At 37.7% G+C, this 138,795-nt stretch overlaps 18 protein-coding genes and 2 long non-coding RNA genes across 28 annotated transcripts; 13 read left to right on the forward strand and 7 right to left on the reverse strand.

Moving 5' to 3' along the window:
- Positions 1–36: 36 nt before the first annotated feature.
- LOC126587440 (uncharacterized) lies at positions 37–856 on the forward strand. The gene is made up of 2 exons (XR_007611070.1): positions 37–299; positions 475–856. It is a non-coding gene; the product is annotated as an uncharacterized LOC126587440 (long non-coding RNA).
- Positions 857–2,388: 1,532 nt separating this feature from the next.
- LOC126585265 (uncharacterized) lies at positions 2,389–4,115 on the forward strand. The gene is made up of 3 exons (XM_050249669.1): positions 2,389–2,488; positions 2,575–3,050; positions 3,131–4,115. Coding segments are annotated over exons 1-3 (1,131 nt in total). The 5' UTR covers positions 2,389–2,487; the 3' UTR covers positions 3,785–4,115.
- A 10,500-nt stretch (positions 4,116–14,615) lies between these two features.
- Positions 14,616–17,531, reverse strand: LOC126588070 (O-fucosyltransferase 23-like). Of its 4 annotated transcripts, none has more exons than XM_050253209.1 (3): positions 17,461–17,531; positions 16,481–16,600; positions 14,616–16,392 (listed from the first exon to the last, which is right to left on the reverse strand). In XM_050253209.1, exon 3 carries the CDS (start codon positions 16,164–16,166, stop codon positions 14,814–14,816), a length of 1,353 nt encoding a protein of 450 aa, XP_050109166.1. In that variant the 5' UTR covers positions 16,167–16,392; positions 16,481–16,600; positions 17,461–17,531; the 3' UTR covers positions 14,616–14,813. The 4 variants fall into 4 exon arrangements, with proteins under 4 accessions (XP_050109166.1, XP_050109167.1, XP_050109164.1 ...); XM_050253210.1 differs by lacking the exon at positions 17,461–17,531 and adding an exon at positions 16,784–17,199 and having other exon boundaries at positions 14,616–16,350; XM_050253207.1 differs by lacking the exon at positions 17,461–17,531 and adding an exon at positions 16,784–17,199.
- A 4,662-nt stretch (positions 17,532–22,193) lies between these two features.
- LOC126585378 (antimicrobial peptide D1-like) lies at positions 22,194–22,957 on the forward strand. The gene is made up of 2 exons (XM_050249787.1): positions 22,194–22,306; positions 22,585–22,957. The coding sequence occupies exons 1-2, from the start codon at positions 22,237–22,239 to the stop codon at positions 22,770–22,772; spliced, it is 258 nt and encodes an 85-aa protein (XP_050105744.1). The 5' UTR covers positions 22,194–22,236; the 3' UTR covers positions 22,773–22,957.
- A 6,477-nt stretch (positions 22,958–29,434) lies between these two features.
- LOC126588047 (antimicrobial peptide D1-like) lies at positions 29,435–30,074 on the forward strand. The gene is made up of 2 exons (XM_050253179.1): positions 29,435–29,549; positions 29,740–30,074. Exons 1-2 carry the CDS (start codon positions 29,480–29,482, stop codon positions 29,922–29,924), a joined length of 255 nt encoding a protein of 84 aa, XP_050109136.1. The 5' UTR covers positions 29,435–29,479; the 3' UTR covers positions 29,925–30,074.
- A 2,837-nt stretch (positions 30,075–32,911) lies between these two features.
- LOC126587989 (protein argonaute 2-like) lies at positions 32,912–37,288 on the forward strand. Its single transcript, XM_050253103.1, has 3 exons — positions 32,912–33,510; positions 34,041–35,241; positions 35,559–37,288. Exons 1-3 carry the CDS (start codon positions 33,153–33,155, stop codon positions 37,012–37,014), a joined length of 3,015 nt encoding a protein of 1,004 aa, XP_050109060.1. The 5' UTR covers positions 32,912–33,152; the 3' UTR covers positions 37,015–37,288.
- A 482-nt stretch (positions 37,289–37,770) lies between these two features.
- LOC126584617 (protein argonaute 2-like) lies at positions 37,771–41,919 on the forward strand. Its single transcript, XM_050248947.1, has 3 exons — positions 37,771–38,260; positions 38,887–40,081; positions 40,288–41,919. Exons 1-3 carry the CDS (start codon positions 37,948–37,950, stop codon positions 41,762–41,764), a joined length of 2,985 nt encoding a protein of 994 aa, XP_050104904.1. The 5' UTR covers positions 37,771–37,947; the 3' UTR covers positions 41,765–41,919.
- Positions 41,920–43,240: 1,321 nt separating this feature from the next.
- LOC126588015 (putative E3 ubiquitin-protein ligase LIN-1) lies at positions 43,241–47,398 on the reverse strand. Its single transcript, XM_050253140.1, has 7 exons — positions 46,243–47,398; positions 45,972–46,119; positions 44,892–45,865; positions 44,656–44,803; positions 44,234–44,485; positions 43,837–44,146; positions 43,241–43,599 (listed from the first exon to the last, which is right to left on the reverse strand). The coding sequence occupies exons 1-7, from the start codon at positions 47,256–47,258 to the stop codon at positions 43,481–43,483; spliced, it is 2,967 nt and encodes a 988-aa protein (XP_050109097.1). The 5' UTR covers positions 47,259–47,398; the 3' UTR covers positions 43,241–43,480.
- Positions 47,399–55,312: 7,914 nt separating this feature from the next.
- Positions 55,313–58,942, forward strand: LOC126586685 (BTB/POZ domain and ankyrin repeat-containing protein NPR1). The gene is made up of 4 exons (XM_050251613.1): positions 55,313–57,028; positions 57,234–57,987; positions 58,191–58,385; positions 58,476–58,942. The coding sequence occupies exons 1-4, from the start codon at positions 56,483–56,485 to the stop codon at positions 58,739–58,741; spliced, it is 1,761 nt and encodes a 586-aa protein (XP_050107570.1). The 5' UTR covers positions 55,313–56,482; the 3' UTR covers positions 58,742–58,942.
- A 971-nt stretch (positions 58,943–59,913) lies between these two features.
- Positions 59,914–63,093, forward strand: LOC126586983 (BTB/POZ domain and ankyrin repeat-containing protein NPR1-like). The gene is made up of 4 exons (XM_050251949.1): positions 59,914–60,631; positions 60,855–61,608; positions 61,819–62,016; positions 62,504–63,093. Exons 1-4 carry the CDS (start codon positions 60,092–60,094, stop codon positions 62,764–62,766), a joined length of 1,755 nt encoding a protein of 584 aa, XP_050107906.1. The 5' UTR covers positions 59,914–60,091; the 3' UTR covers positions 62,767–63,093.
- Positions 63,094–63,301: 208 nt separating this feature from the next.
- LOC126586982 (transcription termination factor MTEF18, mitochondrial) lies at positions 63,302–65,588 on the reverse strand. The gene has a single exon (XM_050251948.1). It carries the CDS (start codon positions 65,300–65,302, stop codon positions 63,518–63,520), a length of 1,785 nt encoding a protein of 594 aa, XP_050107905.1. The 5' UTR covers positions 65,303–65,588; the 3' UTR covers positions 63,302–63,517.
- A 2,498-nt stretch (positions 65,589–68,086) lies between these two features.
- LOC126587376 (uncharacterized) lies at positions 68,087–72,631 on the forward strand. 4 transcript variants are annotated; one of them, XM_050252414.1, is made up of 9 exons: positions 68,087–68,484; positions 69,401–69,610; positions 69,702–69,790; positions 69,879–70,017; positions 70,363–70,437; positions 71,032–71,153; positions 71,228–71,303; positions 71,661–71,752; positions 71,864–72,171. In XM_050252414.1, the coding sequence occupies exons 2-9, from the start codon at positions 69,473–69,475 to the stop codon at positions 71,946–71,948; spliced, it is 816 nt and encodes a 271-aa protein (XP_050108371.1). In that variant the 5' UTR covers positions 68,087–68,484; positions 69,401–69,472; the 3' UTR covers positions 71,949–72,171. The 4 variants fall into 4 exon arrangements, with proteins under 4 accessions (XP_050108371.1, XP_050108372.1, XP_050108373.1 ...); XM_050252415.1 differs by lacking the exon at positions 71,864–72,171 and adding an exon at positions 72,182–72,631 and having other exon boundaries at positions 68,093–68,484; XM_050252416.1 differs by having other exon boundaries at positions 68,096–68,484; positions 71,693–71,752; positions 71,864–72,170.
- A 4,203-nt stretch (positions 72,632–76,834) lies between these two features.
- On the forward strand, positions 76,835–78,208 carry LOC126584510 (probable aspartyl protease At4g16563). Its single transcript, XM_050248867.1, has one exon. The coding sequence runs from the start codon at positions 76,916–76,918 to the stop codon at positions 78,206–78,208; it is 1,293 nt and encodes a 430-aa protein (XP_050104824.1). The 5' UTR covers positions 76,835–76,915.
- Positions 78,209–80,189: 1,981 nt separating this feature from the next.
- Positions 80,190–84,268, reverse strand: LOC126586590 (ras-related protein RABF2b). The gene is made up of 7 exons (XM_050251497.1): positions 83,992–84,268; positions 82,852–82,929; positions 82,612–82,779; positions 81,682–81,730; positions 81,453–81,526; positions 80,692–80,785; positions 80,190–80,529 (listed from the first exon to the last, which is right to left on the reverse strand). The coding sequence occupies exons 1-7, from the start codon at positions 84,028–84,030 to the stop codon at positions 80,429–80,431; spliced, it is 603 nt and encodes a 200-aa protein (XP_050107454.1). The 5' UTR covers positions 84,031–84,268; the 3' UTR covers positions 80,190–80,428.
- Positions 84,269–89,727: 5,459 nt separating this feature from the next.
- Positions 89,728–92,091, reverse strand: LOC126586589 (uncharacterized). 2 transcript variants are annotated; one of them, XM_050251496.1, is made up of 2 exons: positions 90,804–92,091; positions 89,728–90,307 (listed from the first exon to the last, which is right to left on the reverse strand). In XM_050251496.1, the coding sequence occupies exons 1-2, from the start codon at positions 91,588–91,590 to the stop codon at positions 89,958–89,960; spliced, it is 1,137 nt and encodes a 378-aa protein (XP_050107453.1). In that variant the 5' UTR covers positions 91,591–92,091; the 3' UTR covers positions 89,728–89,957. The 2 variants fall into 2 exon arrangements, with proteins under 2 accessions (XP_050107453.1, XP_050107452.1); XM_050251495.1 differs by having other exon boundaries at positions 89,728–90,331; positions 90,804–92,089.
- On the forward strand, positions 91,864–95,006 carry LOC126586592 (uncharacterized). Its single transcript, XR_007610862.1, has 2 exons — positions 91,864–91,932; positions 94,470–95,006. It is a non-coding gene; the product is annotated as an uncharacterized LOC126586592 (long non-coding RNA).
- Positions 95,007–102,853: 7,847 nt separating this feature from the next.
- LOC126588058 (protein ROOT HAIR DEFECTIVE 3 homolog 2-like) lies at positions 102,854–109,175 on the forward strand. Its single transcript, XM_050253190.1, has 22 exons — positions 102,854–103,264; positions 103,353–103,419; positions 103,542–103,644; positions 103,775–103,845; positions 104,327–104,390; positions 104,476–104,541; positions 104,654–104,701; positions 104,782–104,844; positions 104,951–105,007; positions 105,252–105,410; positions 105,496–105,564; positions 105,659–105,750; positions 105,949–106,027; positions 106,322–106,487; positions 106,568–106,692; positions 106,808–107,070; positions 107,152–107,248; positions 107,340–107,510; positions 107,598–107,702; positions 108,181–108,275; positions 108,407–108,503; positions 108,649–109,175. Exons 1-22 carry the CDS (start codon positions 103,117–103,119, stop codon positions 108,937–108,939), a joined length of 2,496 nt encoding a protein of 831 aa, XP_050109147.1. The 5' UTR covers positions 102,854–103,116; the 3' UTR covers positions 108,940–109,175.
- Positions 109,176–109,287: 112 nt separating this feature from the next.
- On the reverse strand, positions 109,288–113,522 carry LOC126588062 (CBBY-like protein). The gene is made up of 11 exons (XM_050253196.1): positions 113,213–113,522; positions 112,965–113,014; positions 112,800–112,863; positions 112,443–112,491; positions 112,265–112,330; positions 111,562–111,623; positions 110,827–110,907; positions 110,420–110,574; positions 110,227–110,311; positions 109,790–109,933; positions 109,288–109,691 (listed from the first exon to the last, which is right to left on the reverse strand). Exons 1-11 carry the CDS (start codon positions 113,482–113,484, stop codon positions 109,589–109,591), a joined length of 1,131 nt encoding a protein of 376 aa, XP_050109153.1. The 5' UTR covers positions 113,485–113,522; the 3' UTR covers positions 109,288–109,588.
- A 5,479-nt stretch (positions 113,523–119,001) lies between these two features.
- On the forward strand, positions 119,002–120,330 carry LOC126584511 (uncharacterized). The gene is made up of 6 exons (XM_050248870.1): positions 119,002–119,255; positions 119,327–119,413; positions 119,865–119,904; positions 119,996–120,049; positions 120,129–120,185; positions 120,271–120,330. Exons 1-6 carry the CDS (start codon positions 119,113–119,115, stop codon positions 120,328–120,330), a joined length of 441 nt encoding a protein of 146 aa, XP_050104827.1. The 5' UTR covers positions 119,002–119,112.
- A 2,775-nt stretch (positions 120,331–123,105) lies between these two features.
- On the reverse strand, positions 123,106–127,219 carry LOC126588059 (CBBY-like protein). Of its 2 annotated transcripts, none has more exons than XM_050253192.1 (11): positions 126,904–127,219; positions 126,689–126,738; positions 126,524–126,587; positions 126,224–126,272; positions 126,042–126,110; positions 125,402–125,463; positions 125,116–125,196; positions 124,699–124,853; positions 124,506–124,590; positions 123,640–123,783; positions 123,106–123,541 (listed from the first exon to the last, which is right to left on the reverse strand). In XM_050253192.1, exons 1-11 carry the CDS (start codon positions 127,179–127,181, stop codon positions 123,439–123,441), a joined length of 1,140 nt encoding a protein of 379 aa, XP_050109149.1. In that variant the 5' UTR covers positions 127,182–127,219; the 3' UTR covers positions 123,106–123,438. The 2 variants fall into 2 exon arrangements, with proteins under 2 accessions (XP_050109149.1, XP_050109148.1); XM_050253191.1 differs by having other exon boundaries at positions 126,689–126,798.
- Between the last annotated feature and the right edge of the window lie 11,576 nt (positions 127,220–138,795).

Raw genomic sequence — 138,795 nt, forward strand, 5'->3', positions numbered from 1 at the left:
CACCTTTCTCTATAGCTCAGATTGCAAAGTCGTCTTCATGAAAGTTTTTCCTTATCTTGTGAAGTACAACATATCCAAATTTGAGATCCATCGGAGTAGTACAACTTCAGAAATCCAGGTATGATGAGTGACTGTTTATCATTTGTCTGTCAACCCGTCAGATTTGTTGTGAGCTTTGAAACTCCATTTTCTCTTGTTCAGATCAACATACTTTCTTCATCGAAGTTGTTCCTTAACTTGTGAACTACAACATATCCAAATTTGAGATCCCTCGGAGCAGTATAACTCCAGAAATCCAGGTATGATGAATGACTGGTTATTATTTTTCTGTCAACCCGTCAGATTTGTTGTGAGCTTCGAAACTCCATTTTCTATTGTTCAGATCGGCATGCTTTCTTCATTGAAGTTGTTCCTCATCAACTCTTTCATAACATATCAAAAATTCAGGATGAACTAACGGTTAAATATTTCCAGATCTTCGAAACATCACAACAGCTTCGAAATCTGCAAGAAGCCGACTATCATGTTTGGAGCTTCAACACTTTAATTTCCGTCGCTCAAACAGAAACGATTCCTTCTTGAAAGTTGTTCATCTGCTCAAGAACTAGAGGGTGTCCAAAATTCAGCTCCATTGGAGAAAAGCAGCAGCTGCAAAAATTTGATAGAGGAAAGGAGGCGAAGCTTTGTTGGATTTCTAGGCTGGGGAAGATTCCAGTTTTTGTAGCAACTTCAGTACTGGTGAATTGCTTGTATTTTTGTCCATAACTAAATTTTGGACTTTGAATTATTATTTGATCTATTATAATATGTTTGGGAACATATATAAGTGAATAAATAAGAGGGAAGATTTTGGGCCCTTGTGGGTGTAAAACAAAAAATGTTTATGTTTACCCAAGTGTTTTTGTACAAGTTCAAGGGCATCTTGGGTTTTGTGAACAAAATTTGTTTATTTGGAGCAAGGTTTTGTGTTGAAGCTTTGTAGGTGAAGCTTTGGTGTTGAAGCTTTCTAGGTGAAGCTTTGGTGTTGAAGCTTTCTAGGTGAAGCGTTGTAGATGAAGCTTTCTAGGTGAAGCTTTGATGGTGAAAGTATGTAGAGGGAGCTTTCTAGGTGAAGCTTTTTTAGGTGAAGCTTTTCGGGTGAAGTTTTTTTTTTTTTTTTGGGTGAAGCTTTGTGGGTGAAGCTTTTTAGGTGAAGCTTTGTGGGTGAAGCTTTGGAGGTGAAGCTTTTCGGGTGAAGCTTTTTGGGTGAAGCTTTGGAGGTGAAGCTTTTCGGGTGAAGCTTTTTGGATGAAGCTGTTTTTTTTTTTTTTTTTTTTTTTTTTTGGCGCTTGACACGGTCTTCATTTGCTTGTTTTGTAGTGACTGTGGAAGACGGATTGCTTTCTGATTGAGAAGGGTTCCGGCATCGCTTTGCACCATCTTCATGTGGGTAATATAGGAACTTCCTTATGTTTTGATCATGCATGTAGTGATAGAATTTGTTTCTTCTTATTGTAGATGTCAGAGCCTGGAAGTTCTAGTGATGAGGGCTCTTCTAGCTTTAGCTCTAATTCTGAGTCTGCAATGTCGGAGTCTTCAGGGTCTTTGTTAGAGTCCGGTACTAGAGAAACATTGGATGATCTTCCCAACCGTCAAACTTTAGCTATTGCTAGTTCTTCCTCCATGGCGTTGGGTGAGGGGGTTGTTTTTTATGCCATACCCATAGTTCGCTCTGAGTTCACAGCAGACCATCTAAAGAATAACTTGTTAGATAATGAGAAGCAGGTTGAGGCGCTAAGGCAGTCATGTAATATCCCTCGTAGTGTAGGGATACGTTTGGTACATGATGAAGAATGGCCTTCTGAGCCTCCCCAGGGTCATGTTATGTTCTACACCCAGATATTACTGACTTTAGGGGTGAGACTACCTTTACATCCGTGGTTGCAAAAGATGTTATCTTTGATCGGATATGCACCTGGGCAACTCAATCCTGGTTTCTGGGATACTTTGATTGGATTTTATATCATTTGGATGGAGTGTGGGTTGTGTGAGCCTTCCTTCCATCAATGGCGTTACTGTTACAAGATGCGCCCAGCAAAATCATGCACTGGTTATGCCGAGTGTGCATGTCGGAGTGAGAGAGAGCGTATTGTGTATGGTAAGAAAAAGGCATACTACACATGGAAAAACCGTTGGTGCTTTCTGTATAATGATTGGGAGTATGATAAGGGTGTCACGCCTGAGCGACGTGTGCTTACTCACTTCCAGACTGTAGGTTGTAACGTATCAACCGTTCGTACTATTTGCTATTTGTTGTGGTCTTTTCTTGCTTCTAACACTTTGCTTCATGTAGTGACGCGGGGCACTATCCAACTGTTTGGGCAGGAGCTATCTGACATAGAGAAGGTGTTGAGGGTGCCCAAAGAGGATAGACACTTAAGCAAGCTACGACCCTTATTTCGTCGGTACGGTTTCCAACCCTTAGTTTCCGAGAGCCAGGGACGATCGAGTAAGTTGCATCCTTCATGTAAACTTAGCTCAATTCCTTACTTTATTTGGAAAGTTGTATTTCTTATTTTGATTTTCCTTATGCAGTGGAGAAGGTAAGCAAGAAAACAGGGACTAGCACCAATAAAAGGAAAGCACCAGTGTTAGTTCCTTCGGAAGACATCCTACCGCATAAGAAAATTCATAAGTTCCGAGGGGAACCATCCGTTAGACCTAAGTCCCAAGATGGGGTCCTTAAGGGGCCTGCCTTTAGGAAGACTGGAGTCGAGGCCGTTGAAAATACTGCTGCCGTAGTTGTAGGAGAAGGGAGCCGACTGTTGCCTCCTCCTCTTACTATGGAGCACACTGTCCAGGAAAGTGATCCTGGTTCCCGCCATGAGGGGAAAGGCAAGGAAAGAGCTGGCAGTGTCCCGTGGAAGGACTTGAGGGTTGCCACGCGGCCAAAGGATTTTGGGGATATCAACAATTGCTTGGCAGGGCGTCGATTCGCCTTCGATGAGCTCGGAGAGCCCTTAGCTAAGGATGAATCGGATTGCGACCGGATGTTGAAGCTGTCTTCATATGTGAGTGTTACTTTGTCATTTCCTTACTTTTTCCTCTTTATTATCATTATTTAGGTAGTGATGATCGTCTTGCCATGCAGGTCATGGCCGAGTATCACGACAGACTGCAAGAGGTTGAGCGGTACAAGGCAAAACTGAAGGAGAATAAGCAGCTTGTGGACGAGGCCCGAAGGAATAAGGGACTTTTGACTCAGGCTCTCCAACTGAAGGACGAAACCATGGAGAGCTTGAAAAGGCGAAATGGTGAGAACCTAAGGCTTAAGAAATTGTTTGAGGCAACTAAAAAACAGTTGGAGGTGGCTACCTTGGAGGTATCCAAGGTTAGGGGAGAATTGGATGGTGCCTTAGTTGAGATTTCTGAACTGGAGAAGAGCATTCCAACTGAAAGGGAGGCTGCTGTGCAAGAATACTTAAGTTCTTCGACCTTTCATCTTGCTATTAAACCCCACTGTGCTCAAGAAGCTCGCTTTGAAAAAAGGAAATGGATGGCCGTCCTTGATCGTTATGATGATGGGAGCATTCTTCGAAAATACCACGAAGATATAGATGAGCATCATCGAAAGGGCGAGACATTTGTCCTTGCTGTTGATCCTAGCAGCGAAGATGAGTCTGATAATGAAGGTAGTGCTGATGCACAGACTCAGCATGGTGAAGAGGATCTTGGGGATGCAGAGGATGATGGTAGGACGCGGAATGATACTGCCAGGGGTTCGGCTTCAGATGAGAATGAATAGCAGTGTCTTTACTATCTGCATGTATTCTGGATGTAGTAGTCTGATGTGTGTATAACATGTGCCCATGTTATAAGCTTGAGAGTTTTGGATTTTAGGTGTTTATGAGTGTTTGCACTATTATTAATGCATGTTTGGCTATGTATGAATAGATCTATTGTTTGGATATAAGCCCTTGTTTGGTTGTTCCTTTCTTTGTATAGTCTTGTCGACACATACTTAGATTTTGTTTCGTGTTGGATATATCTGCTTTGAGGTTTCAACACTTGAGTGTTCCATTGCTAGGAATGTAAAAGAGTGAGGGCTGAGTTGGCTAAATTACCTCTTTATTGAATTCATTGCCAAATGGCCTTCATTACATAGGATGCCGAACGGCTATAGCTCAACACTTGTACATCGTGAGTCTATTTGTAGTAGTACTTCAAGTGATCAGCGTTCCATGGATGGCCAAGGGTCTTGCCATCGGAGCTTCTAAGTGTGTAAGAGCCAGGGCGACTGATGCCAATGACTTCATACGGTCCATCCCAGTTTGGACTAAGTGTGCCTTCACTCGGGACTCTGTCGCAGAGTAATCTTTTCTTTAAGACCCAGTCTCCTATTTTGAAAGAACGAGGCTTGACCCTAGAGTCATAATAGTTGGAGATGCGCTGCTTGTAGGCGACATTCCTCAAGTGAGCTTGGTTTCTGTGTTCCTCGACTAAATCCAAGTTGAGGGTGAGTTGTTTGTCATTTTCACTTTGAATGTAGTTCTGGACTCGGAATGTTGCTTGCTCGAGCTCAACAAGGACAACCGCCTCTGTGCCAAAGGCAAGTGAGAATGGAGTTTCTCCTGTTGAAGTCCGATATGAAGTGCGATATGACCAAAGAACTTGGGGTACAAATTCTGGCCAACAGCCTTTAGCTTTGTCCAAGCTGGTTTTCAAAGTGCGCTTGATTATTTTGTTGATGGCCTCAACTTGTCCATTAGACTGGGGATGAGCTGGAGAGGCAAAGCATAAGTTGATGTTGAACTTAGAGCAGAACAACCTGAACTTCTTGTTGTCAAACTGTCGCCCATTGTCAGTGACTATCGCATTGGGAATGCCGAATCTACAAAGGATGTTCTTCCACACGAAGTCTTCTATCTTTGCCTCAGTAATGGTTGCCAAGGGTTCTACTTCGGCCCACTTTGTGAAGTAGTCCACTGCAACGACCGCGTAACAGACTTTTCCCTTCCCTGCCGGCATTGGGCCGATCAAATCAAGTCCCCACTGGGCGAAGGGCCAAGGGCTGATCATAGGAGTAAGAGGCTCTGGAGGGGAATGAGGAATAGTCGCATATCGTTGACATTTGTCACATGAGCGGGATACTTTGATGGCATCCTGGTGGAGTGTTGGCCAGTAATATCCTTGGCGAAAAGTCTTGTGTGCTAGGGACCGAGATCCAGCATGATCTCCACAGACTCCCTCATGTATTTCCCGAAGGACGATTTCCGCCTCGGCAGGCGTAAGACACCTTAAGTATGGCAGGCTAAAACCTCGCTTATAGAGTTGATCATTGATGATCAGGTAGCGGGTAGACTTGTATCGAATTTGCTTAGCCTGGACTTTAGCATTTGGGAGGGTGCCATGAGCAAGGAAATTATAGATCGGGGTGATCCAACTATCCCCCTGTTGTAAGTTGCATACTTCTGCGGCCATGGTGCTTGGTGTTGCCAACAGTTCGACATGAATTTTTCTTCCAATCTTGTCTTCCACAGCTGAGGCAAGGCGAGCCAGGGCGTCTGCATGACTGTTTGCCGCTCGAGGAACTTGGGTGATCTGGTAGTGGAAGTGCTTGAGCAAAAGTTGTGTTTGCGCAAGATATGCTGCCATGGAGCTGTCCTTAGCATCAAAGTTGTTGGTAACCTGGTTGACCACTAATTGGGAGTCACTGAAAATATCAATTTGTTTAACCCCGAGGTGTTTGGCCAAACGTAATCCTGCTAGAAGGGCTTCATACTCGGCCTCATTGTTTGATGCCTTGAATTTGAAATGAAGAGCATACTCCATTGCTACTTTGTCGGGCGTAGTCAAGACTAGTCCCGCTCCACAGCCCTGTTGGTTGGATGAGCCATCAACATACAGACTCCATGCTAGGGTTGTTGGTTTTATCTTCTGAGCTTCCGATGGTAATGAAGCTACTGCTTCAGGTGTAGAAGCAATGTCAACAGGATATGTGAAGTCGGCGATGAAATCTGCTACTGCTTGACCTTTTTCGGCTGGTTTTGGTTGGTAGGAGATGTCAAACTCACCCAATGCTATCGCCCATTTGATCATTCGTCCAGACGTGTCAGGACTCTGGAGTATCTGTCGAAGAGGGTGATTGGTAAGCACGATGATGGCGTGTGCTTGGAAATAAGGGCGAAGTTTCCGAGCAGACATGACCAATGCTAGAGCTAATTTCTCAATGTTGGAGTATCGTGTCTCCGCATCTTGTAGGGCCTTGCTAGCGTAGTAGACGGGCCGTTCGACACCACTGTCCATTCGAATAAGAACAGAACTGACTGCTGAAGCCGAAACCGATAGATAGATGATGAGAGTGTCACCAACTTCTGGTTTGGAGAGCAGAGGGGCTTTACTCATGTACTCTTTGAGGTTCCTGAATGCCTTGGCACATTCCTCCGTCCATGTAATGTACTTCTTATTTCCCTTGAGTGCTTTGAAGAAAGGAGCACATCTGTCTGTGGCCTTAGAGATGAATCTGGTTAAGGCTGCCACCTTGCCAGTAAGGCTTTGGATGTCTTTTGAAGTTATTGGCTCTTTCATGTCGAGGATTGCTTTGATCTTTTCAGGGTTAGCTTCAATGCCTCGTTGGCTAATCATGAAGCCTAAGAATTTTCCAGAGCCCACGCCGAAGGCACATTTGTTGGGGTTCAACCTCATTCGATACCTCTTTAGAATGGTGAAAGTTTCAGATAGGTTGGTAATGTGTTGGTCAGCATGTTTGCTTTTGACTAGCATATCATCAACGTAAACTTCCATGTTCTTCCCAATTTGTTCGGCGAACATTGAATTGACCAGTCTCTAATAAGTTGCTCCTGCATTCTTTAGGCCGAAAGGCATGACTTTATAGCAATATAGTCCCCTGTCAGTAGTGAAGGCCGTGTGTTCTTGGTCTGAGGGGTTCATGAGGATTTGGTTGTATCCTGAATAAGCGTCCATAAAGCTCAAGAGCTCACACCCTGCCGTAGAGTCTATAAGCCTGTCAATAAGAGGAAGAGGGAAACTATCTTTCGGACACCCTTTGTTTAGGTCGGTGTAGTCAACACACATCCTCCACAAGACCTTTTGAAGCGAAAGACTTTCTTTGGTCGGATTTTTCCTAACAAGGACCACATTTGCTACCCATGTCGGGTAATTGACTTCGCGGACAAAGCCTATGCCTTTGAGTTTTTCAACTTCTGCTTTCATTGCCTCATATCGTTCAGCGTCATAAGATCTTCGCTTCTGTCTCACCGGCTTGATCTTGGGGTCAATACTCAAACGATGACATATGACATCGGGAGAGATGCCTGGCATGTCCTCGTATGACCAGGCGAAGACTTCAGTGTTCTCTTTCAAAAAAGATATCAATGCTAACCGAAGGGATGGTGACAATGTGGTGCCAATCTTCACCATGCGATCTGGATAATCTCTTGAGATAGGTACCTTCTCCAACTCTTCAGCAGGTTGGGCTTGCTGGGTGAAAGAGTCATCTCGAGGATCATCGGGTTGATTGTTGCTATCAGGAAGATCCAAGTTCGCTTCATCTAGGCTGGTCTTTGTGACTTGGTCATGTACAGACAGGGTTTCCTTGGGTCCGGGCAAGTGTTGTTGCTTAACTGAAGTGTTGTAACATGATCGTGCAGTAAGCTGATCTCCTCTGATGTAACCGTTGCCATGGGGGGTTGGAAATTTCATCAACAGCATATGCGTGGATACCATAGCCTTGAGATCATTGATGCCTGTGCGCCCAAAGATGACATTGTATGCCGTTGGGCAGTCAACCACTAGGAAGTTAGTGGTAATGGTAGCCGTGTAAGGGCCTGTACCAATAGTAAAGGGTAAATGTATGCTCCCTAAGGGTTGCACGATATCACCGGAGAAGCTTATCAGAGGAGAAATCGAGCGATCAAGCAAGTGTTCAGCGACACTGAGTGCCCTGAAAGCTTCGGCAAACATGATATTGACCGAAGCCCCTGTGTCTACGAGGATTCGTCGAACATCAAAGTTGGCTATGTGAGCCTCCACGATCAATGGGTCGTTATGAGGGTAGATGATGCCTCTTTCTTCCTCAGGGTAGAAACATATCGGATCCCAGTTAGGCTTTTGATACTTCCCTCCCCTGATGTCTTCCACGTGAAACACTTGGTGACCAGGCCTCAGAATTCGTTCACTGTTTTTCATGGCCCTATTGGAAGATTCAGATATGGGTGTGCCGCCGCTTATGGAATATATGACATTCACCTGGCGTTGGTTACGGTTATCCCTTTGAGGGTGAAGAAGGAATTGATCAATTTTTCCTTCTCGTGCCAAAGCTTCAATACGATCACGGAGGATGATACATTTCTCGCTATCATGGCCGTTATGCTCATGGTAGCAACAAAACATGCCCGCGTTATTCGGGGGCGTGTAATCTGGGTGCCTCGGCTTTGGCTTTGGTATCAGGTGAGCTATGCTGGGGTAAATGGCCGCGCATGTGGCATTCAAGGGCGTGTATGTCTCATACCTTGGGGTAGGGGGTATCTTGACGCGGGTTTGACCCACTGCATTGACTGCCTGGGGGCGAGCGTTATTGTGGCGATACCCTTGGTTATCGGGATAGTGTCCCTTATTCTTTTTACTGGAAGGAGAGTGGTGAGGATGGAAATCCTTCCTCTTGCCTTGAAATTGATATGTCTGTTGATTCGGTGAAGCATTATGCAAGGCATGGGGAGGTGCCACTGCTGTTTGGAAAGTCGAGGTCTTCTCATTTAGGTGAGTCTGGCTTTCACCTCCCACTTGTTGATAAAGGATGGTTGTAGGGGGTTTCTCCTGATATGTCTTTGCCTCGGCGGAGGCATGGTTATAAGCCTGCGCCATCACCTCAGAGTAAGTCTTCCAAGTATTGGCATTGATCATGTATTTAAAGAAACAATCACGTAGGCCTGCCGTGAAGGCTTTGAGGGCAGTCTTGTCGTCTGCCTCGGCACACCGGGAGTATTCATGGCTGAAGCGGCCAGCATACATACGTAATGACTCGTCTGGCTTCTGGCGGATAGTGTACAGGTCATCTGCAGAGTGCAAGCGATCGGTTTGGAAAATGTGTTGGGAAACAAATAGTTTCCTTAATTCCTCAAATGAGTCTACCGTCTCAGGTGTAAGACGACAATACCAATTTAGAGCTCCGCCAGAGAGGGTGGAGGGGAAGAGAAGACATCGCTCTTTGTCGGTGTGCATCCGGTATGCCATGGTGGACTCAAAGAGGTTAAGGTGCTCAATCGGGTCCTCTTTTCCAGTATAAAGTTGCAAGCCAAGCTTCTGCTTTGTCTTTGCTTGAAGGGGGGTGTTGAGGATCCTCCTTGTAAGAGGGCCAGGCTTGGGTTGGTTCCAGTCAGGTATTTCAGCCTGACGTTCAGCCTTCAACTTGTTTACTTCCTCAAGAAGTTGTAGGACAAGGGGGTCCTGAGCGGAGTTATGTGCCACTGGAGCTTTCTTTCGTAAATCTCCATCTCCTCTTGGAATTAGAAAGGTTTGATCAAGGGCATGTGATTTTTCCCTGGACTCGCTGTACTGGCTTCCAGGGTATGTCTGTCGGAACACCTCTGAGTCCCCTGTACCCTCATGTCTCTCTAGGACTTGTTGCCCCTTCCCCAAATTGGTGGCCGGCTCGGGCCGTGGCAGGGGACCGAGTCTCTCAGAAATCCTTGGGTCATTGATCTTTGAGCTTATATGGATGGAATTCTCTCGACGTTGCTTCAGGAAATCCCGACAATCGCGAAAGACGGCTTTCGATCCTTCTGCCCCTTCAGCAAAGAGGTGTCTCCCTCCGCTTCTCATGGTTCGGGTCGAAGCAACTGGGTTAAGAGAAGCCTCATGTTGATTATCAAATCGAGGGGTAATTTGTTCCCTATCAGGGATATCTATGTCGAATGCATGTGACCCTCCATGTTGGAGGGCACCCAGTTGATGGTTGACTTCCACGGGGGCAACAAGCTCGCGTGTCTGAGCTTGCCTAGCTTCGTGAAGTGTCTCGAAGAGCTTCTCATATTGCTCCTGGAGGACCTCATTCCTCATTGCTATCTTGTTGTTCTGAGCTTCCAACTCATCGACTTTAGCTTGAAGAAGAACTCGTTTTCCTTCCTTCTTTCGTTGTTTCGCACTATGTGCAAGGGGGGTGTCATTCTGTGTGTTGTGGCTTCCTTCGCTTCCCATGCTGGAGAGGGATGCCTGATCAAAAGAAAGTGTACGAATGATAGAAATCAGCTTGACACAGCTGAAGAGAGTAGGAATAAGTGTCGTTTCCCACAGACGGCGCCAAATGTTGATGCACAAAATCAGCGAAGACTTTGGTACAACAGAAAGTGTCGGGTTTTGTGACCTTCGCTTGGTTGCTTCGGTCACTAGTGAGGATAAGTACGTAAATGAATAGAGACAGAGAAGCAAACACAGGATGTACGTGGTTCACCCAGATTGGCTACGTCCACGGAGTAGAGGAGTTCTTATTAGTAGTGAAGGGCTTACACAAGTACAAAGGATCAAGCTCTCAATTTAGTGAGTTCTTGTGAATGATTTAACACAAATGGCATTACGCAATATTGTGGGGGAATGACCCCTATTTATAGAAAAACTTGTAGCTTTGTCACATTGACATGTGTCATGTTATGATTGGTTCTTGATGTCGACACGTGCTGCGCTCTGATTGGCTTCTAATCTTGACACGTGTCGAGTAGTGATTGGCCTCCTGGTCGGAGGGGAACTCTTCTGGGTCCTTGACAGTATAGCGTTGGCCGGTGCTCGGTAGTTTCGGGATTGGTCAAGTATGGTACAAACAAAGTTAAAACTATAGTTAATCTTCATCTTTCATTTTGATTAGACCTTCCTATGTAGTACATTTCAATTGCACCAATCTCCAAATATATGATAGACTGAAAACTGAATTCACATAATAGAAAAAGAAACGAAGAAAGATACTTGAAAAGAGACAAAGAAGAAAACTCGACCACTAGTTGGTAACTTTTTGTCTAAGTTTCTACAAGGATAATAAAATATCGAAGAAATTGACTGATTTTCGGAAATATAGAGAATATGGGGTGAAATGTACACTTCATCCCCCTCTCCTTGCATATCGTTCCATGATTTTTTGGATCTTTTTGTGGAAATATCGAGCATATTCAAGTTATTTTAAACATTTCCTATAAACGAAATTATTAACCATTAACTAATCAATTTTTATTGAATGTCGTGCTTTTAATATCAGATTACCGTTTGGGTACAAACAAAAGGAACTTTAACGAAAAGCTCTCAGTACTGTTTATTTTAACGAAAAACCACATTTTTACACTAAAAGGTCAATCATGGTACTATTCACTTTACCCTTTATTTTGTACTTTTCGTTAAAACTCAAAACTTTTAAGTCTTTTTCATTAGTTTTTCTCAACAAAAAAAAAAAAAAAAAAAGGATGTCCCTAGGTTACTGTCCGCCAGAGAAAAATTTAGAGTAAGGGTTAGTTAGGAATTGTTGTGTTTTTTTCCAAAACTGTTTTTACTGTGTAGTGAGAATAAACAGTTGTGAAAAAAAAATCAAGTAAGTGTTTGGTAAACTATAGTGGTGAAAGTGCTTTCAGTACAAAAAAAAAAAAGAAAAAAAAACAATGTCAAAGTGTTTTGTAAACTTTTATATAAAACTATTGTGACTGTGTAAAATGACAAAAAAAAAAGACATGTTGCTAGATATATTATTAAGTTAATTAGGTTAATTGTTGATCAATTTGTTACAAATACTAGTTTTCTCTTATAACCTCTGTCTTCTTTACCTAGCTCTAGAAAAACCCATAGCAATCCCATGGTCTCATAGCAATTAACAAACCTCTGGGTTAAAATTAAAAGAAAACTAATGAAAATGACTTTAAAACTTTGAGTTTTAACAAAAAAGACAAAACAAAGGGTAAAGTGAATAGTACTAGGATTGACTTTTTAGTATAAAACTGTGATTTTTCGTTAAAATGAATAGTACCGAGAGCTTTTCGTTAAAGTTCCCTAAAATTAAACCCCTAAACCCAAATAATAATAATAAGAATAATCTCTCTCGAAATTACTTTTTCTCTCCGTGGTGAGAGCCTTTCTCTCAAGCTAAGAGTTTCTTCTCACTTCTTGTGTGAGGTGTTCAAACCACATAAATTTTGGTGGCATCGGCCCTAGCTTCAGCTGGGGTCAATTGCCGTTTCCTTTTTGCGCTCTTTCTGTTTTGTTTTCCTTGATTCCATTGTTTTTTCTCCCAAATTTCTACTCCGATCTATTATATTTCTCTATTATATTTCTCTATCCCCGTGCGCATTAATCTTCCAGGCTCTTCCATGCTCCAATCTTTAGCCATGCATCATACTGCGATCGTGCGTAAAGTTCCAGTGTATCCACTGGCTCGAGTGTTGCCAACACCACCACCTTCTCGTTGTTGTCTGCCAAGTCCGGCATTGATAGTTGGCTTCTTTCGTTTGTTGAGGCAGTGATTGACGATGATGAAGGAATCGAATGGACTGAATAGTTCTGGAATGGGGGAGAAGGCTGTGGAAATCTGGGGAAGCTTCTGGCTTCGGAGGCTTGCTGTAAAGTTTAGGCCTAAATGTTTTTTTGGGCTCAGTTTGTGTTCTCTAGTGTGTTTGGGCCTAATTTTGCTTGTTGATATGTTGTCTTTGGACCTTCATTGTATTATTTGTTAGCTGTTGGTGGTTTAATAAATTATCCTTTTACCAAAATAAAAAATAAAAAATAAAAAACCTCACAAGTTTACATAGTGTTAAAGAAGAAAAAAAAATTATGATTACATTCCTAATTACAATTAAACCCTAAAGCATTGGGGGTCCCAGTAGTGTGATTTTTCACCCAATTTCCCAAGTCCAAGCAAACAAAAGGAGAAAGTATGCTCGTCGGATTTTCTTTGTGAAGATCCCAAGAATTCTTCAATCACATCCATTTATCATACATTATACGATCAATTTTTATCAGGTACTGTTTATATTCAATTTTAAATAAAAAAAATTATTATAATTTTTTACTGCACGATGTACGATGACTGAATATGATTAGAGGATCCTCCTAGAACAAAAAGAAATAGAGTGAGCAAAATTTTCAAGAGAAATGCTAATGAGACTCTCTTAACAGTGGAACTGTTTATGAACTATATGTCTCTTCATGTTTTTTGTATTATGTTTTATAATATTTGTAAAAAAATTAGCATTAAACTGGAAAGTAAATAATCCATAAAAACATGAGCATTTCTCAATTTTTCAATAAATACAAAGAAGATGATGTGCCAAAAGCTCAAAGTGTGCCAAAGGACATGACCCTATCACTGCCACTAAAAACTTTATTCCTTGGATTGTGTTAGACGTGACAAAGTGAGGACTGACTGACTGAACTCCTTTCTGTACAATTTTGGTATTTTCTGTTTTGGTCATATATACCTTCTTAGAATTTCACCTTTTCTGCTTCCCTGCAATATGAATAATATTCTCTTACATAAATCCTAAAGTTAGATTAACTAATATTCATTGGATCCATATTTTCTTACATAAATCCTAAAAGAATGACTTAGAAAATACGATTCTAAAATGAAAAGAATAACCAAGAAGGTAAAACAAGAAGATTCTAAGTAAAAATTACTTACATTCCATCAAGATTCAAGGAAAAAAAAATCAATCGCCTGAAAACTATACATAAAACTAAATTTTGAAATTTACATCAATAATATAATTTGGTGCTACTTCAACATTCTCTGCTACTAATTTTCTCTACAAAAGGAAAAAGAAAATCTGACAAACTATACCAACAAATTGGCGCCGGAGGGAAGAAATAATTTCGATTACGCGGCGGAGCATCGAGTATATCCATTGGCCGAAAAACTGATCGTCAGACTCGACAGGAGATGTCATTGGAGCCATAGCAAAATTTTCAAGAAAAATGTTAATAAAACTCTTTTAAAAGTGAAACTGTTTATAGAATATGCGTCTCTTCATCTTTTTGCATTATATTTTATATTATTTGTACGAAAATTAATATTAAACTGAAAAAGTAAAAAGTCTAAGAAAACTTAGCATTTCTCAATCTTCCAATAAATACAAAGAAGATGATGTGCCAAAAGCTCAAACTGTACCAAATGACATGACCCTACCACTGCCACTAAATAACTTTGTGTTAGACTAACAAAGTGAGGACAGACTGACTGACTTCCTTTTTCTGTACAATTTTGGTATTTCATTTAGGGGAATTTCACCTTTTCTGCTTCATGCAATATTGCAAGATGATTCAAATCATCTATTTTTTAAATTATTTTTTAAAAATCATATCTGCAAAATTAACTAGATTATAAAATCATTTAGTCATCTAACAATTAACTAATATTCACTGGAACCATATTACATAAATCGTAAAAGTTCGACAACTTTATCAAACGGTTTAACAATTTCCAATTTAGTTGATTTTTTATTGTAGAGTTCATCTCTAAATAATGATCTAAAAATTAGACGATTCTAAAATGAAAAGAATAACCAAGAAGGTAAAACAAGAAGATTCTAAGTAAAAATTACTTACATTCCATCAAGATTCAAGGAAAAAAAAAAAATCAATCGCCTGAAAACTACACAAAAAACTAAATTTTGAAATTTACATCAATAATATAATTTGGTGCTACTTCAACATTCTCTGCTACTGATTTTCTCTACAAAAGGAAAAAGAAAATCCGAGAAACTATACCAACAAATTTGCGCCGGAGGGAAGAAATAATTTCGATTACGCGGCGGAGCATCGAGTATATCCATTGGCCGAAAAACTGATCGTCAGACTCGACAGGAGATGTCGTTGGAGCCATAGCTAATCGCTTGAAGACTTGAGCCAGACATATTTGTCATCCATCTTTGAGGGCCCTTGGATTCCCCTAATATGTTGTATGCATAAGAAGGCCACCTTACATCCACACCACACGAGCTTGTCACGCCCGTCCTAATGAGCTTCTGCGTTCGATCCAGAACTATAAGATTCGAAAATGTCGAGAAACTGTTTCCCACAAACACATCAGCCCTTAAACACACTTCGTAGTCGATTGCAGACTGAATGAGATAAGAGAACTTCTTGTAATTTCCTTCGACGCCCAATTTCTTCTTCTCGAAAGGAATCAGGCCTTCTTTCCAGCCGTTTAGAATAGACGGATCATGAAGAAGGCTATCAGCTATAGCTAAATAAACAACGACAGGCGCTTTGAGGCCAACAATGTTGCCTACTCTTTCCATGATCTCCTCCTTGCTACTACAAATTTGGGTTATGTTTGATCTTTGCTCTAGCTTCTTACAATGAATCATCCAATCTATCTCTATCCTCATATGTACAGCCACATAAGGCACCGGCTGCACGAGAGAATTCTCTGCCGGGCTAATGCCAATTTGCGCAGACTCTTTCCGACTACTTACTTGTGCTGCTCCTATCTCTCTAATCCGTGACACGACTTTATCCGCTTCATTCATTATCTCATCAACCAAAACCATGCACTCAAAGATTTTCGCATAGTCCTTCACAGGCCAATGATCGTGCCACAGAAACGGATTCTTTCCTACGATTCGAATCACCTCGTACTCATTGTATGGATCCTCATTATGCTGTTTCAACTGATCCATGTCCCTCTCGGGAGTCCACCTCCTTCCGCTTCCTTTCTGAAGCTCAAATGCTCCTGTTCGGTTTCTAACATCTGAAAGTTCACCCAATTGAACGAATCCATTACAGAGAGAATTAAACTTCTTGAACTCGAACACCTTATCGAAGGAAATCGGCTCCAAGAGCTCTACTTCCTTGTAAAACAGGGAAGCACTCAAGCTAGGCATCAAAAGCGTCCGGTTCAAAAGCCTTGCGGTCAGACAAGCTCTTGCAAACGCTATTTTCTGATTGTTTAGTCCCCAAACGATTTGAGGAACCTCCAGAAACTTATCTTTTCGGACTCCAGATTTCTGACCGAATGACAACGAGAGATTACCGATGAATACCAAGTTGTCCTGTTCAGTTCCATCAAAGATGGAGAATGTAGGAAGCAGAACAGCTCTGATTACCAGAGCAGTCACAGCTAAAACAACACATTTGCATCCGAACGAATTCAAATGGCAACCGAGAATTTTGAAATTCTTACAGTAAGAAGGCACGTCCATTTAAGATCAGCATAAACCCTATTCAATCCAGAAATCCCAGAATTTCAAATCATCCCAAGAACATAAAAATTCATCTGGCACCAAAAAATCAGCATGAACCCTTTTCAATTCAGAGACAATTTGCACAAAACCAGAAGAACAATCATTCCAGCGTATGAAATTCGAGACTTTTTATGCAGAGTTGCTGCAACAGTTGAATTCAAATACGTGCAGGACACATGAAAATCTACATAAACCAAACAAATATATACAAATTATATGACCAGAATCAAATTCTATAAGGATTGTATGTGAATTGTGAGAAGAAAACTTACCAATTATTGACAAAATTAATCCGGAATTTGTTGAAAGAAGCAATCCTCCAATCGAACCCAAATTCCAAATTCAAAAGTAGAAGGCTCCGAGAAAGGCAAGGATGTGATATGGTTGTCCCACTGCAATAAAAATTCAATCACAAAACTGTTAAAGGTGTGTCCTTTATACCCCATAATTCACAGAATAAAACAACATATAATCCAAAATTCCAAAGCCTGCAGATGTTGCTATAATAAAACAAACAAAAAAGACGGACACGGACATACAGAGAGAGAGAGAGAAAAAAACTGCATAAAACTCACATATTTGGAGTTTGAAAGCCTAAAACTCAAAACCCAACAACAAAGAATTCCAAAAACACAATTGGGTTATGATTTCATATGAATCCAATCTCAATTTTCTGATGACAACCCAGAAAGCAGAAGACACCACATAAGAAGAAGATGAACATGTGTCAAGGAAATACAGAAAAAAAAAAAAAAAAAAAAAAAAAGCCTGAATTCCTGCAATCCGAAAAATGCATGCCAGCCCATCACTCTCATGACAACATCATATTTTTAATTAAATAAAACAATGAGTTAGTAAAGGTGGAAAAACAACAACAACAAAAATAAAAAATAAAAAGTAAAATTGAAAGAGGAGAGATGCTTCAAGAAGGGAAATAAAATAATGGAGATGAAAGTAGGGCAAGAATCTAGTGTGTGACAGAACGATGTTGTTGGGAAATGGCAAAGAAAAAGGGACAGGATTGTCTGCCCTTTTAGTTGTGGTGCCCTTCCATACTCTCCTACTTTGTGCGGTCACGGTTAAGTCACGTCAATATTTTATATTTTTATTGTTTTGTATTTTATTATCTCATTAAAAAATTAATATAAAATATTAACATGGCTTAACTGTGACCACACAAAATAAAAAAGCATGGAATGGCGGGCAAACAATCCTTGTCCAAGAAAAAGACCGAATGGGAAGGGACAAGGACCTCTCAGAGATGAGCAATGTAGACAAACTGTCTAATCAGGCAAGACCAAAAAGGACGGACATATGAAAATCTTATTCCTCTGAGCCTCTGCAACATATCTTGGTAAATAGAAAACGAGTAATGCATAGATTATATTTTTAAGAGAGTTAGATTGTATACCCTCCTGTTATGATGTTTTTTTTTTTTTTTTTTAATTTATGTTATGACACATCAATATTTTATATTTTTATTATTTTTTATTTTATTATTTCTATAAAAAAATTAATATAAAATGTTGACATGACTTAACCGTAACCGCACAAATAGAAGGGGATGGAAAGGGCATCATAGCATGAGGGCACACAATCTGCCTCCATTTTTAAGATTACATTTTGTATGTCAAATGATAAGCTAGAAATAAAAAATAAGGAAAACTAATGAAAAAAAATTTGAAAACTTTGAGTTTTAATGATAAAGACAAAATAAAAGATAAAGTGAGTAGTAACAGGATTAACTTTTTAGTGTAAAAATGTGATTTTTCGTTAAAATGAACAGTACTAGAAGTTTTCGTTAAAATTTCTTAAAAAATAATCACGTTAATTAATAATTCTATTATTTAGTTTACAAAATTTAGTTTTTTAACATATTATCCACAAGAAAATTCTCATAAATGGTGTAGTGGTTAAAAACATTGTTTTTTTTCCCATACATTGTTTTGTTTTGTGACATATATTGCACATCCAAACCGCGATTATAGTTCTATATACTAAGAAGAAAAGTGATTATGTAACATTCAGCAATTACGAATAATTATATTTCAAGTTTGAGTTTTTTAACGTACATAGTATAAAGATTATTTGATGTCCATATGATTTGTATGTAATTACACGTATTGAAAACTTATTTTACGATTTTTCTTCTACAAATATGAATGGTGAGATTGTCCTCCAATCTAATAAAATTTGGGAGAACTAACAAAAAGTCCCTCACCAAATGTTTTTTTCTATTGAAAAACACTTACACAGCTTTTCTTGTTATTAAGGATACTTTATGTATTGTAAGGAAAAAAAAAACTAAACGAAAGTCACACTTCACGAGGATTTTAAATTAACAAAAAAATGTCCTTTATAATTAAAAAAGTGCCCTTAACAATAAAAAAAGAGGTCCTTAATGATAAAGAAAGTTGTTTAAGTGTACTTTGTATTAATTTTCTAAGAAAATTCGGGAAGTATAAAACAAATTAGAAAAACCATTGGGGAAAACAAGAAAAGAATTATAAACTCCACCATTTTATACATGTAATTAGTGTTTACTAAGGTAAGAAGCCAAGGAAAGCATGGGCAGCCAGGGGAGGGAGACCTTTTGTGAGTTGGGACCTGGGAAAGGTATGTCTGTTGTAATGTTTACGATGGGACTTTTGAGTTATACCATGTGGATGCATTTGTCTTTCAACGTTTTCGTATTGTTGAATGTTGACCCACACAATTAAACAAGTTCAAAGAAATTGGTGGAGGGTTTTTCAAGGGATAAGGATTGTCTGTCCTTTCATTTCTGGTGTCCTCCTGTGTCATTCTGATGGTATGATCACGGTTAAGTCACATCAACATTTTATATTACTATTTATTTTTGTTTTATTATCTTTATAAAAAAATAATATAAAATGTTGACGTAACTTAACCGTGACCACACAAAACAGGAAAGCATGGAGATCACCATAAGTGGGAGGGCAAGACAATCCTTGTTCTTTTCCAAATCTCTAGCAAAGGTCGTTGGTGATCAGTCATCTTGAAACATGTGACATCGATTGTATCTCTAACAAAAATGAATTTAGATATCAGAACTCTACTCAAACTAATATTGTGGTCTTTTCATGAGAAAATCTTACACTTGACAGATTGTGCAGATGGTAGAACAAGTTAGGAACAATATTGATGTTATTAGAAATGAGTATTTGGCCAATTTCTTTGATAATTTGACATGGTATCAGAGTCAGAGAGCATACATGTACTGCCACGTAATTGATGAATCTCCATGGCCCTGCGCAATGATGGTGGGTCCTTTGGCCCATGTGTAAGGTGAGTCTCCTTGGCTCCACCAATACTAAGGCATTTTGTGATAAAACCTCAAACCTGATGGATTGTGCATGTAGTGATTAATAAATTTAGAACAATATTGATGTTGTTGGAAGTAGACTTTTAACCGTCTCTAATAATTTGACAAATCATACCCCTTATTTATTTTGTTTAGCTGTCATCTATTTGTGAAATTGCTAGTGGGGCTCAGGAGTAACATGGATGGAGATTGTGATTAACTAAAATAAACACAACCAATTAGCAAAGGTTAATCATGAGACTAAAAAAAGCCTAACCTGTCGGGAAAAGAATTGCGGCAAGAGCTTACAACTTAGCTGGTTAAAATTATGGGAAAAAACGTATATATTGACTTCTCTCATTAGAGATTTCAAGTTCGAATCTCCCTCTCTTAATATCGTTTGTATGTAAGGACGGATGCAACTAAGGCGAGGACAACTACCACCACTGAAGTTTAATTTGTATAGAGGAAACAAACCACAATGAACCGAACTTGTACTTATGGCATTCAAGTACTTTAATTGATTAGTTAAATTTTTTAAATAATATGTATAATAAGTTATCATTGTGAAAAGATATCTACAAGTTGGCTCAATAAAATTTGAGAAGAAACAGAAAAACAATAAAAAATAGAAAAAATTGTACTATAATGAATTTCTTTACATCAAATGCAATTAGCCACCAACTAAAAAAAAACTAGCTCCGTCCCTGTTTGTATGAACAAACGTGCTAAGTAATTTTATTAATAAAGTTCATTTGAATCAACTCTGCCATATTATCCTTTCTAATCGATATATATGTTAGGAATGAAAATGAAAGTCAATATATATATTATGTGCATGAAAATTCACGTTTGTATAAACACCATTAAATAATTTTCACGAGGCATATTAAAAAATAATAAAATAAAAATATTCTAGCAAGGCATATGGGATGGTCGATCAAGTCATATTTCAAAATTATAGAAAACATAAGCGATTAGTTCAAGTGACTACCTATACTACTATGGCCATTCATTTTTAACCTAATGGACATGTTTCGGGTTCAAATTATCTCTTTCTTTTTAATATAAAATCATCTCTCATCCTTTATATTTAATTTAGAGTTGTAACATCGACACTAATAGAAAACTAAAATACTATAACACATCACAAGACTAACATGTATTTAATTTATGCTTTATGTTTTAGGTAGCTAACTTAACTACTGCTGCCTTCAAAACCTCCTATTCTATTAACCAATAATAAATGACCAACAACATGTATTTAATTTATGCTTTATGTTTTCCCTTCATGCATTCACCTGTCGCCCACCCCACGCCCTTTCTATAATTTGGCTCACATGCATGCATACAAATGCAACCTGATGCATGCTGATGCAGTAGTGCTTATTATTCCACTACTAAAATACGTGGATAATATTTTTGTATTTTTTAAACAAACAAAATTATTTATGTTAAGGAGGTGGGGGGAGGAGACCGAACCATAAGCTCTAAGGGGAAGAAGGGTGAGATTAATAAATGTTCCATCTAGGAATATGTGTTGTGAAGATGTTTTCAAACTAGTGGCAAAATGTTTTATCATGGGCACATTCCTGATGGTCTTGGCAGCACATTGATTACCTTGGTGCCTAAAGTGTAGAACCCCTTCTCTATGGCCCAATTCAAACCAATTTCTCTGGGTAACTAACACCATCTACAAATGTATCACAAAAACATTAAAGGGTAGGAGAGTAGGCTAAGACTTACAGTCTCAAGTCTTATAATGGTTTTGCCATAACAATGTGGTTCAACTTCACTTTTGGCGAAAATCGAACCTAAGACCTCTCACTTACAAGTGAAGAAAAATACCACCAAACCATAATACTAAGTGACAATAGGTCAATGTATTTTACATGAGTTTTCAACTTTTCATGATTGAACTTTTTGTAATCCTGTGTCAGCAAGAGACACGAAGCAATAAAAGTTTCAACTGTAATGAAACAAGTGCCAAAAATATTTGCTTGGAGAAGTCTCACAAGAAGAGGTTCCTCTCTTTCAACTACAAGCAGCCTAGCCCAAGTTCCAGGCAACGGATTAACCCTAGCCCATTCACAAAAGGGTGTTAGAAGATGATCTAGGTCATCAAGCCCATACTGCCCAAATATTGATATAGATGATCTGTTCCAAATTTGGATTATGACCTTGGAATCCAACACGACGAAAGACATGACCAGAGCTCTTGAAATTGAACCGATCCTCTCCGGATCTTTGTCTGAAACCCAAGGACTTAGAGATTCACACCGTTGAAAAAACAGAGAGATCCAGACTCTTGATTTGTGTGAGGTGGCTTAGTAGGATGGACTAATAAAGACCGCATGATTTAAAATGAGTAGTCCGGATCTAAAAGTCCATCGGCTTTGGACGCATAGATCCAACGAACTTACCTGCGTAAGCATGATGAGCTGAGAAGATGTGTGTTTTAGCAATGTTTTTGTTGTAGTTATTGTTTCTATCCAATTGTACATGTTGTTATTTGTACCTAAATATATGGTGCACATAAGGTTTGCTTACCTGCCCACTCGGTGGAACGACTGGACCTTAATATTTGTACAGATGCCCTAACTGATCCCCACTTTGCAAGTCAAGCATATATATAGCACCTTAAACTCGAACAAGTTGTGCCATGCAATTGTAATTTTAATTACTAATTGAAAACTGAGGAAGAAGATGGCTAAAACCTCAATGTCAATCTGCCTTTCTGTGCTCTTGGTTTTGTTCATTGTCTTTGCAGTTGCAGGTAAGAAAGGACAAGTTTTTAAATGTATTGGAAACACTAATTGCCATGGGGTGTGTAATTCTACCTGTTATAACACAGGTGGAAGATATATTTGATATGTCTCACTTTTAAAGTGTATTAATAAATAGCAAATACACGTGTTATAATATGAGTGAAACAGTAATATTGTGTGGACACCGAAAAATCTCTAGTAATTATAAAAAGGTCATCGATTGACTTCTTTTCTTTTTTATTTTGATCTTTTACTTATGACTGTATATGTTTCTTGCACAATGCAGATAGCGAGCTTATAGGATGCCGTGATTGGTCGTATAGTAGCACATGGCAGGGTTCATGCTTGTGGAGTCCAAATTGCAACAAGGCATGCACAGAACGGGAAGGTGCGACTGCTGGAGCCTGCTTACTTTTCAAATGCGTTTGCTATGATGGTAAAGGTTGTCCGCAAGGCCGCCTCCCTGAACACTAACTACATGCACTAGGAATACTCCAAAACTGCATTCATTTTCAATGTATATGTACGTAAACATGGATCCATATGTGTTTGTGAATGATTCAGTCTCTGTACTATGTATATTATTCGCCAAAGTTTCTTACAAATAACACATACTCATATGATAAATTAAATGATGCAAAAGTTCCAGAGTTTTTACATACCATGTTGTTTATTTGTAGATGTTGTGTAAGTAGCGGGGTGGGGCATGGAACCATGGAGCATTAGCTAATTATAACTTAATTCAAAAACTATGAATCCGACAATTAAAATTAATTAGAAAAAAAAAGTACAAACTTTAATGTGCTTTTTGTTGGGATTATCTCACATTTGTGTTGTGCTGAACACGCATAGACTTAATGGTTTTTTCTTCTCTATGTGGTGCAAAATATGAGAGATTTTTTAGTGTGCTAGGATCACGGCTCGATACGACAAGTATAATACAATTGGTTGAAAACTTAAGAAGAAAAAATTTTCAACCAATTATATTATAACATTTGGTGCACTATACTATTTTCCCAGCACACTGAAAAATTTCTCCAAAAATTGAGTGTCGAGCGACGGGGAGGGAAACAGATATAATTGGAAGGTTAATTGACATTATAACTGCACTCTAAGCTAAAAAGAGCAAACTAATTAATCTCACTTTACCCACCCACTTTAACCCACAACACACTAAACCCTAGAACATCTTCTCTCCTTATCTCACACATATTTAGATACCTACACCAGTTTTGGCTTACATGTTTTTTGCAAAGAAGAGACAAAACATCGATCCTTCAAACAAATATATCTCAATCGGTACATCCGTACTATAAACAGATATTGATTATTAGGGGTGATCTATTATGGGCCCGGGCATCAAGGAAACCTAGACGAGGGATGACAATTTCAGGACTTCCACAAAACGAGGACGTTAAAAAAGCAATGTAAAACATTATGTGAAGGAGTCAAAATATCATATATTACAATATATATATATATACACACACACACACATTGTTGTAAGACCTATTAATTGACGAATTATAGAGAGATTGAGAGAGGTGTGGCAAGTATAGAAAGAATTGGGAGAATTTAGAGGTATGATTTCTTACTCATTGTGTCTTTATTTATATCAGTAGGAAGGTAACTTCCTTACCTAGTAGGTTTTACAACTTAAATAGGGTGTTGTCTAAAACATATGGTAGAATCGAATAAGGACTTACTAGGATTTACATAATCATATTTCTAGCTAAATTAGGATTGCAACACTCCCCCTTAAGTGTATAAATATTACTAATTAACTAGTGCATCAGGTCTTCAACGACGAAGTAAGTTCAAATGATGAAGTTGTCGACACAAATAGCGAATGCACGTCTCAAACCAATGGAAGAATGAATAAAAGTGTAAAACTCACAAAACCTCGCTATGGTAAAACCCATAATGTGAGAAAAACCCATAGATTAAGGAGAAACGTGAGAAGTTTGTATTAATTCAAAACTATACGTCTTTAAGATGAAAGCAAAATGCTCAGAAGGGTATGACCATCCCAGGGTAGGTGCCTCATTAAAATATAGTTAGGAAAAATAGTGCATTAAGATCAAGTGAGTATACTTCTGGATATTCCCCTGAGTTTGATAAAACTTCCAAATGAGAGCTACAAGCATCGCAAACTAATAGTTACGCGTACCAATTCCTTGGACAAGCTTCTGGGGAAAGTAGACTTCGGCAATGATGTCGTGAAGAAGTCAGCAAGATTGTCTGGAATTAGATTGCTTGACTTCAATCTCATGTCGCTTTACTGATGTGATGTGGACGCAATATGTCTTGGCGTTGACTTCGTTATGTATCATGTTTTGGTCTAGTCGATATTATCTACACTAAGAAGGAGGGGGTGGGCTAAGCCCCACAATGGGCTAGCAATAATGTGATTTAATTCGCCTTTGACAAAAATCAAACCTAAAACTTCTCACTTACAAGGAAAGAGGACTATCACTGGACCGTGGTACTAAATGACTTGTCCTTTAATATATTTAACTTAGGGTAATAACATCGACTGCAATAAAAAAACTAAAATCCTGTAACACCTCACAAGATTAACATGTATTTGATTTATGCTTTATGTTTTAGGTAGCTATCTCAACTGCTGCCTTCAAAACCTCCCATTCTATTAACCTATAATAAATGACCAACAAGATCCTGGTTCTTCCCTCCCTTCTACTTTTTCGCCATTTATTTGTTTTTCCCTTTATGCATTCACCTATCGTCCACCCCACCCCCTTTATATAATTTGGCTCACATGCATGCATGCAAATTCAATCTAATGCAAGCGGGATATATATCATATATGGGGAGGGAGGGAGGGAGAGAGAGAGAGAGAGAGGTCCAGCTGGGCATGGGCATCATCTCCACCCCCGCGGCTTTGAAGTTGCAATTATCTGCCGGCCTGATGCATGCTGATGCAGTAGTGCTTATTATTCCACTACTAAAATACGTCGATAATTTAACACCAATGAAACCACCTATCCCAACCATCACGCCTTAACCCACGTTACTTGTAAAAGTCTAAACAAATATATTAAGAGATAAGAGAGATCTAAAAATTCCAAATATGTGGCCCCGAGTCTTGAAACTAAAAAACAAAAAGGAGCAGCGGAGTAAATGATAAACTTCTAGAAAAAATACATTGGCTATAGCACGTCAACGTATTTTATACGAGTTTTCAACTTTTCATGATTCAACTTCTTGTAATCTTGTGAAAATGAGGCACAAAGCCGAATAAGTTTCAACTGTAATGAAACAAGTGCCAAATTTTTTTGCATGCAAAAGTCTCGCAAGAAGAGTTTCCTCTCTCACAACCACAAGCAGCCCAGCCCAAGTTCCCGGCAACGGTTTAACCCTAGCCCATTCAAGCCTACACTGCCCAAAAATTGATATACATGATCTGTTACAAAGTGCCATGGAAATCATGAGCTTGAACTATGTCCTTAGAACCCAACACGACCAAAGACATGGCCAGAGCTCTTGAAATTGAACCGATTCTCTCCTAATCTTTGTGTCCTGAGATCCGAGTCGTTAAAAAAAAAGAGATTCAGACCCTTGATATGTGTTAGTTGGGCCAATGTAATGGACTAATGAAGAAAGCAGGATTTAAAATGAATAGTTCGGATCTAAATGTCCTTCGGCTCTGGACACATAGACTCAACGAACTTACCTGCATAAGCATGATGAGAGGAGAAGATTTGTGTTTTAGCAATGTTTCTGTTGTAGTTGTTGTTTCTATCCAATTGTACATGTTGTTATTTGTACCTAAATATGGTGCACATAAGGTTTGCTTGCCTGCCGCACTGTGGAACGAGTGGACCTCAATATTTCTACAGATGCCCTAACTGATCCCCACTTTGCAAGTCAAGCATATATATTCGCATCTAAAACTCGAACAAGTAGTGCCATGCAATTACTAATTGAAAAGCTGAGGAAGAAGATGGCTAAAACCTCAAAAAAATTCTGTTTTTCTGTGCTCTTTGTTTTGTTCATCGTCTTTGCAGTTGCAGGTAAGAATAGACAAGTTTTTACGTGTATCGGAAACATCACTTGCCATATGGTGTGTAATTCCTACTATTATAGTACGCATGGAAGACATAGTTGATATGTCTCACTTTCAAAGTGTATTGATAAATAGCAAATACACGTGTTATAATTTAAGTGGAACAATAACATTGTGTGGACACCGAAAAATCTCTTGTAATGAAAAATGTCATCGATTGACTTCTTTTCTTTTTTTACTTCGATCTTTTACTTATGACTGTATATGTTTCTTGCACAATGCAGATAGCGAGCTTATAGGATGCCGTGATTGGTCTTATAGTAGCACATGGCAGGGTTCATGCTTGTGGAGTCCAAACTGCAACAAAGCATGCACAGAACGGGAAGGTGCGACTGCTGGAGCCTGCTTACTTTTCAAATGCGTTTGCTATGATGGTAAAGGTTGTCCGCAAGGCCGCCTCCCTCAACACTAGCTACATGCAGTAGGAATACTCCAAAACTGCATTCATTTTCAACGTATATGTACATACATTGTACGTATACATGGATCCATATGTGTTTGTGAATGATTTAGTATCTGTACTATGTATATTATTCGTCAATGTTTCAAACAAATAACGCTTACTCGTATATTTATAGATTTTGTGCAAGTACATTATATTATATTATAAAGCCTCTGTGGGTTTGGGGAGGGAGGGGGGAACCATGGTGCATTAGCTAATTATAACTTACTAAACAATGAATCCGACGATTAAAATTCATTAGAAGAAAAAAAAGTACAATGTGCATTTTGTTGGGATTATCTCACTTTCATGTTGTACTGAACACGAGTAGACATAATGATTTTTTCTTCCCCATGTGGTGCAAAATAAGAGAGATTTTTCGTGTGTTGGGAATACGGCTCAATACGCCAAATATAATAATATAATTGGTTGGAAACTTGAAAATAAAGTTTTTTCAACTAATTATACTATAACACTTTGTACACGAGTCGTGTTCCCAACCCATTGAAAAATTTCGCCAAAAATAGAGTGTCAAGAGCCGGGGGGAGGGAAACAGAGATATAATTGGAAGGCTAATTGACATTATAATTGCACTCTAACCTATTTTTGCACTTAGGTTGTTAATGGAAAATGACCTAATTAACCTAAGCTAAAGAACAAACTAATTATTCTCACTTTACCCACCTACTTAAACCCACAACACACTAAATCCTAGAACATCTACTCTCCTTATCTCACACATATTTAGATACCTACACCAGTTTTGGCTTACATGTTTTTTGCAAAGAAGAAACAAAACATCGATCCTTCAAACAAATATATTCTCAGTAGGTACATCCTTACTATAAAAAGATATTGATTATTAGGGGCGATCTATTATGGGCACGGGCATCAAGGGAACCAAGACTAGGGATAACAATACAAGGACTTATAGAAAACAAGAACGTTAAAATTGCGATATAAAAATAGAATTTTAACGAAAAATTTTCAGTACCGTTTATTTTAACGAAAAATCATATTTTTATACTAAAAAGTCAATCATAGTACTATTCATTTTACCCTTTATTTTGTCCTTATTGTTAAAACTCAAAGTTTTCGAGTCATTTTCATTAGTTTTCTTATATTAAAAACCAATCATGCAACGTTATATGAATGAGTCAAAATATCATATATTACAATATATATATATATATATATGTATATATAATCTATTGTTGTAGGCCCTAATTATCTGACGAGTTATAGAGAGATTGAGAGAGGTGTGGCAAGCATAGAGAGAATTGGGAAAATTCAGAGGTATGATTTCTCATTCCCACTGAGCATTTATTATAGTAGTAAGAAGGTAAATTCCTTATCCAGTAGATATTATAACTTAAACATGATACTATCCAAAACATATGGTAGAATCCCATAAGGATCGACTAGGATTTACATAATCACATTCCTAACTAAATTAAGACTGCAACACTCTCCCTTGAGCGTGTATATATTACTAAGTAAATGGTGCATCACGTTTTCAACGATGAACTAAGTTCAGTTGATGAAGTTGTCGACTCAATTAGCGAATGTAAGTCTCAAATTAACGAGAGAATGCATAAAAATGTAAAACTCTCAAAACCTCACTATGGTAAAACTCAGTATAGGAGAAAAACCCATGGACTAAGGAAAAACGTGAGAAGTTTGTATTAAGTTAAAACTATTGTACTAAGTCAAAACTATACGCCATCTAGATGAAAGCACAATGCTCACAAAGGTATGACCATCCCAGGATGGGTGTCTCGTTAAAATCTAGTTAGGTAACAAAAACCCAGTGGGAAAAATGCTTATAATCGTAGGAAAAGAGTACATTAAGATCAAATGAGTATACTTCTGAATACTCCATTGAGTTTGACAAAACTTCCAAATGAGAATCGCAAGCATCGCAAATAAATAGTTATGCGTACCAATTCCTCGGACAAGCTTCTGGAAGGTAGCCTTCGGCAATGACATCGTGAAGAGGTCGGCAAGATTGTTTGGAATCAGATTGCTTTAATTTCCTGATGGGTTGCTGATGTGATGTAGACGCAATATGTCTTGGCGTTGACTTCATTGATGTATCATATCTTGGTCTGATCGATACATGAGATGTTGTCTTCCCAAATCATCATTGGGACTCAACGATGGATGAAAACATCATGTACTTCGAATATGCTTAACAATTGCTCTGAACCCTGTTTCGTGTGGTGAGTCTTGAAATGATTTGAATATTTCGCAACCAAGACTATATCGTAGACCTCCAAGATATCGCGATATCCAAAATGGTAAAGACTTAACCATTTGAGAACGTACCTTGTGCAAATTGGATACCTGCATCTGCATAACAAACAACTCAAACATCAAACTGTAACCTACAAAAGAAATGTTGTTTGGCAATATTTCTGTGGTAGTTGTTGTTTCTATCGAATTGTACATGTTTGTTTGTACCTAAATAAGGTGCACAATAGGTTTGCTTACCTGCCCACACGGTGGAACGAGTGGACCTCAATATTTCTACGGATGCTCTAACTGATCCCCCAATTCCAAGTGAAGCATATATATACAGCACCTAAAACTCAAACAAGTTGTGCCGTGCAACTGTAATTTTAATGACTAATTGAAAAGTTGAGGAAGAAGATGGCTAAAACCTCAAAATCAATCTCCCTTTCTGTGCTTTTTGTTTTGTTCATCGTCTTTGCAGTTGCAGGTAAAAATAGACAAGTTTTTACGTGTATTAGAAACACCACTTTCCATATGGTGTGTAATTCCCCTTGTTATAGTACGGGTGGAAGACATAATTGATATGTCTCACTTTCAAAGTGTACTGATAAATAGCAAATATATGTCTCATTTTCGATCTTTTACTTATGATTGTATATGTTTCTTGCACAATGCAGATAGCGAGCTTATAGGATGCCGTGATTGGTCTTATAGTAGCACATGGCAGGGTTCATGCTTGTGGAGTCCAAATTGCAACAAGGCTTGCACAGAACGGGAAGGTGCGACCGCCGGAGCCTGCTTACTTTTCAAATGCGTTTGCTATGATGGTAAAGGTTGTCCGCAAGGCCGGCTAGCTCCCTGAACACTAGCTACATGCACTAGAAATACTCCAAACCGCATTCATTTTCAACGTATATACATGGATCCATATGTGTTTGTGAATGATTTAGTCTCTATACTACGTATATTATTCGCCAAAGTTTTATACAAATAATGCTTACTCGTACAATAAATTAAAAGGAAAACTAATGAAAAGGGCTTGAAAACTTTGAGTTTTAATGATAAGGACAAAATAAAAGGAAAGTGAATAGTAACAGGATTGATTTTTTAGTGTAGAAATGTGGTTTTTCGTTAAAGTGAACAGTACCGCGTACTTTTCATTAAAGTTCCCTAAATTAAATGATGGAAAAATTCGAGAGTTTTTAAATACGATATTGTTTATTTATAGATGTTGTGTAAGTACATTATATTATAAAGCCTCTGTGTGTGGGTGGGTGGGGGAAACCATGGAGCATTAGCTAATTATAACTTTACTTACAAAACAATGAAACCGACAATTAAAATTCATTAGAAAAAATTATAAAGCGTGGAATGAAACCGACAATTAAAATTCATCAAAAAAAAAAAAAAGTACAAAACTTTAATGTGCGTTTTAATGTGCGTTTTGTTGGGATTATCTCATATTCATGTTGTGCTGAACACGTGTAGGTACAATGATTTTTTCTTTTCTGTGTGGTGCAAAATAGGAGAGATCTTTTAGTGTGCAGAAATACAGCTCGTTACACTAAGGGGGCGTTTGTTTGCCCTCACTAAATGGGACTGGACTGGACTGGACTAGCTGTTAGTCCAATACTGTGTTTGTTTCATGCTGGGACTAACATTAATGAGACTAAAGGGGACTAGCATGGACAAAACCCTTCACTAAGAGGTCTTAGCGAGACCCCCCAATAACCATGGGACTAGCTAAGACTATCCTCTCTCGTCCTCGTCATGCTCAACAACCACTCCCGATAGACTCCTCGTCATCTCCGGTCACCGAGATTATAATAAAATATTAATAATTTATATATTAAATAATATAATATTAGAATTTGTTATTATCCGCTTCTTAGTCCAACACTGCACCAAACGCTTCACTAAGTTAGTCCAGCTTAGTCTAGTCTAAGCCAGTCCAGCTTAGTCCTTGAAGCTAGTCCAGTCCGAGATAGTCCAGCGCAACAAACACCCCCTAAATGTAATAATACAATTAGTTGAAAACTTGAAAAGAAAGTTTTTTCAACTAATTGTCTAACACTTTGTGCACCGTGTCATATTCCCGACACACTGAAAAATTTCTTCAAAAAGAAAGTGTCAAGAGCGAGGGGGGAGGGAAACAGAGATATAATTGGAAGGCTAATTGACATTATAATTGCATTCTAACCTATTTTTGCTTAGTTTTTTTAATGAAAAATCCATCTGTTGACGAACAAACCAAAGGGACCTAATTAACCTAAGCTAAAGAACAAACTAATTAATCCAACTTTATCCACTCACTTAAACCCACAACACACTAAACCCTAGAACATCTTCTCTCCTTATCTCACACGTATTTGGATAGCTACACCAGTTTTGGCTTACATGTTTTTTTGCAATGAAAAAACAAAACACCGATCCTTCAAAGAAATATATATTCATTGGGGGTTTTACGCCTGCACGTAAGATTCCTTGATTATTTTTCTCAAATAGCTACATCCTTACGATAGAAAAATATGGATTATTAGGGGCGATCTATTGAGGGCCCGGGCATCAGGTAACCTAGACTAGGGATGACAATTTAAGGACTTATTTAACACCAGGACGTTAAAATAGCGGTATAAAGAATCAATCATGTAAAATTATGTGAAGGAGTCAAGTAAAACACTTATAGTATTTATAAGTACTTTTATTCTACAAATAAGAACCAACCATGGTGTTTTATATTTTGTAGTTGTATTTGCGACAAAATTAGCTTTACGATAGATATGTTTCCATGAATGTGGTAGAAAGGATTGTCATGTAACATATGTTATCCAATAAAGCCTTCAAGGGCTAAGGTGTAGCACCTTTAAAAAAAATGCAATGAATAGTTAATTTGAAGTCTCCTTTGACACGGACATCCTTGTAGGTTTGCTAGACAGCAAGCACGAGAGCATTTACAATCACCTTTTCAAGCTTTCTAGTGCCGGTAGTTAAAGGTGTTTCCAAAGAAGAACTACTACTGATATCTTAAAATAGTCAAATTGGTTTCAACAGTATAAACCTCGACACTCATATTTAAATTTCTTAACTTATAACTCCGATAAGATTATAATATAGATAGATTATAGAGTATGATCAAATTTATAGCGAATTAAAGGAGGGTATTAATTTGTCAAATATTTTTTTTCTTGTCACGCATGATATGTCAATTGTTTGATTTGAAAAATTCATTAAATAATAATGATTGATTAATGCCATAATTACATCTATGTCTCCTAAAATTCAATTCATTTTCATTTTCACACATGGCTCACATCTTAGCAATATTATATTTTATTCGTGTCAGGTAAATAATTTAATATATTTATTAACGAATTTTGACACTAAAAGAAAGCGAAACGCAAGTTGAATATCAAGAATTAAAAAAATGTGAATTTTAAGCACATGTTTCGTTAAAAACAAGAAATTTAAAAATAAAAAGAGAGAGAGAGAGAGAGAGAGAGATGACGATTGGCGAGAAGGAACGAAACAGAACATGTCATCAAATAGTCCGTCCGTTAGATTCCTCACGCTTGTCCTCAACCCTTTCGGATTTGGATCCTGAGCCAATAGAGAGGATGTTCCTGACCAAGCATTATTAATCGTTGGATTTTTATCCAAATGTTACAAATAAAGGATTTTCGTTAGATGAAAATTCAACGATCTACAATACTTGGTAAGGAAGATTCTCTCCATTGACTCAGGAGATGATCCAAATCCATTCCTTTCTCTTTTGCAAAACGCGGGACCCACCGTCGTTCCATCGAAGCTTCTGGATTTTTTGCCCCCAAAACACAAAAGCGCCCGGACATTTCGTCTTTCCAACCCTCTCCCGGCTACACTACACGTCTTCCTCGTGGTTGACTTGCGTGACAATCCCCGCGAGGATAATAACGTCATTTCAGTCACTCCCCGCGCATATGAGATGGACCAACTTCTCATCCGTTGGTTTTTGTGGATTTTGAGAGGGAGAGAGAGAGAGAGTAGAAGAAAGCGAGGAGGAATTTGAGTCGAGTTTTCTCGTTGATTTGTGCCTTTGCTCCCGATTCCTCCAATGGAAAGAGGCGGCGGTAGCGGTGGATACAGAGGAAGGGGAATGGGAAGAGGGAGAGGCAGTGATGGTGGTGGTGGTGGAAGGGGTGATCAAGGCGGGTATGGCAGAGGAAATGGAGGGAGAGGTGGAGGAGGTGGAGGAGAGAGAGGAAGAGGCGGTCATGGTGGCGGGCCACAGTTCCACCACCATCAGCCACAACAGCAGCAACAGCAGCAACGACAGCCGAATCAGAATCGGAGTCAGCAAGCGAGGCCTAATCCATGGAATAGTCCCGCTCCTGCCAGAGTATGGGGCCCCAGAGCGCCTGCTCCGCCTCCATCTCCGGCCGGACCGGCCCCGAACATCTCTCCTGCTCCTGGTATGAGTTTTTCTTCTTTCTTTTCGTTCGAGGTCCTTTTTCAGATACAATTGCAAGTAATTGGTAACTGTGATGGTAGACTGCGAAGCATAGTTAATTTGGAGAGTAAGCCACTGCAATTTTGATCTGATTTAGTTTCTATTTGGGTTTTTCACTGGTATGTGTAGTGTATGTTATGACATATAATGCTGTGGTGATAAATTGTATGCTTGTTGCTTATCTACTTCGATTCAACTGACCCAGTAGGGAGCCGTTTTGCCGCACGTTTGGTTCGAGCATTTGATTGATTTTTACTAGAAATGTTCCATCTTTGCTATATACATTGGATAGACAATTTGATTTGGAGTCCGGTTTTCGGAAGCAAATTGTTTTGTATGAGTGGAAAAATTGTTTGTCAGAGTTGGGCAGTTTTGGCTTACTGACTCTGCATTTTGTTCTGCGGGTCTTTTGCTGCGGTTAGTCCAGTTATTTGAATTTGCATGAATAATTTGTTGGTGATATACCTTTTGTTTGTTATGTTTTCTGCACAGATAATCTTGTTCCGGCAATGCAATCAATGGCAATTTCAAGACAGGCACCTGCTTCATCTTCTTTAGACAAGGCGGCCAATCTTGTCCAAGTAAAACGGCCTGATAATGGGGGCACAAAAGCTATCCGAACTGCTAGGCTTCGCGCTAATCATTTTAATCTCTCGTTCAATCCTGAAAGTATTATAATGCACTATGATGTTGATGTTAAACCGGAACACCCTGCTAAGAATGGCCTTCCTGTGAAGATATCAAAGTCTGAACTTTCTGCAATCAGGAACAAGTTATTCTCTGATGATCCTTCGAAATTTCCCTTGTTAAGTACCGCATATGATGGTGGAAAGAACATTTTCAGTGCAGTGCCGTTGCCCACTGGATCATTTAAGGTGGAGATTCCTGAGGAAGAAGGCACACGGTTCAGTTCGTACATTTTTACTATAAAGCTTGCGAAGGAGCTCCAGCTTCGCAAGTTGAAGGAGTACCTAAGCGGTCAGCTGTTGGATATCCCTCGTAATATATTGCAGAGTATGGATTTGGTTATGAAAGAGAATCCAGCTAGACGCATGATAGCTGTTGGGCGAAACTTTTACCCTACTGAATTTGATCCAAACGATGACCTTGGATATGGTGTTGCTGCCTTCAGAGGTTTTCAGCATAGCTTGAAGCTCACATCCCAGGGTCCTACCTTGTGTCTCGATTACTCAGTCTTGGCATTTCATAAGCGCATGTCAGTTACAGAATTTCTCCAAGAGCAGATAAGGGGTTTTACATTAAATGATTTCAAGAGGTTTAGGAGAGAGGTTGAGGATGCATTGAAGGGATTGAAAGTTACTGTGACTCACCGGAAAACCAAGCAAACGTACGTCATCATGGGGCTGACTGATAAGAATGCAGGAGAAATTACATTTGATGCTGTAGACATAGATGGCCAGAGTCCACCAAGGAAAGTTAGACTTCCTGATTATTTCAGGGACAAATACAGAGAGATACAGTACAAAAACATTCCCTGCTTGGATTTAGGGAAAAATGGTAAAAGGAATGATACACCAATGGAGTTCTGTGTCTTAGTTGAGGGGCAAAGGTATCCAAAGGAGTATTTGGGGAAAGAAGCAGCCGTCATGCTGAAGAACATCTCATTGCCTTCACCAAGAGACAGACAGAACATGATATCCAACATGGTACGATCAAATGATGGACCTTCCGGGTAAGTGAATTTCTGTCCCTCGTTTTTCTAGTAAATTAGACTTTAATCCCCTTCTACTGTTCATTTGAATTTTCGTGAATTCAGTATTCCTCGTGCATGGAAGATTTTGTACTAGTGTAGATGATTTTAGTTAGTACGTAGTTGCTTCTCTGAAAGTGAGAAGTGCGAACTCTTATTCTGTTTTAGGGAAATCTAAGCATATAGAATCATAAACATCTTTTTACATGAGCAATGCTTATAATATGGCAATAGTCATTACCTTTTTGAGTAACTTAATTCGGCAGTGATTAAGATCCTGATTATTTTGTTGTTGGCAGTGGTGGCATCATTCAAAATTTTGGATTTGAGGTCAACCAGAATCTGACACCAGTGACAGGGCGTGTGATTGTCCCACCTGAGTTGAAGTTGGGTGCTTCTGATGGCAAGGTGATTAAGGTGACTGTTGACAGAGAGAAATGTCAATGGAATCTGGTTGGGAAGACTCTTGTGGAAGGAAAACCAATCAAGTGCTGGGCCGTGCTTGACTTCAGCAGTTCTGATCGTTTCAAACTGGACCCTAACCAGTTCATCTCAAAGCTCATCGCTCGGTGCAACAGACTGGGAATCAGAATGGGAGAACCTGTTTTGTATGAAACCACTTCAATGAGGCCATTCTCTAGTGTTCAGATGCTTCGTCCACTGCTTGAAAGCGTCTATGAAAAGGCAAAAAAAGAAGGCAATGGCTACTTGCAGTTACTTGTTTGTGTAATGTCTAAAAGAGACCCTGGTTACAAGCATCTGAAGTGGATTGCTGAGACTCAAATTGGTATAGTGACGCAGTGCTGCTTGTCAAATATGGCCAACAAAGCAAATGACCAGTACCTTGCAAATCTTGCACTCAAGATCAATGCCAAGCTTGGAGGCAGTAATGTAGAGCTAAATGATCGGCTCCCCCTTGTAGGGGGTGCAGGCCATGTTATGTTTGTGGGGGCTGATGTCAATCATCCTGCCGCGCGAAACACAACAAGTCCATCAATTGCAGCAGTTGTTGCCACTGTAAACTGGCCTGCTGCGAATCGTTATGCTGCACGAGTTCGATCCCAGTACCATCGTGTGGAGAAGATAATGAAATTTGGAGACATGTGTCTGGAGCTTGTTGAATCTTATGAGCGATTGAATAAAGTCAAGCCAGAGAAAATTATTATCTTCCGTGATGGAGTCAGTGAGGGCCAGTTTGATATGGTTCTCAACGAAGAGTTGCTAGATCTGAAGATGGCTTTTGAAAGTATAAAATACCATCCAACCATCACACTTATTGTTGCCCAGAAGCGGCACCATACTCGTCTGTTTCTGGAGAATCCAAGGGATGGGGGTTCCGCAGGCAATATATCACCGGGAACTGTTGTGGACACAACAATCGTGCACCCGTTTGAGTTTGACTTCTATCTTTGCAGTCATTACGGAGCCCTTGGAACAAGCAAACCCACACACTACCATGTTCTTTGGGACGAGCATCGGTTTACCTCAGATCAATTACAGAAGCTTATATATGACTTGTGCTTCACCTTTGCAAGATGTACAAAACCTGTATCATTGATCCCACCGGTGTACTATGCCGACCTCGTGGCATATAGGGGGCGATTATACTACGAGAGTACGGAGGGACAGTCTCCAGCTTCAGTATCCTCCTCCTCGTCCTCCTCCTCGACACATTCACCGCTGTCAGCGGCTTCTCTTGATGAAAGGTTCTGCAAACTGCACGCTGACTTGGAAAACATAATGTTTTTCGTGTGAAGGCCAAAGCATGATCCCGCAGTCTCTTTTTTGTACCTGCTGAAAAGGAGTTTGTGCGTGAATCTAATGGGTTTCTGTGTCGTAATGTTATGTTTAGCGTTTTCTCTACTTCATACGTTCTGTGCTCACATGTCGTTTCGAATCATTTTGTGAATCTAAAACAGTGGTAAGTCCTTGTTATGAATGTGGGTCTCATATATCATTTTAAAGTTGTGAATGTAAGTGTTGGATGACATGTATATTTGTGGGAATGGAAAGTTAATCTATTTGTTAACGTCGTGCTTTGGTTACATGAATTTCCTTTTAATCTATGTTATTTTTTTACCTGTATTATTTACGTATAATATTAGAATCGCGAAAGAAAAATGTTCTTTTTTTAATTCTCACTTGTTTCTAGCTACAATCGATCGATATCAATAATGTTTTGAAGTGTATACACAAGTACGAGTAATTGAATTGAGAAAGAGTTTTTTTTTTTTTTTTTTTTTTTTTTTTGTTGGAGACAATATTATTCTCATTTATTTAAGGAAATTTTAACGAAAAATTCTCAGTGCTGTTCATTTTAATGAAAAATCACATTTTTACACTAAAAATGTCAATCCTAGTACTATGTACTTTATCTTTTATTTTATCCTTATAATTAAAACTCAAAATTTTCAAACATTTTTAATTAGTTTTTTTTTTTTTTAATGAAGTTTGGGGTAAAATGGGGATTAACACCAAACCTACTGGGTTTCCCACCAAAAGCCCGAACTTTTCGGCTTCCACTACCAACGGTCTTCTCGGCGGTTGACCCTTCGCGACCAAGGCAATCGAGCAAGGGCAAGATGGTCATTCAATCTGCACCCTCGCATATAAGAAGAAAAAGATGAAAGGAGTGAAATTTGAGGCCACTTTTCTCTCGATTTTTTGAGTTCACTCCCGATTTTTCCAATGGAAAGCACCGGCGCCGGCGAATGGCGAAAAGGAATATGGAGAGACAGTGACGGCGATGAAAGAGGGAGTGGAGGAGACAAAGAGATTGGAAGAGGCGGTTGGGGAAGTTATGGCGGTTCCAGGGGTGGTGGTGGTAGAGGGTCCCAGTACCACCGTCAACAACCACCGCAGGAGCAGCATGATAACAAGTGGGGCCGTCCGGGGAGACCTTCTCCATGGAGCGGTAGGCCCAACAGAGCGTGGGTGTCCACAGCGCCCTCCCCTGCATCTCCAGCCCTAGCGAACTCTCCTACTTCCCCTCCTCCCCCTGGTATGGATCCTCGATAACTAATTGCATTTTTTTTAATCCCTAATTTTATCTGATTAGGTTTTCCTGATTGAGTTTGTATGTGTTACACTTGTATGTATATAATGAGAATGTGGTGATATAATGTTTATATAGTGATTACAATAAGCCTGTTTGCAATCGCTTCTCAAGAAAGCACTTTATCTCATAAGAGCTTTTACTAGAATCGTTTTTATTAGAAGTACGTTAAATTTTTTGATATAAATCCAATTTCTTTTGGCCACTTAGTACTAGTGAGTGAGAGGTTTTAAGTTTGATTTTCTCCAAAGATGAATTCAAACTAAATTACTGTGGCTTGCCCATTGTGAGGTTTAGCCCACTAAAAAAAATCCAATTGCTTTTGAAGCGTTTCCAAGTGCTTTTGCAACTCAAAAGCGTTTTTATAACAAGTTTTTTCTTCCAAATTTTGTCAAAAAAAATTTAAAGGCACTTCCGAACATTGAACTGGTCATTTGGTTGATTTTACTGAGTTTTTGCATAAATATGTTCACAGAGGAAAAAATGCGTTTCAGTAGTCTAGCATTTTTTAGTTTGCATAAACAGTCACCACTGAGGATAACACCTAATGTTTTGTTTATTTTTCTAAATAGATACTTTTGTTCCTCGATTGCGATCTCTGGAAATTTCGAAACAGACGCCTGCTTCATCTTCTTCGGACAATGCAGACAAGAATCTCTCAGCAAAACGGCCAGACAACGGAGGCACAAAAGCTATCCAAACTGTTATGCTTCGTTCTAATCATTTTAATATCTCGTTCAATCCTGAGAGTATCATAATGCACTACGGTGTTGATGTCAAATCAGAGACCCCTGCTCCTAATCATATGAAAATTTCCAAGTCTGAGCTCTCTGCAATCAGGAAGAAGCTATCCTCTGATAAACCTACGGACTTTCCATTGTCAAGTACTGCATACGATGGTGAAAAGAACATCTTCAGTGCAGTGCGGTTGCCCACTGGATCATTTAAGGTAGAGGTTCCTGATGAAGAAGACATGCGGTTTACTACATACATATTTACTATAAAGTTAGTAAACGAGCTCAAGCTTTGCAAGTTGAAGGAGTACATGAGTGGCCACCTATTGTCTATCCCTCGTGATATATTACACGGTATGGATTTGGTGATGAAAGAGAATCCAAGTAGGCGCTTGATTGCTGTTGGGCGAAACTATTACCCTGTGGATACTAGTCTAAACGATGACCTTGGACATGGTATTTCTGCATCTAGAGGGTTTCAAGATTCTGTAAGGCTCACTTCCCAAGGTCCTTCCCTGTGTCTTGACTACTCAGTCCTGGCATTTTATAAGCGCTTGCCAGTTATAGATTTTCTCCAAGAGCAGATTACGGGTTTTACTTTAAATAATTTCGAGAGGTTTAGGAGAGAGGTTGAGCGTGTGTTGAGAGGACTGAAAGTAACTGTGATGCACCGTAAAACCAAGCAAAAGTACATCATCAAGGGGCTGACTGATAAGAATGCAGGAGATATTACATTTTATGATGTAGACATAGACGGCCAGTTTCCGCCAAGGAAAGTTAGACTTGTCGATTATTTCAGGGAAAGATACAAGGGAATCCAGTATAAAGACATTCCTTGCTTGGATTTGGGGAAAAATGGTAGAAGGAATGATACACCTATGGAGTTCTGTGTGTTAGCTGAGGGGCAAAAGTATTCAAAGGAGCGCTTGGACAGAGAAGCAGCCATGATGCTGAGGAGTAGGTCATTGGCTCAACCGCGTGATAGGCAGAGGAAGATATGCGACATTATACGATCTGATGATGGACCCTGTGGGTAAGTAAATTTATGTTCTCTCTTGTGGTTTGTGAGTCCAATTTTGCTAAACTTGCACAGTTAGCAGGCAGTTGGTTTCTCTGAAGGTTGAAACCAGTATTCTGTTTGATTCTTATATATATGGCGATAGTTATAACCATTTTCAGTAAAGTAATCCTGTATAAAAACTGCTGTCATTATTAAGTATGATCCTGTGTTATTGGCAGTGGTGGCATAATTGAAAATTTTGGAATTGAAATTAACAAGAATATGACACCAGTAACAGGGCGTGTCATTGGCCCACCAGAATTGAAGTTCGGTGCTTCTGATGGCAAGGTGAATAAGGTAACAGTTGACAGAGAGAAATGCAACTGGAATCTGATTGGAAAGTCTGTAATGGAAGGAAAACCAATCAATCGCTGGGCTTTACTTGACTTCACCTGTCATGATCGATTTGTACTGAACCACGGCTTCATCCCAAAGCTCATCAATCGGTGCAATGAGCTGGGAATCAGAATGGAAGAGCCTCTTTCATACCAAGGCACTACAATGAGACCATTCTCTAGTGTTCAGATGCTTCGCCAGGTACTTGAAAGTGTTAATGAAGAGGTACACAAGAAAGGAAAAGGCTACTTGCAATTAATTATTTGTGTAATGCCTAGAAGAGATCCTGGTTACAAGTATCTGAAGTGGATCTCCGAGACTCAAATTGGTATAGTGACACAGTGCTGCTTGTCAAATATGGCCAACAAAGCAAATGAAAAGTATCTTGGAAACCTTGCACTTAAGATTAATGCAAAGCTTGGAGGTAGTAATGTAGAGCTAATTGATCGGCTCCCCCTCTTTGGGGGTGCAGGCCATGTTATGTTTGTGGGGGCCGATGTCAATCATCCTGCTGCGCAAAACAAAAAAAGTCCATCAATTGCGGCTGTTGTTGCCACTGTAAACTGGCCTGCTTTGAATCGTTATGCTGCACGAGTTCGACCCCAGCAACACCGTAGCGAAAGGATATTGAGTTTTGGAGACATGTGCCTGGAGCTTGTTGAAACTTATGAGCGATTGAATAAAGTCAAGCCAGACAGAATTGTTGTCTTCCGTGATGGAGTCAGTGAGGGCCAGTTTGATATGGTTCTAAATGAAGAGTTACTAGATATGAAGAGGGCTTTCGGATGTAAAAAATACTATCCTACCATAACACTTGTTGTTGCCCAAAAGCGGCACCATACTCGTTTGTTTCTAGAGAATGTGAAGGATGGGAGTCCAACATGCAATGTGTTACCGGGAACTGTTGTGGATACAACAATCGTGCACCCGTTTGAGTTTGACTTTTATCTTTGCAGTCATTATGGATCCCTCGGAACAAGCAAACCCACACACTACTATGTTCTTTGGGATGAGCATAGGTTTACCTCTGACCAATTGCAGAAGCTCATTTATGACTTATGCTTCACCTTAGCAAGGTGTACTAAACCTGTAGCTTTGGTACCACCGGTATACTATGCTGACCTTGTTGCATATAGAGGGCGGTTATACCATGAGAGTATTGAGCGACAGTCTCGAGATTCAGTATCTTCCTCCTCCTACTATTCTTCATCATCATCAGCAGCAGCAGCATTGGCATCGTCACCACACTCAGTGGCTTCTCTAGATGATAAGTTTTATAAATTGCATGCTGACCTGGAAAACATAATGTTTTTCATATGAAGGTCGAAGCTCGTTCCAATGATCTTTTTTTTTTTTTGTGGAACAGGACGGATATGGTTCTGTAAGTTGGCAAACCAGGATGCAATTCCAACTTCCTGAAAAAGAGTTTGTGTGTGAATCTAATGGTTTTTTTAATCGAAATGGTATGTTAAGCATTTTCGTTGTAGTTAGTATGTTAGATCTTGTGTGTTCTTTAGTGGTTCCAAATCGTTTTGAGCACTTGTGTTTCTTTCTTGTGTGTGATATGTATGAATCGAGTCGAAATGGTACAAAACACAGAAGGTTTAAATTAGAAGTAGGCTCCAGACACCATTGTCTTTACTGTCGTTCTTTCTGCTCATAAAATGAATGCTGCAAGTTTTAGGTCTGTGTAGAGTTTATAAATAGGAAGGAAATACACTGTTGGGGGCGATTTTTGGATTATTTACAAATACAATATATGTTGGGAAATGATTTCCGCACTCCTGTCTACTTGTTTTCCTTGATTCTTCTTTGATTATTTCTATCCGAATGCTAAAAATCTACAAGGGTGTGTAGGTGGTGAAAAAAGTTGTGTAGAAATCACTTCCCTATATGTCTTCGAAATTTGTAATTACCTTTGCATCGAAAGACAATATATCTAAAAGTTTATGGCTCTCCCTCTAGACTTGTGGTCCTTTCCCTAGTTTCCTTAGATTCCTGGCATGTGATGGTTGGCCAATTCTTGGGGCTCTGTTAGGACCACAAAAATGTGCAGGTCATCTGCAGACATATAAACTTGGAATGGATTTCTTGTTTCTACTGGAGAGATTCCCCTTTTATTATGTATAAGGACAATGGTAGAGAAACATGTCATGATCAGGGACTAAATTTGGATATATTTGTTGATTAGGGGGTAGATTCTAGTTCTGTTTCTATTTGTGCAAACTTATCAACAAGTGCACGATTGTGGAAGTTACTTCTGTCATTGGTTGCACTTGTTTGTGATAGATTTCTTTGTGTGGATTGGCATGACAGGTCATTCTGGGTGGTGGCCCAAATTCTTAAATCATTGTGGGACTTGAGGTGTTTGGGTGGTGAGTGAAAAGGTTTTGGGTATATGTGGACATGGCAGGTTCAAACTTTGAGATTGGGATGTTGGTCGTTTTTGCTACTTGTTTGGGAGATATTTTTGTGGGAGTTTTAATTAAACACTTCCGGTACTGTTCACTTTTAACGAAAAACTACATTTATACATTTTCTTAGTACTATTCACTATACCTTTAAAAATGGCTTTTCATTAAAAGGGAAGTTTTTTTGAACTTTTCGTTAGTTTTCCTTATTTTTGCACCCGGACATCTGTATATAAGTGGATTGATGGTACTTGCCTTTGGTGACGGTTTGGGTTAAATTCTTGCGTTTGTAACATTGTCTGTATATAAGTGGATTGAACAGGCTCTGTGCTCATAATTTTTTGGTTGGATAAATATTCTTTTTCCCCTCAAATATGCTGCACTATACAAAAATAGCCATTTTTGGAAGAAAGAGAACCATTACAAACAAACATGTGAACGCACATACACACGCCAACAAAGAGAAAATGAAACTGCCTCCAAGGAAGTTTCACTAATTTGGAACAAATTTAGGTCTCGCGGTGGAGAAAGACTTGGGCGTCACCGAGAGCATATCCTTGCGTGATTACAACACTCATCGTGTGACCTCCGCTAACGTGTAAGAATCCCCCTCACAGTGATGCCTTTAGTTGCTTGTGATGATTGAAATAAGCTCATTAGCCGTCCATGTCACTAAGGACAGGTTCTGAAGTTTCCTAAGCAACTCTTTGCCCACTGATGATAGCATAGGGACGTTTTGATGAACTGAAATTTTTCACAACACAAATAAATTAATTAATTAATCAAATTATTTAAAGGAAAACTAATGAAAATGGCTTGAAAACTTAGATGTTTAACGATAAGGACAAAATAGAGGGTAAAGTGAATAGTACCAGAATTGACTTTTTAGTGTAAAAATGTGGTTTTTGGTTAAAATGAACAGTACCAGAAGTTTTTCGTTGAAGTTTCCATTATTTAACTTTGAATTTTGGAAAGACATACCTGAACTTTTTGCTAGATTCAGCAATGTATATGAAGTAAGCACTCTTTCCTCCACATCTCTGTCATAATTCAGTGATTCTAGCAGCTGAGGCACAAGAACCGAGCATGCCATGGACCCTAAATCTTCATCTCCGACTGCATCGACAAACCTACTCATCCACGACACCGTCACAAGGCTCGATCGCGCCAAACTCGGGATGCCATTCGCCATGGAATCCGAAAGGGCCACGAGTAGTTTCCTGTTGCCGTTTTTGAACAAAACAATGGCTGTTTTCCTTTGCCAATTTTCCGTTGCTGCTTCGTCTTCGTTCTGATTTTTCGGATCACATAAAAATGGTGCCATTATTTGTTTGTTTTTCTAAAAATTTCAGCTGGTTTGGGGTAGTAGAAAGCTTACCGAGTGCGCCAAACCATCCACAACATTTTCTTTGAAGTGAAATGAATTTCTTGGCCAATGACTGTAACCGGCTTGTTGTAAAAGCCCCTGTTCTGTTGATGCCTCGCCGGTGTAAGAAAACCGGCCTCCCAACATTAAGAGAGCTCTTGACGATCGTTGCTGGACTTTTTTGCTGCATGTTCGACTGCTTAAAGCTTCTATGATTGCTTCAATGGCTTCTTCTCTATATACACTGCTCCTGAAAGGGTCTCCCTGCAACAAAACTGCTACTCCATATGGGAACTATTCAAGATATATATAAAACCCTAGGGCAAAGATTTAAGTACTTATCTGAACAGTTTGGTTGCCAGAAGTTGAGATGAGTTTAGAAAGATTTTACAATTTCTACGAGAAAGTTGCGTAATCACGAAGGACGGATTTACCATAAGATCAAGCTGAAGTAAAACGACTGCAATCAACGGGCGTTCTTCAAGTGGAGCTCTCTGCAGATAGACCAACAAAATCTGCATTGTGTTAACGCCGCCGGATCCTTCTTTCAGTCCATTTAGGATTTCAGTGATTTTTGTTCGTCTGCGAAGAATCATTCAGTTGATCAAAATGTGAAAAGATCATATAAAACGTACAAGAAAAATGAAAAGAGTTCAAAACAAATCCATACCTACTAAGGCATAGTATTTCGATCAACAAAGCGAATGCAGAGCCAGTACCATTTCCAAGTACAATGAGTTCAAGAAGAGAAGCCTTGTTGAGAAAATCAGCCAAGTAGTTTCGACAGCTTCCATCAGCTCGAACACAACGTGCAATGACTGAAGCAACGTTGTTCCTCTCACGAGTTTCCCCTCTCTCGATTTTTGTCACCAGAAGGCTCAACCCTCCAAGAGAAACTACCTCTCTTGCATTCTCCAAGTTTCGGTCTTCATCAAAACCGGTAAGAAGCTGGTCTAAAAGGTACAACGCCGCCACTTGAGGACTGCAACGAACTGTGAATAGCGTCTGCAACTGATCTCCAAACTCTAGTACTCGAAGGACTAGTGCCACCCATCCGACAGATATCATCTGTTTTGCCTTTGGCTTCAACAAGTAAAGCAGAATTGCAGCTTTCAAAAATAGACCACTGCTTTTTAGAAGTCTCATAAGAAACTCAAGCTGTGGATCCGAGTTCAGTATGATATGTCTAATCATCTCGTTTCTCGCTACAAATTCAGCTAAAACCGAGATTACTAATTCCAAAATTTCGTCATTACTAGAAACAAACAACACCTCCAGCATTCCCTGAATAACAGGTGGCTTTGATAGCTCAACCTCAATGACAGGATCACCATGGGAGTCCAACCAAGCCTTGGTAATCACACGAATTGCACTTTCGCAATCGCTTAGATTATCGGAGGAGTAGATAGTGCTAATAGCCCGGCTTAAGTTGCTTAGAGGTGGAAGATGGGAGTTATCTTGGTTACGGATTGAATTGTTCTTGACCATGAGATTCTTGTTCACCAAGCATTCTGTTGGTGCATTCTGGCATCTAAAGAATCCAAAATGGCCCGTCTTCTGTGTCTCTGCCTCAGGCCATAGCGCGATTACTGGATTTCTATGATTTTCGCTTGATGACCTTCTCCGACTAGACCTTTCTCCACTCTGACAAAACCAGAAAACGGTGACAATGTGAATTCTCCCTGCAACATTCAATTACTTACGAAAAATGAATGTAGTAAAGAACTGAGATGAAGACAGATTCACTCACATGAACATAACCGAGATGGTTGTAATCATCTTCATCTACACACAACTTTTCCACCTCATCTAGACCCCAAGTATCGTTCAAAACTCCATTTCGATGATTGAGCTCCACAGATTTTCGCTCAAGCGTGGGGCCAAACACAGCGTGGTATCTTCAGTGATTTCCGAAGCCATCAAACAAGATACACAATTACAGCACAAACTACAAATCAAATATCCTTTCAAAATGTTTTGCAAAAGTGATTAAAATGTTTTCATATATTAGTACTACTTACAAATTTTTGTTGAGCGAGGAATGTGAAGTGTAAGAATCCGATGATCTCCTTCTTGATGATCTGCAACTGCGTATCGAAGAAGGCAAAGGTATAGTAGGAGGAACAGGACGGGCCTCAGCCCCAACTTGAAGCCACTCTTTGTAGTACAAAGCAAACTTTGTAGTTCCCATATCCATTTGTTCATCGTACGCTCTTGCCACGGCTTTCATTTTCTTCTCCTTCTCGCCGTCCTCTGAGCTCGAAAGAACATCCATTTCCCTGGCATACCAAATCTTCACATGTAAAAGATGTGGAAGAAAGAAATGCTCCCAAAGATCAGGAAGAAAATGTGTTCGTGCCAAACTCGCTGAATCACAGAACACTTGAAGCAAGTGCCTCGCGGAAAGCCGGTCATTTTTCTCAATCTTGTGAACAACCGACAAGTAGAGCTGAGCACAAGCAGAGAGATGAGAATTGCTAGATTTTGAGGAACCAACAACGTTCAAAACCCGAATCGTATTCTTCACTTTTTTCGTCCTAACTTCCATACTTTCCGACCATTGATCTTCCACCAACTTCTCAACACTTTCAACACCCAGTTCCAAGTTTCCCAACATCCCATTATCCAGATCCTTTTTCTTTCTCACCAAGCAAGCCCTGCACTTTTCGCGGATTGTTTCCCGAAAACCCTCATCCTTCACATACCTCCCAACATAACCGCTAAGTATCGAAACCACAGCTCTAGTGGTAAGTTCATCAATGGCAGCAGGCTCACTAGCCATCGAACTCTCCGAAACCAATGACTTGGAATTCGACCTCTCCGAAGTAGTACTCACCCTCCTCGACGACCCTTTTCGCGTCCGAGCCTTGTGGTGCGAAAAATCGTAACTTTTTCGATCCTGGCAGATGTGCACAGGCAGAAATAGAGCCGTAAGTTCATCTCTTTCTCTGTACATCAATGGTTTCTGGCCTTTCGGGTACTTATTTTTTTCTAGTCCGACTCGTTCTTGGGTGAGCAGTTCCTTCAAGGAAGCCATTTTCCGGAGGATGACTGCATTTAGGGATGGAGGAAATAAGTGTTAGTGTGAAGGAACTTCCGCACTGACATCCCACAAAACCAGAAGATACAAAAAAGACAGCTATGTTAGCTATTACAAGGGAAAGAGCCGAAAGATGGTTACAGATATGAGGACAAAGATTGGACTGGAGTCTTGCCTGATTCCTTTTTAACGTTTTAATTGTAAAGCGATTAAATTTGTAGAAAAAATTTTAAAAATTAAAGAATATGGAGGTTAATAATTAGTTTATTGCTTAAGTATTAATAAATATGTTAATTTTTATTGGTGACATATTATTTAGTTTGTAAATTTTATCTATAAATTTAATTTCTCTAGCGTTATCCTTAAAACGTTTAATGAAACAGTCGAGATCTAAACCGGTTTGAATTTGGACCAGGATGAGTTTTTTTGGAATAGAGATTTGAACTTAGGTAGAGAGAGATGAGGGTAACGTTTTTGCCAACTGGCATAACCCACGTCGGTTTTTTTTTTATATTTATTTTTATTATCTTGGATGTTAAACAAGAGAAAGTATCATTTTTTGGGGTATTTGGTACCAAATATGAGCTTCTAATTGTTGTGGGGCTTTTGTGTCGCGGATTTTAATGGGCTTGTGTTGTAAAGAGACGAGTTTTCCTATGAGATATTTTGGGTCTAACTCATGAATAGGGAATGTGAAGATTTTGGTTCGTCTCTTTACAACACATGCCATAAAAATGTTCGACGCAAAACCTCCAAATACTAATTAAGAGCATTTCTAATAAAAAAATGCATTTTTTTCTTGGTGTATTATTATTTCATTCCAAGTCAAATGCATAACCTTTGATTAAGCGTGAATAACTCACAAACAACGACAATCAGAAATCATTCGCACATATCTAGACATTCAAGAATATGAATATATAGATACTTATTATTTAATATATACCCAAGCAATTATGCAAGTTTGACCATTGACCATTGCTATAAGATGACATGTAACATGTTGCATGGTGGCTTAGAGAGAGAGAGAGAGAGAGAATCGTCCACGTGACAAGAGAGAGAGAGAGAGAGAGAGAGAGAGAGAGAATCGTCCACGTCACTGTTGTCACATGCAAAAGTTAATGTGAAAACAAAAGAGAGTAAATTGTAATAATGGTCCCTCAACTTTAATCAAATTGAAGCAATGCTCTCTTAATTAAAAACTCATTACAATTGATTTCGCAACTCATCAAAATGTGTAGCTATAGTCTTTTTTGTTAATTTCGTCAGAATTTTGTCAAAATAAGTTATGTTAGAAGGACTATGGCTACAATTAGGGTCCCTCAACTCATCAAAGCGTGTAGTTATGGTCATTTTCTTCAATTTTGTCAGAATTTTGTCAAAATGAATTATGTTGGAAGGACCATTGCTATAATTGGGTTAAAGTTGAGGGATAATTTCTCCAATTGGATTAAAATTGAGGGATAATTTCTCCAGTTGAATTAAAGTTGAGGAATCAATGGTAATAAACTTTTAGTTAAGGGACCATAGTTGCACGTTTTGATGAGTTGAGGGGCCAAATAGATTTTTAGTTGGGAGACAGTTGCTCCAATTAAGTTAAAGTTAAGAAACCATTACTACAATTTACTCTTAAAAAAATTAAAACAGAAGCATACAAAATAGTTAGGACAAAAATATAAGGTAATACCCCAAAAGCTCATGACTCATACGAGTCATTGACGCTGTGGTTTTGTTTGTTATCTCCTCCTCTCATTTCTCCATCTTTTTCTCTGCCATGCCATGCCATGTTTTTTTCTTTGTTTTCCAAAAATGACTAGTAAGTGGCCTTGCTACAGCAGGCTATCTTTTTGAGGATCGAGGCTCACATAGGTATTTAAGTCTCTTTTTAGCAACTATCATGTGATTAACCAACGTTAAGAATCGAACTTATAACATAACTTTGCAATACAGGGCTGAAATTCATCCTCAACTACTAAATCTCCTTATGATCGTTGCCACTTGCCATGTTTTCTTCTGCTGTTGGCACGCCTTGTTCTTTAGTAAATTGACAATTGTTCTCTTCCAAAATATTACTTTCTCTGAACCGGTTTAGCCCAACGGTTTTAGGGTTCAGACCGTTTTAAGTTTTGCCTTGGGCAGAAGTGGTATCCGACCGGTTTTGTTTTGAAGGGAAGTCGTGACATCAGCATAATAAAGAATTTGCCAAACATCTCTTCATTAATTTGTTAAATAAAGAATTTACCAATAAAATTGGAAAAAACAATTCATCAAGGTCTTTCAAGTGGTCCAAGAAGGAGTTATACTTTTGTCAAGACAAAAGGTTTGAATATAATATTAAAGATGCTTTATTAATTTTTTTTTATCATAAGCAATGTTATTTAAAAATGAGAGAAAAAAAGAGAAGGTACACTACAATTAACATAACAACCAGTTGAAAAATGCTAGTTATCTAGCTAGCAATAGATTTCTCTCAAATGGGCTTGTGAGACCAACATCTTGGGGCTAATGTTGGAGCCGCTCAAGGGCCTACTTTAAAAAAAAAAGAAAGATAAAAAAACGACAACTAGTGGCAAGTTACGGTTATCCATCATTTTCAGGGGTTGGGAAGACTTATAGAGGCATTTCAACCTCCCTTTAGCTACAAGTCTGGCTTTCAGACCAGCAGCAAGTTTTGAACCCGAGACCTCACAGTTTTTAGTTTTAAGAAATCTCATAATTTGTTATTTTCCACTGGACCACCAACTCATGATTGCTCAAGGACGTACTTGGTTTAGTAGAATATCTCATGCATTCTTCAAATGGTGTACTTGGCTTCAGTGACGGATCCAGGAAATAATATTATGGGGGTCAGTAAGAATTGCGCGCGCAGTATGCAAATTTTTTTAACAAAAATAGCATGCATATTGTCATTTCATTGAGTTTTGGTATGCCTGAAGTCATTTGGAAATGTATACAACACACCAGTTAATGCCTCATTTACGTAGGTAACTAACATGTTCCAAGGTTGCTCTCATATAAATGCTTAACAAAGAAACACACTTATCTTGAACACACTAACAATGTTTGATATCATTGCATCCCATTAATATGTTTGTCTAAGAATGATGATATTTTGTTATTCTCTGAAATCACAATTTCATTTACTTTGCATTTTTGGATAGTTTTTTACTTGGTTCTTTTTTTTTCTGCCTACAATTGTAATCACAAATAACAAACAAGTCAGAGGTAAATAATATTAGGACTAGACTGTAAAGGGGCAACACCTCTCTAATGCATTTTACAAGCAGTTGAAGGGCATATATGAAGGGCAACTCCAACCTTTAAAGGGCAGCATCCAAGTCATCCATAGACATTCATCGAAGTTCGAAGGGTCAACACTCAAGTTATCCCTAAACATTCATTGAAGTTTGGGTATCAGTTGACCCCCCAGGGCGCCCCTCAATGCATCCGCCCCTGCTTGGCTTAGTATAATATCTCATGTATTCTTCAACTGAAGAAGGTCATCTTTGGAGGATAAAAAATAGGTTGGAAGAAGAAGTTTAAAAGAAATATTTTAAGTTATATTTTAAAATCGGAGAAGAGCGTAGAAGATGAATATCTTATTTACAGAACAACCCCACCACATGCTGATTGATTTATAAAGTTAAACAATTAGTCAAAAGTAATGAAGTTAGTGTCTTGATGATGACCACCTGATGACGATTGCATGCAGATCATGTGGATCCCTTGAACCATAGATCAAGTCTACACTAATCTTCCCTCAAAAAAAAAAAAACAAAAAAAAAAGTCTACACTAATCAAACATAAAATAATTTTCATTGCTTAACAAATAACTAATACATGTTAACTTAGTAAACAAAATATATGACGTACGTAGCAATTTCGCAGCAATAGAGCATGCAAATATCTGTCGTGTACTCACAAGCCACACTCAAACATAACATTAGATAATAGGGGATGATGGGTTCTTTTGTTTCTTTTTAGTAGTAGGTAATATTTTCTTTTCAAATTCGTCGTATGGGAAAGAACATTTTTTATATATGTATGTATGTGTGTGTGTGTATGTGTGTATCGACGATGGGACATGTAGATTATGTTAAATAATGTAGTCAATCAAGTGGCAAGCATAGAAAAACATGTATATAGCTATGTCCACTCCCTACATCTTGTTTGACCAAATGATCATATCATCCTCTCTTTTTCTATAAAGGAGAGGTAACGAAGAAAATGATATATTAATTACGCATTTTTATAATTGAAGTATTTTTTTATATAAAAAATGAAGGCGAACAATGACCAATTCATGCATGTGCTAGTATCTATTTCGTTTAGAAAAGATTTAGAAGTCCATTCAAATCTTTAAAATAAAATTTGTAAGGTTTTAGTTAGGAGTAGTTTAGGAATGAGTAATGTGCTTTTTTTTTGTTTTTTGAAAAATGATAAACACAAATTATTTTTAAGTTCTCACACACTTAAATTCAGTTTGTTGGTTAGGCTTGATTTATTAAATCTGATGACTAGAAATTTAAAAAAAAATTATGTGAGAATCTAAAAAGAGAAAAAATCACTTTTTTTTTCCCTTAACTTTGGTGGGAGGGTAAGGAAAATATGGAAGGTGAAATGAACAATGAGTGGGTGAAAATAGCACTTTAGTACCACTTTAATCGAGATATTGATGCTCGTTTGGAAGTGTCTTTAAAATATGTGAAACCGTATTTGTTGAAAATATTTTTGAAATCAATCCCTGATAAATATATGAGTGAATCTTAGAAAAGTGCTTGAAGTGCTTTATGCAAAAAGAACTATAATTATTTGCTTCTTATAAAAATCACTTTGCTTTTTGAAATCCAAAAATATTTTTCTAAAAGTGCTTTCAGTTATTTTAAAAACAATTTCAGACAAGCCATGATTAGGTTTGGTAATGTTTTTGCTTATTCTATATGAGAGCTTCAACGACACAACCAACTCTTGCATCAAATATCGGTTCATATGCTTGACCTTCTTCTTCCTGCAATTCACTGCCCTTAAGCATTACATTTAATTTCTTTCTCCTGATTGTACTTGCTAGCCAAATCTATCAGCCATCTTCGAGCTGCTTGTCTGCCGGAATGCCTCCTTGATTTTCTTTTTTGTTATATTTTACATTTCAAAAATGTGATTTTTTTCGTCTACGTGGCACCAAATGATTGGTTGCGTGGACTTTTGGTATGCCACGTCATCAAACTAATAGAAAATTTAATATATTTTGATAATCAAGGATTACATTGATGTGCAGTATTTAATTTCAAAGACGATATTGCTTGATTTTGAAAATGAGAAACTATTTTAATAACTTGAGTTAATTTCAAAGTTCATTTGCTATAAAAGTCATTTTTTATATGACTTGGGGAAAGAATTTCATTGACTAATATGTTAGGCACGACATAATTACATTGACGTTATTTTATTTTTTTGGTAAAATTACATTGACCTTATTTATTGCGCTCACAACCGAGCTTTTAAAAACGAAATGCCATCGACAAGACGGATAAATTTTTTAGTGTGTTTATATAGTTCATTTTTAAATGTTTAACTCATTACATAATAACATATGTCGTATTGTTCCGTATTCTCACTTTAAAAAATCTCTCAAGCAACGTCCTTAAAAAAAGCCATGTGTGCTACATGCTACCTGATTCGTTTTGATGAAATTTCGACTGTAATTGACACTGCAAGCAAATTTTGTGTGTTAAATTGTCAAAAGAGCAAATAGTATATCAGCCTAACTTCTCAAGGAACCAGTCAAAAAAATGCCAATGCTTAGACCATCTTCAACTGAAGGGTCTAGAGGGCCAGACCAAAGAGTTTGTGGGCCTCACTAGACAAAAAAGGGCCAAAAGGCCAACCGGGCGGCTCAAATGAGCCAGCTAGTCGGCCCCGAGCTGGGCTGGAATTCAAATGCAACGGTCAGCTAGCCGTTATTTTTTTATTTTTTTTTTTACAAAATTTGTTTAAATTTTTTTAATAACTCTTTTCCTTTTTCCCTATACCTTCCTAAACCATTAAACATTACATCACATTAAGTAACATGAAACAACATTAAACAATATTAAACATTATTAAACAACATTAAATAACATTAAACAACATAAAAAAAAACATTTAACAACATGAAACTTAAACAACATTTTTAAAAACATTTAACAACATAAAATTTAAACGCCTACTTCATGCTATTTTTGGCCCAAAGATGTGCAACAAGATCCTGTTGTATGTACTTGTTTGTGGCACATGAACGTATCATTCTATAGCACCTCATGAACTCATTAAGATACTACCAGTTCTTGGATTGAAAAACAAATTAGGCCCATCATATATTTTTGCACGAGCCTTTTTTGACCTAATTGGATCGTTTTGTTCATCACCGGACTCTCCATTAATATACCCATCTCACTCATCCTCCACAATCAATTTTTTCTTTTTTGGTCAATAATCCTCCACAATCATATTATGTAATAATGTAAGAAAACATGATGGAGTCCAAATTTTCTTGACTCCACCCTCTTGCCAGTTCGCTGATGATCTTCCACCGTGCTTGTAGCATATCGAAAGCTCTCTCAACATCTTTTCGGTATGCCTCTTGGTGTAAGGTAAACAACTTTGGAATTGCTTGGACAAGTGTCACCCACTTTGGGTAAATGATATCTGCCAAGTAATACCCCATATTGTACTGACGGTCATTGATGTAGTAGTCAAGTTGAGGTGCTTTACCTTTCGTCAGGGTATTGAAGAAGGGTGAACGCCCAAGAACTGTAATGTCATTTTGGGATCCAGGGACTCCAAAGAAAGTATGTCAGATCCATATGTCATACGAGGCAATTGCCTCTAACACAACAGTTGGCTTTCTTGACCTTCCGCATAAGCCTCTTTGCCATATGGTGGGAAAATTCTTCCAATCCCAATGCATGCAGTCTAATGACCCTATCATGCCCGGAAACCCATGGTCTTCAGCTTTGCAAATGAGATGATCCAGATCTTTTTTATTTAGCTCGCGGAGGTACTCGTCTTTGTAAAGCTGAACAATTGTGTCACAAAATTCAACAAGAGTATCAAGGCATGTAGACTCAAACATACCATGGGTTTGATCAATCGAATCAACTAGGGAGCCATAGGCCATCATTCAGAGTGCAACAGTAACATTTTGATGAGGTGAGAAACCAGGGTAGCCTACTATGTCCCACTTCTGTCGAAAATATAGATTGACCTGCTGAACATCACGAAGTGAACACTCGAAGACATGACGCCTAATTCGGAAACAATGTTTGAAATTCTCTTATGTGTACACCGAGTTGGGGTTGAAGTAGTTGTTCATCAGATTGGCATGCGTCATCACTCTGTTTCGTGGTTTGTAAAAGCGATCGGCAACAAAGCCACCCCATTGAGGTTGTTCCTGAGTTGGCTGACACACCATGGCCGTAGCCATGGCTACTGCTCTGTTTTGTGTGTTGCGCCAAGCTTCATTTTTTCATCAAACTCCTCATCTTTTCGTCTCATCTGCTCCCATTTTTCTTCCAATTTGGAATTGGATAAGGATCCCTAGTTGGAATCCGAAGAGGATTCAAAGTTAGAATTCATTGCAAATTTGAATTGAACGAGATTGAATTCAAATGTGTGTGAATTATAAGCCAATATCCACCTCATTTTTAGCCAAAAAAAATTTAAATTCAACGGCTAGCTGACATCACTTAACTGTTGGATTTAAATTTAAGTTGTACTTTTAAAATAATAAATTATATTTGGCCCTATGACCATTTGACCTTAGGTTAGAAACGGTTTTTCGTGACAAAACTAAAACGAGCCATTTGACCCTCAATTGAAGATGGTAAGAAATATGGTTTTGCACTGTTGATTAAAATATTAATTTATTGAAGGACCAGATGACTAAAACGAGCATTTTGCCAGCCTTCGGTTGAAGATAGCCTTATCATTCTAGCTTTTTAAAATAAACAAAAAAATGACATATTTTACTTGTGAATCACACGGTATGGCAGCCATGGCCGACACCAACTCCGTCTCTTACCTTTTGCCCCCTCTCTCTCTCTCTCTCTATTCAGAGACGAAAGCGAAAGATTAACCAAAATAATAAACTACTGCGCCTACAATGGCTCTCCATTTTCCCACACTTGCAGTGTTTGCAATTTCCAAACAAAAACAAAACACTTCCATTAATTTACACCGAGGCTGCGTCACCTCACCCCAGCTGGGATCGCTGATGCTATCTCAATCGTCACCAAAGCGACTTCATCTCCCTCTAACGAAATTTCTCACCTCCTTCTCTCTCTCGCTTAAAAAAAACACATAAAAAAGCTTGTTTTCTCTCTGTTCTCTCTCTCTCTCTCTACTTTCTGACTCTGTTTCTCTGAATTGAATCCTACCCTTTTGGCCCCCCACCTCTCTGTCCTCCCTGCCAATCTTGGGATTTGATATCTGTGAGTTTTGTTCTGGTTGATATGGTTGAAAGTTTGCTTCTTCTTGTTTTGGGGAATTTTAGGTTTGCTGCAATTTTCCTGAGATGAGTTCTTTTGATGTTATGGGTTTTGAAATTCAGGTGGGATTTGATAGGAAAACTACAACTTGTAGCAGAAGCCAATAACAGTACATGTGTAAATTTTTTTTATTAGTTTTTATACAACTCTTTTGATTAAATCTGCAAAAGTTTCTGTTTTGTGCAGTATTACAAAATTACATCATATAATATATTGGTTCCAATATTTGGTTTATATTGTTGTAGTTAGATCTTGAGCATCAATATTCTAGCTTTGTATTTTAGATTTTGCTTCTATTTCCAATTTGGAAGCTTCAACTTAGCAGTTTTAATTTGGAAGCTTGAAATTAGCAGTTTTAATCCAATGGTTTTGTGTTTCAAGTCTTTTCAATGAAACCCACCTTTCAAAATTGAAGAGCAAAATCACAGTTTGTGATAGGTTCCCCTTTTGTTAAATAGTCTGTTTACCTTGCTTTTCGTTCCTTAAAAGCACTTTTGCTTATAGGTTTTTACCAAACCAATCAGATGGATCATAATATTTTGAGAGCTATAGCCTATAGCTTGTGTTGGAAGAATTAGACAGCTTTCGGGCTCTTATTCTTCAAAGGAACTAGTTCTAGATTTTGCTATCTTCAAGCAGTATGTGATTAGGCTTGACATCCATACATCCTAGGCTCTACAGGTCTAAAGTCGATTAATGGCTCATTCAGCCGAACCATCATCCTCTCTGAGCTTTACTTCATCACCCCATTTATCAAATGGTTCAATAAGCCACAACTTATCGTGTTCTGGCTCCGAATCGGTGCCAAGTCTTGAAGTCATCAGTTTGTCCAAGCTTAGCTCTAGTTTGGAGCAGTTGTTGATTGATCCTGGCTGTGACTATAGTGATGCTGATATCGTAGTTGAGGGGATTCCTGTTGGTGTACACCGATGTATATTGGCTTCTAGGAGTGGATTTTTTCGCGAGCTATTCAAGCGAGAAAAGGGGTCTTCTGGAAAGGAAGACAGGCCAAAGTACTGTATGAGTGATTTTCTGCCTTATGGCGATGTTGGATATGAAGCCTTCTTGGTTTTCTTAAGCTATGTGTATACTGGAAAGCTTAAGCCTTCTCCCGTGGAGGTGTCAACCTGCGTTCACAATGTATGTGCCCATGACGCATGTAGACCTGCTATCAATTTCGTTGTGGAATTGATGTACGCCGCTTCCATTTTCCAAATGCCCGATCTGGTTTCGATATTCGAGGTTGGTCTTCTGTTATTCTGAATTTCCGAGCAGATTTTTATCAGTTAGTCAAGTCTATGAGTTCATGAATTCGTAAATCACCATATTTAACTTATCTATGAATGTTATGATAGGATAGGATTGTCTATGCAACTTATCATTTACTCATTCTTTTGGTAATATAAATGAAAAAAGAGTTCTGATTTGATTGTCTATGGGTTGGCAGCGGCGCCTTCTTAATTTTGTTGGGAAAGCTCTGTCAGACAATGTTGTCCCAATTCTCTTGGTTGCCTTCCATTGTCAGTTGAATCAGCTCATCGATCAGTGTGTAGATAGAGTGGCACGATCAGATATTGATGACATCTCTCTTGAGAAGGGACTTCCTGATGAGGTTGTGAAGAAAATCAAAAGTCTTCGCCGCAATTATCAGCAGGATTCTGACCCAAACTTGCCACCTGCCGATCCCTTGCATGAAAAGAGAATCCGAAGAATACATAAGGCTTTGGACTCGGATGATGTCGAGCTTGTGAAACTTCTTTTAACGGAGTCTAATATAACCTTAGATGAAGCAAATGCTCTCCATTATGCTGCAGCTTACTGCGATCCTAAGGTTGTGACCGAAGTGCTTGCTCTGGGCCTCGCTGATGTTAACCTCCGGAATTCTAGGGGTTATACAGTGCTTCACATTGCTGTGATGCGCAAAGAGCCATCAATTATTGTATTGCTACTGACTAAAGGAGCTCGTGCATCGGAGCTGACATCAGATGGTCAGAGTGCTGTTAGTATTTGCAGGAGGTTGACGAGACCAAAGGATTACCATTCAAAAACAGAGCAGGGGCAAGAAGCAAACAAAGACCGAATATGCATTGATGTTCTAGAGAGGGAAATGCGGCGGAATCCAATGGCTGGAGATGCATCTATATCTTCCCAAATAATGCCTGATGATCTGCACATGGAGTTGCTGAACCTGGAGAACAGAGGTGACATTCCTAAGACATTCTCATTTTTATTTACACCATATCCAATTTTATTTTGCGAAGTTCTCTTGATAAATGTTGGTTGTGGATATGTAGTCGTCTTATGTTAACCCCCAAATTTCTACCTTTTGCCTTTCATACTTCGGCTTTTGATTGGTTTTGTGTGCCTGACTCTCTGGCATGACATCTTTCGCTTGTAATCGCAGTGGCATTGGCCCGATTGTTTTTCCCTGCGGAAGCCAAGCTAGCCATGGTCATTGCCCATGCGGAGACATCTGAGTTTGCTGCGCCATCATCATCGAAAGGATCAAGTGGGAATCTGATGGAGGTAGATTTAAACGAGACCCCCACCGTGCAGAACAAAAGACTTCATTCCAGGTTGGAAGCCCTTATGAAAACAGGTAAATCACAAATGCATGCTTTTCTCTGTTACAGCAGTCGACCTACATAATATTTAGTCATTTGTTCTAAGCTTCATCGAATTGTGGCAGTCCGTTTGGGTAGATGCTACTTCCCTCATTGCTCAGAAGTCCTGGATAAGTTCATCGATGACGACCTCCCTCATTTGTTTTACCTCGAGCCTGGCTCCTCCGACGAGCAGAAGGTAAAGAGGAGGCGTTTCATGGAGCTCAAGGAGGAAGTACAAAAAGCATTTGACAAGGACAAGGCCGAGTGTAACCTCTCCGGATTGTCTTCATCGTCCTCCACGACATCTCCGGAAAAAATTGGTGCAAATCAGAAGGTTAGGGAACCGTGAAGGCGTGTAAATTTGCATCTAATAAGCCTTCGGAGGTTTACTGACGAGAGCGTAGGAAGATGTTGGCTATATTCGGATGGGTAAAATCTTGGCAGATGTGAATTGTTCTGTTAACTGCACAAACTAGCAAGTATCCTCCTAGTTTTGTAGTTCTGTAGAGGATGGTTTTGAATGAAAATTACCTTTAATCTTTCTTTTAAATCCGTCTCAAGAGGTTTTCGAACTCAAAAACTTCAGGTTTAAGGGAAAACGCTCTTAACGAACTAGGACGTATTCAATTTCAATACATAATAAATATTACTTGTAACAAAGTTAAATTTGATACTTTTTTTTTCTTTTTCTAATTAGACTCTAGATTATCTTGTTTATCTAGACTTTGGCCTTTAAATTTTAATTAAAAATTCAATAATTAAGATTTAGGCCTAAAAATATTTATCATCTTATTTCTATTCTCAATATACTTAGAATAATATTAGATACACTAAATTTGTTTATCAAATGATGTGTCACTGATTAAATTTATACTTTAATTCAAGTTGGAACTTGATTAAATAGTTGTAATAGAAATTTATATAGTGTAAAATGTGCCGCGTCAAATGCACAAATTTAGTGTGTATAACACCACCAATATACTTAACATTAAAGTTCCAAATTCAACCACCACGAGGTGGCCCAGTGGTTAAGAATGAATTTTAGGTCCGTATTTCACACGGCACGTTCTGAGTTTGATTCATGTCGTTGATAAATCACACGATGGTGGCCAGAGAAAGGTTGAAATGCCTCAACGAGTCTTCCCGACCTTCGGAAAGATAGACTACCGTGGCGAAGCCACCAACTAGTCTCCTTTAAAATAAAAAAATTAAAAATTCCAAATTCCATAATCCGTCCCTCCTAATAAATAAAGAGTTGTGCTATTCAATGATAAATTTTTACCTCTCACACCTTTGTTAATTTTTTTTTCCATTGATATTCTTCAATTCATTCAATTTGACGGGTGAAAATTAAGAGGAATGTGTGAGACAAAAATGGATGTCTAGATAGCAATCGCAGCATCACCCTAAATCGAACAAGTGATCAATTATGGTAGTAGTCAAATCTGACTTTTAACCCATAATTCATGTTTAAATCCTATTCTAATTCTAACATGTTTCCTAACCCGGGAGCTAATAAACGTTGAAAACTTGAAACCACGTTAGCAACGTTAAAGCGTAATCGTCACTCAAACTCCGTTGACAATTTGCGTAGTAACATCTTCAACCGCCTCCTGCATTTTTGTGACCCCATCAATCATCAAGCTTTGATGATCCATCTCATTAATCTCCGTGTTTAAAATCTAACCCATGTTAATTAATGGCTGATCCATCATCTTCCTTGAGCTTCACCTCATCCTCCCACATATCCAACGGCTCAGTAACCCCCAACTCCTCCTCCCCCGCCGCCAACACCCCGCCGCCCACCCCGGACCTCACCTCCCTGACCAACCTCAGCTCCAGTTTGGGCCGGCTGTTGGCCGACTCCGGCGGCGACTACAGCGACGCCGAAATCACCGTCGAGGGCGTTCCGGTTGCCGTCCACCGATGCATTTTGGCTTCGAGGAGCGAGTTTTTCGCGAAGGTATTCAGCCGGGAGAATGGGGGTTCCGAAAAAGAAGGAAAACCTAGGTACTTTTTGAGTGATTTGCTGCCATTTGGTCATGTGGGTTATGAAGCGTTTGTGGTTTTCTTGGGGTTTGTGTATACTGCAAAGCTGAAGGCTTTTCCGGTCGAGGTTTCGAGCTGCGTTCACATTGTGTGCGGCCATGAAGCTTGTCGACCCGCCATAGATTTTGCTTTGGAGTTGATGTGTGCCTCTTCGGTTTTCGGAATGCCGGAACTTGCCTCAGTACTGCAGGTTGGTTGGTGTTGTTTGCTTTCTGAATTTCTGATCAAACATTTTAATCACATTGAGAAATTAGTCAACTTTCGAGTTCTCATTGCACATTTGTTCAAGTGTTTCTGCAACTTCGTTATTCAAGCTTGGATCTTCCAATATCTCGAATGCAAAGACAGATTACTAACTAATTTGGAAAGAAAAATGGAAGGTTGTTCTGATTTGGTTGTGTGTGTATTGGCAGCGACAACTTGCTGATTTTGTTGTTAAAGCCGTGGCGGATGATGTTATCCCAATCCTCGTGGTGGCGTTTCATTGTCAGTTAAGTCAGCTCATCGATCAGTGTATAGAGAGAGTGGCACACTCGGATCTTGATAGTATCTCTCTTGAGAAACGACTTCCTGACGAGGTTGTGGCGAAGATTAAAATTCTTCGCCGGAATTCTCAGCACTACTGCGACCCAAACATGCCGATTGTGGACCCCTTGCGTGAAAAGAGAATCAGGAGAATACACAAGGCACTGGACTCCGATGATGTTGAACTTATGAAACTTCTTTTAACCGAGTCTGATGTAACCTTAGATGAAGCCAATGCGCTCCATTATGCTGCAGCCTACTGCGATCCTAAAGTTGTGACTGAAGTGCTTGGTCTGGGTCTGGCTGATGTTAACCTCCGGGATTCCCGGGGTTTTACAGTGCTTCACATTGCTGTGATGCGCAAGGAGCCATCAATTATAATATTGCTTCTGTCTAATGGAGCTCGTGCATCAGAGCCGACCTTAGAAGGTGAGAGCGCTGTTAGTATTTGCCGGAGGTTGACAAGGCCAAAGGATTATCATACAAAAACAGAGCGGGGGCAAGAAGCAAACAAAGACCGAATTTGCATTGATGTTCTGGAGAGAGAAATGCTGAGGAATCCAATGGCTGGAGAGGCATCTATATCTTCCCAAATGACGCCCAATGATCTGCACATGAGATTACTGAAACTGGAGAATCGAGGTAACATTTCTAAGACACTTTCACTTTGATTAGTCAAGGCATTGTGGTGGCAGATCGTAGTCGGTATCATTTTTCTCCAGAAACACTTGAATCTCAACCTTTTGCGTATCATGTTTCATCTTTTGATTGTTTAATGTGTGTTGAGTATCTGACGTGATATCCTTCACTTATTAGATAAGGCCTGAATCTGAAGTGTATTATTTATTGCAGTGACATTTGCCCGATTGTTATTCCCTGCTGAAGCCAAGCTAGCCATGGCGATTGCTCATGCAGACACAACGTCTGAGTTTGCCGGGATCTCTTCAGTGAAAGGATCAAGTGGGAATTTGATGGAGGTTGATTTGAATGAGACTCCCACTGTGCAGAACAAAAGACTCCTTTCTAGGTTGGAATCGCTTGTGAAAACAGGTATCATGCTTTTGTCTCTCGGATAAATTATTGTGGTTGAATTGCAGAGTTCTGGTTGATCCTTTTCTTCGGCTTATTTATTTGCATGCTTCGACGAAACTCTCCAACCCCACCCCCACCCCCCCTGGTGCCACGAGAACTTGCAACTGTATGACCTTGCCCCTATGCTTCAGTTGTCTCGTGTCCGTCAAGGGTCAAGGTGGTTACGAAAATCATTAACTTAGCTGATGTGGAACACAGGAAACAAACCGAAAAACCCATGATTTTTTGCCACATCAGTCAAATTAACAATTTTCCTAACCAACTTGACATGCCTCGCGTAACACGAGGCACGAAATGAAACTAAGGAAGTTATTTTTACACTCCACAAGACATCATAAGTTGAACCACAACAGCAAATATTTAGTATTTAGAATCTGCTAGTTAAAAGTAATTGTAGTGTCATCGGTTTTATTCTCTTCTAAGCATTAGTGTTCTATTGTGGCAGTCAGCATGGGTCGATACTATTTTCCACATTGCTCGGAAGTCCTCGATAAGTTGATTCAGGGCGACCTTCCTGATTTGCGCTTCCTTGAGACGGGCACCACTGACGAGCAGAAAATAAAGAGGCAGCGTTTCTTGGAGCTTAAGGAGGAAGTACAAAAGGCATTTGACAAGGACAAAGCTGATAAGAACATCTACGGGTTGTCTCCGTCATCCTCATCGCCTCCGGAACAAGTTGGTGCAAGTCCAAAGGTTAGAAAATTGTGAAGGCATGTAAATTGTATCGAATCATAGGCCTCCCAGCAAGGACGAAGCTAGAAATTTCTTTTAGTAGGTGCATCCCAAAAAATAACTAAGAAGACCTTATTATAGGATGTCTTAATACCCAATATGATGATAGGGATGATTTCAAATGATGGTGTATCACAATTCCAATGGTACAAAAATTTCAGTCTAGTAGTGGAAAGTGGCAAAATGATGAGAAAAATATTCCTACATGATAGGCGGGAGAGGGTTTTTTTGTTTGAATGACAGAACAAGAGCACTTTTGCTCGTATTATGGAGTGAAGTAGTATGCAGGTATGTTGATCTTTAGATACATATATTTACTACAAAGATAACGCGTGTATATTATATAACTGAAGTCTGCAATTTAACAAACGAATTACTTGAGTGGGAGCATCTTCACCCAGTGAACCTTGATTGGCTCCGTCCATGCCTCCTAGTTACGATCAAATTTTGCAAAATGGTCCGAGTTGGAAGCATGTGAAAGTCTCCATATGCAGGATTTTAGCTGCCAAACTTGTAAAACAGATGAATTCTTTGATCAATGAAACAGTGTAATTCTTAACATATCTCTCGGGTGCGAAACCAAAGTTACCACCGCAAGATGAACCGCAGATTGAGCACCATACGAACCAAAGGGAAGCACATGAACGAATTTACGTCGAAGTATTTAGTATACAAGACGGGATTCATTGCGAAAATCTAAACGTACAAGATTAGAAGGATGAAATTCTTAGCCCTTTTGCGATTTTAAACTTTCCCACATGGCCGGACCTTCAGGATGGACATCTACGAAATATTTTACAAATCGAGCATCTGAACATGCAAGGAGAGTGCTCAAGGATAGCATAGGCTTTGCTGCACCTTTCTCCTTGAGCCACAAATACATCGAAAATCGAAGATTAATCCTCTCCATATCGTAACATAAATATGCCGGGAATGCCACCAGAGAATCGAGCGGATAATTTAAACTGTTTGTCAAGCAACTGATCTTCTTTTCAAGCACATCTTTGCTCTGGTTAAGAACATTAGGAGCTTGTTTAATGATCTTTGATACGACATTGCAGTCCAAGCCAGCTTGAACTAGGCAATCAAATCTTTCCTGCAGTTGGTCCCCTCTGCCTCTGAATTTTTTCAGAGCTTTCATCATCTCCTCTGAGTTTTCGGTGTATCCCCATCGCAACAAAAACGATGTTTTCTCGAGATGATTACTAGGAACTGGGGTTATTACTTGCTTGATGGTTTTACCTTTTGACTTTGAAGCCAATCTCAACACCTTGTGTGGATCTTCCTTCATAAGTTGGAGCAGACCGACTCTTTTGACCTTCAGCTCTTTACATAAAGTCTTAGGTCTTTTTAAACTAGACGAACTCAGAAATTCAATGTCATCGGCTACAATGTCTGCTATTTCTTCTGTCCCCATTCCAATCTCAAACAGAAAATCCATTGCCAGCAAAAGATTTTTCATGCACTTAACAGACAAGACCTGAGGGTTTCGCATAAACAACGAATAAACCTTATCCATCCCGAGACCCAATTTGAGTAACCGGCCAAACAATACATACACGTTCTTCCCAGAACCTTGTAACAGTAATGCAGGATTTCTTTTAAACAAAGCACACATTTGCTCCTCTGTATAACCCACACTATCCAGAAAATCCATTGTATCAAGCATTCTGTTCCAGTTGTACGTACCATTATGTGATGCATACCTTCCAATCCAATCCATTCCGAGGCCTATATCCTTCATTTTTTCGTGAACCTTGACAAAGTCGCGACGAACACCCCCAACCAAAAGCAAGGGGCAACAACCAACAAGCTTAATAACTGTTGGTATGCTTAACCCCAAATTTTCATAAGCTTGAAGCTTTGAAGCCAACACTCGATAGTCATATCCAAATATCTCTCTTGCCTCCCTGTACATTTTACCAATGTTACCACGGGGGATTCCGTAATTGCATAAAGCATGAACATTATCAACCATAACATGATCATCACTCAGAAACATCAAGTGCCGCGGTAGCAGCGATTGCAGCTCAGAAGGGCTCAAACCCAAGCTCTCAAAGAAGGGTTCAAACTCATTAACGGGATTGTAGCGTAAAAACCGGGTTAAAGAACGGGCAACATCTTTCTCGGAGTCTATCTTGGAGAGCAAATTCTGAAGAAAAATTGGGGAGTTCTTGCTAATATGCTCGGCATCCATGAAGCTGAAGCTTCGAGTAGAATGCAGGTAGTCGAAAAGGGCTTCCTGAGCCACGGTTCTAGCATTTCGAGAAACCCGATTCAAAACTGGAGAATCAGATTGCGTGGACTCCATGACTGAGACCCTTGCCAAATGGGCAATCCTAGAACTCCCAAAGCATCGATTTTTAACCCAAACGAAAGACGGGTTTTGCGCAGAAGTGGTTGTTTCATGAACCAAAGGAGAGAGGGGTACATGGTGTTTGAGTTGGGCAATCATTTTCGATACCCTTTTGTGGATTCTATTCATTAACATAGAAAGTGGCGAAGGAGGCATACAACAGAGAGAGAGAGAGAGAGAGAGAGAGAGAGAGAGAGAGAGAGAGAATTTTGTGGGTGAATCACATTTTTGCAATAATAGTTGAAAACTGGAAGTTGCAGAGTGTGAAGATTGAAAGAGATGGAGACAATTGAGAGGAGAGGTTACCTTGGATTGGATGAATCCTCTCGGGATTTAAGTCCCTATTGTTCCTTTCATTATATCCTGTCTGGGTTTTCCAGAGAAGCGAAGATGGAGTGTGCGCCCCTCTGTTTCTGCCATTATCATAAACCCTAGAATTTGGGGGTTTTAGCCGCCTCTTATTTTTCTTTATTTTTTCAAATCTTCTTATTTATTTATTTATTTTGTAATTCTGGGGTTCAAGGACTATAATACTCAATTTACACTTGTTCAACACCACGGGTGGCTTAACGGTTGGAGATTAATTCAAAGCTTGTATTTTTTATCAGAGACAGGCTGAAATGACTTTATAAGTCTTCACAGCCCCCGACATGATGGACGGTTACGAAGTCATCCACTGATTCATTTTTAAAGAGAAAAAAAATTGCACTTGTTCATCTTGTTAATAAAAAAGAACGCTCATCTCATATTCAAAAGTTGGTTCCGCCACTCTAAATTACTATACTTAATTATCCTCTATCTCCATAACTAAGTGTTTTATGTTCTATTTGACAAGATCAGATCTAAAGTTGAGTTTCTGTAACCATCTGATGATCAATTTCGGCTCTCCTCAGGAGAATTAATTATCATCAACATCATCACTGCCATTTGATGGAAGCTGATCACGAAGCTTCATGTTATCAAGTGCATATTAATCGCATGGATAACAAATGCATCAATCAACATCGACAAGCTTGTTGGGTGAGTATGGCACCTAGAGTAGGCTAGTTTAGGATTCGACTCCGATGTAACCCTAAACAATAAATGAAGAAAATAAATCCGCACCCTTTCTGTTGTAGTGACGCTGCAACAGGACTAGGATTCTCTCACGTTCTCTTTTCATCCCTTTTCATCCTCTCCTCTCACATTCTCTTATTTTATCTTTCTCTTGTTATAAAAAATTAATATAAGATGTTGACGTGGTTTAACCATGACCGTTCAAATAAAAGGGAAGGAGAAAAAATAAGGGAGAAAATCCTACTCCACTGCAACAACCCTTATGAGTCATATTTACACGCCAAAAACACCAAACCCAAATCCCACCACGGCGATTACTCACCCTCTTTTCTTTCGGTTAGGAATCCAAATTTACAAAGAAAAAGGGGCTCACATGGCAACAAAAAAGTTGAAAAAGTGGAAACTTGAACCAAAAGACAAGTTTTACTTGAAACTGCTATCTGCTGCTGCCCCATGCATGATGCGGCAGCATGCCCTCAACCGGCTAAGTACCCAACCATGGATTATCTCCTTTATAACATAGTATAATCTTGATTAAGGTCCGCTTATAGTAATGATTACCATCTTATTTTGTCCTATCCAATGGCAATCCAAAATTTAAATATTGAGGGTTCTAGTGTTAAATAATAAGTTTTTTAATAGAAACATAGACAAAGTGCGCAAAAAAAAAAATGTCAGTTTATTTCCTAAAATATTTCATCAAACATGCAGTGGCTTGTTGTCATCAGCCAAACCATGTTGCGCATATGTCAATAGATATCGACATACGTCGAAGCAATCTGATGAGTGTTATCGATAGAATTTGTCAGGTACTCTCGACGCAACATATCGAGGTTTTGACAAGATATGCGGCATATGCTTAATGGGCATTACATCAAAACTTATGGGCACAAAAGAGAGTCATACCTAACTTTCGAAGAGTCATCGGAAGACCTTTACATGTATATTTCCCTAACTTCGAATGATCATGGGACCACCTTGACCCCAATGTACATCCATCGCATGGCATTATACAATTATAAGGACACTTAAAAAAAAAACCCTTTCCTCCAATTATACAATAACATGTGGTATTCCATATTGTGTTCCGAACAGAATGAAAAATCTCTCCTATTGCAAGAAGAAATCATGTTTTTTTTTTTTTTTTGTCAAATCAGGAAGTAGTCATGATAGGTAATATAGCAAAGCAATATGATAAATGATGTAACAACCATAATAATTGGGGTAGGATGGGGTTGATGGAATATTAAGAACTGTAGCAGCACCAATAACATAAGATAATAAATTAACATTGTTAATATACAGCCTAAGATTAAAATAAACAAAAAATATGGGTAACATAACTTAGAAAATAATCAAGTAAATATCTTCACTCGATATGCCACCACAAAAGTCCACTACATAAGAACAAAAAATAATGTTTTTGTCTTTTGTAAATATCATGCACTTCTCCAAACAAACTCTAAATTCCAAAATGCTAGACTAATTTGTTATAATTTACTGGTATTTCTTTTCTTTTTTTTTTATTATTTGAAACAGTTATGAATTCGATTATCTTTTATGTTAATAAACAAATCCAAACATTAGCATAAATGCTAATAAAAACAAACTCTAGAATCCAAATAGCTCATGGGCCAAACACATTATGAACTCATTTGAAAGTGTTTTTAAAAGATCAAAAACGCTTTTGGTAAAATTAATTTTGGATTCCAAAAGCATTTTAAAAAGCAAATTGTTTTTTCAGAATTTACTTAAATTTTTATTAAAGATTGATTTCGAAAATATTTTTACTAAATATACATTCAATCAATTTAAAAGTACGTCCAAATCAGTGATATTTTCATTTCTCACTTCCGTATTCCATTTGGATAACAAGAAAAATCCAAATCCACCCAAAAATTCCCTTATCATTTTCCAAGTTCCTTCCCTTATTATTTAACTAATAACCCCTCTTCTTTATTTTATTATTACATGTTCGGTTGGATATTCCAAGCACTCACATTTTTCATTGATTTCAACTCTTCTCTTCCCTTTTTCCTCCTTCCGTTTTACATGTTCGGTTGGATATTCCAAGCGTTCGCATTTCTCCATTGCCCGTCACAAATTCTTCAAACCCATTTGTTTTCTCGATTACTCATCTGCATCCGTGCCTCAAGTTTTCGACTTTCCTTGTGATTTGTGGATTTTGGCATTGATTAGTTTCTGGGTTCCTGTGTTTCCCCAAATGCCCATCTGATTTGGAGGGGTTTTTGGCTGTTAACTTTTGTGACTTCATGCTCATGGTGAGACCTCCTCCCTCTGATTTCTGAGCTTCTTAGCTTTAATCCTCTGTTTTAGCTTTCTGGGTTTTGTTTGACATTTCATCTGCTTTTGGTTATATTATGGTTTCTGATCTCATGTGGAGGTGGGTTTTGATTTTGAATACCCCATTTGATTTCTCATGTGTTTGTGGTTGCCTCTGGATCCGAGTTTGTTTTTCCCTTTTGATTTCATTTTCTGGTATCTTCTGGTACTGCTTGATTTTGTCTTTTTTTTCTTTCTTTCTAATGGTGTTTTTAGATCTCCCGCATTAGCTTGTATTGATATTGTTCTGTACTCGTATAAAAGTATTGATGGAGTACCTGCATTTTACATTGACTTCTATTCAAATGCCCACCTGGTTTCTGTGGTTTAGTCATTTGTTCCTTTTGGAATGAAGAAACTGTTTGTGGCCAGTCATGAGATCAAATCTTAGGTCTTGGTGCTTGACCAATGTATGACTACACTATCTAATCCTGTCAGCGAGTTTTTTTAGTGTAGATTCATGCATTTATATTTGGAAAGTCCTAAACTGGAGTTTGGGAGTTGCTTAGTCTCTTTTTTATCCTTCTAGGTGTTACTTGGATCTCATCTGCTTCTAATTCTGTTTTGTGATTCTGGTTTTAGCCTTTGCGTTTGTTGTTTTTATACGAAGGTTTTTGTAGCCCAAATCTATTTAAGTTGGTTTCAACAAATAAAGATGCTTTTGTGCGGCTATTTCTTGTCGTTGGGCTGTGTAGGTTGTTTGTGGATTATGTTTGTAGGTATAAGCACTTAAGCTATCACATTGCTTACGGTTTACCCATCTGCTAATATAAGCTACTCTGGTTAAATGTCATCCTCGGATGCTCACAGCAGTAGCCAAAGGAAAAAGATACTGATAATGGAAAGATTAAACAGGAAAATGAAGTGGGGAAGCTAGTACGAGAAAGGAAAGAAGGGAAATAAGAACTAGTAATCTAGCATATTGCAATGGAAATGTCTACAAAATCGGTTATGGCGATCAAATCTTACCAAAATCAGGCCGGCGTTCTTGTTAAAAACTACTTGCTAGCGGATCCCTTCATACCATACACTTCCATTATTGGAGGCATAATTTTGTGCAAAATGGTATGCTCTTAGTAAAGATGTGCTATAGGGTGCCTCATTCAAGCTGTAGATTTGGTTTTCTATTTTCTTATTAACTCGTTAAATATTGCAGGTATATGATCTTACCCAATTAATTAGTACCTTTTACATTAAGGCTTATGGGAGTCTTACAAAAATCCAACGAATTGAGTGGAACAGTCGGTGAGGACACCCACTTTCCAACTGTAATATACTTCCCTTCTGGAACACTACTTGTAAATTTATTAATTTGAAAAGTTAACTTTTGCAGTGGTATCTCCAGTATTCATGCCATTTTTATCACAGCTCTGTCCTTGTACTTTGTGTTCGGGTCCGATCTCTTTTCTGACCAACAGCACCTTGGCCTTATTACATTTCGAAGCTCACCACTGTCTGTTTTTGGGTTAGGGGTATGTGCCTTCGATTATTAATTTTATTATGAATTATTAGCCACTCAATTATTGTCAAAGTATTTTACATGTATATTGTTCAAGTGTAAATATCATTGTTGGTTTCAATTTGACCTTAAGCTCGTAGGAAGTGATGAACAGATCCCAACATTATCTTATTTGCTTCATTATCATCTGACCAGGCCTAGCCTAGCGGTTAGAAATTAACGCATGAGCCAATTTATCACAGATTGACGAGTGATCTGGACTTTATATTTTGTTGGGTTGTTTCATCTATATGCACTTTCCTTTGTTTGTATCTCCTGACATTTTTCTGTGGGACATAATTAAGATCATATATCACAGGTCTCTGTTGGGTACTTCTGTGCGGATCTGGGAATGCTTTTATGGCTATATCCTTCTTTAGGTGGAATCGAGTATGTAAGTAACTTCTATATGGAAGACAATTCATATATAATTTATTGGTTTGCTCTAACCGTCTTGACATATGGGTCAGAAGTATCATTTACCAAGGTTATAATAATCCCATTAAGGTGATTGCTTAATTGCACAGACAGGTATTTAGAAAGTAGAGAAGAAGAGGTTAAGTGAACGGAAAAAGAAACCACATTTGCATATAAATTAAGTTAGTCACTTTTGATTAGACTTTGGCATTTTCTATTGGATCAGTTTCATTGGAATTTAGGGCTTTTCATTTTCATTTTTCTCTTATAATTGCAGAGGTGGCTGTAGTTGAAATTCGATATATGTTCTGCTTATCTTTGTAGTGGTTGGCACTTGGCAGAGGTGTTGTTAGAGTTTAATGGTTTTACTTTTGTTGGTGGACTTTTTGGTGGAAAAAATAAATTTTATTTCTTTCCAAAAGAATGTATATAATAATAAACAAACACTAGTCGGCATATAATAATAAACAAACACTAGTCGGCTTATACACAAATCTTTTATTAGAAATGAGTAACGTTCACCACACGTTTGCAGCTGTATAACTCTTGATATGGTGGGATTCAATTTCAGGTTTTCCATCACTCACTGTCTGGAATTGCAGTAGCATACTCCATGTTTTCTGGGGAAGGGCAACTTTATACATACATGATCCTCATCTCTGAGATCACTACGCCAGAGATCAATATGAGATGGTAAGTTTATACACACAAGATTATGTTTAGTTTATGGTTTTCCATCTTTAATATAAGCTTTTGGTTTCATGAAGGTATCTTGATACAGCTGGTCTGAAGAGGTCCAGCGCATATCTCCTAAATGGCATTGTGATATTTTTATTATGGCTGGTCAGTTGAAGTCCTTTTGTATTATTATCTTTTGATCATTAAAGGTGGGGGGGGCTATCATATAATAGAGAGAATTCAGTTGCAACAACACTTCCCTGATACTTTCACTTATAATATTGGGTAGTGCTAACCACGCACCCATTTTTACTTCTCATACATCCCTCTCAATTTTCGACAGTCGGATCGAATGAATTGAAGAAGATCAATGGAAAAAAATTAACAAGGGTGTGAGAGGTGTTTGTGTGAATAGCACTATCCATAATATAAACTGTCATTTCGTAGCCACTTGTCTTGATGTAAGCAGCATCATGAGCTAATATCTTTCTTGTCCTCCGGTTACATAACTATCATTGTTAGACATGCTTTCTGAAGGACTTTATGGTATGCAGGCGGCAAGAATTCTGCTGTTCGGTTACATGTTTTACCATGTTTACTTGCACTATGATATGGTAAGATTGCAACTCCATGAAGAAATGTACCACCTACACTTTGGATTTTGCTTGCTGTATACTTTCACTGTCTTCCAAAGTTGAGTTATACATTTTACCTTCTTTGGATAGTTCTCTGAGAAAGGGTAAAAAGTTTGGATCTTTGCATTTTCAACACCGTCCTCTTTTGGTGTGCTTTTCTTGGGGAACAGGATGAAGTCTTGAATCTTGCGTATGGAGTGCAATATTTTACATTTTTTAAGCATTCTAGAAGAGTCTACATTTCTCAGGTCATACTTCTTTAAACGAAAAAAGAAGAAATGAAAAGGGACCAAAACATCCTTTACGTGTTCCCTTAAAAGCAATCTTTGTGAAATTTGTATGAATCGTCTTTTCAGATTTTGGAGTGTCATTTGTTGCAAGTAGTTAATCATTTTATTTGGATTGCAGATCATCCAGATGCACATCTTCGGATATCTTTTGGTCTTTATCGTGCCAACAGTGCTAGCAGTAATGAATTTGATGTGGTTTGGAAAGATTATCAAGGGATTGATGAAGCAATTGGCCAAGATGCAATGATGGATATCCATACATATATGTATATATGTATACGTATATGTATATGTATGTATATGTATATATGTATGTTTGAAATGAGTCGAAAGGCTTCCGTTTTAAGATGGATCTGATCTTGTGCATTCTTCTATATTGTTGCTGTATAAATGATAGAGGCCCAGAGGAGGGTTAAAAAGCAATCAAAACTGGAGTCATTTTGGAGGCCAAAGTTGTTGTAGATGATTCCAAGTTTGTTGTTAAGTTACGAGGGGAATCGATTATGTCACGATGGTTAAATGGTTCAAAGTTGCACGCGTTGTTTCAGCAACCTCTTTAATGTTTTAACTAGTTTTGCAACAATGCTTAGCTTATTATGGATGTGCAGAAATTTCTACCCACTAGTTCAGATGTGCAAATCTATATTAGGGGAGATTTTCAGTGTATTGGAAACACGGTCTGGTATAACAAATATCATAATACAAGTGATTGGGTGCTAAAAAAAAAACAAAAAACAATTCTAAATAATTGTATTATGACAATTCCGTACTGGGCAGCATTCTGGCACTTTGAAAAATTTCTTCATATTAGTGGAATTAAAAACTAATGCAAAGAGGGAAAAGTTAGTGGGTGTGTGTCAAACTGTGACATGTGCATCATGTAAGAGGAAAAACTGTGACATGTGCAAAGTAATTTCCACATAGCTTGTCCTTTTTTTAAGTAGTAAGTAAGATCTAAAATATCGATATTATCTCGATATTTTCATTAAAATTTTCGTGTTTTTGGACTACCGATATTTCCGATATCATCGATATTTTAGACCTTGATAGGAACTCTATGTGGTACTAAGTCACTCATGTATCTTACCATACAATGTATAAAGTGTAAAATATTGTACTAATTCATTATATATAAATGATTATGGTGTGTTTAAACTTCTTTCATTAATTACTACATATTTTCTACACTCACAATGTTTGCCAGCTCGCTATATAAACAACTTAAATCAGTTAAATCCATCATGCAATGCATTTCCTTCCAAATTTTTCTGATAAACTAATAGATAATTGACTAAATAAACATCCTGCAAAGTTTCAATAAAAATTTCCAAGTTTTTCTTACAATTTCCGTAGTTTTTATTCAATTTTTATCGATATCGATAATATCTTGATATTTCCATCGAAATTTTCGTGTTTTTGGACTACCGATATTTCCGATATTATCGATATTTTAGACCTTGACTCGTAAGATTGAATAAATCAAATAAGAATTAAGCGACAAAACAAACAGAGAGTCCGAAAGGAAAAATTGGAAGTGTGTTCTTATTTATTTGTGATTTGGCATCATTTGGTGATTTACGTCGCATTGAAGACAAAAGTAGGAAAAATCTTGAGGATCAACCTAGTACTGCACCTGCGACGGATTGCAAAAGCATCCATGTACTTTTTACCCCACCATATAAAATAGAATAGCTATTAGGTATCGATCAGTCGGGGCTCGTGTTATCTAATTTCTAGAATTTCTAGTGCTCAAGTAAAATATATCTCAACTCAACTCATTTTGTTTAACCATTTTTTTTTGTTGGGTACGATTTAATTACAATTTTTTTAAATGTAGATATGTTGTTGATGATATTAATTGTCTATAATTCGACCATTAAATTATCAAAATCCGTTGGATATGATTGTTTATAAACTCAACTTCCCTTGCCGAAAGGCGCAATCAACCTCGAGGGAGGACTGGATGCATAACAAATTAGCAAGTAACAACCGTTTACATGGAACAAGTGGAAGATAGAAACCCTTGCCGAAAGGCACAATCAGCCTCGAGGGAGCACTGGATGCATAACAAATTAGCAAGTAACTACCGTTTACATGGAACAAGTGGAAGATAGAAATCATTGAAACGAAAACATATATATATATATATATATATTCTTTATGGAGCTCACATCACATTGAACTTCAACGATCCGAACGGTCTATTTTTCAAGTTGCACCACATAGATCATCCTTGCAAATATTTGCCAAATTGTAAATATTTGAGGCATCTAATTGAGTTCAAAGAATTTACATGGAACAAGTGGAAGATAGAAACCCTTGCCGAAAGGCACAATCAGCCTCGAGGGAGCACTGGATGCATAACAAATTAGCAAGTAACGACCGTTTACATGGAACAAGTGGAAGATAGAAATCATTGAAACGAAAACATATATATATATATATATATATTCTTTATGGGGCTCACATCACATTGAACTTTAACGATCCGAACGGTCTATTTTTCAAGTTGCACCACATAGATCATCCTTGCAAATATTTGCCAAATTGTAAATATTTGAGGCATCTAATTGAGTTCAAAGAAATTTACGAACACCGTGTTATAAGAAACATTAAAATTTCATCGTGACAACAAAATGGGTAAATGGTTTCGAATTGAATTGAATTTTTTCATAGATCATCTATGAATCGAGACTTACAAAATTGACGGCTCGAATTGTTGAAGTTCGATATGGAATGGGTCCCACAACTAATCCCCATTTTTTGATATTATAAACTTTGTGTTTGTTCAAATAAGAAGTTTATAGACTTTTAGTCTTTATGTTAACCATACCAAGTACAGCTGCCTCTGCAAAAAGAATTTTTCAAAATTAAATTTGATCAAATCTTATCTTCGGTCAATTATATCCAGGGTTTAAAATTTCTTCGATATAGTCGATATTTCCATGGAAATATCCAAAAATCATAGAAAGGTATGGAATTGGGGAAAAAGTCTGAACTTCACCTTATATCAAAGAAACTTTTAAGTTTAGGCTAAAATTGACATATATTGTCGATATTTCTTATACATCTATTAAATATTGGAGAAACTCTTATATTTTGTCCAAATCAATGTTTGACAATCCCAAAAATTTCATTATAAATTTCCATTATTTCCATCGATAGCAACCGATATCGATATCAATATTTTCACCTGTACCGATATTTTAAACACTGATTATATCACAAGAAAGATTAAATGGATTAACTATTTTATACTGGAAAAAAATTAGTTGAAAAATTAGATAATGTAAACTTAATTATTATATTTTGTTTAAAAGTGCGAGACGTGTAATATTTAAATAATGTTTGTAATATTTCTTCTTTTGATATTAATTTTTAATGATATTTGATGTAGTTCTCAAGGCTGGATGTGTGTATATGATATGACAAAAAATAAACAAATGTATTTATACACACACACTAATTAATATTCTCAATAAAATCTGGTTCACCAAACGTAGGTATCAAAAGTGTTGAGTGAGTAGGGTAGCCGCATAGTGCAAATCATAACTGAATTAGTTGGGGAAAAGCTATTGTGACAAAATACTTTTCAAGGCTGATAATATAATGCGTTACTTTTATAACTAATAAACGAAAAGTTAGATAGAACCATATATCATGCAAAAAACAATTCAAAAGTGCAAGCTTAGTTAAGGTGCATTCGACCAGCAGCCGATATCAGCAAACTTAATTGCAGAAAAGATGGCCAGGTGCCATCTTCCAATATCGTATTTTATTAACATTTGAAAGTACATTCTGAATCCGTTAAAGTATGCATTAAAAGTACAGCGACAGCTAGGGTTTAGGGTTTAGTGGCATGTAAATTATGTTCTAAGCATGTAAACTATGCAGCAAAGTACAGGTACAGCTAGGGTTTAGGGTTTAGTGGCATGTATTATGTTCTAAGCATGTACAGATACAATTTTTATTAGGGGGTATACTAACACGAGTAATCTTCCTGAAATGGTAGTAAAACCCATGTGAGTTTATGGAATGGCAAGCAAGAACGGATCGGTCCTCGTCAGTATTATCCTGTGGTTTGAGGACGTTGCGTCATCTCCAGCCGAGAGCCAAATTCTATGTTCTTTTTTTGTTTTCGATAATGTTAATATGACCCATAAAACTCGCAGTTTTTGAAGCTTAGCAGATTTGCAGGGCATGATCGTGATTCGTGAGTTCCATTATGTATCTAGGAGTTTATGATGCATGAACTTGCTAATTATTCTTAATAAAATTTCACATTTTGGCAACAGCAAAGAAATTACAACGCATGAAATTTTAATCCAACTTCTCATCGGGTGTTCGAATTTGCTTAGTCGACCAAAAACTGTGTATAATATACAATAAAGCATGCACAGCCTTTTTATGATTTCTGGTCTCTGTTTGTGTGTGTGTTATATCTGAGCATGCACGGATGCTATACATCCCTTCATGTGCGTGCGTACGTGTAGCGCACACACACTCGCAATTTTAATTCAGAACCTCTGGATGATAAACATCTGTTACTCCATATGAGAAAACCCTAATGCAGCTCAGATAATTAGTCTACCTTTTAATTCATTGAATTAATGACCTCTATAAATAGGTACTACATATGAGAAGGATTCACTTGTCTCTATACCTAATCTTTTGATCCCAAATGGCAACACCCCTCACCACTACCTTCCTTTTCCTTCTAACCGTTGCAACATTCTTCAATTTCAACCAAACCCTAGCCAGCCATAGCTCCAGTTCTACTTCCCTGGTGCTTGGACTAACACATTCTCAGGTTTCCCTTCCAAGCCCGAAAGCATCTTCTTACTCGAAAAAGATGCCATCACAAGTGTCAGACATGGTAGAGCCATTGAGGGAAGTGAGAGATGGGTATTTGATATCTCTTAGTTTAGGGACACCCCCACAAGTCACTCAAGTATATATGGATACTGGGAGTGACCTAACATGGGTTCCTTGTGGCAATCTTTCTTTTGTTTGCATAGATTGTGATGACTATAGGAACAACAACCTAATGCCCACTTTCTCCCCTTCAGCTTCTTCTTCGTCTCTTAGAGACCTTTGTGGTAGCTCCTTTTGCATTGACATCCATAGCTCAGATAACTCTATCGATCCATGCACCATTGTTGGATGCTCGCTTGCTACCCTTCTTAGGGACACATGTCCTAGACCATGCCCTTCATTTGCTTACACTTATGGCGCAGGTGGGGTTGTCCAAGGGACACTTAGTAGAGACACACTAAGGGTTCATGGAATTAGTACTACCCCCAACAATATTGTCACTATGGAAATTCCCAAGTTTTGTTTTGGGTGCATCGGGTCTACCTATAGAGAGCCTATTGGGATTGCAGGGTTTGGTAGGGGAGCGCTTTCCCTCCCATCCCAGTTAGGGTTTCTACATAAGGGCTTCTCTCATTGCTTCTTGGCTTTCAAGTATGCAAACAACCCTAATGTTTCAAGTCCACTAGTTGTAGGAGATGTTGCTATTTCTTCCAAAGAAAACTTGCAATTCACTCCAATGTTGAAGAGTCCCATGTACCCTAACAACTACTACATTGGTATAGAGGCCATCACAATAGGTAATGCCAGTGCAGTAACACAAGTGCCCTCAAGCTTGAGAGAATTTGATTCACAAGGAAATGGGGGTTTGCTGATTGACTCAGGAACCACTTACACTCATTTTCCTGAGCCATTATACTCCAATCTTCTCTCCGTTCTCGAGTCGGTGATTTCGTATCCTAGAGCCAAGGAAATGGAGACAAAGACCTCTTTTGATCTTTGTTATTTAGTCCCATACACAATGAATAATACTATCACAAATCAGGATGACCTACAATTTCCTCCAATAACTTTCCACTTCTTGAATAATGTGAGTCTTGCTTTGCCCCAAGGAAATCACTTCTATGCCATGGGAGCTCCAGTAAACTCGAGTGTGGTGAAATGCTTGTTGTTCCAAACAATGGATGATGGAGATTACGGGCCAGCCGGGGTTTTCGGTAGCTTCCAGCAGCAAAATGTGGAGGTTGTGTATGACTTGGCGAAAGAGAGAATTGGGTTTCAGGCAATGGATTGTGCTTCAGCTGCAGCCTCTCAAGGACTTCACAGAAACTAAGTAACTCCCTCCCAAGTTTTGATGATACGGTCGTTCTTGCTGTTTTAAAGTTGTGCATTTCAGCAGACAAAATAACGAGGCTTCGGCATCGGCAGTTTGAAATTTTGCATAATGTATTTAGCTAGTTTATTTTTGTTTCAATAAATTTAATTCGCTTTTTGTTCTTGGCCAAATATCATTGTGTTAAAATGATGAGCTGGTTATATTCCAGTTGCTTGGTGAAGATGGAACCATTTGCAGTGGAGTAACTTAATTAGCAATATTCTCTGTGAACCAATTGTTTACTTATCTTTATTCTCCTTTTGTTTATTCAATTTAAAATGTCAGAAACAGAGTGAGAAAAGGAGCATGCGGGAATCACTTCCCTATGGCGATTGGTAACAACTGAGAGTTGCGAGCTAACGATACGAAACGAACAGAATAGAGCATTGAACATGCACGATAGGTAGTAGGAGGGTATGTGATTAGACTGTTAGGCCTGCAAGTATGTATGTGCTAAGAGTCGGATCTTCGTGTTGAAAAACAAAAGTGCTTTCTGCCGCAGATAGGCTTATAATAAGCCGCTTATCAGGACAGCACCAACAAAACACCAATAGGTAAGATGTACTGATACAGCTTGAAGGAGATGTTTTTTTTCAAATGAAAACTAATGAAAAGAGATTCAAAACTTTGAATTTTAACCAAAAATCATTAAATAATTTTTTAATGATAAGGACAACAACAACAACAAAGTCTTTTCCCACTAAGTGGGGTCAGCTTAATGATAAGGACAAGAGAAGAAAAAAAAAAACTTCTCAAACGTGCGTGCAATCTCCTTTGCTTGCATCTTTTGACTGCTTCTTTTTCCAGTACCCATCCACTGGGCTCCAAAAATTGCCTTGCCGAAGCAACTCCAATCATTATTGCTCCAATATCTATTTTACAGCACACACCTTTATATATTTGTACTATACACACACACACACACACCCTAATACATATTATATATTATGGACATATGAAGCACTGAAGAATACCTTGTGCAACTTTATTTACCAAGCCACTACCTTTTATACCTACAATTTTAATTTAAATGATGCACCATTGAGACGACTGCGATGTTCCCAGCAATTTCCATCCACGAAACCATCGGCGTCGTGAGTTGCTTTGGAAATTGTAAGGTAAACAAAATTCAAGATTTTTAAGTCCACACAGATATTGAAATGATTGAAGACTTGAGATGCTTCTGAAATTGAAGGACATGAAGCGGGGGTACGATATGGGCTCATATCCATGGGTGTATTTGATTTTATTGATTTCGTTTGCATTATTTTTTTATTTTGCAGAGGAAGAAGGTGAGATTGTAGGTGGAGGAGAAGAGGAAGCCACAAATGGGTGGACAATAAAAGAAAATTAAGTAATTGGTGAAGAAAGTTAAGAAATTGAAGAGATACATAGAAAATTTGATGATTATCGAACAAAATTAGAAGAAAATGTGTTTGGAATGTGAGAATGTGTCAAGAAAATTCACGGGGAGAGAGAAGAATGTAGTACCGTTAAGTTTCATAACCAGTTTGTGTGAGAAAACACGTCAATTTTATTTTTTTATTTTTTTTCTGATATTAAAATTATGCATTTTTTATTAAAATTTAAGTTCTTTTATCCGGTTTATTAGTTTTTTTTTAATAAAAATTTGTCTTTTTAATTGAATAAAGTTATAGCATGATTTTTTTATTAAAATAAACTTAGCTCTAGACATTTTCATGAAAGTTCGGACGAGTTTTCGAACCCAACTAATATAATGCTACTAAGCACCAACAAACATGCCCAAGTGAATCCGACAATTGCTAACCACAGCATTTTCGATTTTCAAACATCCCTATTTTTCTTACTAAGCTGAACTGTAAAATGATGCAAATATATATACTTTGTGTGTGGCTGCTGAAAACTGGGCAACAAGGACCGACTTCATAGTTCCCGCTAAAATCATGTTCAGTTCTAATTAAAGAAGAAGAATTCTTATTAGTTACTACCAAACACCCGAGAGTGTTTTCATGCCAAACCATTTCATTACACGAACAGACAATCACAATCTCCATATCTAAACAAACATGCATATACAAATCTGAATTCAATGTACACATTCAAGCGAACAGCTGATATATCATGTTTCCACCGTGAGTTACGCGAGCTATTGTGGAAATACCGAGCAGGCAGTGACCGAAAGCACCACAGAAGGTTCTATGAGCAACAAGACGAGCTTGCCACCCTTTCAGAAGGTCTGTCCACAAGAACCATTCCTGCGGGGTTCTGCACAGGCTGCACTCGAGGTAATCTCTTTGCTGTACCCCAAAACAGAAGAAAACCGCAATCAGATCACTAAATTACATTATAACAAAAACCAAATAAGCAAAAAGACATGCGTAAATCCATTTTTTAACGGTTAATTCATTGCGCTGAAATGGGTAGATGCTATTGCTCCTATAAAGACCTTATAAAAGTACCTATCTCGTAGAAAATGTCATTGACATTGTCTGCAGTTTTTGCAGAGGTTTCCAGGAAGAAAAGACCATTCTCTTGAGCATATGATTGTGCATCCTACAACAGCAGCAGCAAATACGAGCAGCACTCAGAATGAATATACATATAAGTTATAACAAATAGATTCTAGTCAAGCAAGCTCCACTAAAAATCGTACTTTATTATACAGTTCCTTTTGTTTGTCCATTCTTTCAAAGTAACCTCTTCAAGGAAACAAATATAAATTTTAATTTCACATTATTTAAATCTTTTTCACACATATTTTCATACGTCCGAAACACTAGTTTCAGAAAAGTGCAGTACCACAAATTGAGATATACAACCTGGAGTACATGAACTACAGTCCACAAGCGTAGGGAAATATGCTTAGTTGCTTCAAACTTCAAAACTAAATATCAACATTGGAAAGATGAAAAGGGGCAGAGAAAAAGACAGCTTGGAGTTACCCATGTCATATAATACGTGCAGAATGGAGAACTGGAGGATATTACTATAAGAATGAAACTGTAAGAATGTTGTCCAACACTAATATATAAGCATACTTTATACAAGAAGAGCGAATGATTCCCAAAATATATTCATAACATTCTTCAAAATTTTAAATTCCATTCATCTGGAAAGCTGTTACTTTTCAAGAATAAGGGGTTTGGACAGGAAAAATATCTAGTGACATAAAAGTTCAACCAGTAAGCAGAACAAAAGAAAGCAGAAAGTAATGACTTACCTCTGCGGCCACTTTCCTGGCCTCCACCAGATCCGCTTTATTACCAGCTAGTGCCATAACCATGTTTGGGTTACCTTGTCATGTGAGAAAAAAATAAAATTATTAAAAATTAATGTCATAATGGGAAAACTAAAGAAGCCAGTACCAAAACTTAGCATACATAAGTTTCCATGCCCCATCAATTAAATAGAGGAATGTCTGCAGGGTACAATAAAGTGATAAAAAATACCTTGTGACTTGAGTTCGAGGACCCATTTTTTTGCTCGCTCAAATGAGGCCTACAAGAAAAGTAAAGTTAAATTTCTATTTAAGATGTATTTGACTTAATATATCACATTAGCGAAAAAATGAGACACAAAAGCAATAAATGATAAGATATCCAATAGAAACAACGTTCAACTAGGGATGACTAAAAAGCTTTAATTCTAGTCAATGTTCTAAAAATCGGCCTAGGCGCTACACCGTGGTCATCCTCCCCGATTCAGTCCCAATCGGGAGGAAAATCGGAGAAGACAATAAGCAGGCGCCTGAAGAGCCTGGGCGGGCGCCTAAGGGTGCTAGGCAGCAACTAGGGCGCTTAGGCAGGTGCTGGAGGCTCAATAGGTCTGAGCATGGTTGAGAAAGGAAAGACGCAGGGTCTCTGTTTTTAATCTGGAGAATGAGGAACACAGTTTTTTTTCGAGGAAGAAGACAATGCAAAGGGAAACTTCCTCTGCCAATCCCACGTGACAAACCTATTTTTAATTGTTGCCCAATACCAACGTGCCACCTACCATCCCACTTGTTGAATGGGTTTGAAAAACATTATGAAACTAACATATAAAGCCCTTAAACTTTACACATATATCCATATTTATAATTATTTATTCAAAATATTTTTATTTTTTTAAGTTCATAAGCACTTATTTAATTATTAAGTATAAACATACACTTATTTACACGAAATATAATAGATTTACTTAAATCCGCCTAGTCAGCCTAGGCGCCCACCTAGACCCCACCTAGGCGCTAGGCCCCAGCCCGCCGCCCGACTAGCACCTAGCGTCTTTTAGAACCTTGATTCTAGTGAATGAATGCAAATTCAACATCGACAAAGAAATAAATTTCATGGAAATCTAAAATTTTCAAACCTGGAAAAAATGGTTTTCAGAATACTCACTTGATTTGTTAAATCATACACAATAATTGCAGCAGCAGCTCCTCTGTAATACATTGGCGCCAAACTATGGTACCTCTCTTGACCTGCTGTATCCCAAATCTCAAATTTTACAGTTGCATCGTTTACAGCCAATGTTTGTGAGAAGAAGGCAGCACCTATTGTTGATTCCTGTATCATACAAAAAACGGTAATGGTCTGGACCAAAAAGAAAAGGCTTCCCTTGAAAGTTATAGAACAAACCTGAAATTCAATGAATTGTCCTTTTACAAAGCGCAACACCAGACTAGACTTCCCAGCTCCAACATCCCCAAGAAGCACCTGAACCAGTACATCAAACATCAAACTGGTAATGACGAAATGCAATACCCAAAGAAAAATAATAAACAAATGACTAAAAATTATACATCACATTATGCTAAGCTGCATATGCCTACATATATTCGAATTAGTGACCAGTATATTAGCAAATATCTTTCAAAGAAAGCGCAACCTTTATGTTGACATGGACTTCTGCTTTTACATTTGTATTCCTACTTATAATATGGTAGCATTGTGGCAATACTGATATCATATACCGAGAAAGCTATGAGACTTGCACCAGTCACGGTATGTTCATTTGTTCTCAGAGACCCTCGGGTTAAAACATTGGAGCCAGACCGAGATAAACAAGAATACGGAAGAGTAATAACTTTGGTCTAAACAGATATGAATCCTAATAAGCCTTCAGTCCCATTTTTTCTCATTGCAGCGAGGATGCTAAAATAAATTAAAACCAAGACCATACACAAGCAAGAATACAACTATGGAAAAACAAAAGAGCAAAATTTCGGTGTTAAATGATGTCGTAATTGACTACCATTCCAGGGTTTAAAGAAAAGAAAAAAAAGATACTGTTAACCCACATCCTTTATGTTAATTAAAGCAATCAAATCCGTTAATTAAAGCAATCAAATCCGTTAATTAAAGCAATCAAATCCGTTAATTAAAGCAATCAAATCCATTAATAACGAAACATAAATCCAAATATGAACTGGCCTAAAAATACACAATCATCTGAACATTACGCAGAAATCATGCAGACCAAAATTCACAGCTGAACAAATCAGACCAAAATTCACAGCTGAACAAATCAGACCCAAATCAGAATATCCAAAATCCAAACAAATTCCATGAGAAACAAACCAAACCCACATCACAATTCTCATTGAATCGCACACAAACCGATCAAAAACACAAGATTTCCAAAACCCCAATTGAAATTACACAAACCCCATACAATACAGGACAGCATCAAAGACCAATCAGAATCGCACAATTTCATAAAATTGATTAGAAAGCAAGCTCAAGAAAAGGGCTTTTCGCAGAAGCAGAAACGCGTACCAATTTGGCATTGATGTTCTTGTTCCCGGCGGTGGCCATGAGTGCAATGGATTGAAAATTGATGAGATCAGAAAACTGAGCAGAATTTGAGGCAGAGGAACGCAGACGTTGACGAAGAAGGCAAGATGGGGTCTGATGCAAGCAGAAGAAGAAGAGGAAGAAGAAGAAGACGAAGGCGGCAAATCGAGGAAGGATCCTAAAAGCCAAGCCAAGACCAACAACCCTTCTCACTCTCTCTCTCTCTTCTCGAATGCGAAGACCTTTACTGAAGCAAATGACCTTTTTTTTTTACGGAATATTATTATTTCCGATGATTATTATTTTTATTTAATTCCAAACGTTTTCCGCGTGGCAAAGCGTACGAGACGATATAATCTTCTTTCATCCTTCCGGTCCAACCAGGCCAACCAGCCTGTCTACTCAGCTTCCACTTGGGCACCTTTTGTTCAAGACAATGGGCTCATTGGACGGGCTTGGACTTGAAGTTGAGGCCCAACACATTCATGGACCCGCCTAGTACTTTTGAGGCCCAACACATTCTTGGAATTAAGTTAGGAGTAAATTGTAGCAATGGTCCTTCAACTTTAATCAAATTGGAGCAATGGTCCCTCAACTAAAAATCTATTACCATTGGTCCCTCAACTCATCAAAATGTGTAGCTATGGTCCTTTTCGTCAACTTCGTCAAAATTTTGTCAAAATAAATTATGTTGGAATGATCATTGCTACAATTGGGGTCCCTCAACTAATCAAAACGTCTAGCTATGGTCTTTTTCGTCAATTTCGTCAATTTTTTTTCAAAATGAGTTATGTTGGAAGGATCATTGCTACAATTGGATTAAAGCTACCATTACTCCAATTGAGTTAAAGTTGAGAAACCATTTCTCCAGTTGGATTAAAGTTGAGGGACCAATGGTAATGGATTTTTAGTTGAGGGATCATAACTGCACGTTTTGATGAGTTGAGGGACCAATGATAATGAATTTTTAGTTGATGGACCATAGCTACACGTTTTGATGAGTTGGAAGACCAATGGTAATGAATTTTTAGTTGAGAAACTATTGCTCTAATTGAGTTAAAATTAATAGACAATTGCTACAATTTACTTTTAAATTAGTGATTTGTAGTCTTTTCCTTCAACCTGTATCCCGATTTAAACCATTTTCCCAAGAGGGTGCCCTTATAATATTTTGTGAGCTGTTAAGTCACACAAGAAACGTCACGTGACTTAAGAAAATATGAGACATGCTGTGACATGCATGAATTAGGCGTTCAAGAACCAAGGCCCCTTTCGGTAATTTTCTGTAAAGCAATTTTTGAAGAATTGTTTTGTAAAACAGAAACGACAAATAGGACTTCGCATTTCATGATTTGAACATGTGTTTGTTAGTTTAATTCAAGATTGATTTTTGGGAATGAAAATCTTGAAAATGGGTCTGGTAACTATATTTAAAATGTCAAAATTCGTATTTGGTAGTAATGGTGGCGGTTGTGGTATTTAAGATTGAATTTTGAGAATTAAAAACCTTGACAACGTGTCTGGTAACTATAGCTAACATGTCAAAATTTGTGTTTGGTAGTAATAGTGACAGTGGTGGCAGCTATCGTGGTTAAGAAAGGTGGTAGTGGTGAGGGTGGGGTGGGCATGATGGAGGTGGTGGTAACGGTAGCCATGGTGAGGGTAATGAAGGGAGGGGGGATGTGGTAGTGGTGGTGGTCGTAGCAGTGAGACAATAGAGGTGGTGATGGTGATGGTGATGGTGACGGGAGTGATGGCGGTGGATAACATGGTGGTGGTGGTGGTGGTGGTGAGAGCAGAGGTGCAAGTGGTGGTAGTGTCGTTTTGAGCATGGCGAGACGATGGGAGGTGGTGGTGGCCATGGTAGCGAGGGTGATGTCAGTGATGATGATGATGATGATGGTGAGATAGTAAAGAATGTTATGGTGGTGGTGGTGGACATGATGACGGTAGTAGTGGCTTTATAATGTATCTTTTATTTTCTATTATTTTGAAAACTATTTTTGGAAAACAAAAGAAACATCAATTTGATGTTCTATAAGCTTAGATTTAATAAATATGAGATTTTATTTTCACAAAACAGTTTGCCAACTACATTTTCCACCCATCTTTGTATTTGTAAAACAAAAAACTGTTTTGTAAAATGTTAACGAAAGGACCCTAAAATTTTTAGCTATATACAAATTTTTAAGTGCAGCAAACAACATCTTTATACCTTGATTAGAATTTAGAGAACTTAATTAAAAGCTTATGGTACTATTTACTTTAACGAAAACCCACATTTTTACACTAAAAAAGTCAATCGTAGTACTATTCACTTTATCCTTTATTTTGTCTTTAACGTTAAAACTTAAAGTTTTTAAATCATTTTCATTAGTTTTCTTCAGAATTTATCCTAATTAGTGAGAACTTTAAAGTTTGTAAAGATAAAAATATAATTGTAAAGGAAGTATGAGGCTATCTTCACAACTCCTTCACTTAGCCGACTTCATAACTCCTCACAAAGATTAAACCTAAAACATCGTGTTTTTCTGTTTCTCAAAAAAAAACATCGTGTTTTTCATGTGAATGCGAACTACGAAAAAGAGGCAAAAATCCACACACGCACCTCCACTGTGGCGGTACGTACGACCTCTCTTTTTCTCCACGTACGTACTTCTGATCGGATATCATTTCACATGTTTACAAGTACTTTCCTTTGATTCATTACAATGACGTGTTTGATTCTCATGCCTTGGGCTTGCTTTTTCTACGTTTTTTTGCACAGTGCACATGTTCAACATGGCAGAGCTACAAAAAGACCAGAGTGGTTTTAGATCCATCATGACAACTGTCTAAAAATTTTCTAGCCGCTTCAAGCTTGCAATTGTAGAACAATGAAACATAAGAAAGAAGATGAATTGTTCTCATGAAGAAGTTGAGTTCAATGATGTTTGCGTTTTATATTTTTCTGACAGTTTTATTTGTTTTGTCTTTGTGGTTTAGTGAAACTCAGGAATGGAATTTTAAAATAGACTTTAATGTTATTTCTAAAGCAACTTAATCAACTATTATCTGCAACCCTTCTCTTTGTTCTCCTTTTTCAGTCAAACGATTCAAATAAGATTTCTTTGTATTTTCACCCTATAATTTCAAATTTTTTATGGGAACTTTAACGAAAAGCACCCGGTACTGTTTACTTTAACGAAAAACCACATTTTTACACTAAAAAGTCAATCCTGGTACTATTCACTTTACCTTTGATTTTGTCCTTATCATTAAAACTCAAAGTTTTCAAGCCCTTTTCATTAGTTTTCCTATTTTTTATTGGTTACCTGGCTCCCTACTTCCACTTAGTTGATTTACACTTGTTTTTATTCTCTCTATGGAATTTAGTGGGTTTTTCAATTTTGTGAAAATTAGTTCAATTGCTCATGTTATGAGTTTGAAATTTATTCTCAATAGGTATATGAAAGACCCTCTCTCACAAAGAATCCTCCCTCTGCCAGTGTCAACATGTATTCATATCTTTCCTGCATATTGGATATATTGGCAAAATACATATGGCTATAGGAGAGCAGAAGACCCCTTTGTATATTTGTAGTATTTTGAAGTTTACTTTGTTTTTTAGATAATGGTTTGATCTTTTAACAAGCGATGCAGGTTTAGGTTAGGTATCTCTACACGTAAAAAAATATTAAAAATATGATTTTAGCATCTGAAGTTTAACTTTCTTTACATAAAACCTGATATAGTCTTTTTACCTGAATAAAACTTAATGACTAGGCTTCACATAAGCAAATTCATTAATTTTGTATTATCTCTCTAATGAAGATGGGACGATATGTGTTAGTGAGCTCTACCTCTATTAAAAAAATAATATAAATGATGGTACAAATGGATAATAAGTGTGTAACATTACTCATAATATATATAACTTGATGCAGATGACTTAGACTCTTGGGTCAACTTATCCACCAGTAGTTCAATCTCATATGGAACCAGTCACGAGATAGTACTATACCATCAGAATTCAACCCAAATTTTCTCGTGGCACTTATACAACTAACTCTTTGCATGGTAATACGAACACTTACATATAACATGAATCAATATGTCAATCTATGCATCAAAGATGTTAGTTTACTATTTGCATGGTAATAGGTACGTACCTCTTCATTTTTTCTTTCAAATATTGCATTTTAAAGTTATACAATAACAGTTTTCTTCCTCACTTACAGTGGATTCCAAAATCATTAACGATTCTTTGACAGATATAATTACATACAGTATTTCATCTACTGATATCAATCATAGATCACCTAGAACCTACTCAACACATTGAAGAAAACCAATCACAAGTGCAAATCGCACAAGCAAAGCCATAAAACATATCGTAGTACCACAATGACTATAACTCGTGTTCAAGTTTTCCATACAAACGATATTAGAGGGAGATTAAAGCTCTAACTATACATAATTAGGAAAAAGTTGACTTGAAAAAGAAAAATTAAGCAGAGATAAAGAAAAGGGTAATGTAAATTAATGTGGGTGTCTTTATATGAAAAGGAGAAAGACTTATATAATCGAGATTCGAGGGGGTTAGCTCCTCCCTGTGACCGTGAATGTGTATGTGATGCCCTCCAAGGGAAAAAAGTTGAACTTTAGCACACTCCTTTTGTCAGAGGCACACAGCCAGCGAGGGCTACCAAATTAGCCAATAATGATCTCTCTCTCTCTCTCTCTCTCTCTCTCTCTCTCTCTCTCTCTCTCACATCTGAAAACCTACTTTTGCAGCTTGCAACGACACCACACAGGACAAGAGAAAGAAAATAAAAGAACATCTCCTCCATTGATTCAACCACCAATAATACCAACAAAAGATGACAGATGAAGGATCAATGTATGGCATATTGGTAACTGTAGTGCAATGTCCAAAGGGCAACCTTCCCCTCTCTCTCTCTACCCCCTCACAGAGATCATTGACTGGTCGCCTTTGACCAGTCTTTTGGGAAGCACTTGTCTCTCTGCGTTTTTGCAGTTCTACTGCTAACTGATCAGTACTCGCTTTCTTCTCTCTCTCTCATCTGTACCTCATAAATGATACATGAAGGATCAAGATCCTCTCCGGATCTAAACATCCTGAGCTTAGGGATTAATTGATCCGATCCATTAAAATTTGATCCAACAGTTACAAATAGAGGATCATACTCAAAGTTATAATAATTATAGCCGTTTAATCAAATTTCAACGGGCCGGATCAATTGATCTCTAAGCTCAGGGTCATTAGATCCGGAGAGGATCTGGATCCATACATGAATAAGCTCAATCTCCACTTCGATTTTCACTGCGTGACATACACTATCCAATCATATAGTACAATTATATGTACATATATGCGGATACTGTTAAATATTGTGTTTAACTTCTCTCCTATTAAGTTGATTTTTAATATGTATGAGAGAGTTCATGGGAAAAATTGCATAACATCTGTTTAATTCCTCTGTATATAACATGACTCAGCAATCTGCATTATGCATTTTCAAAACTTTAAGAAAATAATTTCATGACTGTAGGAGATAAAAGTTGTGGCATGGATACACCGTTGTTATTACTACAGGACGCTACAATGACGATGTATTTGTGTTATATGCAAGTTGTTCTCGCTAGCTACATGATCGAACGATAATATTTAAACCATAGACCATGAGAAGTTATTAAGACAAAAAAAACACATAATTAGAATCGTTAGTAAGTGAATCCAATAACATGAAACTCAAAACACAAATGGGGTTTATCTAGTCAAAAGGAAAATATAACAAATTAAGGGGTTTATAAATTATGTACAATCAACCAAATGAAGTCAATGAAATCTCAACCTCTCTCTTTTTCTATCTTATGGTCATATAAATAAATAGAAAATATCAATGTAAATTAATTAAGATGATGATGATCACTAATTAATTTAATCAATTTGGAGGTGGCTGTTGGTTCTTGTTGGAAGCCAAGTCATGGATGGAATTTGCAAGCTTGTTAATGGCATCAATGAGGCCATTAATGCCTTGCCTGTTGATCTCAGTCTTAGTTTCCTCGATCTGTAGCCTTCTCTCATGCAAACTCAACATCTCTCTGTGCCTCCTCTCTTCTCTCTCCTCACAGCCCTGAAGTGCTTCTGCAATCACGGAAGCACCTCCAGCGATGGCAGTTCCCACTTCACTTGAGGTGCTTGCGCTCACAGTTCCACTGGTTCCTCCTTGATCTCCACCGCCACCGCCACCACCTCTTCCACTTGCCCTCCTCCTCCTTTTAGCTGGTGAGTCTGAATGCTCACTTGTATCAGAATCTGATATTATTTCACACGTCTCCCAATAGTAAAAATGTTGTTGCACTAATATTTCAACGAATCGATGTATACTAACTCATCATATTATTAATCATTACCATGCAATGCACACAATAATTATCAATACTACCCTCTTTTCTTTTCCATGAAATAATAGAAAGTTCATAAATAAATCTTTTATTAGTGGACAAATTGGCCTAAAATTTAACAGAACTTATGGTTTGATTGGAATATATAAGTACCAATAAATTAGTTGTTTAATTAAGCTTTTACTTCATGACAAGAGATTAAACATATTAACGCTAGGGAGCTGCTATTGGTAATCCAATTAACTCTTCCTCTAAGTGCTTTTAGTGCTAATAACTTATGCATTTTCTTCCCAAATTTGGTGGAATAATAAAAATGAAAAATCCAATAATTAATGGGGGGAGAGAGAGAGAGAGAGAGAGAGAGAGAGAGAGAGAGAGAGTACCTACTGTGGGCATCACCTGTGCGTATTGGAGAGCAGGTGGTGGTTGGGCTGCCAGTGGAGCTGGTGGAAGAAGTGGCAATGCTGCAATTGTTGGAACTGAGATTTGATGATGATGATGTTGCAGAACTGGAGGAGGAGGAGGAGGCAGTGAAGAAGAAGGCTGCTGATGAACACCAGTGGTACTAATTATAGGCCTCTCCAAACCATACCCAATATTTGGACTAATCCCAACATTTGAACCAGAAACAGAAGCTCCTCCCACCACCTGATGACCTCTAATCTGATAACCACCACCACCAGCAGCTTCTCTCCTCTCCACCACATCCACCAAAGCCTCATAAATCTGAAGCACCATATTTGTAGGCAAGTTCCTCTCCTTCCTCTCATTCTTCTCAAGCTTCCAATAAGATGCTCTACCTTCTTCTCCTTTCCCTTCTCCCACATTAGTAATCTTCCTCTCATATTCTCTCACTTTCTTGTAATCCCTCATGAGATTGTCCCACTTGTCATTGCACTGATTTTGGCTTCTCAAACAACCTTTTTTCCAACAGTAGTCCTCCACCCACTTCCACCTGAGCTCAGCTGGTTTCCCCATTGATCTTGTTGTCTGATCAGTTCCTCCACTACTACTACTACCCCCTTCCCCACCCCCACTTCTCTTCATTCTTCTCTCATCATCCATCTTCTTTGCCTCTATCAGAATCATTGTCTCCCCCACTGTCCAGTTCCCTTTCCTGTAGTCCCTCATGATCACACTGCTAGTACCATTTCCTCCTTGTCCAGCCATCACCAAAATGCATGCAGCATTCCCCTAGACCTAGAGAGAGAGAGAGAGAGAGAGAGAGAGGGGAGGGAAAAAAATGGTGTAATGGGTCCTTTATGGAGGGTGGATTTGATTTGATGGATGTGTTACTGTGGCGTTCAAACCAGTCAAACCTCAATGAGATTATTGCTAATTTAGGAAAAGGGTAATTAACGGGGTTACCTTAAATATGATCTAGGGCTCTTAAACAACACTCTTAAGTGGCATTTGATGTTGATATGTATTGTTTGTGGTTTTGCAGGAGGAGAGGGTTTTTGGGTTTTTGCATCAAGAGGGGGAGAAGATAAGTGGGAAGTAGAGACGGAGGTACCTGTTTACACTATTAACTCATAGCTATGATGTATTTTGTATTGTTTCTTTTTGTCTTAAAATTTTCAACCTTTTTGAGAGCTTGAGGGTTGATCTTACACCATGTAAAATCTTCAAAGATTAAAGTTCAAATCTGAATCTACTTATTCAAACCACTACTGCTCCCCACAGTGAAGGGGAGAGAGAGAGAGAGAGAGAGAGAGAGAGAGAGAGACTCTGTGACGGTAGAGTACCATTATAAGAAAAGGCCAAGCAAATCCATTCAAACTGACATCAACAACAAACCCCAAAAATTTTCAGAGAGTGAGAGAGATTTGAAGAGAAAAAAGATGCAGTGCCTGCTGGCATTAGAGAGGTCAATACATGACTACCACTCACCCCTACCCGTGGTGTAGCCTCTCATCATGACACCCGTTCAAATTGTAGATTTTCTTTTTTTTCATTTTAACCTAACCACAGCTAAAACCTAAAAGTGAAGAGAATATTAGCTTTCTGATCTTGCATTTCTGCTTTTGTTGTTAATTTTTATTGAATAAATTAAATGAAAGTCAAAGAAACAGATTGAGAGAAATGTAAAAGAAAAAACAGGAATGTGAAAATGATCATCCTAACTCTGTAAGAATATAAGCAGTATTGCCGGTGATTCATATGATAGTACGAAGAGAGCTTCAAACATGTGAGATCCTTCTAATTATTATATTAAGAGCTAATTAATATTGATGGTATTTTTTTTTTTGGTAAATATTGATGGTCATTTATATGATAATGAGAAGGATGATTGTATAAAACATGAAAAGACTTCTAATTATATTGCACAATACAAGAATTTCACTGACAAAATCAAATCTCAGAAAATCCCATAGCCTGTTCTCTTTACAATGAGAAAGTTGATTGCGATTCTTCATGAACTCTCTATCACCTCATGTTTTTTGTAGAATATTTTACAATATTGGCACGAGAATTGACTCTCTCAAATTTAAGATTCTCCATGAACTCTTTGTCAACTCAGATTTTTTGCACAATATTTTATAAAAGTTGCACAAAGTCTAAAAAATGTTCAACTTTAAAAGGGTTCCCATAGCATTTCTCTCATGTCTTATTAACAGTAAAGTTTATTGAAACACAATTAAATTATGATTGTTTTTATTTGATAATTGACTTTAAATATTCTTTAGGGAGTTGAGAACTAATTTCTTGCAATGATGGGTTGAGCATTGTTGTGCATGGTAATGCGCAAAAGCAGCATTATATTTTTCTTTCCATGGGGAAGAAGATCTAGCAGGATAAATCTACATCAAAAGCCTAAAAAATGACTAAGAATCTACCCTAATCAATTAGATTTAGTTTAATTAGTCCCTTAATCCCATGTTATGCCATGCATACAAAGAATGTTAAAATAATAATTGCCCATGTCGCATGAAAACCCTATCAAACTTTCACTAAGTTACCACACAACCCCAAAACTTGGTGCTTTCTTCGAAGAGGACACTTTTGTTCTTTATGTGAAATACAAGTGTCAATTTCGTCTTTTTGAGGATTTGGAGAACCTTTTTCATGTAATGAGAATACCTGCTATATGCTACTATTTTACGTGTTATATTATCGATGAACAAAGGTTTATATATTTATTTTTAGAGTATATTAATAAAAATATTAATTATAATTTGAGTAGAATTAATCATAACACAATGTGACGGTGTTCTTTATACATGAAAACTTTTTATAAGGTCCATTTTAATTTATGAGCCATTTCAAAAAATTAATTATCCCTTAGCTAGGACATTGTGTTGGGGGGGGGATAAGGATCCTCTTAGGATTCCTTTTGTGGGGATCTGGAGGATCAATCAATCGTGTATGTTCATTGCACATTATGCAACTAGTTTTCGTTAGGTACTGTTTCTGTTCAATTCTAAATGAAAAAAATTCAAAATAATTTCAGACCGCACGATGTACGATGAACGGATACAATTGATTGATCATCCGGATCCCTACAAAGAGGATCTGGATAAGATCCTAATCCTGTGTGGGGTACAACTTGTGATATATGTGACAAAGTTGCTTTGACTAGGGTTTTGACCAGGGAGGATGGTTTCAATGGGGTCATGGAACCCCACGACTAGTCCCTTTCTTTCTTAGTTTTTGGCCTCTAGCCTGCTCCTTTTAGGGTAACCAAAACCAAGGGTAGTATGGTCATTTAGCAGATTAAATACTTACTTCTTTGGCTCATGCATTTATGTGTGAATGTGATCTCTCTATATTGGCTATGATTTTAATCTGGGTCCTAGCTATCTGCCATTAATTAGATTTGGATTGTGATGAAGATGGTGACTAGGTGTGACAGCAGCTTAAACGGAACACATGTTACTAATACAATGTAATATGGAAATTTTTTATACATAACGTTGTAGAATTAGACCGGAACACCACAATGATTGATGGGTGCATATTTTCATATATTATTATCATATATTTCCTTTGGATTTTGTCTATATGAAGGGGTTAAATGCACTAATTTATATTGTTTTAATTTATAGGCATTCAATACGGGAGTTAAGTGAAAAAAGAAGTGAAAAATGGAGATTTCAGGTGTCTACCGTAATTCCAGTGGAACAAGAGGCTAACTAACTGTGCAAAGACATGTGTATTACAACAAGAAGATGAAACCGAGCAGTTTTGGAATCAAATAGAGATGGGAATGCTATTCAATGGAATTTAGGAGAGAACTTAATTTATAGTTTTTATTATTTCCGTTTGTTTTTCATTTTCTTTAATAAGGACTTCAAGTCCATTAGTGATAGGATTTTAGTGGGGGTTTTAATTGGATTTCAATTAGCCTTTAATACCCTTGCCGTGGGTTTTATATTAAGGAGATCCACTCTCCTTGTGAAAGGATTTAGTCACCAAAACAAAACATTATCATATTAGACATAAGGGCTGCGGCAAGGATCGAAGGGCAAAGAGGAGAGCTACTTTGGAGTTTTCTTTGCTAGGGCTACGATGTAGCCTGATCATGAATACTTAATTGCCTTGTGGCATTGTTATTATCAAGTTTTTCTTCTTTATTGAGTATCTTTTGCTATTCGTAATGCGCTTGACTTTTATTTAGATGCTTGATCACCATCTAGATTTAAGTTAAGTTGATTTGATGCAAGTTATAGTAGATGCTTAACTTGGGTTTAGCTTCTTGCAATTGATCCCATAAACACCTATTTGTAGATGCCATGCAATTAGGGTTTGTGTGATTTTCCAATTATTTCCTTAGAGCTTAATGAGTTCTTACTTGTTTAAATCCGTCTAGATGCCATAGAGGGTTAACATGTAAGGATACTTTTGATGTAACCAGATGTCATGGCCGTTGAATAATTTAGGGAAAATCGATCATCAATATTGGGGAACAACTTGAGCATAACATATTAAGGGAATTAAGTAGAATTGGTTACGGTGAATTCGGATGCCCTAGGTCTTCTTTTCTTATGTTTTCAATTTATAATTTACATGCATTTTATTTTAAAGCTTTCTTTTATTTTAGTTTAATTTCAAAGTTTCATATCTTTTCCATTGAAGTTTCTCCGCTATGATTTGTTTCAATTTAATTAGTAAGACTTTTAGAATCAATTCGATCTATGTGGGATGATATCCGTGCTTATATGCTATGTTATCATTTGATTCGTATACTTGCGAGCACAAAAATTCGAGACTTAATGAGCCTAATTTCAGTTATCTAATTTTCGCAACAATGACAGAACAATTCCATGACTTCAGATTATGAAAATTTATATTTTTTTGTACATTAATTTAGAGACCATGGTGTTAAGGTATGGGCATTGATGGATGATGGGTGATGAAACTTTAATGTATAGCTAGGCTTCATCAAATGCCAAAATAGGTCGCATTTTAGAGGGACCAATATTGAACCAATGACATGGGTTCATTCACTATGTAATTTTCATATATAATTGTTGTATCATTGCTTGTATTGTACGTATCCATCCATGTACCACCAACATTAGTCCTTGATAAGGAGAAAGGCTTCCCTATTATCCTTCAAAAGGCAAAGATTAACAAGGGATATAGATATATTCGGATGTTTGGTACACTCACTCAAATAATAAAATATGTATAACGTCACAAAAAGTATACTTTGTAAACATTTCGATGATATTCAGCGTCGGTACGTACTTGTAGTTCGGGTCTTTGCAAGACGTCGTGACTTTAAGCCACGTTGGATGTAAAGGGCTAGACTAGCTAAATGTTCATGTGCAATCAATCAAGAACATGAATGTTTGATTCTAACTTGAAGGATTAAGATGGACGGACTATTCCTCCACATCAAACATGACTAAGGTTTCTACAAGTGGCCCTTTACCACAGTGGTGGAAAGGTGTTGAGCCATTGCATAAAGACGTGGGTTGAAACACCGTTGGCGGCTAATCTAACACATAATCTAACAAAATATATCGTTTGAAAAAAAAATAAATAAATAAAAAGAAAAACATGATTGGGGTTTCTGGTCTCAGATTGGTTAATTACTTCGATCGTATGTTTTAAGTATCAAAGCTTAGTTTTGATATTTAAGACCTAACATCAAATATTTAAATGACCATTTGTACTCTAAATAATTAACCATGTCAATAATTACTTAATGCATCGTGCCTTTAAGAAAAAGAAAACATCATGTATGTAGAATTTTTGGATTGAGGGAAAATTGAGATTACATGGCAAAAACTTAATAATTTGGACAAATTTGTGGATGTAAAGTTAACTGTAATCTAATAGCAGGAAGGTAGTTGCGTATTTATAAATGTTCAAGAGATAATTGTCACTTAATACAACGGTCTAGTGGTATTCCTCTTCATTGGTAAGTGAGAGGCCTTAGATTCGATTTTCACCAAAAACGAATTTGAACCAATAAAAAGAGGTAATTGAATTCTGACCGCATTACCCATAAGATCACATACTGAGATCATCTCCAGAGTTATAGGTCACATTTAGTCCTAAAATTAACATTTTTTTTTAACAAACGATATTATCTACACTAAAGAGGTGAGGGGTGGACTTAGACTCACAATGGACTAACAATAATATGGTTCAAATTCGACTTTGACTAGAATCGAACCTAAAACCTCTCACTTACAAATGAAGAAGAATACCATTTGATTGTAGTACTAAGTGGCAATCATCTAATTAAAGGGCTCAATAGAACCGGACTAAAATGGTAGTCACAGAGTACATTTAGCCCTCAAGATTGAGGTGGCCCAAGCCCACCTCTCTATTTTTTTATTTTTTTTACTTTGGACAAAGAGCCCACCTCTCCCTACTACGTACTTATAACAAGGCCCAGGGCCCAATGCAGAATATACTTAGATCTGGACCTTGATACTTTTATATCATTTCAGTCTTCGTTTTTGGTATAAATTCTTTGGTATTTTTAGGGATTTTTTTGGTTTGTTTCTAACCTTCAATTATAAGGATATATAATATATATCTCTTAAATTTGTAAACAAAAGTAACAAAGAATATTTTCTGTAGATACAAAACAAAATTTTGATAAAAAAATAAAAAAAAATTAATCTAGAAATAACTACATCTGAAATGTTGCGAAATCATATACATGAATTCTTATAAGTGAGTTGTTGTGACACTTTCAAAATGTCATTGTGTATTCCTCCTGTTATATTTATTTTTAATTTATTCATGAAAACAAAAAATACATGTTAGCTATTTTCAAGTGCGAATGACAACACCGTTATTATGAACTTATATTATATCTTAAACTGTAAATCTCAATCTAATAATTGGAAACATTGAAGAATGAAATGTAGCTAATAGTGTTTATCAGCATGTCTAATGATTACTCTTTTTATCATGCATGCATTTACACCATCTTTTTACAAAATAATTATTGCTTATGCAGGAAATTACATTCCTTCCAAGTCTTACTCCTCCTGAATTGAAAAAAAAAGGAATGTTACATGAGAGGAAATAAAGTTATATTAATTTATGACTTTCCTATATTTAGTAACAAGGAACTAAAGTCTTAGAGTCTGTTCGTTAACGTATAGCAAAATTGTTTTTCGTTTTTTTAGATGCAAAAATGGGTGAAAATGTGTTCAGTAAATTGTTTTATGAAAATATACTCAGAAAACGAAAAAATGAGAAAACAATATTTAGCCTAAGTTTTGTAGAACATCATTTGATGTTTCCTCTTTTTTTTTTCAAAAACAATTTTCAAAATAATTGAAAATAAAACATACATTATAAAACAAAGTTAGAGTTTTAATAAGAAATATAAACATGTATGTCACCACTACCGTCAATAATGACGCCACCAAAATGATCATCACCACATTCCCTATCGTCTCACCATCATCACCACCACCACCACCACCATATTTGACACCATCTTCGCCATTACCATAGCCTCAACCGCCGTCACCCTTGCCACCACAACCATGACCACCTATACCGTTTAACCATCGGCACAACCGATATTACCACCATCGTCTCAACTTGACCCCCACAACCTTTACCTCCGCCACTACCACTGTGACAGTCCGTCCCAAAATATATTTTTGGATGGTGTGAATTGACTAGAATACCCTTGGATGTTGAGTATATGGTGTGGTGTTGTGGTTTGAGTTTGGGTGTTAGACTAATCTAATTAGTTCCTAAGTTTTTAGAACTTAAAATTATGGTTTTGTGGTTGTTAGTAGCCCAAAATTGGACCACACACTCACACTCACACTCACACTCACACACACCACTCCCATTGACTTCTCTCTCTCCTCCCTCCCTCAGAATTCTTGCCATTTCCGTACAACCTGTACGAACAACCCTCAAACCTTTTTCAATCTTCACGGATCGAGGTTGTGATTGCTGTTTTTGGACTCCTTACAAGCTCAGGAGTCGAATGGTGGTGGTGGTTGGACGTGAAAATCTCAAAAACCCGAGAAACCATAATCTCCGATTTGTGCACTATTCATGCACTCTTGATTTTGAAGTTTTTAGAAGATTTTAAGCCGCTAGTGAGCTTTAGGACATCTTCACAAAGCTCGGAGAAGAAAAACGAAGTGAATTGGACATCGGAAAGTTGAGTTTGGTGAGTTTCAAGTTTAGCCGGATTATCGAGGATTCTCCGGCGAAATCCCGTGGATTTTAGGGCTTTAAAGTTGTAAGGTTTTGTTCCTCTCATCCTAAGTTTCAAATTGATATAAATTTTGAGAATTTTGGTTGAGAATCGAAGAAGATATGAATGTTTAATTGTTTTTCCAGAAACCGGCGCCGACGACGATCTCCGGTAATCCAAGGAAGACGAAGAAGAATATTCCGTCAAGTCTGACGGAATATTCTAACGGCGTCAAGTAACGCAGTTAACTTCTATTAAGGTTTTAACAGAATATTCCTAACGACAGTTAAGCTTCAGTTAGGGTTTGGCCGCGCGTGGGGGTGCGTCTGGCCGTGCCTTGGCCGATGCGTGGGAGGTCAGAAATTTTTTCTAAAAATATGGGGATATTCCTGAGGTTGAGTAGGTCTCAATGGTATATTCAAATACCCCATTTAAGCATTATTTGAGAAGTTATTTCCTAGTTTTGTGTATGTGCTTTAAATAACGTTTATTTAGTTATTTCGCATATAGGTAAGACCTATCCTGAGGACGAGCGTCATCAATCGAGGCTCGAGGGTTACGACCCTTCGACATATCATTGAGTGGGCTTTTGGTTTTCCGTATATACCTATATACTTGAGATTTTTCCCAGAAAATGAATTTGAATGATTATACGTTTTGAAATGTCATGCAAAGTATTTGCCTATTTTATTTATGCATTAGTAGTTGCTTATATTTATGATTGGTGCTGCGGATGCACAGGTAAGTGCCAGGTAAGTTCATAAATTAAAGATATGAGGTTACTTTAGTTATGTGAGATATGATGTGATGTATTGATAGCTCATAAGCCTGCACCCCGGTGTTAGTGCTCCCGCCTAGAGTTAGGGCACAGTCATTCACGTGATGTCCACCTCTCGCACCATATGCTCACCTTAGATCCAAGTTAGGTGCACATGCTTGTCGTACATACCACTTTAGGTGGTTCTGACTCGTAGGTAACCCGCGATCATTCGCACAGCCTTCACGTGATCGTAGCACTAGATCATATTTATTTTACACCTAGTCTTGTCGTACAGACCACTTTAGATGGTCTCGATTCGTGTGCAGGATTTGATTTGATATGACTGAGATTGGTTATTGGTTATGAGCTATATACTCAGCCATACAGATTGAGTTAGAGGGATTTGGCTGATGCGATATTTGACAGTGATATATTTTGCCTGGATTATTTATAACATTGCATTGAGATACTTTGGCATCGTATACATCTATGGATTTTATCTTGAGTGTGATTTTTGATACAACTTATTATTACTATTATTTTCTGGGAAATTATACAGGTTTTACGGTGAGGGGTTAAAACTTTTGAGAAATGAAATGATTTTGAAAAGCTTTGTTTTTGCCCACTCACACTTTCTGTTTTGTGCCCCTCCAGGTTTTAAGTAGAAGTGCTTGGTGGATCACGATTTCGGCGGAGATTCTGACAGAATATCATTAATGTAGGATCACATTTGGGTGTTGAATAATTAGTACTTGTCCTGCTTGACTGCACTTAGGATATTGAGGCTGTGGTTGTGTATTTTACACTTAAACTCGCACTAGCACTCCATCTTAGCTAGTACTCTAGTTGACTTGGTTTTTGTTTATTCGTAATTCATTATATCTCTATTACTTCCGCATTGTGCACATGTCTACGTCACCTCACGTGACGGCCAGCATGCCTCGATCTAGGTTGGGGTGTGTTAACCACCGCCATTTTCTGAAATCATTCTCGAACTAAACTACCATACACTTTGTCAAATCACAAAAAATGGAAAATCCTATTGATCGTTTTTGTTTTACAAAACATTTTTTTTTAAAAATCATTTGTAAAACATTGCCTGAAATCATTCTCGGACTAAACTACCAGACACTTTGTCAAATCACAAAAATGTAAAATCCTATTGATCGTTTTTGTTTTACAAAACAATTTTTTTTTAAAATCATTTGTAAAACATTAGGCCATCTCCAATCGAGGGCTGGTCAGATGACTCATTTTAGCTTTCTGGCCCTCCAAGATATTAAAATTTTAACGAACAGTACATGGCCATATTTGCATTCGTCTTCAATCGAGGGCCAAAGGGCCATAGGGCTTGTACAATGACTCAAGAAGTTATAGGAAAAAAATATAATTTAAAAAAAATATGAAACAAATTTTGTGAAATAGAAGTTATAAGAAGAAAATAGAATTTAAAATAAAATGAAACAAATTTTGTGAAATCGAAGTTATAGGAAAAAAAAATGGAATATAAAAAAATATGAAACAAATTTTGTAAAATAAAAGTTATAGAAAAAAATAGAATTAAAAAAATATGAAAAATAGAAGTTATAGGAAAAATTTTGTAAATAAAAAATAATAATAAAACTGTAAAAAAAATAAATAAATAAAATGCAACGGCTAGCTGATGTCAGCTAGCTGTTGCATTTGAATTTTAGCTTAAGCATTCCTGTCAGTTATAACTGACATGAATAATGTTTTTTCTGACCAGCCCCGGGCTGGTTGGCTGCATGTAGCCATCCTTCCAACCCTTTGGCCCTTTCAGATTTCGTGAGGCCCTCTCAGATTCCATGAGCCCTCTGGCTTAGCCCTCAGTTGGAAACGGTTTTCAGGCTATTTTCGACCCTCTGGCCCTCTGGATCCTTCGGTTGAAGATGATCTTACCTGACGGACCCTTAGGCCATCTCCAACCGATGGCTTGCCAGATGGCTCGTTTTAATCATCTGGTCTTCCAAGATATTAATATTTTAATGAACAATACATGACCATATTTGCCTCCATCTCCAATCGAGGGCCAAAGGGCCCGATGACTCGTTTTAGCCTTGTCACAAAAAACCGTCTCCAACTGAGGGCCAAAGGGCCAAACATAATTTATTATTTAAATTTAAAAACTACAACAATTTAAAATTCAAATCCAACCACAACTTAAATTTAAAAACTACAACTTATATTTAAAAACGCCGAATTAAATTTAAAAACTACAAATTAATTTTAAAGGAATGGTGAATGAATGGTTCAGGTATTTATAGGAAAAAAATTAGAATTTTTAAGAATTAAAAAAAAAAACCCCAAAAAACCTAAAAAAAAATAAAAAATGAATCAAACGGTAACTGGCGCTAGCTAGTCGTTGGATTCAAATTTTAGTTTAAGCATTCCTGTCGATTATAATCGACATGAATACATTTATTATAATCAACATGATTGGTGTTTTTTCTAGCCACCCCTACAACCCTTTGGCCCTTTCAGATTTCGTGGGTTCCTCTCAAATTATACGAGCCCTCTGGCCTATCTCTCGTTTGAAAACGGTTTTCAGACTATTTTCGACCCTCTGGATCTTTCGGTTGGAGATGACCTTATTATCCTCAAAATTTGTAGTTCCATTCAATATCGTCAAAATTCGACGTTGAAAAATAACCTTATATGTAAGTGTTATACTAAAATTTTGTAACCTAATTTTCAAAACTTTTTTTTTTTAATTCATATTTTAAATTAAGCAATATTATTTAAGAGAAATCAAAACAGAAATTAAAGATTTTCGTGACTTCTCTTCACAAACTGAACTACAAGTCAATCTAAATTTTGCGATTCCTTCGGAAGTTTAGGAAATCCTTACCTCCCAAATTCGAAGTAATGATGTTTACGTAAAATTCACACAAGTAATTAATTTACTTTTTACTAGGGACCGATAAACACGGAGCTTTCACTATACAGAGAAGTGTTAGGTGGACTGTGGACACCAACGATAATCCAAAACCAAACGAATTCAACGACACATGGACTATTTCTTGAATCCAGTAAAAAAAAAAAGGAACAAGAAGAAATAGATCTCGACGCTCCACAAAAATTGAGCCCTTTCTGTGTTCCTTTCTACTCTCTCGCTCTCTTTCCTCTTTCAGCGAAAAGCTTATAGTTCATGCTTAATTCAGGAGCTTTGAGGTTGAGGGAAGCATATAGAATCTTGGGTCGTCTTCCTCTTCAAGTATAGATACATATACGAATCGGTGGCTGCTAGAAAGTTGCAAACTTGGAAGGTTTTGAGATGGAGGAAGATTGCTGCGCCAGGCAACTAATCTATGGGGACGGAGAATTCAACGCAGATGGGCTCGATAGGTTCGTGAAGGAAGTCAAGCTTGCTGAGTGTGGACTCTCTTATGCGGTTGTTGCAATCATGGGTCCGCAGAGCAGCGGTAAAAGTTTGAAACTTTATTCGATTTGGATGATGTTTGAGGTTTTTTGTGAATTGGGTTTGGGTGCTTATGGATTTTGAGATTGCAGGGAAAAGCACTTTGTTGAATCATCTGTTTCGGACTAAGTTCAGAGAGATGGATGCTTACAGTGGAAGGTTAGTTTCTGAGGTTTAGTTGATTGTGTAGTTAATTTTATGGTTTTTTATTTATTTATTTTGCTTTTGGAATAAGTGCTTTTTGGTAGAGAGGACTATCTGATTTTGTGGATTTGTTTTAGGAGCCAAACAACAAAGGGTATTTGGATTGCCAAGTGTGTTGGCATCGAGCCGTGCACGATTGCCATGGATTTGGAGGGGACTGATGGGAGGGAGAGAGGCGAGGTAATCGAATTTCCATTAAATTCTATTGTGTGTTTCTGGGGAGGATATAATTAGAGAGCTGCAAGATGTTCGTTAAAGTTCTCAGATTTGTTAACTGTTCGAGCTTCCTCTGTAACTCTATTGTTTTCAGGATGATACTACATTCGAGAAGCAAAGCGCCCTATTTGCTTTGGCAGTTTCAGACATTGTGCTGATAAATATGTAAGCTCGTGTTTTTTTGTTTGTCTTGGAATCACATGGCTGATAGTCTACCTTACTTGCATAGTTGGTGACTATATGTAGCGGTTGATCCAATTTGTTAGTGGATTGTATTTGAACTTATTTCCATAAGTGTTATATCAAATTAGTAGAGGTGTCTAGTTCAGTTTTAAGATTGTCATATGTATTGGTATCTAGTTCAGTTGGTTTTTAGCAAGGCAAAGCCGGTGTGAGTTTGGTTTATCAATGACTGAGGAAAGAAGCTTCTGATACCATCTCATTGATTGTTCAACTAGGGCTTTACCTTTCACAAAAACAGGGGTTATTCTCGTTATGAACTTTTAGTTCAGAGTGCTAATGTTAACTGACATTTTAATATACAGAATATACGTAGGCTAATTTTAATTCGTAGAATATACGTAAGCTTTACCGGTAATTTGAAATTTCTTCTAGATATCAATTGGAGATTGGATTTTGTATACAGGTGGTGTCATGATATTGGTCGGGAGCAAGCTGCTAATAAACCTTTACTGAAAACAGTTTTTCAGGTACTCTAGAACCATGTTTACATCTACCATCTACTCACCATTCTCTGCCAAAGTTAATGAAGTTCTGGTTTCTGAATGTCTATAGGTCATGATGCGCCTATTCAGCCCCCGTAAAACGAAGTTACTTTTTGTTATACGTGATAAAACAAAGGTATGAGCGTACTCCGTGTGCATATTAACAGGATCTGTCTAATTAAGTTGTCTTCGTGAAATGATTTTCTTGTTGCATATTAATACTTTCTTGTTTGTGGCTGCTTGTTTAGACCCCTTTTGAATATCTGGAACCTGTGCTAAGGGAAGATATACAGAAGGTAATTTTTTCTTCAGATCTATGTTGCTTTTATACTTTATTCCTTTTCCCATACATCTCTAAGTATTGTAAATTCTGCAGATATGGGATGGAGTACCGAAGCCCCAAGCCCATAAAAGTACCCCCTTGAGTGAATTTTTTACTGTGAGATCTCTTATATTCTTCTCTACTCTCTGGTCATGTTTGCTTTGTATATGTTCTTATTAGTCAAAGCCTGTTGTCTCTGATACTTCATTTTTTTAATATGAAGGTAGAAGTAGTTGCTTTGTCCAGTTATGAAGAGAAGGAGGAGAAGTTTAACGAGGAGGTAACCCCTTTACTATCAGAAGTGATTATTGTGTCCAAAAATCCTATTGGTCATCACATTTCTATTTTATAATTTTGGTTCCTGGGGTGCGTTGTACCATCCACTGAAGAGTTGTATATGTATATGTACATAATTGTATGATGTAGTTCATATTAAAAAAACATTTCCTATATTCCTAAGTAATTAATTTCTATCATTATAAAGGTTTGCGGTGGCACTTACGGGTATGGCTTGTATCATGCAGGTTGCTCAACTGAGGCAGCTCTTTTTCCATTCTATTTCTCCAGGAGGGCTTGCTGGTGATAGACGTGGTGTTGTCCCCGCGTCAGGATTTTCCTTTAGTGCACAACAGATTTGGAAAGTAATCAAACAGAACAAGGACCTGGATCTTCCCGCTCACAAGGTTTGTTAGTTTATCTTCTTCCCATTGATAATTTGTGGTCTTCACTTCTCATGTGCATATAATATATATACATACTGTAAATAAGGTTATGGTTGCTACGGTTCGGTGTGAAGAGATAGCCAACCAGAAATTCAAACAGTTGGTCCATGATGAGGTATGTGGTCATTTATCCCCATTTTTGAGATGAGTATACTTCTAGCATATTCAAGAAAGTTTTACTGGTCATTCCTTGGGTGAACATGATTTAGCGTTGGTTAGCACTGGAAGAAGCTGTAGAAACTGGTCCGGTACAAGGCTTTGGTAAAAGGCTCAGTTCCATTCTAGCCACGTATCTTTCTGAGTAAGTTTCACATGTTACACTGTCCACCATTTTTTTTGGGGTTCTAGTTTTGCCACTAAAACTAAATGTTTATATGTATTCTTACCTGTTGTGTGTGTTTCTATTCGCTGGAAGTTTTATTGTTAGTGTTTTATGGGCATGTACTGTTTCTAGTTCTGACTTTATTTTGTATGTCTTGATCTCACTTATGCATCGTAGATATGACATGGAGGCCATCTACTTTGACGAAGGTGTAAGGAACTCAAAACGACAATTTTTGGAGTCAAAAGTATTGGATGTATGGCTACTCTCTTTGTCTCTCTATTTTAACAGAGGCTTTGGTTATGTTTTCAGTTTCTTAGACAATTTTGCACCATAGGGAAGTCGTGATTAGTAGTGGTTTTAGTTTGGTTGTCAGTTTCATCTACCACGTTACTGTTGGCCTCAATCTTAGAATGAAGCCGTGATAATGAAGTGGATTGGCAACATAAACTATCTCCTTCAAGTATCCCTATCAAAGAGTTATGCTTAAATCAACAGCTAAACATCGTTACCGAAGCATGACTCCATTGCTTTCCTCTGAATTTTTCAGTTTGTTTACCCTGCGTACTCGGCTATGCTTGGACACCTACGTTCTAAAGTGCTTGAAGATTTTCAAGTGAGGCTGGAGCAATCGCTGAACAAAGGAGAAGGATTTGCTTCATCTGTTCGTACTTGTGCTCAGTCTTCTATGCTTGAGTTTGAGAAAGGATGTGCAGGTAATAGAATTTGTTTAGCTAATTAACATGTTTGTCAACCAAAATATTCTTTTATTACTTTGACTTGTTTGTCCTTTCAGATGCTGCCATACAACAAGCTAATTGGGATGCTTCAAAAGTTCGGGAAAAGCTTCGACGTGATATAGATGTACATACATCATCAGTTCGTAGTGCAAAACTGGCAGAATTGAATTCCACCTATGAGGTAGTGCTCTGATAATGTATCAAAGTCTTGGTTATTCTAAGAGTGTACTTATAACGTTAGGCTCATAATCTGTTGTTATTCAAATTTCTTAATGCAAATACCCTTTATTTTTCAGAAAAAACTTTCTTCGTCTTTAAGTGGTCCTGTAGAGGCTCTACTCGAAACTGGTGCAAAAGACACCTGGGCTTCGATACGGAAACTTCTTAATTGTGAGACCGAAGTTGCAGTATCGGAGTTCTCAACTGCAGTTGCCAATTTTGAGTTGGACAACGAAACGGTTGTCAAAATGAAGCAACATTTGAAGGATTATGCGAGAAATGTGGTGGAGACAAGAGCAAGAGAAGAGGCTGGGAAAATTATGATCCACATGAAGGATCGGTAGGAACTTGTTAAAAAATCATCTCTTCTGTTTTTACGTTGTCATTTTGGTTGCTGATCACTTCTGTTGTCATTTCTCAGGTTTGGCACGGTCTTCAATTATGACAGTGATTCAATGCCAAGGGTTTGGACTGGGAAAGACGACATTAGAAGTATTACCAAGGATGCACGAACTGTGGTAATCATTGGGGATTTTTGTGGAAGTACATGTTATCTATCTTTCTGACTTAAAGTGATGTTTTAATTCTTTAATTATCTCTTTCTTGTAGTCTCTGAAGCTTTTATCCACCATGGCTGCTATACGCTTGGATGAGAAGCCAGATAATATTGAAAATGTTCTTGTTTCTTCTCTGGTGGACGGGACTGTTACTGTTTCATCTTCACAAAATAGGAAGCTAGGACCTTCTACCGATCCTCTTGCCTCAAGCTCTTGGGAAGAGGTACCATTAATTTAATGGGTTTTGGTTTATATGTAAAAAATTTCTATGATGAAACTCCTTTCTTATTAAAGGTTGACTCTCAACTAGGTTTCTTCAAAGGATACCTTAATTACCCCAGTACAGTGCAAGTCAATGTGGAGGCAGTTCAAGGCAGAGACTGAATATAGCGTCACTCAAGCTATTTCGGCACAGGTATATTTTATAGTTTCTCATATCTTAAGTTTAACTTCATTAGTCTAATTTGTTTTTATATTGTTTAATCAGTGTTATCAAGAATAAATGGATTTTGTCTTTCATGAAATGTTCTGTAAAGATTTGAATTATGAAAATATGAATATTCGAACATGTTCCTGCAAAAGTAATGAGCAACTAGTAGTAGGAACTTGGAAATAGGATGCATGCACTGTCCTTGGATGACATTTTGGGCTGGAGTTCTTGTGTAAATTGGATTTAGCTTCATAGTGAAACAAAACGTATGGAAACACTTGATTTGAAAATTGCGCTGATTCTTGACTTGGAAACGGCATAGTCAGATAGGACCAACTTATTATCTAGTGTTCTTGTTTTTCTACAAAGAAAAATCCTAGCATCCTAATATTATTTTGTAACGAGCTCCCCATCTTTCTGCTTAGCAGCTCGATCCTGATGCTTTTTGCTTTTGTACTTTCAGGAGGCTCACAAGCGGAGTAACAACTGGTTACCTCCTCCATGGGCTATTATGGCGATGATCGTTCTTGGTTTTAACGAATTTATGATGCTTTTAAAGTAATTACTTTTGTTCTTTTTTGGTTTTCCTTTTCCGAGTTGTAGGTTTTACACATTTGTCAAGTGTCCAGACCCTAATGTCTTGCACATCTGTTAATAATCATTGTGCCTTTTTTCTTCAAATGAAACAGGAACCCTCTCTACCTCTTGGTTCTATTTATTGTATTTTTACTTTCAAAGGCCTTATGGGTACAGATGGACATTTCGGGACAGTTCCAACATGGCGCTGTAAGTATAAAACTTTGTTTTTTTCTTTTTTTTTCTCACTTGGTACTTGGTAGAGTTATCTTTTTGGTTACAGTCTCTCATCAAATTGGAATTTCCGTAATTAAAGCAGTTCCTAATTTTAGTTTCCGTTGTTTGGTGTTACCAGCTGTCAGGGATACTATCTATTTCATCGAGGTTTCTTCCAACTATCATGAATCTTCTAAGAAAACTTGCAGAAGAAGCTCAGGGGAATCAAACGCCAGAAGCACAAGGGCCACCAGTTTCTCTTGCTTCTCAGAGTTATCGAAATGAAACACCTCAGCCAAATCCAGTAACAAGCTCATTCCCGGAGTCCTCAGTGTCATCCAATATCTCGACATCAGATAGCGGCATGGAATACTCAAGCCCTCCTTTAAGACAAAGGCGAACGGCAAACGTTGAGGAAGTGGAATCTTGATGATGTATGATCTCTGTTGTTTGTACCCCTTGCATCAGATTTAGAGTCGCTACTCTCTTGTGCGATAGTTTTCTTTCTTTTCGATTTTCTTTCTTGTTTGTAGTTGTTGAAATAAAAATAAAGGGGGCTCGCTGCATGCCCGGTTTTACAAATTATAGGTTAGTTATGTTTCGAGGAATTAGATTGTAAAATCTGCACACTACACAACATTTCTATATACTGATGAAATTCCCATAGCTTCTACTTTCTTTACAACTTCTTATTTATATTAGTATACTCAGTACTGTAAAATACAGAGCAGCCTAATCATATACCGGTACATGTTCAAAGAAAAGACTCGGAAACATGTCGTGAAAGCTACTTGAGACGATTTACATTTTATATTGCAAACTGTGGCTTAAAAAACATTACAAGGCAACTAAAACAGCTCCAAGCTGAAGAAATTATAGAGTAACGAGATTAACGGCTCTAATTCTGTTGTAACTTTGTAAGATCCCGGCTCTAATTCTACGGGAGATGAATCTTCCGACGTATCAACAAATGGAAAGAAAAATTTACAGCTCTGTTAATAGTCCCTTGTTGCACAAGAGGAACATGATTTGATTTCATGACCGTCCCTTGTTGCACAGTTTAGGAACATGATTTGACTTCATGAGCGTCCCTTGTTGCGCAGTTTAGGGATGGTCAGCTCTGCTCCTCCAAACCCATCCATTATCGCATTTGCGCAAGGGAACTCATCTCTAGCCGTCAAACTACAGGAATACACGAAAAAACTTGATTCAGTAACAAGGATTTAAAGAACTTGTAACCTGGCAGGAGTTTGTTCTAAGCGATTGAAAAAAGCCTTCACCTGCTTCTTAAAACAACACATGGCATGCCCACTCGCTTAGCTCCAGCCACACCAGACTGGCTTCCTGCAATAAGAACACAATTGCATACAGGTAGTCCAGCAACTTCTGCCCCGGCTTGCAATGCAATAATGATCTTCTCTAAGCTGGCAGAAAACAATTAACACGCCAAAGTGAACAAGAAAGTCAGTTAGACAATATATTACTCTACTCAGTCATAAGAGTATGAGAAAGAAGGAGAGGAACTTGCACAAGCATTTGGCAACCATAACAGTAAAGGATTAAATACTAGATAGATGAAATTGCTCTTTAAGTTGAGTGCTTAATCATACATGCATAACGGGACAAATTGGTATATAATCTCTTCATAGTCTAATATAAGCAGAATCATGCATAAATTAACAATAACAAACAATAAAACGAAATGAAGTATGCTAACCTTTCAGGCGGGCGAGTATCAATATCTAAAATCAGCTTTAGCAATAATGCAAGCTCCTTAAAAATCCTTTCTTTCTCGGCAGAAACTGGCCCAGAAATCAATAACAGAGCCCTTTAGTACCCAACCTTCTGCACTGGAAAAATGTATATCACAAAACATATACATGACTAATTAACGAAGATGAAGAGTCTACCTGCTTTTATTGCCTCCTTAGATAGCTGCTCATCCATACCAGAAGATAATGCTATATCATTTACCAGTTGGTTAAACAAACTCTGTAACACCTCCTTATCTCCGACAATCTTTAGCTTTGAAACTCTTTCCTCGCCAAGCTTTTCAACAATTGATCTGACATTTACAAAAAGAAATAGATATTAGCTTAGTCCTCTACCATTGATGGGGTACCAGAAATGAGATTTTTTAATCAGAATAGAACAATGCACCACAGTATTTTATGAAGCAGTAGAAAGTATTCAACCCATTCAGAAACAGGAAGCCAAATCATAATAAAAAACTAATAATTTCCTCGCCAAGCTAAAAAACCCAGAGCATGTTGGTAACCGCCTGGAAACTTAACAAAATAAAAATGTATGTCATTACCTGGCAATTTGATTCCCACTCTTACTATAGGTTGTCAGTACGACAACAGGTACTCCTTCCTTGTATGCATCATCAATAAACCTGCAAATGGAAAGGAGAAAATGAGTCTAACCGTGCAACTAGACATGCCACTGACATGCATATGAAATCCCACTAAACGTCAACTGATTAATTCTAGTCCGGTTGTTTTTGTTTGTCCATGGTTTCATCACTTCTAGCTTCCTACAGATCAGAAACTCACTCTTCAACGCATTGGGTTCATCACTTCTAGCTTCCTACAGATTTAGGATCATCAGTTCATCTAGACTATCAACCAATAGACTTCTGAATATTATCAAGACTATCAACTCTAAGGCCCAGTCCAAGCCAAAACTTCTGTAAAAAGTCTGGTATATTTGACATAACATAAATGCAAGCTAACTTCCATTTGACATCATTTTTCTGGCAACACTTCAGCTGAATTTCCAAATGTTGGTCAAGCTGAAAACTATTCATACCAAGTTCTATCTACTGGTTTAAGCTTTTCCAAATTTCTGAAATTCCGAAAATATAGCTGAAGCCAAAAATGTCTAAATGAGCACTGATAAAGAGGTTCTGCACATGGTTTTGGTCTTAAGCTATTCATATTTGAAGAAGGTAAAAATATCAAGCAGAAATTTAGACTCGGTATATTTGAGAGCTAAAAGATTGTGTAATCATCCAAGTAAATTTTCTGTAGTCAGATCAGAAACTCACTCTTCAACTCCAGGTCGTAGAGTCAAACTTTCTGACATCAGAAACTCATCCATTGCAATTTTCTGTCAAAAACAAATTAATATTAGCTACTTTCATTCTACATATGGGAGAGCTAAAAGACTAATCATCCAAGTAAATTTGAAGCTCAGCGTGAGTTAATTACATGTTTAGATACAGGTGGAATATAAAAGGATATTATTAATGCCTCTCCCATTCATTAATGTGTTTACCCTTTTACCTTGTATTGTAAGATATAACATGCTACGCTATCCAAGTAACAAGTCAAATGAGTTTGCAATTATCTCAGATAAGTAGCTATTTCTTTTGTGTAAACATGATATATTTTCATAGGTAGCTTCAAGCGAAAAATTTAAAAGCTTCTGTTGGTTTTAAATCAGCCCTCCTCACCTACCCTGGAAAAATTTACCCACAGTTCTCCAAATGTAGTGATTAACCGGAAGTAGATTCCTCATTAGCCCCGGAATTATAAATTCTTCCTTATTTTTATTCCTCAGTAACACATAACCGAATGATCAAAATATATTGATTCAGAGACTGACATTTCCTTTAGTGTATATTCTACTTTCCGATGCAATGCTGGACATTAAGCTTTGAAACAATCATTGATCACAATCCTAACAAACCAGCAAAACTAATAATGTAAGTTTTGTGCAAATGACGTAAGTCTAGAATAAGACTGTACCTTCTTTTTCAGGACATTTTTCACAAATGACCCCTCACTTGTCGGCAATGAACTAGGCCAACCAATCTGCAAGACAGATTATCGTAGATTCAGAAGAAAAAGATACATAACAAAGGAAAGTTTCGAAGAGCCACTACAAGCTATTCATACTTTTCAAAGACAACAAAGAGTAACACACCTGATTAAAATACAAATTCACCATCTTTTCCTCATCACCACCACTCTCCCTGCAAGATGAACATAGACTGCATTTAAGAACCTTTGGAAAATAAGGCAAAGCATGACTGTAAAGGGAACAAGTAATCTGGGTCAGAATCTTGTGACTATCCATATCGAAAAACTCTTATGACCCGGATACACACTCGGAAATGTAATTCAATTGACTCATGCTAGATTGAAGCATAAGTCATGAATCATGATTTCATGCCTGCGAAATAACTTAAAGAACAAGAAACCAAATAAAAAACTTAACGAACAATAAACCAAATAAATAATCTAAATTCATGAATCTTTACTCATAATTTTAATTTCCTACCTTAGGAGGTCCAAGTAAACAGGCTCTGTCCAATTTGTACAGCGCTGTCCGAGCTTCTTAAATGCTGCCAATATATCACAAGATAACAGAGTGAAATTAACACATAAAACGCAAGTTAATCAAGAAAACTTAATACATTAGCATTAAATTACTGCATTTTCACACCTGCATTGAAGCTTTGGCGGTTCCCCATCCGGTAAGCATCCATAAGAACCCTGAAAGAAACAAAGGGAATCATCAAGAAAAAGGTCTCAGTGAAAACCCATGTCCAATTCGAACAATGCAGCACCAAATAGCTTCAAAGAAACTACTAAAACACGAAAAAGATGTCAAAGAAGCAAGAAAATGTGAAAAAAAAAAAACATAAATTAGTAGAAATGCATGGAGTAAGCAGGGGAAAGAAATCGTCCTACCCATCGACTTCGAGAAGAACAGCGAGCTCCTGAGATGGGTTCTGATCCTGAACGCCGCAGAGAGAGCTGAAAGCGGAGAACCGATCGAAGTGCAGACATTTTCCGGGAAAATTTGGGTTTCTTGGGAAAGTGGAGGAAAATAGAGGGACCAAGTTGGGGTTGTGGTTGGTCTTCGGTAGATCGAAGAAGCGGGCAGTGGTGTTGTTACTTGGCGGGAAAATGACGGCCGTAGAAGAAAAGTTTCGGAGAATTGAGCGCGAAGCGGAATCCATGGCAGTTAGAAGAAGAAAGGTGGTTGCTTGAAAACGGTTATTGTTGATTTACAGCTGACACTGGAAGAAAGTATCAGCTTTTATAGGAGAATAATGGCGGTTCATAGTGAAATGACACTTATACCCCTCCTGGATTTTCCGTCTCGGGTGTCCTCACGACCCGAAACCAACCCGAGGAAAAACCGATATAATTTGGGGCTGATTCGGCATGAGCCAGTTCCCGTTAAAAGCCCATGAAGTTCAAGCTTTTTATTTATTTATTTATTATTATTTATAAAGGACCATCTAGCATTGTTTTAAAAATTCTCGTCTAGCGTCGTTAGGTCCTACTTAGGCGCTAGGCGGTTGGTCACTGTCCTGATTAATGCCTAAGCGTTTGAAAATTAAGAACGAGGGCATAGACTTATTGAGGCGCCCGCCTAAACCGCCTAAACACTCACCTAGCCCGCCAAGACCCGCCTAGGTTGCGATTCACTTAGACAGAAAATAGATATCTTTTATTTTACATTTTATTTTTTCAATAAATTGTAAAAGACTTGTTGAATACTTAAAGGAACACACATTATATACTTGTTTTCCATGTTTTCATTATGTTCAAATAACTTATAATATATATGTCATTCCATTTTGTAGTTTATGATGAAATCATATATATTTTAAGTATAAATAGACACTTATTTACACAAATATAATAGATTTAATTAGAACCTTGCCATCTAGTGACTTCATCACGACAGTTGACTTCTCAGGGTTGGAAAGACTCATAGAGTCACTCAAGCCTCCCTTAGCCACCTTTTGAAGGGTTTAAATTGACGGTGAAGTCACTGAACCTGGAAGAAAGATTTGTTGCATCTCTTCGTGCCTGCATTTCTTTCTTCCCTGCATGAATTTCGTCAAGGATGTGATTCTGTTACTTGTTTCTCAAGGCATACAAATTTCTTAACGATTACATTCTTGTCGGAAATTCATCTGCATGATTGGATGCATCGAATTAACCGTGCTAAGTTTATCCTCTTAGATACTGTCGTACAATGCAAAGGCGGATGCATTGAAGGGCATAGGGGTCAGCTGACCTCCCGAACTTCAGTCAATGTCCAGGGATAACTTGAGTGTTGACCATTCAAACTTCGGTGAATGTTCATGGATAACTTGGGTGGTGCCCCCTTAAAGATTGGAGTTGGCTTCATATATGCCCTCCAACTGTAAGAGTGGCTCTTCTTATTTTTTTTTAATAAATATTACTTAGTCAAAACGACCTAGTTTTGGACCCTTAGTTTAATAAAAAATATAAACACCAAGAGCAAAAAAAATAAACACATGGATGATGGATATGTTACTCGAGTGAGATCACGGCGTAGAGCTCAAAGAATCACAAACTTCCATCATTATCATGTGGAGCTCTTTGTTGCTATCGTTGATAAGCAACTTGTGGAATTAAATAGTCGCTTGATGAGGTAAATATAGAGTTGCTTCTTTGTTTAGCAAGTTTGAGCTCGAATGATTCATTATCGGCTTTTGATGAACAAAAGCTAATTTGTTTTGCTCATTTTATCCGAATGAATTTACTACTTGTCAACTCTTAGCACTTGAAGATCAACTTGGGCATTATATTCTTGATATGCGTTAAAGTAGTGAATTTTCTCAATTGAAAGGAATTGGTAGCCTTGCAAAAAAAAAAAAAAATGGTGGAGACGGGGAGGATTAGAGTATATAATAATGTGTATTTGCTAATTACATTGGCTTTGGTTCTACCAGTTGCTACTGCTTCAATGGAGAGAGTTTTTTTTTGCTATGAATATTGTGAAGGTTCCATTGCGTAACCGAATGGGAGATCAATGGTTGAGTGATAGTATGATGGTTTACATTGAGAGCAATGTTTTTTCTTCCATTGACAATGAAGTTATAATGCAACGTTTTCTAAATATGAAATCGTGTCGGGGACTATTGTAACTTGTATTGTTATTTGTTCTATAAGTTATGAATGATAAAACTATGATTTAATTTTAAGGTTATTATATATCTAAAAAATGTTTGTAAACTTTTACATGTGACCCCCGAAATATTTTTCCTAGTTCCGCCACTAGTACAACATAGTAATTGGATTTTTTCAAGCATTGTGGAAAGGCTTCAAGGTGATACAGATGTACATGTATCATATGTGTGTAGTGCAAAGTTGTCATAATTGGAAGTCAAATGTGAGGTAACAATACACATTGTCTAATACATAGTAGAGTCAAACTCCATTAGAAACGGTCTTCTAATAACTTCTTGGTTTTGCATGGCGGCTAATGCCCGAAAGATCTTGAGTTTGACGGGCATCAAATCATTGATTAACTAACCTTTATTAAAGACTACTAGATAGTGTATGAGCAATGATATGGTTAATTTCTATTAGAGATTAAACTCACTGTAGTCAGTTTTGTGTGTTTCAGTTTATAAATTTTTTAAATAAATTATAGGATTAATAGAGATTCTGACGGAAAATTTAATGAATTTATGAAAATGTCCAAGAATTATGACTTTAGGTACCAAATTGGGACGAAAAAAACTTCAAGTATTAAATGTTGAAAACCAAGAAATTTCAGGGTAGTAAACTGAGATTAACCCTAAATTATATGTTGATTAGTATTACAGTATAGTGATATTTCTATTCATCTGTAAGTGAGAATTCTTAAGTTCAACTCTTATAGATGACGAATTCCATACCAATTTATTATGACTTGATCATTGTGTGAATTAGCCGAAAAATCCCTCCACTCCTTAGCATAAATCATATCGTTTTATTAAAATAAACTAAAAATAACTTATTTGGGAAACTTTTAATAAAATGTTGACTCTAGGAACAAGTTGTTGCATCTTTAACCAGTCAAGCAGACAAAGCGTTTGGGTACGGTGGAGAATACATGCAATATCAAGGTTACCAACTATAAAGGTTAGCTTTGAGTTGAGCCAAAAAGCATTCAACGCGATGGTGCAAGATTTGAGTAAATTTGCCAGAAATGTGGTGGAGCAAAAATTAAACTACTTTCTATTGAGAATTAACTCCAAATTAGGTTTCTTTGAAAACGACCCTAATCACACCGGTACAGTGCCAATAATTGTGAGACGTGTTTAAAGAAAAGACCCAGAAACACGTGGTGAAAGCTACTTACGTGGTATAGCGGACCAACCCTTATCTTACATTTTTTGAATCACTCGGTGGAACTCAACGAGCATGACTCACTAGATTCCAGACAGCATAACAAAATCATATGACAACTAGGATTGTCATTTCGTCATCCACATACATTACAATGTTTTCCAACATGATATCGTTGTTCTGTGTCCGATCCTGTTTTTTGTTAGTACTTTAATTTGTCTGGCTTGTAGCTAAATTGGTTAAGAGCATTCTCCTGTTCACTCGAGTTCAAATCCGTCTTCCCCAATATTAGTTGTGCAAGAATAGAAAAGTTTGCTCCTACTTGAAGGTACACATTAGATTATAAAAGTTGACTTCATACTCTTGTATTGCTAACTGTGGCTTAAAAATGTTACAAAGCAGCCAACTAAAAACAGCCCTAATTCTGTTTAGCAGTTTAAAATACCCTAATCATACCGGTACAGTGCCAACAATTATGGGACATGTTCAAAGAAAAGACTCAGGAACTTGCAGACTGTGGATTAAAAAAATTACAAGGCAACTAGAACAGCTCCAAGTTGAAGAAAATATTACCAGCTCTAATTCTGTTCTAACTTTGTAAGATCCCTCTACGGGAGATGAATCTTCCGACATATCAACAAACGGAAAGAACAATTAACAGCTCTGTTAATAGTCTCTTGTTGCGCAAAAAGAGGAACATGATTTGATTTCATGACCGTCTCTTGTTGCGCAGTTTAGAGATGGTCAGGTCTGCTCCTCCAAACCCATCCATTATCGCATTTGCCAAAGGGAACTCAGCTCTAGCCGTCAAACTACAGAAATACACGAAAAAACTTGATTCAATAACAAGGATTTAAAGAAGTTGTAAACTGGCAGGAGTTTGTTCCAAGCAACTCAAAAAAGCCTTCACCTGCTTCTTAAAACAACACATGGCATGCCCACTCGCTCAGCTCCAGCCACACCAGACTGGCTTCCTGCAATAAGAACACAATCGCATACAGGTAGACCGGCAACTTCAGCCCCAGCTCGCAATGCAGCAATGATCTTCTCTAAGCTGGCAGAAAACAATTAACACACCAAAGGGAACAAGAGTCACTTAGGCATATATTACTACTCACTCATAAAGAGTATGAGAAAGAATAGGCTATATGATGCTGAAACACTAAACTTGAGATCAAGAAAAGTCAATGCCACAGCTAAGGAAAGAAGGAGAGGAACTTGCAGAAGCATTTGCAAAAGCATCACAATTATCCTCTAAAAATTAACAGTTATGGAGAGGAAAGAGAGATATCATTTTATGAGAGAAATATTAAAAAATAAAGTAAAAAAAGACGACATGGTGAATAACTGCTCTCCATTTTAGGAGAGAGATATATTAAACAAAAAAAATTAAAATTTGTTTTATTGAAAAATGAAAAAAAAACAAAAAAGAAGGGAACGTGCTGAACCCCTCAAACATGGAAACTGGAAAAACTGATAATTAAAATTTTAAAAAAAAATTCATGACAATCATCCTCTAAAAATTAAAAAAAATAAAATCATGACAATTATCCTCCTCCATTTTCAATTTCGTCATCTATATATATATATATATGAAATGAGAGCCCCAAAACATGGTCATTAAAAAAAAAAGAAAAAAAAGCATCACAATTATTCTCTAAAAATTAACAATTATAGAGAGGAAAGAGAGATATCATTTTATGAGAGAAATATTAAAAAATAAAGTAAAAAAAGACGACATGGTGAATAACCGCTCTCCATTTTAGGAGAGAGAGATATTAAACAAAAAAATTAAAATTTTTATATTGAAAGAAGAAAAAAAAAAGCAAAGAAAACAACAGAAATGGAATAACTTCTCCTCCATTTTTAAGAGAAAATATTAATCTAACAAAATTATATTAAAAAATATCTAAGAGATTTATATTAAACAAAAACAACGTAATTGCTCTCCATTTTAGGAGAGATATATTAAACAGAGAATTAAAATTTGTTTTATTGGAAAAAAAGGGAAAAAAAAGAAAAAAAGAAGAAGAAAATAACATGAACGTATCTCCTCCATTTTAGGAGTAGATATTAATATCTAACAAAATTATATTAAAAAAATTAAGAACCAACGTGGGAGAAAATGGGGAGAGGTTGTTGTCAATTTAAAAAAAAAACCATGAAGTCCTCCCCCTACTAAGCAGTAACTTCCCAGTTCCCACATATATTCCCATTTTTTCCGTTGTGGCTACAGTATTATTATATGTACTCCCGATCTCCTCCGATTATGTGGCCAAATCTTATACTCCCTTTTTTTTTTTGCTCTGCCTTCTTCACATGTGATGCTATTTGAATTAATTTGGTGAGATTCTTGACTCAAAAGGCTTTTGTCAACCATTCATATCCATCTTCTGTGAAATCTTGGTGCTTTTTATTTCAATTTTCTTATTCTTTCTTTCTCCTTTTTGTTTTCATTCTCAGGATATCTACAAGAATACCCACAAAAAATGAAGAAGGAACTAGGTATTCATAAGATTCCAAACAGACGTGTCTCTATTTTTACACCTGGGTGGGACATATTTGTCGGAATAAAAACTACTGATCTAAGCCAACTGATTCTCAAAGAGTGGAAAAAGAAGAAGCATGAGCAATACGTATTCTAAATTCTTTATTAAATTTGTTATAAGAAATTCTAATTTTATATATACCTTCAATATATAGGTGGCGCATGAAAATGGTTGTAGAAGAATTAAAACCTTCAACAACTCCTCACATCATACGTATTTGGAATAAAGTCCAACAAATTAGGTACAACACCATTTCTTACCTATTTATTTTTAGTGGCATTCTCTATATGAGTTTCATGTGAAAATAAAACAAAAACATTAATAATTGAAGCCAAAAAAGTATAACATATATGCGTCTGTACATGCACACACACGTATGAAATTGTCAGGTAAAATGTCCACGATCTTGACAATATACACGTTTGAAAACCGAACGTATATCTTTCACCAGGTCATCACTACATTATCTTTAAAGGTTGATTGGCTTCAATCTCAATTAAGAATTATCGCTTGCTTCAATCTTCTTTATGGCCTGTGATGCCATTATCATTTTCTACTGCAGCTTTGAGATAATGTCACCTCCTATTGTTCCTTTGTTTCTTCTATATTAATATCTCCTCCTAAAATGGAGGAGATACGTTCATGTTAGTTATCTCAAATTATAAAAATAAAAAAACATTTTTTGGATGCAGGAAAAAGATTAATAGTGATCAAACAACTTTTCTAAATACGGTAAGTCTTCTCTTATTTTCATACGGAAGTATACTATAAATTCAAATTGCATTCAATTTTCAAATAGAAATAAAATTGCATTTTTTGTCAGTTTTACAAGCATCACACCCGTCTCAAAGTACAAAGGTTGAAGTACAAGACCAAGGTAACATTTCTTACTATTTAATTTTGTAAACACGATTACAATTTGTTACCTAAAACTTGACAAATTATTTATCTTTCAGTATTCTAAAAGTAACTGGAGTAAAAGTATTGCAATGAGAAAATTGTCAAAGTTAAAGGTATTTTGGTTAAATTGCTTACAATCTTTATATTTGGGATTGTGCATTATAATTAGACTTCTTATTTTATCATCACTGCTTGCAGATTAACCATGAAAATCTAAAGCATCAAGTGCAAGCAAATGGGTGGCAAGCATGGTTTTGATTTTACATGTGACGCTATGTTTACATATGTACATGTTGTCTATATTTTGCTTTGCTAGCCTATAACTTTGACTAAAAACTTATGAATCTGAATATTTTGATTTAAGGACATTAAATGTTATCATCAATGTATCTACAAATGAAATTACATGTCATATTTTCAGATTTTTTTAATAGTTTATGTTTTCCCATTTTATCTTCGTTGTTTTTTTAAAGGAAAAATAGTAAAAATTGTATGGGACTATACATTAAAGTTTTCATATTTGTTTTTTTTTTTTGTATACAATATCGATTTCTGGCATTTCTACTACAAAATTACCAAAACATAAACAAATTGAGCTTCATATAATCACTGTAAACACGTACAAATGCAAAAATAGGAAGTGTTGTCACTAACCCAGTTTTCCCAGCAACTAAACACTAATTAAAGAGATCCAAACACTGAAATCACAATATGGCATTCACAATGATCTTACTATTGATTTGTAATTTCTTTGATAATTTTATCCCCGATGAAGCATACTAATTGTCAAGCGTAATTAAAAAAGTAGCAACAGCCGTAATAAAAAAAAATAATTCAGACTCATCAAACTATCGAGTTACATACCTTGCATCGCAATCTAGCGTAAAATTTACCTGTCTAGCAATAACAAAATAACTCAGTTATCAAATGTAGGACACACTAAAATGCATCTAATGACTTATCATAAAGGGTGAACATACTGCAACCTGATAAAACAGAATGATCGGTACAACTCGGGATTGAAAAATCTTTGATTACTTTGAAAACTTGGTGAAGTTACTCCTCCTGAACCCCATGAAGAAAAATGATAGGCTGCAGGATAAGATTCAAAACGTATTAAATAAAAAACCAATAAAGATGTCATCTGCCCAACTTTTCTGAATGAGATTCCTAAAACATACAGAATATTTAAATTCCTTTATTTTACGTAGGCGATCTATATTTATAGTTAACCTGCAATTTGGCTCAAAGCTCCTCAACACTATATGTAACAACTTTATTAACGATAATCTTTCAATATGCATTTCTCACTTATCATTTAACTCTTTTTATTTGATTTTTAATTTTCTCACTATTGTTTGTAGATTGGCAATGAAAATTTGAAGTGTCAATCAGGAACGAATGAGTGGAAATTGCAGCATTGATGTCAATTTTCTTTTCAAAAGAAACAGTGACATATAGACTTTATAGGTATTGTGAAAAATGTACATATTGTGATGTAGGTTTTATATTTTGACATTTAAGTTGTTTTGTATTTTGCTATGAGTACTTAATGTTTTCATCTACTTTTTTTTATTCACATCTACTTACTATTGTTTATGAACTTTAGGTAGGAACTTGCTTCCATATGATGTTGTTTGACAATTGCATGAATAACATTTAAATCATTACTTTAGGCAAAGTGAAAACAAAAAATATGACAACTTTTTAAGACGTGCATGATAAAGATAAAGTTCATCTTTGCCCAATACATCTAAAATATATCTTGACAATTACAATAGAAAAAAAAAACACAATACACCTTTAGGGGCGCGTAGCGCCCGTGATGCAAAAATGCCTCTCGCACGCACGTTAGTGCTTGCGGAGAGGCTAGTATATATATAAAATTGGCCTCGAGTTTTCAATAAATATTTGACCCCAAAATTAGAAATCAATTTAAATGGCTTGGATCGATGAACATATGTTTCTAAATAAAAATCCAAATATTTATCAAATTAGCTTATTAGCAGATTGATGCATACTTACATATATATATATATATATATATATGTGTGTGTGTGTGTGTGTGTGTGTGTACAAGAATATTAATTAACCTACAACCATGCATGATTCTTGTAATAGATTGACCGTCAAATAATTGGGAGACATTGCATATATTCATAAATAATATTGCCGTTAATATAAAAATACATGTTAAATGTACTTATAATGGTATTTAATAGTTAGAAAAAAAGAAAATTATGACAATTTTCTTTTTAATTTTCAAGTTGTTAAAAAAAATAGGTAGACGGGTAGAAAAAAAAAAAATAAACGGGTACGCGGTTATGGGTAAATGGGTATATGGTTATGGGTATAGTTAACCGTTTATAAACGGTTATGGGTATGGGTATACCCGTTTATGTAAATACCCAACGGGTAAACGGTTATGCGGGTAAAAGATTAAACGGTTATGGGTAAATAACCGCAGTTACCCGTCTGCCATAACCGTTGCCCATCCCTAGTCCAGTCTTATGGCGGAGGCGGAGACGTGCAGGATTAGTGGCATGTGTGGATACAGGGTTTGATGTTGTCCAGGTGGAATCGGATTCAAAGGAACTTGTGGATATGATCAGTGGAATCACTCAACCAAACGTTGTGATTGAAGGTTTATATATATATATTTAGTGTATACAAATGCAATTGAGGTCAGTAGATTTTATTTTTGCTCCCCAAGTCTATAATCGAGCAGTACATCTAGTGGCGTCTTTTGTCTTACGTATGGGAGGATTTCATACATAGGATTTGTTTGAGCCAGAGTGGTTGTTGAACACTTTGGCTTCTGATGTAAACGTTTCTATTCGAGTTTAATAAAATATTTCTTTAACCAAAAAAAAAAAGTTTAATGAAAGCTACTTAATTACGCAACGGATTAGCTCTTATCTTACATTTAACTTAATTTATTCCCAATTTTCTTATTGTGGCTAATGTGATTGATTGATTGGAATCAATTAGAATTAGTAGTTTAATGTCCGGTTGTATTTCTTGTACACAATATTTTTGTTCCATGTCCGGTTTTATTTCTTGTTAGTACTTTAATTTGTCTTCCTTGTAACCAAATTGGTTAAGAGCATTCTCCCGTTCACTCGAGTACAAATTGGTTAAGAGCATTCTCAAGTTTGCTTCTAGTTGAAGGTACACGTTAGATTATAAAAGTTGACTTGATACTCTAAGCTGAAGAAACCATACTGCATCAGATTAACAGCTCTAGTTCTGTTCTACCTTTGACAGATCCCTCTATGGGAGATGAATCTTCCGGCATATCCACGATGTAAAGAAAAATTTACAGCTCTTCTAATAATCCGGCAAAAGGAGGAACATGATTTGATTTCATGACCGTCTCTTGTTTCGCAGTTTATAGATGGTCAGGTCTGCTCCTCCAAACCCATCCATTATCGCATTTGCCGAAGGGAACTCAGCTCTAGCCGTCAAACTACAGAAATACACGAAAAAACTTGATTCAATAACAAGGATTTAAAGAAGTTGTAAACTGGCAGGAGTTTGTTCCAAGCAACTCAAAAAAGCCTTCACCTGCTTCTTAAAACAACACATGGCATGCCCACTCGCTCAGCTCCAGCCACACCAGACTGGCTTCCTGCAATAAGAACACAATCGCATACAGGTAGACCGGCAACTTCAGCCCCAGCTCGCAATGCAGCAATGATCTTCTCTAAGCTGGCAGAAAACAATTAACACACCAAAGGGAACAAGAGTCACTTAGGCATATATTACTACTCACTCATAAAGAGTATGAGAAAGAATAGGCTATATGATGCTGAAACACTAAACTTGAGATCAAGAAAAGTCAATCCCACGGCTAAGAAAAGAAGGAGAGGAACTTGTACAGAATTTGCCTACCATAACAGCAAAGGATTAAACACTAGATATATGATATCACACTTTAAGTTGAGTGCTGAATCATACATGCATAACCGCACAAACGGTTCAAATTGGTATATAATCTCTTCCTAGTCTAATGTAATCACAAGTTTCTCTTAAACCCTGAACATCATAAAAACCCTAAAACAAAAATAATAGGTAGACACAAACCAACTTTGATGGGACCAAATTAACAACAACAAACAATAAAACGAAATGAAATATGCAGAAGCATTTGCCATCCATAACAGCAAAGGATTAAATACTAGATATATGAAATCGCTCTTTAAGTTGAGTGCTGAATCATACATGCATAACCGCACAAACGGGACAAATTGGTATATAATCTCTTCCTAGTCTAATGTAAGCAGAATCATGCATAAACGTGACAAAATCACATGTCTCTCTTAAACCCTGAACATCAGAAAACCCATAAAACAAAGATAATAGGTAGACACAAACCAATTCTGAAGGTGCCGAATTAACAATAACAATAAAACGAAATGAAATATGCTAACCTTTCAGGCGGGCGAGTATCAATATCAAAAATCAGCTTTAGAAATAATGCAACCTCCTTAGTAAACCTTTGTTTCTCAGCAGAAACTGACCCAGAAATCAATAACAGAGCCCTTTAGTACCCAACCTTCTGCACTGGAGAAATGTATATCACAAAACATATACATGACTAATTAACGAAGATGAAGAGTCTACCTGCTTTTATTGCCTCTTTAGATAGTTGCTCATCCATACCAGAAGATAAACCCATATCATTTACCGGTTGGTTTAACAAACTCTGCAACACCTCCTTATCTCCCACAATCTTTAGCTTTGAAACTCTTTCCTCGCCAAGCTTTTCAACAATTGATCTGACTTTTACAAAAAGAAATAGATATTAGCATAATCCTCTACCATTGATGGAGTACCAGAAATGCGATTTTTAATCAGAATAGAACAATGCACCGCAGTATTTTATAAAGCAGTAGAAAGTATTCAACCCATTCAGAAACAGGAAGCCAAATCATAAAATAAAAAACTAATCACTTCCTATCTATTTGTACTTAACTACAGTATGTGACTTGCAAACAAAGAGCTAATTAAACTTAACAAAATAAAAATGTATGTTATTACCGGGCAATTTGATTCCCACTCTTACTATAGGTTGTCAGTACAACAACAGGTACTCCTTCCTTGTATGCATCATCAATAAACCTGCAAATGGAAAGGAGAAAATGAGTCTAACTGTGCAACTAGACATGCCACTGACATGCATATGAAATCCCTTCTAGCCCAGTTGTTTTTGTTTGTCCATGGTTCATCACTTCTAGCTTCCTACATATTTAGGATCGTCAGTTCATCTAGACTATCAGTTCATCAGTTCATCTGTAAATTTTCTGATTACAGATCAGAAACTCACTCTTCAACTCCAGGTCGTAAAGTCAAACTTTCTGACATCAGAAACTCATCCATTGCAATTTTCTGTCAAAAACAAATTAATATTAGCTACTTTCATTCTACATATGGGAGAGCTAAAAGTCTGTAATCATCCAAGTATTTGAAGCGCAGCGTGAGCTAAAAGTCTGTAAGATATAATGTACTAAGCTATCAAAGTAACAAGTGAAATGAGTTTGCAATTGTCTCAGATAAGCAGCTGTTTCTTTTGTCTAAAAATGATATATTTTCATAGGTAGCTTCAAGGGAAAAATAATAAAAATCTTCTGTTGGTTTTAAATCAGCCCTCACCTACCTTGGAAAAATATAGTGATAACCGAAAACAGATTCCTCATTAGCCCTTGAATTATAAATTCTTCCTTATTTTTATTCCTTAGTAGCACATAAATATATGATCAAAATATGTTGATTAAAAAACTAACATTTCCTTTTGTGTATATCCTACTTTCCGATGCAATGCTGCACATTAAGCGTTGAAACAATCATTGATCACAATCCTACCAAACCAGCAAAACTAATCCATGCAGCAAATTAAAAGTAATTAAATACTAAAAATGTTGAGATGCATCTCTAAAACCTAACTTAAGCACTGAATAAGACTGTACCTTGTTTTGCAGGACATTTTTCACAAATGACTCCTTCTCAGTTGTTGGCAATGAACTAGGCCAACCGATCTGCAAGACAGATTATCGTAGATTCAGAAGAAAAAGATACATAACAAAGGAAAGTTTCAAAGAGCCACTTCAAGCTATTCATACTTTTCGAAGACAACAAAAGAGTAACACACCCGATTAAAATACAAATTCACCATCTTTTCCTCATCACCAGCATTCTCCCTGAAAGGTTAACATAGACTGCATTTAAGAACCTTTGGAATATAAGGCAAAGCATGAATGTAATCTGGGTCAGAATCTTGTGACTATCCATATTGAAAAACTCTTACGACCCGGATACACACTCGGAAATGTAATTCAATTGACTACGAAATAACTTAAAGAACAAGAAACCAAATAAAAAACTTAAAGAACAATAAACCAAATAAATAATCTAAATTCATGAATCTTTACTCATAATTTTAATTTCCTACCTTAGGAGGTCCAAGTAAACAGGCTCTGTCCAATTTGTACAGTGATGTCCGAGCTTCTTAAATGCTGCCAATATATCACAAGATAACAGAGTGAGATTAACACTTAAAACGCAAGTTAATCAAGAAAATTTAATACATTAGAATTAAATTACTGCATTTTCACACCTGCATTGAAGCTTTGGCGGTTCCCCAACAGATAAGCATCCATAAGAACCCTGAAAGAAACATCAAGTCCAATTCGAACAATGCAGCGATAAACAGCTTCAAAGAAACCACTAAAACATGAAAAAGAAATCAAAGAAGAAAAAAAACGTGAAGAAAAAAAAAAACACAAATTAGTAGAAATGCTTGGAGTAAGAAGGAGAAAGAAATCGTCCTACCCGTCGACTTCGAGAAGAACAGCGAGCTCCTGAGATGGGTTCTGGTCCTGAGCGCCGCCGAGAGAGCTGAAAGTGGAGAACCGATCGAAGTGCAGACATTTTCCAGGAAAATTTGGGTTTCTTGGGAAAGTGGAGGAAAATAGAGGGACCAAGTTGGGGTTGCGGTTGGTCTTCGGGAGAGCGAAGAAGCGGGCAGTGGTGTTGTTACTTGGCGGGAAAATGGCGGCGGCAGAAGAAAAGGGCTGAGCTCGGAGAATTGAGCAGGAAGCGGAATCCATGGCAGTTAGAAGAAGAAAGGTGGTTGCTTGAAAACGGTCATTGTAGATTTACAACTGACACTGGACGAAAGTATCAGCTTTTATAGAAGAATAGTGGCGGTTCTTCATGAAATGACACTTATACCCCTTCTGGATTTTCTGTCTCGGGTGTCCTCACGACCCGAAACCAACCCGAGGAAAAGCCGATATAATTTGGGGTTGATTCGGCATGAGCCAGTTCCCGTTAAAAGCCCATGAAGTTCAAGCTTTTTATTTATTTATTATTATTATTTATAAAGAACCATATAGTGACTTCATCACGGTAGTTGATTTTTCAGTGAAACTGGAAAGACTCATAGAGTTATTCAAGCCTCCCCTAGCCACCTTTTCAAGGATTTAAATTGACGGTGAAATTACTGTACCCAGAATAAAGATTTATTGCATCTCTTCGTGCTTGCATTCTTTCTTCCCTGCATGAATTTGGTCAAGGATGTGATTCTGTTACTTGTTTCTCAAAGCATACAAATTTCTTAGCAATTACATTCCCGTTGGAAATTCATCTGCATGATTGGATGCATCGAATAAACCGTGCTAAGTTTATCGTCTCAGATGCTGCCATACAACGTAGTAAATGGCATTTTTCAAGCATTGTGGAAAGGCTCCAAGGTGATACAGATGTACATGCATCATATGTTTGTAGTGCAAAGTTGTCAGAATTGGAGGTCAAATGAGAGGTAATATTACACATTGACTAATATTTAGTAAAGTCGAACTCCATTAGAAACGGTCTTCTAATAACTTGTTGGTTTTGCATGGCGTCTATATGTTGATTAGTATCACAGTATAATAATATTTCTCTTCATTTATAAATGGAAATTCTTAAGTTCAACTTTTGTGGATGAAGAATTCCATAGCAATTTATTATAACTTCATCACTATGTGACTTAATTAAAAATCCCTCCACTCCTTAGCATAAACTAAAATAACTTATTCGGGAAACTTTTTATAAAATGTTGACTCTAGGAACAAGTTGTTGCATCTTTAACCAGTCAAGCAGACAAGGCGTTTTGGTATGGTGGAGAATACATGCAGTATCAAGGTTATCAACCATAAAGGTTAGCTTTGAGTTGAACCAAAATATATTGAAAGACTCACAAAGTTATTCAAGCCTCCCATAACCACATTTTGAAGAGTTTAAAAGACCTTGAAGTCACTGAACTCGGAAGAAAGATTTGTTGCATCTCTTCGTGCCTGCATTCTTTCTTCCTTGCATGAATTTCGTCAAGGATGTGATTCTGTTACTTGTTTCTCAAGGCATACAAATTTCTTAACAATTACATTTTTGTTGGAAATTCATCTGCATGATTGGATGCATCGAATTAACCGTGCTAAGTTTATCCTCTCAGATGCTGCCGTACAACGTAGTAATTGGACAATTTCAAGCATTGTGGAAAGGCTTCAAGGTGATACAGATTTACATGCATCATATGTTTGTAGTGCAAAGTTGTCAGAATTGGAGGTCAAATGTGAGGTAATATTACACATTGTCTAATATATAGTAGAGTCAAACTCCATCAGAAACAGTCTTCTAATAACTTGTTGGTTTTGCGTGGCGTCTAACGCCCGAAAGATCTTGAGTTTGACGGGCATCAAATCACTGATTAACTAACTTCTATTAAAGACTATTAGATTGTCATGCCCCGATCCCGATATAAATTCAGGATCGACACGTGACGTCATCAAGTATCCGTATATTTAACATACCCTGTCTCCGGAATATGTACAAAGCACAACTCAAAATTCGAATTGCGTAGAAATTTCGGTATACTTTATGGCTCCATTTAACCTCCTCGTTAGACTGTCTACGTACCCTAAAAAGGGATCAAGCCATTCGTAGTTCACCATTTATTAAACTCTAAACTTTTGTAAAATACTTCTAGCCGAAAACATAGAGTACCACACTACACATCAACCATAAGCCAAACAACACTTATAATCTTGCCATGCACATAAGTATGCCATTCACACACATATGCTTTCCAACACCATTCCATAATCACATCAATCAATAACACACACAATGCATCAAGTGCAGGGTTAGAGCGACACAGTTCGGCCGAAGTCTACATCTCTGAAGAGTGGGATTTTGGACCACTCAACGAAATCCAACAACATCGGGTTACAGACCACTCAATAGAACCAAAATACCAAACGGGATTCCGGACCACTCAACGAAATCCAAAACCAGGATACTATTCCAGACCGCTCAACTGAATCGCGAAGTAGAAGGGATTCCGGACCTCTCAACGAAATCCGAGTGGATACGATTCCGGACCACTCAATGAAATCCAAGGCAGGATATGATTCCGGACCACTCAACAGAATCGCGGAGCATGAGGGATTCTAGACCACTCAATGGAATCCAGACGAAGCAGGGAACGAGACCACTCAACGGAACTCCAGTGGAACCCAGTTCTGGATCACTCAACGTAACCGAGCGGAAGTCTAAGGAACATATCAATAGCTCGAAGAAACAAGACATGAATCAAGTTACTCAATTTACAAAGGGTCAATGAAATAAAACAAAGCACAAGTACTAAATTTAGAACGGATCAATGAAGCGAGAAATGAAACAATGAAATGGGATATGAAACAAGCTTCGAAGTAACAAACCCCATGGCAATGGGTTAACGGTCCATTACTAGCCCTCACACTTCATCACATCATACCAATCATGCAAATCAAACCACATTTCAAATATGCACGTCAAATCACATTTCACAAATATTTCCAATCCACAAATCGAATCACATTTCAATAGAAATCACATGTATAAATCAAGATGATATTCACAAAGGATATTAAATACGAAAATCAGGATAACAACTATGTCACCTATATTGAAGTCCCTTCACCGAGATAGGCCCGCAAAGCCTCACTGAGTCTTTAATAATACTAATTTTAATATTTAAAACGATTCGAAACATGTTGACCAAAAGTCAACTCTCAGTCAACGGTGAGGTCCACAACCCTACGTAATTCGATCGGGAACATCCACCCATCGGATTTTGGATCCATAACTTCCTAAGGTTCTTATTATGCTCATAGAACGACATATTAAAATTTCATCGCGATCCAATAGTCGGATCTTCGCCAATCACAAATTCAAGTGGCTGTCAATGTTTGGTTTTACAAACTTAGAAACTCAATTATGGAATATCCATATGTTGGATTCCTAATCCGTCAGTTTCTAATGTCTTCAAATATTACGTGATATAATGCTTTAAGATTTACTGACGAACCAACGGTTGGGTCGTCGTTTGCTACAATAGTTATGTGACGAACCATAATGAAAAGAGGTTCAAACAATCAAATCACATCAAACGGATATCAAATCTAAAATTAGGATATCAAATTTAACTTAAAGAGGCATCGTCTGCCCACTGGCCACGAGCTGCCCCGACTAGCCGGAAAAATCACATAACTCCAAAAATTACCAAATTGTACAAGAATGTAGAACACAACAAAGGGAAGAACTTTCATAGCTGGGTCGAAGTCCAATTCGACGGGGAAATGCCTGAAAACACCCTCGATCCGCCAGAAACCCTTGAAATGGGTGTTCTCGATTTGACCTCAAAATGAGCTTCAACACCTCCACCACTGCTTGGGCTTTGTTTATGAGGTTAAGGGGAGTCTATTGGTGGTAGTGGTTGATGGACTTAGCTTCAAGTTTGGTGGATTGCCGCCATGCACCCGTCGCACCCACCGTTCGGTTTTCACAAATTCAAGGCCAGAATTTCATCAATTTTGGGGTGGAATTGGTAGAGGGAGGGTCTTGGAGTGTTTCCCAAGTGATGAGTGGCTTCAACTCGCCAGAAAACCACTGTGAAAGGCATCGGAAACCATGGAAAACTTAGGTCGGGTTGCGGGTCAAAAAGAGGATCCAGGTTTCCTCATTCTCTCTTCCTTCCTTTCCCTTCTTGCCCTCCCTTCCCATTGGTCTGCACCCCTCATTTTCTCTCATTTCCTTTCCATCACAGCCACACACGTGGCATCAAATCTTTGCTCCAGAAAATCGGGAGCCTTCCAGATAATGGTCAAATGACCATTTCACCCTTTTCTTTGCTCATTTATAAGTTCTTCGTTATAACTCCAAATTACATTCCGTTTGAGCTCAAGCGTCTGTGTCGAGACGTACTATCCGAATATGTAAATAATTCTGAAAAATCATGTAAGGATCAAATACGTCCGCGAAGAATCTTGTTTGATACAATATGGGTAATTTTATCCTTTTACTTATAGAAAAAATATACACCGTAAATATGAAAACGTCGAAACTACGAACATGAATACGAAATACGAGATACATAATTTTAAATAGTGAAATCCGAGGACGGCATTTCACATAGATAGTGTATGAGCAATGAGAGGGTTAACTTCTATTAGAGACTAAACTCAGTGTAGTCAGTTTTGTGTGTTTCAGTTTATAAATTTTTTAAATAAATTGTATGTTGATTAGTATTACAGTATAGTGATATTTCTCTTCGTTTGTAAGTGGGAATTCTTAAGTTCAACTCTTGTGGATGATGAATTCCATACCAATTTATTATGACTTGGTCATTGTATGACTTAGCCGAAAAATCCCTCCACCCCTTAGCATAAACCATATCGTTTTATTAAAATAAACTAAAATAACTTATTTGGGAAACTTTTTATAAAATGTTGACTCTAGGAACAAGTTGTTGCATCTTTAACCAGACAAGCAGACAAAGCGTTTCGGTATGGTGGAGAATACATGCAATATCAAGGTTATCAACCATAAAGGTTAGCTTTGAGTTGAACCAAAAAGCATTAAACGCAATGGTGCAAGATTTGAGTAAATTTGCCAGAAATGTGGTGGAGCAAAAATTGAACTACTACTTTCTATTGAGAATTAACTCCAAATTAGGTTTCTTTGAAAACGACCCTAATCACACCAGTACAGTGCCAATACTTGTGGGACATGTTTAAAGAAAATACTCAGAAACACGTTGTGAAAGTTGCTTACATGGTATAACGGATCAACTCTTACCTTACAGTTTTTGAATCACCTGATGGAACTTAGTGAGCATGACTCATTAGATTCCAGACAACATAACAAAACCATATGACAACCAGGATTGTCATTTTGTCATCCACATACATTACAATGTTTCCCAACATAACTCCACAATCACAACAAATAATCGTTTCAATGACTCAAAGATACACAATATTAACATTTAACTACCTTAATCGACCAACAGAATCTATTTAACTTAATTTAATCCCAATTTTCCTAATGTGGCTATTTCAATTTTCGGACTCCCACAAGTTTTTATTTATTTATCAATACTTGATTTTAACTCCGCCTATGTAAGTTTTTCTTACATTGCCGGTCCCAAGCCCGGATAAAGGAGGAGGGGGAGGGCGTCATGTAGTCGACAGCCGGCACTCCACAGTTACGTCGAATCCTTATGACAATGAATCCAGAACGAAATCGCGCTAAAGCTAGGACGTCACCCGTAAGTGGCGCGCTGTGTGGCCCGAGCACAGTGATAAGTGAGCAAGGGTCGCTGTATCTCCATCGGCACCCAGATGTAGTGTTAAATGAGCAAGGGGGCCATAGAAACTTCTTTTCGAACGACTCCACTCAAATTTGTTTGGGAGCATATGCTCCTATCAAATTTACACATGACACACAAAAGAATTACTTTGATCCTATTAGACGGGGGATGGTGAAGAAGCTAGGACAGAAGGGTAGAGTTCAAGAGAGTAGAATGCGTTTAGGAACGTGGAATATAGGAACCTTAACGGGAAAATCTATGGAAGTAGTGGAAGTTATGGTGAGGAGAAGGATAAATATTATGTGCCTACAAGAAACTAAGTGGGTTGGTCTTAAGGCAAAGGATCTAGAAAACTTAGGGTTTAAGCTTTGGTATTCGGGCACAAATAGAACGAGAAACGGTGTTGGCATCATTGTGGACAAGACCTTGACACAAGATGTTGTAGATGTCAAGAGGGTAGGAGATAGAATCATGGAAATCAAGATTATAATAGGACAAGAACTCATCAATGTGATTAGTGCGTACGCACCTCAAGTAGGGTTGGATACGAGTTCGAAGGAGAAATTTTGGGAAGACCTTGGAGACTTGGTGCAAGGAATTGCTCAGACGGAGAAGTTATTTATAGGAGGAGATTTAAACGGACACGTGGGCAGGGAGACAGGCAACTATGGAGGTTTTCATGGTGGCCATGGTTTTGGGGAGAGAAATGAGGATGGGGAAGCTATCTTGGATTTTGCAATGGCATATAATCTCTTCTTAGCCAACACCTTCTTTAAGAAGAGAGAAGAACATGTGATCACCTACAAGAGTGGGTTATCAAAAACACAAATAGATTTTCTTCTAATGAGGAAAGAGGATCGTATAACTTGTAAGGATTGCAAAGTTATACCGGGGGAGAGCTTGGCTAATCAACATCGCTTATTGGTGATGGATGTACATATCAAAAGAGTGAGAAAAAAGAACAAGACTTGGAAGTGCCCAAAGACTAGATGGTGGAATCTAAAAGGAGAAAAACAAGTCATTTTCAAAGAGCAAGTAATCACCCAGTGTGTGTGGGATAGAGAGGAGGAAGCTAGCCAAATGTGGGATTCCATGGCTAGATGTATCCGAAAAGTAGCAAAAGAGGTATTAGGAGAGTCCAAGGGCTTTGCTCCATACCAAAAGGAATCTTGGTGGTGGAATGAGGAGGTACAAACAAAGGTGAAGGCTAAAAAGGAATGTTGTAAAGTCTTATACAAGGATAGGACCGATGAAAATGGTGAAAGGTATAGAAGAGCGAAGCAAGAGGCGAAGAAAGCTGTGAGAGAAGCTAAGTTAGCGGCTTATGACGATATGTATAAGCGACTAGATACCAAAGAAGGAGAGTTGGATATCTATAAACTAGCTAGAGTAAGGGAAAAGAAGACAAGGGACCTAAACCAAGTGAGGTGCATCAAGGATGAGGATGGAAAGGTTCTTGCTACAGAGAACGCGGTCAAAGACAGATGGAGAGGTTATTTTCATAATCTTTTCAATGAAGGACATGAAAGGAGTACTCCTTTAGGGGAGTTGAGTAACTCAGAAGAGTGTAGAAACTACTCATTTTATCGTCGAATCAGGAAGGAAGAAGTGGTTGTAGCTTTGAAGAAGATGAAGCATAGAAAAACAGTGGGCCCAGACGATATACCGATTGAAGTGTGGAAAGCCTTGGGAGAGACAGGTATAACATGGCTCATTGACCTTTTTAATAGGATTTTGAAAACGAAGAAGATGTCAAACGAGTGGCGAAAGAGCACCTTGGTGCCTATTTACAAGAATAAGGGCGACGTACAAAATTGCATGAATTATAGGGGTATTAAGTTAATGAGTCATACAATGAAGCTCTGGGAGAGAGTCATTGAGCATAGATTGAGGCAAGAGACATGGGTTTCGAACAACCAATTCGGGTTCATGCCAGGGCGCTCAACCATGGAGGCAATCTATCTTTTACGAAGATTGATGGAAAGATATAGAGATGGGAAAAAGGATTTACACATGGTCTTTATAGATTTGGAAAAAGCGTATGATAGGGTCCCAAGAGACATTCTTTGGAGGATTTTAGAGAAGAAAGGAGTACGAGTATCATATATCTAAGCTATAAAGGATATGTATGAAGGAGCAAAGACTGCCGTAAGAACTCATGAAGGACAAACCGAAAGCTTCCCCATAACTGTAGGATTACATCAAGGCTCATCCTTAAGTCCTTACCTTTTTGCGTTGGTAATGGATGAGTTAACCAGACATATTCAAGATGATATTCCTTGGTGTCTGCTTTTCGCAGACGATATAGTGTTGATAGATGAAACTCAGGAAAGGGTAAATGCGAAGCTTAACCTTTAGAGAGAAGTGTTGGAATCTAAAGGTCTTCGCCTAAGCCGATCAAAGACAGAATATATGGAGTGCAAGTTCAGTGAAAATGGAGGCCAAAATGAGTTAGGGGTGAGGATCGGAGATCAGGAAATACCAAAGAGCGACCGTTTTCGCTACCTAGGATCTATCTTGCAAAAGAACAGAAAATTAGATGGAGATCTCAACCATAGAATACAAGCTGGATGGATGAAGTGGAAGAGTGCATCCGGCGTGTTGTGTGATCGTCGTATGCCACTGAAGCTTAAGGGAAAATTTTATAGGACGGCAATAAGGCCGGCGATGCGTATGGCACAGAATGTTGGGCGGTGAAGCACCAACACGTACACAAAATAGGTGTAGCGGAGATGAGGATGCTTCGTTGGATGTGTGGGCACACGAAAAAGGATAAGATTAGGAATGAGGATATCCGAGGTAAAGTAGGAGTAGCCGAAATTGAAGGAAAACTGAGAGAAAATCGGTTACGGTGGTTTGGACATGTGCAAAGAAGGCCTACTGACGCTCCGGTTAGAAGATGCGACTACGGGACAAAGGTTCAGGGCCGAAGGGGTAGAGGAAGACTTAGGAAAACTTTGGAAGAGACTCTAAGAAAAGACTTAGAGTACTTGGATCTAACGGAGGACATGACACAGGATCGAGCACAATGGCATTCTAAGATTCATATAGCCGACCCGACTCAGTGACTTGGATTTTTCAAGTCTCCAATCGAGAAGTTTTCCCCACTCGGGAAATTAAGGGAACACTACCTCAACCTACATGCTCCACTCACAAAGCTTCAACATACAAGCTTCAACAAAAGAAAAATTCAAAGAACTTAGTGAAGAAGGCTTTGGTGTATTTAACACAATACGTTGAAATGAAACAAAGCTTATTTATTGATATCTCTAAGAAGTTACAAATATGTACATATACACGAGTCAAAATAAACAAACAAGAGGGCGCCTTCACAAAGGTTGCTTAGGAGAAGTCTCAGCAGTCGGCAGAGCCCCAGAAAGAGAAGGCACCGGAGGGGGATCATTCGGAGCCTCAGTACTGGACAGCACCCTAGAAGGAGGAGGCATCAGAGGTTGATCATTTGAAGCTTCATTACGCGGTACAGCCCCAGAAGACGAAGGCAATAAATGCCTTTGGAACAAACCCACAAACCTCTGATGATCATGTAAAATCTGACCATCAGATTCCTTCATCTGGTCAAGCTTCCTCTTCATGTTTGTAGCATAGTCATGAGCGAGCCAGTGCAACTGTTTATTCTCATGCTTGAGCTCTCTAATCTCCTATTTGAGACTCATCACTTCAGCCGCCAATGATTCAACTTGGCGGGTTCGAGCAAATAGGCGTTGGGCCATATTAGACACAGAACCTGCACACTGAACACTGAGAGCCAGAGAATCCTTAACAGCAAACTCATCAGACCGTTTGGAAAGTAGTCTGTTATCTTTGGGAGTGAAAAGGTTCCTGGCCACCACTGCAGCGGTCATATCATTCTTCATCACGGAATCCCCAACGGTAAGAGGACCAGTAAGGGATAAGAAGGATGGGCGCCATATGTTGTCTGGAGAAGGCGTGGCTGCCTCTTCAACAAGGTTCAAGTCAAAACGACGGTTGGAGGGGCCAGACATTTTCAAAGGTGTTGAACAGAAAAGAGGTCGGATAAATCAAGATCTTAGAAATGCAAGAAGGGAGCTTCTACTGGTGGAGATTCAAGTGTGCTTTGGAACTTAATACCAGCCTCTATAAAAATCCGCACTCGATGGAGCTTCAGAAATCGAAGAGGCGCCTGCTCAGAAATCGAAAAGGCGTTTGCTTTCTCAAAAGCTGGGCTGCTCAGAGACCACGAGGGCCGATCTCAGGAATCGAATAGGCGTTTGCTTTCTCAAAAGCTGGGTTGCTCAAAGACCACGAAGGTCGATCGTAGAAATCGAAGAGGCACTTGCTTTCTCAAAAGCTGGGCTGCTCAGAGACCACGAGGGCCGATCTCAGAAATCGAAGAGGCACCTGATTTTTCAGCCTTGTCAGCACCTGTCACATGCACACTCAACTTTGCGGAAATTACGGGCATTCTGTCGAAGATTTCTAGTGAAGTAGAAAGCACGTGAATGTTACTGTTCAATCATTCACTTTCCACACGCAACATCAGCTCACGGGTACCACAGATAACTTTGCCAAAAATCTCTGACAAAGTTTAGACACGTGAAGCTTGCAGCTCCCATTACATCGCTATGACCAAGAAGGGTAAAAGAATAGCAAAGAAACAGCACTAACAAAGTTTAGACACATAAATTTTGAAGGTCTAGCTACCATATTATTACCCACAAGGGTAAAGGAACAGGACCATTGCTGGATAATTGGAAAGTCCCTGTGGGTCAACCTCTGTGCTCCGTGGCAAGGTAGACTAGCAAACAGGCCTAACCTTTACTCACATTCGAGAAAACACTCGCAACAAGATTGCTTGCTTCAAGATCGAAGAGGCATCGTCCTCCGAATCTCGAGAGCCAGACTCCCAATATGATTACTTTCTTAAAAAGCGACGAGACACCGCTCTCCGAATCTCGAGAGCCAGACTCCTAGCAGGATTGCTTTCTCAAAAATCGAAGAGACACCGTTCTCCGAATCTCGAGAGACAGATCCCCGACAAGATTGCTTGTTCGAAAACCGAAGAGGCACCGCTTTCTTAACTTCGAGAGCCCCTTAGATAAAGATTGTCTGTAATCCTCACACCGCTTTCTCAACTTCGAGAGCCAGATCTCCTTGGATAAAGCTTGTCTGTAATCTTCACACGTAACATCAGCTTTCCAGATACCACAGACCACTTTTTCAAAGTGCTCTGACATAGTTAAAACACGTGAAGCTAGCAGCTCCCACTACCGTGCTATGACCAAGCAGGGTAAAAGAATAGTATTACTCCTTGTTAGGGAGACTCCTATATATGTCGACCTCCATCCTCAACGGACAGGCAGACCTGCAAAAATGCTCAACCCTTCCTCATGTCTGAGAGGGCACTCCCAACGAAGCCTCTCGAAATACTCAGCTTTCTTTCCCCTCGAGAATACCTCTGCAAACGAACTTCACTAGAGCAAGAATATCTCATATCCTCAGGGTTAAAAGCAAGAGTATCCCATATCATGCTTTTTCCCTGTCTTTTCCTTTGGCCTTGTTCTTACCTGCAAGACAAGGAGAAAGAGAGCAATCAGTCAGCACTTGGAATCAAGCTTCCAGTCCGGAACTGACTGCCTGGAACCCCATTGCTCTCGAGTACTCATCTTCAACATCTTATGCTTCCCGAGAAGATACCACATCTGCCTGAAGAACAAATAGGGCAAGTGAGAAGGATACAAGGAAGCATATGGAGACAAGCGCAACAGAACACGTGCCGATACATCCACTACTTTGTCAACAGCAAAAGTATCCCATATCAGCAGGGTCAAACGTACTCTAGATTTGATGGACTTGTTTTGACCCTCAAATTCTTCAGTCGGCCTTATACTCTGGCGGAAACAAGAAAACCCACCAGCCCAGTTCAAGAATAAGCCTGTGGAAAGTTACTTCTTCAAAAGCAAAAATATCTCATATCACATTTTCTCCTTTTCTTCTCTTTATCCTTCATGCTACCTGCAAGATAAGGAGAAGGATAACAATCAGCCGGAACTCGAAATCAAACTTCTGAT

This window comes from Malus sylvestris, chromosome 10, assembly GCF_916048215.2.
Source record: "Malus sylvestris chromosome 10, drMalSylv7.2, whole genome shotgun sequence".
NCBI lineage: Eukaryota > Viridiplantae > Streptophyta > Magnoliopsida > Rosales > Rosaceae > Malus > Malus sylvestris.

Bases quoted from the DNA above. Each gene is read 5' to 3' on its own strand.
- LOC126585265 (XM_050249669.1), top strand. The intron at 3,051-3,130 runs GTGAGTGTTACT...CTTGCCATGCAG, and splicing joins TGTTGAAGCTGTCTTCATAT to GTCATGGCCGAGTATCACGA.
- LOC126588070 (XM_050253209.1), bottom strand. From the start codon at position 16,166: ATGGACGTGCCTTCTTACTGTAAGAATTTCAAAATTCTCGGTTGCCAT.
- LOC126585378 (XM_050249787.1), top strand. From the start codon at position 22,237: ATGGCTAAAACCTCAATGTCAATCTGCCTTTCTGTGCTCTTGGTTTTG. The intron at 22,307-22,584 runs GTAAGAAAGGAC...TGCACAATGCAG, and splicing joins CATTGTCTTTGCAGTTGCAG to ATAGCGAGCTTATAGGATGC.
- LOC126588047 (XM_050253179.1), top strand. From the start codon at position 29,480: ATGGCTAAAACCTCAAAATCAATCTCCCTTTCTGTGCTTTTTGTTTTG. The intron at 29,550-29,739 runs GTAAAAATAGAC...TGCACAATGCAG, and splicing joins CATCGTCTTTGCAGTTGCAG to ATAGCGAGCTTATAGGATGC.
- LOC126587989 (XM_050253103.1), top strand. From the start codon at position 33,153: ATGGAAAGAGGCGGCGGTAGCGGTGGATACAGAGGAAGGGGAATGGGA. The intron at 33,511-34,040 runs GTATGAGTTTTT...TTTTCTGCACAG, and splicing joins GAACATCTCTCCTGCTCCTG to ATAATCTTGTTCCGGCAATG. The intron at 35,242-35,558 runs GTAAGTGAATTT...TGTTGTTGGCAG, and splicing joins TCAAATGATGGACCTTCCGG to TGGTGGCATCATTCAAAATT.
- LOC126584617 (XM_050248947.1), top strand. From the start codon at position 37,948: ATGGAAAGCACCGGCGCCGGCGAATGGCGAAAAGGAATATGGAGAGAC. The intron at 38,261-38,886 runs GTATGGATCCTC...TTTTCTAAATAG, and splicing joins TACTTCCCCTCCTCCCCCTG to ATACTTTTGTTCCTCGATTG. The intron at 40,082-40,287 runs GTAAGTAAATTT...TGTTATTGGCAG, and splicing joins TCTGATGATGGACCCTGTGG to TGGTGGCATAATTGAAAATT.
- LOC126588015 (XM_050253140.1), bottom strand. From the start codon at position 47,258: ATGGCTTCCTTGAAGGAACTGCTCACCCAAGAACGAGTCGGACTAGAA. The intron at 46,120-46,242 runs GTAAGTAGTACT...AAATCACTGAAG, and splicing joins TCCTCGCTCAACAAAAATTT to ATACCACGCTGTGTTTGGCC. The intron at 43,600-43,836 runs GTATGTCTTTCC...GAAAAATTTCAG, and splicing joins GAATCTAGCAAAAAGTTCAG to TTCATCAAAACGTCCCTATG.
- LOC126586685 (XM_050251613.1), top strand. From the start codon at position 56,483: ATGGCTCATTCAGCCGAACCATCATCCTCTCTGAGCTTTACTTCATCA. The intron at 57,029-57,233 runs GTTGGTCTTCTG...ATGGGTTGGCAG, and splicing joins ATCTGGTTTCGATATTCGAG to CGGCGCCTTCTTAATTTTGT. The intron at 58,386-58,475 runs GTAAATCACAAA...GAATTGTGGCAG, and splicing joins GGAAGCCCTTATGAAAACAG to TCCGTTTGGGTAGATGCTAC.
- LOC126586983 (XM_050251949.1), top strand. From the start codon at position 60,092: ATGGCTGATCCATCATCTTCCTTGAGCTTCACCTCATCCTCCCACATA. The intron at 61,609-61,818 runs GTAACATTTCTA...TATTTATTGCAG, and splicing joins ACTGAAACTGGAGAATCGAG to TGACATTTGCCCGATTGTTA. The intron at 62,017-62,503 runs GTATCATGCTTT...CTATTGTGGCAG, and splicing joins GGAATCGCTTGTGAAAACAG to TCAGCATGGGTCGATACTAT.
- LOC126586982 (XM_050251948.1), bottom strand. From the start codon at position 65,302: ATGCCTCCTTCGCCACTTTCTATGTTAATGAATAGAATCCACAAAAGG.
- LOC126587376 (XM_050252413.1), top strand. From the start codon at position 69,473: ATGGAAATGTCTACAAAATCGGTTATGGCGATCAAATCTTACCAAAAT. The intron at 69,791-69,878 runs GTGAGGACACCC...TAACTTTTGCAG, and splicing joins CGAATTGAGTGGAACAGTCG to TGGTATCTCCAGTATTCATG. The intron at 70,438-71,031 runs GTAAGTAACTTC...ATTCAATTTCAG, and splicing joins CTTTAGGTGGAATCGAGTAT to GTTTTCCATCACTCACTGTC.
- LOC126584510 (XM_050248867.1), top strand. From the start codon at position 76,916: ATGCCATCACAAGTGTCAGACATGGTAGAGCCATTGAGGGAAGTGAGA.
- LOC126586590 (XM_050251497.1), bottom strand. From the start codon at position 84,030: ATGGCCACCGCCGGGAACAAGAACATCAATGCCAAATTG. The intron at 81,731-82,611 runs GTGAGTATTCTG...CTTTTCTTGTAG, and splicing joins TGTATGATTTAACAAATCAA to GCCTCATTTGAGCGAGCAAA. The intron at 80,786-81,452 runs GTAAGTCATTAC...CTGCTGTTGTAG, and splicing joins CCAGGAAAGTGGCCGCAGAG to GATGCACAATCATATGCTCA.
- LOC126586589 (XM_050251495.1), bottom strand. From the start codon at position 91,590: ATGGCTGGACAAGGAGGAAATGGTACTAGCAGTGTGATCATGAGGGAC. The intron at 90,332-90,803 runs GTACTCTCTCTC...AAATAATATCAG, and splicing joins ACAGGTGATGCCCACAGTAG to ATTCTGATACAAGTGAGCAT.
- LOC126588058 (XM_050253190.1), top strand. From the start codon at position 103,117: ATGGAGGAAGATTGCTGCGCCAGGCAACTAATCTATGGGGACGGAGAA. The intron at 105,008-105,251 runs GTAACCCCTTTA...TGTATCATGCAG, and splicing joins AGGAGAAGTTTAACGAGGAG to GTTGCTCAACTGAGGCAGCT. The intron at 105,411-105,495 runs GTTTGTTAGTTT...ACTGTAAATAAG, and splicing joins TGGATCTTCCCGCTCACAAG to GTTATGGTTGCTACGGTTCG.
- LOC126588062 (XM_050253196.1), bottom strand. From the start codon at position 113,484: ATGGATTCCGCTTCGCGCTCAATTCTCCGAAACTTTTCTTCTACGGCC. The intron at 112,492-112,799 runs GTAGGAAATTAA...TTCATCTTGCAG, and splicing joins GTTTACTTGGACCTCCTAAG to GGAGAGTGGTGGTGATGAGG. The intron at 111,624-112,264 runs GTACAGTCTTAT...TGTTTTTGACAG, and splicing joins AAAATGTCCTGAAAAAGAAG to AAAATTGCAATGGATGAGTT.
- LOC126584511 (XM_050248870.1), top strand. From the start codon at position 119,113: ATGAAGAAGGAACTAGGTATTCATAAGATTCCAAACAGACGTGTCTCT. The intron at 119,905-119,995 runs GTAAGTCTTCTC...ATTTTTTGTCAG, and splicing joins AAACAACTTTTCTAAATACG to TTTTACAAGCATCACACCCG. The intron at 120,186-120,270 runs GTATTTTGGTTA...CACTGCTTGCAG, and splicing joins GAAAATTGTCAAAGTTAAAG to ATTAACCATGAAAATCTAAA.
- LOC126588059 (XM_050253191.1), bottom strand. From the start codon at position 127,181: ATGGATTCCGCTTCCTGCTCAATTCTCCGAGCTCAGCCCTTTTCTTCT. The intron at 125,464-126,041 runs GTACAGTCTTAT...TGTTTTTGACAG, and splicing joins AAAATGTCCTGCAAAACAAG to AAAATTGCAATGGATGAGTT. The intron at 123,784-124,505 runs GTTAGCATATTT...GTTTTCTGCCAG, and splicing joins GATACTCGCCCGCCTGAAAG to CTTAGAGAAGATCATTGCTG.